Raw genomic sequence first — 144,179 nt, 5'->3', positions numbered from 1 at the left:
ACAAAGTGTACCCGTGCCTTGAACTGTTCTCCAAACAACCCCCATTTCCTTTAAAGGATCAACTTCAGCATTCTCTCCGATGAGTATGTCTTTGTTTGAAATGGGCACAGTACAGTCGGAGTCAGATAAGACACAGACTGTACTTTGTTTCATGAGATTTATTCTCACGTTCATGATCGTTTTTTTGAATCTGCATACACTCAAAGGAAGCCTAAGGCTGTCTATCATTGTCCATCACCTGTTCATTTCCATGTTGGTCCATGTGGACCTACACAGATGAATCACAGCTCCACAGTTCCAGTTTGATTCCTCACAGAACTTGGCCCTTCAGCTTTTCATAATGATGTTGTGGCTTTTAATTTGTAAAACCAGGAGTTTAACCTCCAACAGGTCCATGCCTGACCAATCAGGATCAATGTTGTTGGTGATGACATTAAAAAGAATTGGACCTTCCTCAAATTTGTGGGAGAAAGACAGATATTGTGATTCACAATATTCACACGGTGTGCGTCTGCTAAAATGGTCCGTGTGGAACAAAGATCCCTGCACTGAACAGACTGCGCCAGATAGGAATTAAATGAATACTCGAGGCAGATTTTTTGCCTCAAGGAATTTTTGTAGAACCACGGTTGGAATCAAACCCAGGGTTTGCTGCAATGGCCTCTTTGCCCCATGGGACGCCAGCTCTACCAACTTATCCATCAAAAATAACTGAGCACCAGCAGCTTCGACCGAGTGCTCATTATGGTTCATGTGTGCAGTACAAGGACAACACCCTGAAAATGCCTCAACTTGCAAAAAAGGCCTGATCAGTGAATCAACAGTGAGTCCTAAAATAAAAAAACAGTGTACATGTGGGGAGGGCCAGGGCTTACAGTGCTCTGGCCTGGTTTCGACTTGAGGCGGCACATGGCTGGCAGGCAGGCGGGCAGACAGAGAGAGACAGAGGACAAAATGTTCCTGATGCAAGTCTCTTTATAAGCCCTGAATCACTGTCCAGCACAGGCGGAGAGCGAGAGAGGGAGGGGGAGAGGATGGATGAGGGAGATGGGGAGGGTGATGCCATCCAACATACTGATGCACAGAAATGTGCTGATGTTTTGACAACATCACAGCCAATTTCTGTGTGTGTGTGGATACATATATATATTTGTACTTGTTAGCTCTTAACGCTGACCCTGTCAGGACCAGTGGTTCCTCATCGAGCCCAAAACCTGGTTCTAATGAGTTCTAATCAGTGCATCATCTGAGGAACTGGTCAAGTTTAGAGGTAAGATTTGGTATCAGTTGGTTATGGTTGAGGTGAGGCATAATGCTCCGTTTAAGCTAGCCAAAATGCGGCGTGTTAAGAAATCTAAAATGGAAAACAGCGGGACTCCTTTCTCTGATCAATTCCTACAACAGCAAAACGCTGTTCTATGTTCAGTGCATGGGAACTTTGTGAAAGGGAGTGCCTTCCTAAGGCAGTGCTGGATAATCTCTTTTCAACCCAAACAAAAGGCAGCTGTGGGGGCGGAGCGTCGCGCAGCAGTGAGGTAAACACAGGACTGACAAATGATCGGGTCGAAGTGTTGCCAATGATTAAACGGGATTGATGATCTGGTCATCTGAAGTCTTTAAGAGTATCCAGACAATATACTACTGCTCAGTAGAGCTGGAGTTTCTTTGCTCCACACGACAAAGAAATCATTAAAAGTGAATCATTTTGGTTTGTGGACAAAACAAGACGTTCGAGAACATCGTCATTTCCAGGTTTGACTAACACTGATCAATGATTTTTAAAATTTTATGGATCAAAAGATTAATCGTGAAAATAATCAACAGATTAATTGATTATGGAAATAATCGTTAGGTGAAACATATCCGTCAGTCGCTGGACCAGCTTCCATACTCTCTGTAGGTGTTCCTCTGTAGATTTTGAATCTCATGGTTGAGCTATGCATCATCACTATGACGTAACCGGCTCTCTCCTAACTTAACATGCTCCTTACGTAAGTAAACATGTAGCATGAACTGTATCAACTCACATCCCTCCTCTCCCCCTCCACCCATTCTTTACAGCCACTAATCCCCTCTCTGCAGCAGATGACAGCTTTTCCCACTGAACCAGTGCGAGGACTCTGGTCCGGTTACATAACATGGTTTTCCATCAGGCCACAAGAAAACCAGGCCAATGTGCAGTGGCGCGCTAACTTGCGACACCACCTTCTGAGCACTTCGCCGACTCGCACAAGGCCCGAGAATCGAGTGGCGTGACGTCATCGACGGAGAATGGCGGCAGCACTGGAGAGCCAAGTGTCCAACAATAGCTTCAATCATCGACGGAGGGTTTTGAGTTCAAACAAAGACGGGACAGACATTCCGGGTCACTGAGCAAACACTTGGGGGCTCATTGATATGCTACAAGATGTTTCTGCTCTAAAAAGCAAACTAAGACAATCGTACAGTGACACTTTTCTTACACTGCAAAAACTCACTTATTAATGAGGATGTTTGTTTTGGGGATGAGGGGAGGGGGGTCCCACTGATATCTGACACAATATGTGCTCAAATCAGTCAGGGCTGCAATGATTCATTATCAAATAATTGGTGTTTCCATCACGATAGACCAGTAAAAGACGCCCGATTGTTAAAATGAGTCTCTAAAGTAATGCTAAACTTTAAAAACAAAGGCACACATACGCTGGTTATTTGTAGCGCTGCTATTTTCGTTTAATAAACAGACCGCTCCAGTTTGACTGTAGGCGCACTAACGCTGCTAAAGGAGCTAACGGAGCTAGCAGGTAAAAGGTGCTTGGACTCTGGTGCTGCGGCTCGTAAATGTGATGTCACGCACCTTTTGCCGGACAGTTGTCATGGAAACGTGTCATGCGTTAACCAGCACCACAAATAATCAGTTTCAGTGCTTTTTGCGCACTCATTCAGCTTCTTATTATCTTATTATTCACTGAATAATTTTGGTGTGTGGACATTTGAGATCATTTTTAGGTTTGATCCAAGTTTTCAAACATGTTATGGACCAAACAAATAATCAAATGTCAAAAAATGGTTGTTAGTTGCAGCCCTAAAAAGCCCAGTCAGGCTTAATGAGTAAAAGTGACTAAAACTGAACTGTGAATCCAAACCAGGCTGTTTGCCCTGAGGTGATCAGTGTTCCAATGAAACTCAAAAACCATCATGTTCCCAAAGGTGTGGTGTCGCTTCGCCTTCAGCTTTAAATCACACTTTGTATTTACTCAATTATTAAAGGACAATACGTGAACAACGTGTGCACTTTATATTAATAGCAGTCATCTTGTTAACGTTATCAGCGGCTTAGGACTGTGTCTTGACGTCAGCGCTCTTCAAGAGACACTTTCACTCTTTTAATCCTGATTCTTAGACAGTGGAGGAAGTCAAAAATGTGGGCCAACGTGATTTCATGGCTCAACGGGTCAGCGTGAGAGACACAGTCAATCAAATCATTATAGTTTTAGAACTTGAAATTGAATGGTACACCCACTGTCCCTTTGTTTGCTGCTGCAATTAAACATTAATATTGTGGCAGATTATTATTTTTTGTCCAGAATATATGTATGACATCATGCACAACAAAGAAATCCCACTTCCTGTTTCAGCCTTGACCTACTGTACTAAACATGTAACGAGGATTAACATGTGTTCAGGTGAGACCTTTGTGTCACAGCAGCTTTTTACACTGACAGTTCTGCTTCGCTCTGAAGCTCAATGTATACTCCTGCTTGAAGTGCTGTACGTCGGTTACGGAGACCCCTCTACGTCGTCTCCAGCTGCACAACATATTTTTAAAGTGATTTTCCTTCTAAAATAAGGACATTTCTAACACCCACATTTTGTAGTTTAGTTTGAAGTATTAAAGGAAGTTGAACGTACCTGGGAAGCAAAGAGGTCCCTTCATTGACTGGTTGGATTTAAAAAAATATATAAGGAGAGGTTGGAAAAGGTGGTGGTCGTCACGCTGCACACGTGACTTGGTCCATCCGCACCTCCAGCTGGAAGGCGTCTGGTCTGTCCTGAGGGTTGACTGCGAGCATGTCCTGGAGCAGTTTCTTCACGTCCTCCGACATGGAGCTTCTGGCTCTCTGAGGGATGTGGAGAACCATCTTCGGGTTCTCCAGCAGAGCCTCGCCAACCGGTACGATCTCTGTGCCCTGCCGTATGTACGTGCCCAGCAGCTCACGCTTGGACTCGGCGTCGATGAATGTGATCCGCTCGAGCATTGCCCAGATGATGATGCCCAGGGCGAAGATATCAGCTTTGGCCGTGTAGTGACCCTCCCACACCTCGGGGGCCATGTAGAAGTCTGAGCCACAAGCCGATGACAACCAGTACTTGTTTATGTTGTGGATGTTGTTCTGGTTGCTGCCTCTGCCAGCTGCTCCTGCTGCCGGGTGCTCTTCGCTGATATTGCGCTTTAGACCGGCACAAACTTTACTGAGGCCAAAGTCGGCAACTTTGAGAACAGGTGTGCCAGATTTCTGTGAGATGAGAATGTTGTCTGGCTTCAGGTCACGGTGGACGATGTTGTTCTTGTGGAGAAACGCGACAGCACTCGTCAACTGACGCATAAAGCTGCGGTTCGTCTGCGGATCGGGCCGCCGGGACAAGATGTACTGGTTGAGGTCGCCACCCTCACAGAACTCCATGACGAACCAGAGGTAGCACGGCTCCTCCGGGTAACCCAGGATCCGTTCCCCTGCAGCGTGCAGATTAGACAGGAACCAGATTAGTGACTTGATCAGACATTAGCATAAATAGTATATAAATAGGTCTATAAGTATTTATAGTTAAACAACACAACAATGAATCATACACAAGTCCAGTCATGTGCGACTACAGCAATACTTTTGCTACCAATTCAGCAGCGTTTGACTTGTTTATTATTTACAGAAGCCATGTCTTGTGGTCTGCATTTCTTTGAGTTTTGATGAATCCTCGGAAACAGACTTGTTTATAAAGTATAAGTTAACATTAAAATACACATTTGAAACAGTGTATGCAACAAGGAGAACTGTGTATAAACATGTCGTGTTTATTTTTTAAGGCAATGATAAATTGAAAGATTCATGTTAAAGGGAAGAGACATTAGACTGGACATGAGGAATTTTGCCTATTGTTGCTGACATTTTACGCAGGGCGTGTTGAACCCACTGTTCTTACATGCTCTGTTGGGCTATCACTTTTAATCATTCTGTCATGAGATTCCACATGTCATCGTAAAACTCTCATTTAGCCCCTGGCACATTTTATTACCTGTTCACAGAAGCTGTTTTGCTAACTAACTACCTGAGTTTTGAATCTGAGCCCAGTGCTGACACGTTTATATCTGAGGACGTTTCAGCAAAGAACGGTTTACGCCAAGAACAAAACTGTTTGTTCCCACTTTCCCATTATTATATTTTGCGGGATATGGAGGGGAAAAGTTGGTTAGTGAATCCAGAGAATCAGGTTTCACAGTCATAAAACGGCATGATTTGTTGTGAAACAATTGCAGCTGTCAAATTTCCTCCTGAGGAAACGTCGTCGTTATCTGTGCTTACATTAACAGTCGCGTCGTGAGCTCATAAACTCGGCTGTCTCAATTCCACTTTCACTTCAAACAGTGTCGTGGAAGGTTTTAAATGTCTAACATTTGCAGACGTCAGCAGATGAACCTGACCTGAAGCTCGGAGGTCTCCTCAAAAAAACCTCAGCTGATCCAGACACACAGTTCACCTTTTTATCACTTCACATACATGACAACAAGAAACCACTTCAGTACAAAGTGTATATGGAAAAACTAAACAAGATGTTTTTCAGAAAACCTCAAAGATGTTTATGTATAAACATTGGGGTAGGGCTGCAACGACTACTCGAGTGATTCGAGTAACTTGAGTCCAAAAATGTGTTTAATTCCTATCTCGTGAAAGTGTGGGACCATTTCTCGCTTAAACAAGAAGTCAACAAGGTCCACTGCAAACTACAACTGGCGTAAACCACAACAGCATCTGAGCCCAAAGCATCTAGTTGCTAACACTGCCGGCTAACGTAAACATTGCTGTTAGCTGATTTAATGTAGCTTACTGGGGCTGCGGCTATCAAATCTTTTTGTGATCCAGCATTCTACTGATTGTTCCTTGTTTAATCAAGTAATCGGATTTAAAAAAAACGAATTCAAATGTTTTTTGTTGTTTTTTTTCAAAAAAGAAAAAAAAAGAATGGTGTTTTGCATCCTCGATCAATCAAAAAAGAAATTGGTCAAATATTCAATAGCTGCAGCCCCAATGCACTGAAATGAAAACTGTTTGACAAAAACCTCTCTTCCACCACCAGCAACCAGAGAAACCTGGTTGTCAAACTGTCCAAACAGCATCGCTCCCCCCACACGACCTCCACTGAAGATCACTGCAAGCTGTTGTGCCACCACTGCTGACTTTACACTTTCAAAACTAGGTCACATGGACCAAGACTAAACATAAAAAAAGACAAAACTGTGGGAAACCAAGTTTTAGAAATCCACAAGCCTTCACAAACAATTTAGCTAAAAATCCTACCAACACTAGAAAAGATGTCAGCTCAAGATTAATATTTTACTTCAAGAGTCTGAATGGTGACACTTATATAACAGCTAGTCTATTATAAGAAAGTGAAGGAGGCAAACACTGCACACTGATTCAGTCATAAACATGCTTATTTTAGGCAAATAACACATTACCACCGGCATTCTTACGCTATATTTGTATATCATGAGGACAGAAGACACAGTCACTATCTATTCCTATTTCCACATTATAATAACAAATAAAGTCAAAAGCAGGCCAAACTGTATTCTTATATCCCAAAGTGAACTGTGATATCACTGTTTATTGACCAAAATTCCAGTCAACAAGCAACGGGTTAGCATGTCACCAAGTAGTACACGGTGTTCTTTATGAGCTCAGAGCTACACTGTGTTCCCTCTCATTGTACAGGAGACGTATGGCAGCGTCTCCGACAACAGAGGGCAACAAAGGCACTCAATGACTGACTGCTTAATTACAATTCATTACAATAAATTTAAAAAAAGCATTAAAAACAAATTGGATATAAATATCTTCAAGCATCTTACAGATTATGGCTGATGATGCAATTCCTACATCACATAATGTAACCACACACACATACACATAGCATAACATCACAGAAGAAGTCCACAAAATAACTGAAACCTGGGCCAAAGACTCACCAAACTGGGGAAAATAATCACTTTTTAAACTTTGTCAAGTCGGATTTTGTTGAGTTTAGTGCAAATATCTCACCAACCAATCACACGGGCAGGAATAAAATGCATTTAAACAAAACATCACAGTCAGAAATGACCAGCTGTCGTTCAAAGTGAGCATCAGAATGAAGAAAAGATGAGTTAATTGGCTTTGAATATGCTGTTGTTTGTAGGTGGTCTGAGTTATTCACAGAGGTCTTATCTACTGGGCTCTCCGCACACAAACACCTCTAGGGCTCTCAGACTTGTTGATGCCAGAGGAGAACGACCAGACCAGGTTTAAATAACCAACAAAGTCCACTTGTTATGAACCCCCAGGAATAATAGTAGCTGATGTCTGGTATGATGGCTCATGAAAGTCCTCATAAAGCAGACATACCAATACATACAGAAGACCAATGTTCTACAATCTGAACCCTGGAGATGATGTGGAACAGCAGCAGAGGACCCACACTGGGTGTGACACAACACTGTTACTTAACAAGGCTCCATCAGATTGGACGTCACTGAAATCAACTACTTCTATTTATGCCTTATGAGACTCATTGTTTGTTTACCTTCAATTGAAATGGTTGTTGCTTGAGACTTTTGTTTCTATTATTGAATATTACTATTGTCATTGGTGTTATGACAATTGCACTGATGTGGTATGAGACTTTGTGTTGTTTACATGATTGTGTTGACTGTCATTACAGACTGTTGTCTTGTTTGTTTTACATTGTTTGTGTCCTTAAACGTGTGGAAACGTTCAAGGTTTGTGTTTGAGGACCCCCAGAAAACTAGATGGTGCATCCCTTGATAAACACATCAGGTGTCGTGTGCGTGAGTGTGTTTTTGCAGCTTTGTTCTGTGTGTGTGTGTGTTTGTGTACCTTTGAGTGACGTCTCCACCAGACGCAGGTACTGCTTGGACCTCTTGTTGCCGTGACTCATCTTCTGGGCCAGGCCACTTCTCTGCAGGACACACTCCTCCAGCTGCACCACATTCTGGTGCCGGTTCTCCAGGCTCGTCAGGGCCCAGAACTCGGCCAGGGCCATCTCCACGTTCTCCGGGGCGTCGCACTGGAGCCTCTTGACCGCCACCGTGGCTCCAGTTTTTCGGGACACAGCCTCGTACACCACCCCGTAGCTTCCCCGGCCGACCTCCCGGATCAGGTTGTACCGGGGAGACACCGCCGAGCCGGGCTTCATCCGCCCATTCCGCAGGAAGCTGACACAGAAATACTCGTCGTCTTCCTCCACGGAGTCGGTGTGGTGGTTGTTGTTCTCCACCATGAGCGAGCGGAGGACTTTGCCGGCGGCTCGCCTCATCTTCCCGGCCACACTCCTCCTGCAGCCTCGCACACCCCCGCTTACCTTTCTCCTCTTCTTCCCGTTGCAAATTTCCATAACTTCTTCTTTTTTTTTGTTGAAAATAGGCATGGTGCGTGTTTATCTTTCATTACTTTAACTCGGGACTATTAAAGTTGGCCGTCGTTCCGCTCTCTTGTTTTCTTGTCTTTCTTCGTAAAAGGTTCACGGCGTTCGGACGAAACTCACGAGCTTCACTAACAAAATGTTCCAGAAGCTCACGAGAACAAACAGGGAACAGGGGGCGTGGCCTCGCGCTGATTGGTGGAGGAGGGGGAAACAAAACAGCTCGCGCAGATTCCCACAGGGCGCACGAGACGAGGATTGTCTTTGTTTGTTCGTTTGTTTGTTTTGTTATTTTCGTTTTTTTGAATAAAATCAAACTCATCAGTTGTGGTCAATCGAACGTTGTGTTGAACTGGATTAAAAAACCGTGAGATTATGAGAGGAGAAGTCCGTCTGTGTTGACTCCTCCCACTCCGTGCCAAACCGGTCCGAGGCAGCGTGGACTGACACGAGCGAGGACAAGGCACGTGCACACAGGCATGTACTGAGGAGCAGCAACAGCATAGCATCAGTTCATCACACACGCACACACACACACACACACACACACACACACACACACACACACACACACACACACACAAAGAGGGAGACCCTGAAAGCATCATCAATGAGCGTCATCACTATTATTAATATTATCACTTTGTCTTTATTTTCAATTTTAGGGCACAGTTTTTTGGCAGTCTGCACAAAGCCCCAATACTCTCCCCATCCTAATCCCTATCCTAATCCCAACAACAATAACAACAATAAGGCTGTAACAAGTTACAATACAAGAATATATACACACTATGGCAGGGGTCTCAAACTGGCGGCCCCCAAATCAATTGCTTGTGGCCCACCAATTAATATCAACTTATAATGAGTTTAGAGCCGAAACGATTAATTGATTATTAATCCATTACCAAATTAATCGTCAATTATTTTGATAATTCTGATTGTTTTAGCTTCTTAAAGGTGCCATATGTAAGAATGTGGCCAAAAACAGTTACTACATTCAAATTCAAATGACCAAGGTCTTTTAGGTTTCGTTTTCTGACGTAACTGGCAACCCGTGGTTGCTCGGCAGCTGAGACTCTACAGACTGCAATGATTGGTAGATGGCGGTAGGTGGCGCCACATGCCAAAACATGATTTCAAAACATAAACACGATTTGCAGTCTGCAAAATATTTTTTTTTAATGCAAATATCGATCGAAAGAGTTGCGAAACGAATAGAAAATGTAGTCAAACAAGTCCATAATACTAATATAATAATAACAATGTGGGACATGTGAACCATTTATTGTGAAATATTGTCTCAAATATAGCTATTCTGATATCATTTCCTTTCATTACCTTTTAAGGTATTACCCAAGAAAAAAGAAAAAGAAAATTATTTATTTGCATTTTTTATTATTTTTATTTTATTTCCTTATTATTCTTTAATTATTTTTTTATTTTTATTTTCAAATTAGACCCTACAGTATTTCAGATACAGGCCTCTACCAAACGGTTGAGACGTCTGTTCATAACAAACCTGGTTTGCTTAATTCATAAATTACAACATTCACAAGTCACCTTAAGTGTTAGTGAGTTCAGCTTGATGCATTTTCCAATGAGATATAGTGACTTAAAGTGTAGTTGACCAAATGGTTGAGTAGTACCTTAAAGCATTGGTTCACAAAGTGAGGCCCGCGGGCCAATGGTGGCCCACAGAAACATTTCTGGCGGCCCGCAATGAATTACAGTTGATAGTTTTAATCCAGGAGCTACTAAGCTTGTTAAATGTTTATTGGACATTACTGGATACAGAACAATAAGTGTAAACTGTAGAACTGCAATCTGGTCATTAAAATTATTACAAATGGGATTTCTTTCTGTTTTGTTTCCTTTGACCCTCAGGTATCAAAACTTTGAGAACCCCCGCCTTAAAGGGTTAAACTGTCCCAAAACAGATTGTTCCTGTTGTTTTCTTGACTGTTTCACTTTCACACGACCTTAAAATCCTTGCATTTTCCTCCATGTTGTTCATCAAATATATCCATTATCCAAATGAAGAAATAGGAAGAGGATTTGGAAAACAGAATTCTGACATAAATCTCAGAAGTCAGGCTGACTTTTTTTCCTCAGAATTCAAGCTATTTTTATTCAATTTTTAATTCTGTTTCCAAAAAAAAAAAAAAAAAAAATCATGTGAGCCTAATCCTCTTCCACAAATAGTGGCACAAATGTATTCAAAAATAAACTTGACCATAATCAAGATAAAAACGGTCCAACTACATATTTGTACAACTTACGTACAATTGAGCGTCATTTCCCCAAAAACGAACAGTATTTCACGACTTAGAACAACACATAATGTAGGTTCACATGATAATCAGGGATTATGCCGTTTTAGATGGAGCTGTGGAGCATAAACCCATAAAGACACTGTCTGACTGTGTCGTCTGTTAAACTATCACAGCTTAATACTATTCTTTAAACCCAGTGAACTCTGAAGTTTACTTTTCCGAGAGCCCTGCAAAAAAAAAAAAAAAAAAACCTGCGCTGTCAAATCAAAACAAGTCACGCTTTTGTATTATTCAATCCCATTGTAGCATTCATTGGCCTGCATACCAGACCGGCTGGACGTGGAGAGCAGACCGACCATTGTCACAGCTCAGTGGAAGCTCAAACTTCATTTGTGGCTGGAATCAAAAGGGAGGAATTTTACTGAGGCTCAGGCGACTGCGCTGCAATCAGCAGGAATCTAAACCGAGCATTTGTTTAGGTTATTTAACTAAGTTAAAGATACTGCAGAAGGAAAGCAAGCAGCTGCCAGGACGGCAACAATTTCTTAGTGTTTTCCATTAAAAGTCAGACTTTTATTCATCAAAAGAGTTGCAAAATGAATAGAAAATATAGTCAAGACACTGACAAGATTAGAAATAATGATTTTTATTCCAAATAATAATGTTGCCCTTTCGTCAAAGAACCAGCAAAACTGTTCTCAGCTGTGCTAACATCATTGACCGAGGGTTTTCTAATCATCCAATAGTCTTCTAACACCATTAGCAAACACAATGTACCATTAGAACACTGGAAATGGGCCTCTATACACCTATGTACATATTCTATTAAAAACCAGTCGTTTACCACATTAACAATGTATAGAGTGTATTTATGATTCATTTAATGTTAGAGTCATTGAAAAAAAGGGCATTTCCTTCAAAAATAAGGAAATTGTGACCCCAAAACTTTTGAACGGTAGTGTATATTTAGGAACTTTTAGGCTGGCTGGGCTTAAAAACGCAAAAAAATGAACCCACCCTCCAGAGTGGAAATCTAAAAAAAACGCTCCACCGTCGCGTTCCCGTCTAAAGGGTTGAAAACGCGTAAGTGTGCTCTGAGCTGCTCACGCTGGCTATCCTCCCGTCCTACGCGTCGACGTCAGATCCATGTGCAGCACAGCCAAACAACAACAAACAACGATGGATTATAATCCATCAGTCGGACATTCAAGTTGCCTTAGCTGCTACTTCGCGCTACTAGAGAGAGAAGTAGAAGGAAGTTGGAACGCTCCTGGTGTTGTTGTATGGCAGTGTTCCACAGTGCCACCTAGCCACCTGGCATGCATACTACAACTAATTTCTCACACTTTAGCGTAACCGCGTGCATGCAGATTTCCACCCAAAGACGCTCGTCTAAACGCGCAATAAAAAGTGGGAACGCAAATTGTAATTCACCCATTCACATGGTGACTAAACCACTAAAACATGACTGAGTCTCAGTTTTTCACACTTTGGGGACTGGTATGGCCTCCAGAGTCCCAAATATAAGTATTAAAATGATTAAAAAGTTGCATGATATGTCCCCTTTAAGACTTTTACTTATTATAAAAAGTGACTTCAACTTCCAATAAAGTCATTTCTTGTAAGATACTTAAAATATATAATACTTATAAGGACCTTTTTAAGGGACCCCAAACTTTTGAACGGTAGTGTAGTTAATTGTTGTGGTTCATCTGCAAATGAGAACACAGCTCTTTTCACACATGCCATCTTTATGTCGACGGTACCAGGAGCTTTTATTTTGAAATATTGTCACGAATACCGTATAGTTATTGAACCATCAATTTCAAGTAGTGAAAATAAAAAGCGTCACCCTCCCTCAGGTGTCTGCAGGATTTCTGAACGTCAGTGATCCTGCTGAAGAAGAAAAAAGGTGATTTATGTTGTGATTTTTGACGACCTCTTTTGTGAAGTCATAAAAATGCTCAGGGAACAAAACAGCAACACGACGCTTACTTTTTATTTTATTTGCTAATAAAATGGAATAAGATGAAATACAAACACTTTGAGCACTGTCCCAAGTAAAACAAAAATGTGTTCCAAATCCTTTGAGTCAAGGGTGAATGTAGATTAAAACACATTCTCACTCTTAATCTCTCTCTCTCTGTATCTAATCTGCTCTTTGACTGGTCAAAGTCTCCTTGAAGGAACCTCACATTCACTGACCCCCAACCCTCAACATCAAGTCACAATGAGTTACTTCTGTGTGTTAACTACATTGTTCCACGTCAACACAGACACTTTTATTGTGAAATATTGTCACAGATCGTTGCTGTGTCATCCTTTGACGATCAGAGGCCCCCAGGTTATTTCAGATTAAGACCCCTGGATTAAACAGTCATACTGAGACCCAAACATATATAAACAGAGTTTTTCCTCCATTTTACAAAAACTATACTATGGTATTTCTTTTTGTCTTTTGTTTATTTTATATTGCTGTACCTGTCTGCTCCTGACGTCGGCGCTATAACAACGAGTGAGTTTTTCCCTCTGTGTGGGATCGATCACGTCAAATCTAATCTAATCTCCACACAGAGGGAGAGTCGTTTGGATCTGATGGACTTAACCAGTGAGTGAATTCACTGAATACACTCTTAGAAATAAGGGTTCTAAAAGGGTTCTTCTACAAGGGCTGAGGTTCTACCTGGAACCATTTGCTTCTGAAAAACCCTTTTCCCGAAGAAAGGGTTTTTCAATGGTTCTTGGTAACACTAATGGTTCCAGTTTTTGATCCACAGAACCCTTTAAAACCCCTTTCCTGAATAAAGGGTTTTAAAAGGGTTCTTGGTGGAACCCTCCATAAAGGTTCTCCTATGAGGACAAGCCGAAGAACCTTATATGGTTCTACTTAGCACTTTTATTTCTAAGAGTGTAGTTTTCAAAGTAACGGACGTTTGTTTGTATTTAAAAGTTACGTACTACTGTTTTAACACTGCTTTTTAGAGCTGAAACAATTAATCAAAATTACTAAATTAATCGTCGACTATTTAAGCTTTTTTTCATGATTAAAACAAGATTTCTGATTGTTTCAGCTTCTTAAATGTGAATATTTTCTTTGTTTCTTTGCTCCACATAAACAAAGAAATCATCAAAACTGAATCATTTTTGGTTTGTGGACAAAAACAAGACGTTCAAGAACATCAGTTTTTGAACATTTCATGGAACAAACTATTCATCGGTTATGAAAATAAAATAGGTGAAATGCAGGTATATGATATCACTGAAGAGAGACTCTGTGGAGGCTATAATCTGTTTATGTTCTACTTTAACTGAACGTACTGAAAGTCTCAGAGTGAGATTACCTGTATAAATAAAAAGGTTGAGTGAACGCATCACTTCTTATCCAGCATATAAACTCTCCTCTTTATAAGAGCTCATCTGGGGCCAAAGTCCAGACACGGAGAGGAAATATATGAAGTAAAGCCATCATCGACAACACGATAGAGCGACTTATTCATCATTTTTACAATCACAAACATACGTTCGCTAAAAAGTTTTGAGCTGCAGCCATAAATATATGAATTTAACACGCTTTTGTTCAACAATATTGGACAACAGAGTCCTATTACCTCGTTCGTGTTTGTTTGTATTGATTCTTCCGGCTCACGTTTTTTTTGTAATAAATTGCAACCTTCATTCAAGGACAGTGTTAAGTATTCGGGCGGTTTAAGCTTCACCTGGAGCTCTGAGATGAAATGATTCTGCGATAATGGTCAATAACTTTGTTTTGTTGAGTTTGCAAATCTGCGATATATCGCCGGCAGCAGCAATTAAAATCTGAGATTAAAAAAACACTTTCCGACATTTGTGATCGACCGTGGAGGGGAAGGGCTCGGTCGTCATGGTTAACCCTGGCTTTTCAAAACTAAAGTTAGTTAAAGTTATAGTTTTCTACTTCATTATCATCAGTGAACGGATTTTAAAGGCGCATTATGTGATAAATCTAAAACTGGCCATAAAATCCTCCTAATATGTCACAGAGACTCAGGAATAATGTTCATATAACAAACTGAACTCACCAACAACAACAGTACAGACAAAATATTTGCATTAAAAAAAAAAAATATTTTGCAGACTGCAAATCATGTTTTGGCATGTGGCGCCACCTACCGCCGTCTACCAGTCACTGCAGTCAGTAGAGTCTCAGCTGCCGAGCAACCACGGGTTGCCAGTTACGTCAGAAAACGAAACCTAAAAGAGAAATTCGGTATTTTGAATTTGAATGTAATCACCGTTTTTGGCCACATTCTTACATATGGCGCCTTTAAATGAGTCTCAAAGTGAAGACGGTTCTCTTATAATCATTATGATAATCATTATCTTATAGTTTTATTGTATGACCTGTTTATTTGTGTTGTTTTGATATTTTCTACAGTATTTTATTGTTTCTTCTTAGGTCACGTGCACGTTTGTATGTTTTATTTGTTTCAGCTGCTTTATAAATAAAGTTGGATTGGATATTCACTGTAGAATATTGAAGGATTGAACACATTATAGAGATTACAATGGATGCATTTCTATGTACTGTAGCACTTTACAGGTGTATCTGGTGCACTAGTACATGAAACTATAATGGCAACAATAGCACAGCATTAAATGAATAAAAGCTTTGTGTGATATACATGCGAATAGAACGTGATCAAGTGAAGTGTTTTCCTTTAAAAATGTATAAAAGTAGTACAATATGGAGCTGAACACATTTATGGTACTTGAGTGTTTGTACAAAGACACAAAAGGCACGTTTAGATGCAGCAAATCTAGTCTTTAGTATAGTCGCACATCAACACATCATCATCATCATCATCAGCAGCAGCTCAAGTGTTTGAACTTGAAACGCATGCTCTCCTGACCTCTAGTGGCCGAGCTGGAATAACATGATGCTCAGAGGAGGAGTCTGTGCATCTCCTCTAACACTGTGGGGGGAAATATTCACATCTGCATCAATTAATGACACATTATATAGATTTTTTCTTTTTTTAGAAATGAAAAAAGTAGCATGAGGATCTGATATAAAGTAGCAATAATTGCGCAGAAGTCACAAAATTGGATAATTTATTTTCTTTTTGTGCATAAAAACGAGCTGAAAGTGAACTTTAGACTGTGGGACGCATTTCCAAATTTCACAAATTCAATCCGATGTTAAACATTTCGAGCGCTTTTTTGCTCAGGTGTGTTTATATATATAGCAGGGGGAAATAAAAACGAAGATATCGGACACGCTATATATCATCATCTTATAACCTCTGTATAAATTGTACGTTTATACGTAGTCATGGAAAAAGGCAGCCAAAATGTTCATTTCTGACTTCTCAGAGAAGAAGTGAGTCAAATTTGGACATTTAAAATTAGGTGAATTCAGTTTGTCATTTGCCAAATAAATAACATGTTTACAAGTTTTTGAAAAGATTTCAAAAAAAAAAAAAAAAAACATTCGGACAATTTTGCCGAACCCTCTTGATATGCTGATGACTCACTGCTTTACATCAACCAAGAAAAAACCTCAAACTCTGCTGCCTTTTAACTGCCTCGCCACTCTAATTCATTTGATTTCAACACTTTGTTATCTCTTTTGGACCTTACCAGGACCAGTAGATCTCACGGAGAGCAAAAACTTGACCCTTAAGCAAGGCTAATCAACTCAAGATCAGGCCCTTCAAGCAATTTGGACCGGCCCGCGACCCATTAACCCATAAATAATGAATGTATTATTAAAAAGCCAATAAATAGCTTTCGCCTATTTCTGGCACTTTGTGACACTTTGTGACACTTTGCGTCCCTATTTGGCAAATACTAGTACAGCTGTAATTGTAGGCAGCCTATATTATATGTACCAGAATATTTTGCACGATGAGCCAACTGTAGCTGTACCTGTGTCTTGTTGGTACTGTAACTTTAATTTCAGCAAAAATAACCTTTTGTGGCCATTGCACCTTAATGTTGTTTATATTGTTACCTCTAATTTTGTAAGAGTCAATTGTGACTGTTTTACCCAAATGTTGCTGGTACTGTAACTGTGACCTTTTTGCACTATATGCAAATTGTATTGTACCTGAATGTTGGTGGTTTTGTTACCTTTTTAGCACAAAACTAGCAGCCATTACAATAAATAAGTGCTACATAATTTATAACATTTAGTATCTATTTGTATTTGTGTTTACTGTACATGCAACACAAAACACTAGTACAGGGGTTGACCGGCCCACTGGCTGGACAGCCTTCAGAAAAGCTGGCGCCCTCCGGAAATTTTTGTTGAATAGCCCTGATCTAAAGAGGCAGACGCTCAGATGTTTATTTATAATGTTGTAAAAAAAAAAAAGTTTTTTTCAAATTTTGGACAACATAGTATAGTATGACGTTTTTGTCAAATTTTGGACCAAAACTTTTTGGTCAATTTTTTTTTTTTAATTTTGGTCGACAAAGTATAGTATGACTTTTTTTTGTAAACTTTTGGACCAAAATTTTTTTGTCAAAGATGTTTTCAAATTTTGGACGACATAGTATAGTATGACGTTTTTGTCAAATTTTGGATCAAAAAAAAAAAATCGAAAAAGTTTTCCAGCCCTTTTCGCTCTGGGGCTCTACCTGCAGACATTTTGTGGTACTGCACCCAGTAGTTCTTTGTAGATGTCATTCATAAGGTAGATATTTGTAATTGTGTTGATTTATAAAGTGGAAATGCTGGTCCTCACTTTGTCAGCAACCCAGTCCTCAGTATGCAGCAAGTACAAGAATGTGTGTGTGTGTGTGTGTGTGTGTGTGTGTGTGTGTGTGTGTGTGTGTGTGTGTGTGTGTGTGTGTGTGTGTGTGTGTGTGTGTGTGTGTGTGTGTATATGTGTGTTCAGAGAGCTTCATCAAACTGTGGAGGTGGATTTCCACGCTCCATACAGCTCTGTGTGTGTGTGTGTGTGCGTGTGTGTGTGTGTGTGTGCGTGACCTTGTGGTCTGTGCCGTTGTGTTCTGGATGTATTATTTTGCCTGTTCTGCTCCCGGATAAATATCTTTCACAAGTTTCAGGGACACTCACTTTAGCTTCTGACTCAGACTCTCTCTTCAAAACCAGATCTCAAAAGCCTGGCGTTGCCACGGCAACCCGAAGGCCAACACACTGATGCTGCTGCTGCTGCTGCCGCTGAGATATTCTATTAGAGCTGTGTGAGCGGTGATATGGAGACGCTCGTCCGTCACTCGTTGGTTTTTTTGGACCAGTTTTCCTCCGTTTGGTTAATGTCTTTTATCCAGAGGAGAAGAAGAAGAAGATAATGGTCTTTAAAACGCAGAAACAAGAGAATTCTGATTGTTGTAATTATTTTATTGTCTTTTTAAATTATTTATTGGGACGGGTAGACAACCTGGAATCGAACCCCCCCCCCACTGCTGCATTAAGGTCACCACCTCAGGGACAACATCCACGCACCTTTTTATTTTTGTATTCTCCTTCCAACTATAACAATTTAATAATAACCAACTGAACTGTAGAGCTTTGTTAATTCTGTGCGATATTATTATTATACATTTTACTGTCTTTTTTTTTTTTTTGTCAGTAAATAAAACATCAAGTCTTTGTATGGATGACAAATAAAAGCAGCTTTTCAAGATACAGCACAATACAGTTAATTAAAAATGCCCAACTTCTCTATTTCTTCACAATTTCAGTGGGTTTCTCAAGGTTTCTGGCAAAAATTTCATAAGTCATATTTTCCTTTTTTCGTTATTTTTCTTGTGCAATAAATGGAATATATGTTTATATATATATATTGCAGTGCAAACAGAAAAGGTCAAAGAATTGACCCTGATCTCAAGACTCTGTAATTGCTAATATGAACAGATAAATGTCAAGTACAGGAAAAACCATTCAAGTGCAGTTCCGTACCACAGCAGTGTCGTTTTAAAAATGGAACATCCAGTAATTTCCCCCCTTTTTTTTTTCATTATAAAAGAACAACTTGAATGTTAAATCACTGGATTCTAACGTGAAGAGGAAGGAAGAAAGACGCACACACGAGTTCAACGTGTCCCGAAATATCTGCTTGACGGACAAGTGCGACGCCCACGATTTTCCTACGTGAAAATTGGGTTAAAATGACGATCACTACACGTTTAGAGCAGAGAAAAGCGTGCGTCACATCGTCTCGCTCGCACACACAAACTATAAAGAGCTTCTATATATTCAGTGTCTTCTTTTGCACTTCATTCACACACTGATGACACAACTGTCACGGCTTTGATACGTGAACGGGAGGAGGATCAAACCCCACATTCTCTCTTTATTCTACTGTACACTCTCAGAAATAAGGGTTCCAAAAGGGTTCTTCTACAAGGGCTGAGGTTCTACCTGGAACCATTTGCTTCCTGAAGAAAGGGTTTTTCAGGGGTTCTTGGTGGAACCCTCCAAAAGGGTTCCAGGTGGTTCTGCCTGGAGCCAAAAAGGTTTCTCCTATGAGGACAAGCCAAATAACCTTATATGGTTCTACTTAGCACTTTTATTTCTAAGAGTGTACTGTGTTGTTTCTGTGTTCTTTATATATATATATATATACATATATATATATATATATATACATATATATATATATATATATACATATATATATACATATATACATATATATATACATATATATATACATATATACATATATATATACATATATATATACATATATACATATATATACATATATATATATATATACATATATATATACATATATATATACATATATATATATATATACATATATATATACATATATATATATATATATACATATATATATACATATATATATATATATACATATATATATATATATATATATACATATATATACATATATATATATATATATACATATATATATACATATATATATATATATACATATATATATACATATATATATATATATATACATATATATATACACATATATATATATATACATATATATATACATATATATATATATATATACATATATATATACACATATATATATATATATATATATATATATATATACATACTTCAATATGACTTATGACAAATTTTGGACAACATTTTTTTAATTTACTCTTGTCAAATTTTGGACGACATATTATATTATGACTAATTTGTCAAATTTTGAACAACATTTTTGTTTTGACTTGTCACAACATATACTATGACTATTTTGTCAAATTTTGGACGACATGACTTTTGTCAACTTTTTTTTCCTTTTGCTAAATTTTGGACAACATTTTTTTATTTACTCTTGTCAAATTTTGGACAATAATAGTATGGACAACATTTTTGTTTTGACTCTTCCGACGTTTGTTAAAAAAATTGACATATTATACTATTACCTTTTTTGTCAAATTTTGGACAACATACTATGGTATGATTTTTTTTTTTTTTTAATTTTGGACAACTTTTTTGTTTTGTTAAATTTTGGACAATATATTATACTATGACTATTTTGTCAAATTTTGGATGACATAATATGACTTTTGTCAAATTTGGACAAAATTGTTTTTCCTTTTGTTAAATTTTGGACAACATAGTATGAATTTTGTCAAATTTTGGACGACATACTATGGTATGACTTTTTTCAACTTTATTTTACTTGTCAAATTTTGAAAAACATTTTTTCTTTTACTTTTGTCAAATTTTTGACGACATACTAACCTATGACTTCTTAATTTAACACAGATTTCAACTTGACAGCAGTTTTAAAAAGAGCATAATTTATAGCATGTCCACTTGTAAACAGAAGAGCCGAGGTTGGCTGTTGACATCATTGACACTGGGACACAGAGAAGATGTTCAAGGTCAGACTTCACACACACACACACACACACACACACACACGGGTATGAAAAGGTTCAGGACCCGTGAAGACCGAGTTCACTTGTCATCGTTTGCCTATGGAACAAAGAGGAACGAGGAGCATGTGTTCTCGTCCTGAGAGCACGAATATGTATGTACAGACCTGTGTTGACAGAGTTCATTCATCAGTTCATTCATGTGTAATATTTGGCCGTTTGTCTTTGGCTCTTTTTCTCCTGCTCGGAGCTGAGCAACAACAGTCAGAGACAAAACAAAGTCCTGCTAAAAGTCTGTGTTAAAACACTTCACTATCCTTCTAGCCATCAATAAATAAAATCTACATTTAGTAAAAGATATTTCAATTTGCTTAGTTAAAAAAGGAAATGCTTCTGAATTGTGTTGATTATTTTCTCGATTGGTCCATAAAACGTCTTTAAACTTTTAAAAACTTTAAAAACGTTGATCAGTGTTTGTCAAACCTGGAAATGACAATGTTCTCAAATGTCTTGTTTTGTCCACAAACCAAATGATTTATTTGTTATGTGGAGCAAAGAAACAAAGAAAATATTCACATTTAAGAAGCTAAAACTTCTTTAAGAAGCTTTAAAAAAAAAAGCCTCAAACCGAAAAATTGAATATCACAATATTTGAGGATTTAATTTAGTCATCGATTAATCGATTCACCCAGAAATGCGTCCTTTAAAAATTCCGTTACCTATGATTTCAGGGGTCATGAATGAGGGAATCTGGAGTCATTCAAATGTCATTGACCAGCCATTTGACCATATTTGGAATAGTGGGGGCGGAGCCTGACTGAGAGGCGTCGACCGACATCCGCAACCATGCACTCATCTGACACAGGACTAGCTGTCAATCACACGGTGCCCAGGCTTGGTTTATTTGACACAAAATGGGACAATGATTTTGACTGAATCCATGAAATCCTCAGGAAAATGTTTGAGGTTATATATCGAGAACGAGAACAAGGCTAATTTTCCTCAGACTTTAACTTTACTTTGTGGATCGCGTGATTATAGGTACACGTTTTTCATCCAATATACGTAAAAACGATCTCAGCTGAAACGCAGCAAATTTACGCAAAAGTTAGCTTGACTGAAAATTTGCAAAAATCTGACTTTAACAGCCAGATAATGAGGTTGGGTTCAGTTAGAAGCGGCTAACACACAGAATACTAAAAAATAGTAATTTAATCGCGATGAATGTCATAGTTAACTCATTTTATCTATTCTAAACGAGCTAATCCGAGCTAAAGGAGCTAGTGGTCTTCGGAGGTCTCCTTTAGCCCGATTGGAGACGAAGAAATGCACAGCGCTCGGCGTCCACTCAAAATGTAACGTAACGTTAGCCTACTACTTTTTGGCCTGTTTTTGCGTCCGGTCTAGCTATATCAGGTGTGGCGTTGTGGTTGTTCTAAGTTCTAAGGTAACTAGTTGTTGCAACAGCATGTAAAAAAAAATTTCAACAGTTTGCTCGGCCAAAAGAACGATGAAAAATGTGTTTAGTTTGCGCTAACGCCGTTAATAGCGCGTTAAACTGACAGCACTACTAAAAACCAGACTGGTTGACTGATTTTTAAACTGCCATCGTTCCCGGAATTGAATATATTAACGTTCGTGGATCGCAGGAGGAATCGTTTGAAGAATAGGTCGAAACAGCAAAACTCTTAAGACTAACAAGATGAAACGCGGCCATCGCGTCGCCAATTAGCCGAGCAGAGGTGGACACGCTTCATTCAACGGCATTGATTCCCGGCGAGTGTTTGTTTATTGTGTGCCGGGACAAGTCAGAATAAAACGGCACAGTCCGATTTAAGTGTCCAACTGTCCGCTCACTGTGTCGTAATTAACGCCGTTGCCTCGCAGCAAAAATGACCTGGGTTCACAAATGACCTCGCGTGTTCTTCCCCAAGTACACGCAGCGGTTAATTGGACCGTAGACGACGCACTGGTTGGCCCTGTGATGGAATGACGACCTGTCCACACTGTGTACCCCTGTGTATAAAGTGGCGGACGATGGAAATGTACCGAACAAGTGAGGACATGGAAGCCATGGAAGTACGAATACTTTGCAAGTGTACTATCTGTACTTTACTTATTTATACACTACCGTTCAAAAGTTTGGGCTCACCTATACAGTTTTTGTTGTGTTTTCCATTAAAAGTCAGACTTTTATTCATCAAAAGAGTTGCAAAATGAATAGAAAATATAGTCAAGACATTGACAAGACTAGAAATAAAGAGTTTTATTCCAAATAATAATTTTGCCCTTTCGTCAAAGAACCAGCAAAACTGTTTTCAGCTGTGCTGACATCATTGCACAAGGGTTTTCAAGGGTTTTCTAATCATCCAATAGTCTTCTAACACCATTAGCAAACACAATGTACCATTAGAACACTGGATTGATTGATTGATTGATTTGTTTATTCAAGTGTCAAACACCATGGTGCCCAGCCCTCATGGGCTTGTTAGACTACAAAATACTTCTTCATATTTCCAAAATATATCAGGATTTTTTAACTGAATTTATTCAAAAAGAGAGCTCCTTCCATCACAATATAAAGGACAATAAACAACAAAGTGGAATTCATCTTCCACAACCTGGAGAAGATGAATTTCTGGAAATGGGCCTCTATACACCTATGTACATATTCCATTAAAAACCAGACGTTTGCAGCTAGAATAGTCGTTTATGACATTAACAATGTATAGAGTGTATTTATGATTCATTTAATGTTATATTCATTGAAAAAAGTTTTTCCTTAAAAAATAAGGACATTTATAAGTGACCCAAAACTTTTGAATGGTAGTGTATCGAGCAACTTTTCCTCCTCTACATTTTCCTCTCTCTTTTTGTTACTACAAATAAAATCATAAGAGTTGTTGGTCTGGTATTTATACTTTTCTAATCTTACATTAGAAATAGTGACATTCACATGTTACAACATGGGGTTAAGTGTCTTGCTCAAGGACACACATGTGGCTCTATCCCAACTCCTCACTTTTAATAATTAAATGTCACCTACTTTAAGACTAGACTTTTATTTATTATAAAAAAAAAAGTGACTTGAACTTCTACCAAAGTCATTTTCCGATAGATACTTGAACTTTTACTCAAGTTTCCCTTTAAAATAGGTACTGGCAGCAGGGAGAACCACTGCACCGTGAGAACATGGGTGGAGTGAAATCAAGAGTGTAACAAGTCAAACGCGGCGTGTCCCTGAACATGTTTGCGAGGGGGAAACTCCTCCTCTGTGGAGGATGATGTGACAAACATCTACAGCAACAACCGTATTGGTTCACCTCAACACGGCACAATGTGTTTGACAGTGACCTTTGTCGGGGGGGGGTCACTGAAATAGCCACGAGCAGAGGCGGGAGTCACGCTGTTCGGCTTCCAGCAGGGATTTCCTCCGTGAGCTTGTTGGGATTTTTGGGGGCGTCGGGAAAACCGAGGGAGTCCATGTAGCTGGAGAGGAAATGGGAAAATGCTTTTAGGTCGCCCTGCGAGACGTCTGAACTACACGGCGCATCACAGTGGCACAAAGGAAAAAACGTGGGAAGTCGTGCAGGCGACGGACGTGATGCATCATTTATCAGTGAGTCACTGATGTCGTCCTCAAACAGAGAAGGATCAACAAAAACAGGGCCAGCAGATGCCGAGGAGGGACGTCGACCACGTGTTGCACCTGTCCCCTGGCTATTATTTGTCATCGTTTGTGTCATATGCAAAGTCAACTTTTTAATCATTTACTGTAAATCCTTATATTTTGTGTATTTTGTATATTTCATGTTTTTGTACAGGACATGAAACACGCGATGTTGACTTCCGCACGCACTGGGACGTCACAATGCGCTAAATTCCTGGAATTGTCGTCTCGCGGAGCTCCGCTTTGTCCATAAAATACATGAGAGTTGGTGAGGGCAACAGTATCCGAAAAGCGCAAGTCCGAAGTTCGCGAAAAGTTATATTCCTGGCTGCACAGTGCAGCACAGAGTCCTACACAAACTACCAGCCTCAGAGGATACATGATATATATGACTGCAATATGCCTGCTAGAGCCTGCAAATGATCACTTTTACAAATGCTAACTGCTGTTTGCTCCCAATAGCCTCTGTGTCTGATGTCATTTCCTGTCCATTATGTTTGGTTATACACCAGGGAACTAGTTTAACTTGGAGAAATAAGGGAATAATATGAGACCTTTAAAGGTTTCACTGTAACTGGTACAAAGCAGCTCATATTTTCATATTTTATCAGATCTGATGGGTCATTAAGGCAGCGCAGAAAATCATCCACTGCCCTCTTCCCTCTCTGGATGAACTGCACTGTTCCCGCTGCCTCAAAAAGGCCAATTCCATCCTGAAAGACTCATCACACCCTGGTCACAAACTGTTTGAACTGCTGCCATCAGGCAGGAGATACTGATCCATAAAAACCAGGACAAGCAGACGAAAAAACAGTTTCTACCAAAAGGTCATTATCTCACTGAATGTGGATATGTATGGGTGGGATATACCGTACGTGGGGTGTGAGGTTATTTTATGCACTTTTTACTTATGTATTGCTAGTTTTGCACTGAACATGGAATGCACAGGAATGATCGTTTCCTGAATTTCAAAAATTCATTAAAATTATTCCTTAAGAGGTTTGCAAATATTTTCAACAGATCCTTGTTCAGGGTGATGCTGACTATTATGATGGTGAATTTCAAGTCATTCCGAGGTACTTTTTGTCTTTGAGAAGAAAGTCAGCTCACTGTCAAAGTGCATCAGGTCAAATGGATCATATCCTGAATTAAAAAAATTAAAAGTAAAGTGCTGTCAAATAGGAATGCATTAGATTTACTGTGTAGAGGGACCGTTTTGGAACCCTTATTTCTAAGAGTGTACATATATACACACACACACACTTTTTGTTTTATTTAGTTTCATTTTCTACGCACGTCGGTCAAAATTCCTCAGCTCCATTCCGTTCTGAATTTCCTCCCAGTACCACCAGAGGAAGCCCTGGCGGTGCACGTACCACAGTTTGAGAACCGTGTGTGTGTCATCACATGACAAAGTAAAACCAAACTTTGGACATTTGCATATCTGGCAATAAGATATCGTTCTAACACAACAGAGATAGAGTGTGTGTGTATGTGCGTGCGTGCGTGCGCAGGGTTTTTATAAACACTCTCCTTTTCCTCTGTTTGAGCAGGGCTTTGTTTGCATTTACATTCTCCAGTAACCTGGAGACACCTGCATCTGGCACTCCTCCCACACACACACACACACACACACACACACTGTAAACTCCTGTTATCTCGCGTGTTATGATTTACAGCACAATCACACAAGATCGTAGCCTCGCACTGTTTGTCTACAGTTCAGCGACCATGAAATAAAGAGCGCCCTTTATCGTTTGTCTATTTCTCTGCGTCTCGTTCGGCAAACACGCTCCTGTAGGAAACACATTGCGACACAGTGATCTCCCGCTCAGGTCTTTTCCACGCATCATCATCATCATCATGATCATCATCGCAGCTCCCCTCGTGGACGGACTTCGAACGCGTCACACCTCGGATCTGTTATGAGAAAGAAAAAAAAAAAGTGAGTACAACAACACCGCCAACCTGAGCTCTACGCCCCGTATCTGGTGTGAAGGTAACCATAGCAGCCGTTAAGAAGCGCTGCCATCACCACCATAAATAAACCCGCTGGATGTCTTCATACATTTTCACCTCAACCTCAGGGAGAGACGACGACGACGTGAATCACAAAGGCATCGGCAGGCGCTGGTGTTTGGCCGTAGGGGGGAAGCACGCGTGATTCACGGGCCAAACACCACTCACTCACTCACTCATTCATTCCTTCATTCACGTAAACGAGAGCAGAGCCTGTAAAAACGAGGCCTTTTCATTGTGCGACTTTGAATGAAAACAAAACGCCGCAGTAATTGTGCTTTGACGCCGCGTAGCCTTGAATGGAGATGAATGGGGAAATATTCGCCACGAGATAGAAATTCACAGATCTTTCCGAGCGACGCGAAGCTCGTTATTCAGCCAACATTCCATTACTCCATCGAACAAAAAAAAGACATTTCGTCAAAGCAACCAGCCACCTCGCACTTCACTCTGAAGTGTTGAGATTCACGATGCGGCCGGTGCCATGGTGACGTCTTCAGAGGCTTCACCTGCAACAAAAGGTTCCTATTGGACGACACCAGCCACTCTTTATGTGCCGTGTTTTATCTTCACTACGGAACCAGAAAGAAGATTAAATTATAAATAAAAGAGACGGATGCTTTTGTCCAATAGGAGCCTGGTTGCAGGTAACGTCTGAGTTCCTGGTTTCAAAAACTGACAGCGGTGGTCAAATCGCAAAGTTTTGCAACATGAAAACTATATGCATTTTTGTGTGCGGCGTACGGCTGGTTACGACCCAGTCACCAGGATCACATGTTGCCGTTTGTTATTTAAAGCTCCCATAGACCGGAAGTTCCAATTAACACTGTTTTTTTGGCGTGTATCTGCGCCATTACCTCGAAAACAAACAGTTCAGCCACTGCTGAGAACGTTGGGTTTTATTGTGTTCTCGGACTCTGCGAGCGCTCTGAAAAAGCCTGGTATTAGTTTCACGAGCGACAGTGTCTTCTGACTCTGGGTCAGACTCCGGGTCAAAGGTCGTAAAAAGGGACTGCGGCGGGGAGTCGTGACGAAGCTATTTTCAAACATTGTTAAAACAATGTTTTGATAATAAGTAGCAGTGCATCCACCGTTCCAGAGGGGGGAGCTGTGGCTCTGAGAGCTGACGTGCAAATTACGTCACTTCCAGGTATTGACCAATCATAAGACAGTTAGGAAAGCTCTCATTGGCTGGCCAATCACAACACAGTTCTGTCTTCTGGGGATGTGGTTTCAGTCTGAAACAGCGCAGCTGACGAGAGCTTCAGTCAGGAGAGATTTATATCGGCTCGTTTACAGCAACTAGGAGGTTTTTGACCATAAAAACAAGTTTATGTATGTAAATAGACCTCCATAACTAACATATATGAGCGATAGTGCTCTTTAATGAAGTTTTGCTTGAGTTCATACAGGACTCTGTAGTCATACGCCCCAGCGGTAATCAGTCAGCTTACCGCAATTTATTCATTATGCTTATCCACGGCTCACAGCCACTCCGACACCAAAGCAGGCCATTTAAAGAACACGCCTCCCACACTCATTTCTTGCTACACAAATGCTGCCGCTGGCAGAGCTTTGCCATCTTCATGTTTCTAGATCTGACTCAATGTCTTTCTTGGGCTCCCTCTTATTGACATGGGGCCAATTCCAATTCCAATCTTAACCCTCAAGCTCAACCCTTAATCTTAACTGGCCCTCAAAACCAAGTGTCATTTTGTCACTTAGAAATGGGACACCCCTTAAATGCAGATCCGTCTTCAGACTGTAGGGGGCAGAATAACGCAAAAGCTGCGTCCAGTCGGTCAACTCCAAAAAAGAAGAAGAACACATTTACGTCAGGATTATTTATTACGATCCGTTTGTCAGTCAAGTTATTAGGTTGTCAGTTAGTTATAAGATGATACTCATACAAATACCACAACCACGGACATATTCAGCTGACAGTTACCACACACCACGGCTTATTGAAAAGTAAACCATAGCAAACGATCGCTTGTCCGCACCGGCCGGCTATTGACAAAAGATCGTAAAATAAAAATAAATGTTACGCAACAATGACGTCAGTAATCCATAATATGGGCCTAAACTAAGATAATACAATGGTTTTAATCATTTTTATATCTCTATTAACAAAGAAAACACTTAATTTGTAGCGTACTCGTTTCGCTGCTTTCAGCGCCATCTTTGTTATGTGAAAACATGCAATGCATTCTGGGTAGCCCTTGCTCCCAAGGGTGGTCTCGGAAAATCGCAATATTGAGGGCGATACAGCCCTTAAACTTGCCCCTCAACTTAATTTTTCTGAGGATCAGGACATCACTTGCACTAGAGGGAGCGCACGTTTTTGAGATTGAGGATTAAACAATGAATTGGAATTCACCCTTTGTCTCCTGCACTGTGTTCCCTGAGCATGTACACTACCGTTCAAAAGTTTGGGGTCACCTATACAATTTTGGTGGTGTTTTCCATTAAAAGTCAGACTTTTATTCATCAAAAGAGTTGCAAAATGAAATGAAAATATAGTCAAGACATTGACAAGATTAGAAATAATGATTTTGCTTTCAGACTTGTTCCCAGTGCATGTCGGACTCCGGCAGGGCTGCCCTTTGTCACCGGTTCTGTTCATTATTTTTATGGACAGAATTTCTAGGCACAGCCGGGGGCCGGAAGGGGTCCAGTTCGGGAGCGGTTGGATTCCATCTCTGCTCTTTGCAGATGATGTGGTCTTGATGGCTCCTACGAACCAGGAACTCCAGAATGCGCTGGGGCGGTTTGCAGCCGAGTGTGAAGCGGCGGGGATGAGAATTAGCACCTCTAAGTCCGAGGCCATGGTTCTCGACCGGAAAAAGGTGGCTTGCTCCCTCCGGGTCAGTGGAGAGATCCTGCCTCAGGTGGAGGAGTTTAAGTATCTTGGGGTCTTGTTCACGAGTGAGGGAAGGATGGAGCGTGAGATTGACAGGCGGATCGGTGCAGCGGCCGCAGTAATGCGGTCGTTGTATCGGTCCGTTGTGGTGAAGAAGGAGCTGAGCCGAAAGGCAAAGCTCTCGATTTACCGGTCAATCTACGTTCCTACCCTCACCTATGGTCATGAGCTTTGGGTTATGACCGAAAGAACAAGATCCCGGATACAAGCGGCTGAAATGAGTTTTCTCCGCAGGGTGGCGGAGCGCTCCCTTAGAGATAGGGTGAGGAGCTCTGTCACCCGGGAGGAGCTCGGAGTAGAGCCGCTGCTCCTCCACATCGAGAGGAGCCAGCTGAGGTGGCTCGGGCATCTGAATCGGATGCCCCCTGGACGCCTCCCTCGGGAGGTGCTCCGGGCATGTCCCACCGGGAGGAGACCCAGAGGAAGACCCAGGACACGCTGGAGTGACTACGTCACCCGGCTGGCCTGGGAACGCCTTGGGGTCCCCCCGGAAGAGCTGGAGGAAGTGTCCTGCGAGAGGGAGGTCTGGGCGTCCCTTCTCAGACTGCTGCCCCCGCGACCCGGCCCCGGATAAGCGGTGGAAAATGGATGGATGGATGGATGGATTTTGCTTTGGTTTAAAGAACCAGCAAAACTGTTTCCAGCTGTGCTAACATCACTGCACAAGGGTTTTCAAGGGTTTTCTAATCATCCAATAGCCTTTATTAGCAAACACAATGTACCATTAGAACACTAGAATTGGGCCTCTATACACCCATGTACATTTAATGTTATATTCTTTGAAAAAAAAAGTGTTTTTCCTTCAAAAATAAGGACATTTCTGTGGGTTAGGGTTACTTTTGAACGGTAGAGTAATTCAACCAAGAGCATCCAAAGAGCAGAGGCCTCCTCACCACCAAGTCTGACTGCATTTCCATTTGCTGCAATAAATTATTTAACCATGTTCCTGACTGAACTGTTTGACCCCATATATGAGTGGTTAGGTTAAGGCACAGAAAGCACCTGGTTGAGGCCAGGCAGGGAAAAAAAAATCACGATTCTTCCTCGTCATTACATCACGACGCGCTGGAATCTCCTCGCGTCACTGCAACAGAATCCTCTGATGTTTTGTGGAAAGCTGCTCGCGGTGTTTTCACACCTCCTCCCTCTGGTGAGAATTCTGCCTCTGATGTTTGTGAACTACGTCACTTTACAAACGCGCAAAGAGGACACGTATGAATTTGCCAAAACGCCGTATTCAAACTCAGACTGTACAGAAAGTAAAATGGTATGTGTATTTTATACACACACACGCTATATACTGTGTTATATGTAGTAACTTCTGTGTTACTTTTCTGCAAATTCACATAAGCAATAGTAAAATTAGTTACCATCAGCCTGACCTCAGTGTGTGTGTGTATGAAAAGTCTTGGAGTGGATTAATGATTTATTTAAATCAGGAGGTGAGCAGAAACATCAGTGTTTTATTTGTTCTGCCGGAACAGAAGCCGCCGTTTCGTTGCGGCAGATGCTCAGAGATCATCCTCTTTTTCATTTTGACTGAAGGAAAAATAACAGCAACACTCTGAATGACCCTGCTACTGCGCATGCTCACCATTGGGGTGATACCCTGCTTCACCATGAATGTATCATATTCAAGCACAATGTTATGAGGCGCCGATTGTAAAGTTGCGCATGCTAAAATAAAAAGCAACTTTAGGCCACATTTAGCAAAAAAACAGGTGAATTTTTTTAATGTTAGTTTTGACCAGATTTACAGCAATATTTGTGAATTTACTTCTCTTGTGGAAATATAATTTCAATGTTTAATCTGAATAAAAAAATTCTAAATCTGATTAAATATAAATGTTAAATATAAAAATACATGTTTAAAATAAATGCTAAATATAAATTAAAATGTTAAAACTAGAGCTAAATCTTAAATCTGGACACGTTGGGATACATCAATGGCAACATCCTGAACTAGAAAAGCACTCGGAGAGCCAAGGCAGCTCAGTGCCTACAAAATAGAGCCCGACCCAACCCGAGCACGTGCACATTGTGTCCTAGCCCGTGCCCGGCCTGACACATTAACTGTTATTAGGAGCCCGATTTAAACCCGACAATTTTTTATTTCGTGAGCGTAAATGTACACGTACGTCCACGTCGTCCCCACAGAGGGAGCTTGTTGTACCTGCTGCCACAGTCACAACAAGAACAACAGAGCCGCTGAGATCCGCTTCCATGAACGCATTTGTTGCTAATGGCGATACGCTTCCTGGTTTTTAAATGAGGCGTTCACAGCCACAGGTTTTTACACCTTCGCACAATATGACGTGCTATAACATACCCACGCGAACACGACGAGGGAGAAAAAACACAAATGCTTGATCAAGGGCCCGGCCCAAGGATAGTGGCGGGAAATATCGGCCCGCGGGTCGGGTCAGGCCCAGCTCGGGCAGAGAATCTAAACTCTACTCCAAAATACACCCTGCCCGCGCACCTGGGTCAGACAGCGAGTGTTGTAACCAGTGATAGCGTCCAAAATTTAATCACTTGTTCTTGGTCCCATTGCGGACATTTCCTGAAAATTTCACCCAAATCCGTCTGTGACTTTTGTTATGTTATGATCTGTTATGTTGCTAACAGACGGACAGACAAACTCGAAAACAAACACAACACAACTCGAGGTCAATTAGGACTAGAAAAAGATTGTGTCTTTTCCCCCAACAGTCAATACAAAACCCCCAAAATGACTCAACACTGTAGTAAATATGCCAGGCCTGCATGTGGCTCTGTAACAATTCCTTAAGCCAATTAGCCAAGTGGATAATTGGCAAGAGTTCAGTCCTGATCTGGTCCTTCCGACAATCGTGGGTGTCTCGTTTCTCAGCTCAAAATATCGCTGACAGTCCGCCTCCATGTCTGTTTATATGGCAAAGTCACGCGAAATTCTGTGAGATCTTTCAACACAGTAGTAAATATGCCAGGCCTGTACATGGCGCTGTAACATTGCCTTAAGCCAATTAGCCGCAAGGATAATTGACAAGATTTCAGTCCCGATCTGGTCCTTCTGACAATTTTAGGCCGACTAGTTACGAGGCTAGTAAGTATCAAACATGTCAACGGGACGTGAGAAGAACCCCAGTTAACAAATGTTGCGTACTTTTTAGAACAGTAACTCCCAGCCATGACTTTCATGGCGATTCTCTGCACAAAATATTGCACGCGTGCACACACACGACCGACAGTCGGCCTCCATTGTCTGTTTATATTGCGAAGTCACGCGAGATTCTGTGAGATCCCAAATCCCTTCGTTTGATTTACTGCCGCGCGTGTGGTTCTGTGTCTGTAGTCTGTGTTTTCTCAGGATTAAAACGTTGAAAATCAGTTACAAAGTTAGTTGTCCGTCGTCTTTATTTATAAATATAATATAATATAAAATGTATAAAATTCAAGTCAGATTTGAAAATCTTCTCGCGTTAGGCAGACTTTAGGAATACAAAACATCTAGCAGGGTTAAAGGTTAGGTTAGATCAGACGGGGTTGTTGTGTATTGTTTGTGTGCTCAGAAATCCAAGGGCGGCTGTACCCGTTAGCAGTGAACCTAATTTCAGGACCGGTTATTTATACATATGAATCTCACTGGTTTTAAACAGCTGATTCTGAATGAACTGGTCATAGAGTCGATTGCATTTGAGCAAACCTTTAAGTCACGAACTGTAAATGAGACAATCTGACCGGTTCTTTTATGACATTTTAGAGGAAGCAGAGCTCCTCTTTGTTGTTTTAAAGCAATAAATTAAAGAGTATTTTCTTTGAGTGAGGAGATAATTATTAAACACACGTTCTGCTTGAGAAAGGACTCAATCAAAGAGAACCCAAATACCCCAAGAACACTGACTAAACACATCCCAAAATGACACAACATCATGCTACCACAGTATTTCCCCTCCACCACTGCTCTGGTGGCTTCTTATACCCTTCATAGCTCCGCCCCCCCCTAATTGGACCGAACCATTGCAGGAGGTAAAGGCAGGTGAAACTAAAAACAGACAGAATTCAATAGCCTTGATCCTGCAACAGAAAACATAAAGTAAATATAGGTAAATAATAAAGTAGATGTTAAATGATAAAATAAACAACTTTTACAACTGGTACGGAAAAAACGTCTCATAAATGTCTTAGTTTCAAAATCACACACACACACACACACACACAGGTGAGTCCACTGAGTCTGATTGCTCCAGAGAGCAGGTGAAACATGAATAAGAGGCATTTTTGAGACTTAAATATATATATATTTATAAAAGACCAGACCTCTGAACGCTTTACATATTTACCTTTTTATTACATTTATTACATATTTACCATTCTTTAACTTATTGTTGTTCTTTGTTGTCCTTGCTCTTTCCCGTTGAATGTCCTGTGAAATAAACTGAACTCTGATTTCTTTTGGAGTTCATAGAACAATAAAAAAAAAAAAAGAACAAAGAAAAAAAAAATCCAGGAAAATCATGAGCACAAAAGATCCACAGGAAACAGGGTTTGGTGCAGGAATCTCGTAACGGGAAAAAAGTCAAATATAAAACAGAGAGAGCCAGATAATCAAAGATAATATAACTCTCATTATGCCACAGTCACCGATCCCTGCGTGTATAATTACAGCGTCATATTTTTTACGACACCATTAGCACGGAAATCGTCATCTCTAATGGCGTCTCGAGAGAGAGAGTGTGTGTGATTTAAATGAGACAAACGCAGACTCGTTTGGTGATTTAAGAGCAGGAAATCCATCGTGGAATCACCGGTTGTTAATATTTAGTTTGGAGCTTTTGTTGCAGTGTTTGTCCTACTTTTTTGCTTTTCTTTCACCTTGAGTTTTTAGTTCTTTGTGCCTGGTTTTCTCTGTTCCTCTGATTGCAGGCTCCGCCCTGACGTGATCCACCTGCGTTCAATAACACTCCGCTCACTCCTCAGTGTATTTAGTCTGCGTCTGCGTCGCGTTGTTCTGTTTGTGTCGTGAGGGTTTTTGACTTGTGTTCCCACGGTGGTTTTGTCGTTTTCTTCAATATCCGGTTGTTTTTGCCCAATTTGTTGAGCTTCATATTTCATTAAAATACTGGTTTTGTTCAAAAGCATGGGTCCTAAACTTTTGCAAACCTGACAGGACCACGTTTGAAAAGCAATAAACACTTTATATGACTTTGGTGCGGGAGAGTGAGCAGTTCACACATTTTAGTTTCCAGCCTCAAAATGTCAGTTTGGACTTTATTTGGCTTATTTTAACCATATTAAGGGACCAGAAAATATCCTGTAACTAAGTGCTTTTGCCCATTTTTCCAGAATAGCCTTCAATATCTAACAGATATTTACAATTTACTCCATGTTAAAATAGTGTATTAACAATTTAAAATTAAATAACGGTTTTATTGAGAAAAATACTCAAGTTGTACATGAACACCAGATTTTGGGTGTTAAAGGTGCATTATGTAATAAATCTAAAGCAACTGGCCATAAAATCCTCCTATGTCACAGAGACTCAGGAATAATGTTCATATAACAAACTGAACTCACCAACAACAACAGTACAGACAAAATATTTGCATTAAAATTATATTTTGCAGACTGCAAATCATGTTTATGTTTTGAAATCATGTTTTGGTATGTGGCGCCACCTACTGCCGCCTAACAATCATTGCAGTCAGTAGAGTCTCAGCTTGCCGAGCAACCACGGTGTTGCCAGTTACGTCAGAAAAAACGAAAACCTAAAAGACCTCGGTATTTTGAATTTGAATGTAGTAACCGTTTTTGGCCACATTCTTACATATGGCGTCTTTAATGTTTTAATGAATTGCTTTCCAAATGGCGCTGTGGAAAAGGCCCACACTAGCCCACACCTGACAGGGAAGATAGCCAATATATACATATATATATATATATTTTAGTGAAATGGCTTCTACATACTGGTGTCTTAGCCATTACAGAAACATTAAATTAGCAATGCTGTTAATGTAGGGCAGCTGTGGCTCTAATGCTTTTGTTTAGCTCCAACTAAAAACAGAAGCTGAAGACGTGAATATTCTACTACCGTGATATATGAGGCATAAACACCTTTTTTTAAACTGTGCAAAATGAATCACACTTGATTCATTTAGAGCTTCACGTTGACCTTGGTCTCTCCAGTTCACCTTCAGGCAGCTCGCAGCAAAACACGACAGGAGAAGAAAATGTCCGTCTATTGTTCTCGGTCTGAGTCACGCTGCGAATCAAGGTCAGTGTTTTTAAAGGCGGGCGGGGAGCGTTTTTATGACCAAAAATGGCACCGTCTGTAATAAATCCTCACGCATGACGTCCATTTACAAAGCACTGCAGATTAGCGCGTCAACGCCGCCAACATTAACGCATGAACGCAGCTAGTGCACAGGTGCGCTAGTTATTTGTAGCGCTGCTCTTTTTCGTTTTAATAAAACAAACCGCTCCAGTTCGACTGTAGGCGCGCTAACATCGCTAAAGGCTCTAACGCAGCTAACTGAGCTAACTGGTGCCGCGGCACGTAAAAACATGATGTCACGCGCGTCGTATAAATGTGCTAACGTTGACGCCGCTAACGCGCCCAGCACGAGTTCTAATGCTCACTCACTCATTCATCTTCATCCACTTAAGGGTCAGGAGTGGGAATCTTTTACTATCTCACGATTCGATTCCGATTTTTGAGACTTCAATATATACGTGTGCAACGCATGAGTCTGCTTTGCAGGACAGAATGACAAATGGAGACATTAAAGTGTCTTTTTCAGATTTATTATGTTTTAAACTTTATAAACTCCATGCTTAGATGGAATTGTTAGGTGTAACTGTTGCATAAAAGCAACATCACATATTGCATAAGTTACAAAAATAAAAGTGCCTCTTTATTGTTTAACACATGACGCGTTTCCATGACGACTGACCCGAAAAAGGCGTGATGTCACGCAAACGTGACGTCGATTTGTTAAAACGAGTCTCTAAAGTAACACTAAACTTTAAAAACAGAGGCACACATACGCAGTACACAGGTACGCTGGTCATTTGTAGCGCTGCTCTTTTCTTTGAATAAACAAACCATTCCAATTATACTGTAGGCGTGCTAACAGCGCTAAAGGAGCTAACGCAGCTAACATAGCTAACTTAATAACAGAGCCACACATACACAGTATACAGGTAAGCTGGTTATTTATAGCGCTGCTCTTTTCCTTTAATAAACAGACCGCTCCAGTTCAACTGGAGGCTTGCTAACGGCGCTAAAGGAGCTAACGGAGCTAACTTAATAACAGAGGCACACATACGCAGTATACAGGTACGCTGGTTATTTGTAGCGCTGCTCTTTTCGTTTAATAAACGGACCGCTCCAGTTCCACTTTCGGCACGCTAGCGGCGCTAAATGAGCTAACGGAGCTAACTGGTAAACGGTGCCTGGACTCCAGTGCCGCGGCACGTAAACATGACGCCGTTAACGTGCCCAGCACTACTCTTTATATTTAAAAAAAATATTCTGGGACATTTTGTTTCGATTCTCATTCGTAGTCAATGAGAATCGCGATTCTTATGTGAAACCCACGCACACACGGGGAGAACACGCAAACCGAGAGAGATTATCTGCTGCTCCCAAACTAAAATAATTGGCCAAATTTTTGGTTCCTTCCAACAATCATGGGTTCCTACCCGATTTTAAGCTGGATTGAACAGATTTTCTGGCATGACATGACTTCCCGATTTCAAATCGTGATTCAACGCAGTTTCGTTGTTTTTACGGTCGCCATCCTTGGTCTCCACACAGTCACCACGTGGCTTAAATTAGTTTTCTTAGTCACCAGCAATTATACATTAACACATGTATAGTTCATCTGTGTCTCAAAGCGACAAAACACTAATTGGATCGGGGGGGGATCATCGCAGACACGATGTGAATAAATACTGAGACGGAATAAAGCAGCGTTCCACTTTCACCGAGCGTCACGTGGAGACGTAAACAAGAAAAGAGGAAGGACTCGGAGTGAAATCCCACTCCAGGTTGCCTAGGAACCTCAACGCAGAGTGACACAGTCTCATTAGGCTGCGATAACGTGAGGCACAAACACTTAGTGGTCAAGCCCTTGGAGAGGGACGGCGTTGATGAATAGCTTACGCCACCATCATCATCATCATCATCATCATCGACACTCTGTATTTAAAATGTGAACAAAGGAAGCACCGAGCACACTTTGTCACTGACGACTCCTCGCGGCGCTGTCGCCTTGAACTCTCGGTCACGGCACAACTTTTGTCGTCTGTTTTTTTTTTGTTTTTTTCTTCCTACATTCGTATAGAAAATATCAGTGAGTCACTCGATTCAGAGTTTCAAGTACACTCCTGTTATTCACGCGAGGCATTAAAGTTGCAGTATGGAACTTCATTTTTGGTTTTCTTTTGGGCAGAAATGGAATATGACAGCAATGAGTGTGTATTTGTAAAAGTGTAAAAAAAATCATCACTTTAAACCTCTTCATGATAATGATTTATTTTGATTTTACAAGTTTGGGCTCACTTAGAAATGTCCTTATTTTTGAAGGAAAAGCACTTTTTTTTCAATGAATAACGACTATTCTATCTGCAAACGTCTGGTTTTTAAAGGAATATGTACATAGGTGTATAGAGGTCCATTTCCAGTGTTCTAATGGTACATTGTGTTTGCTAATGGCGTTAGAAGACTATTGGATGATTAGAAAACCCTTGTGCAATTATGTTAGCACAGCTGAAAACAGTTTTGCTGGTTCTTTGACGAAAGGGCAAAATTATTATTTGGAATAAAAATCATTATTTCTAATCATGCAAATGTCTTGACTTTATTTTCTATTCATTTTGCAACTCTTTGGATGAGACTACAAGAGCACGACAGCAATAATGGGCCAATAATGAGCCAAAATCGGTGGAAAGTTAGCAAGTTAGCAATATTTGCGACGCAAAATGGTCCGGGGAAACACCTTAAACCTGGTGAAGCACCTGGTCAAACACGAGATTTACTGTATTTAAAAGCTGAAGAATGTACCATTTTTGACAGAGTGACGACTGGTGCGTCAGCTACTAGCACTGCTAGCCTTTAGCAACTGACGCTACCAACATTTGCGTGCGTCTTTTTTTGGTTGCCCCGCGTAGTTGCGGAGAGAGCCGCGACATGTCCCGTTTGTAGTCGAACGGGGTCAGCCTCTGACTCGCGACTCCTCAAAAAGTGTTTGCTTGTTGTTAGCCTGCCGTCTGTGGCTAGCGTTAGCCGTGTGGCTAACTTTCGGCCGGTTAGCGAAACACTTTGTTTGTTTGTGACAAGAGACAAAGAGCAGACAAAAAAAAAAGTGTTCGTTGTAGAAGAGAGATGTCTTGTTGTTGTTGTCAGGGCCGGCCCAAGCCTCCATGGGGCCCTAAGCGAAATTTGATTTTGGGGCCCCTCTGTTACTGCCAATAATAATGATTATTGATCATTCACACACCTACTATACTAAAGGTATTCTACTCTGTCATGAATACGAATACACTTGTAAAACTAAATGTGAGAACTTTTTGTTGCATGGAAGCAGACACCAGATTTGCAAACTTACAGAAAAATGGGAAAACTCAGCAACTCCCCCTACTGGCGACACAGAGAATCAATGCATAAAACCAAACGGTTTATAAATAAAATATTAAGATATTAAGGTCTGAAGATCTTTGAGGGGGATTCAAAATACACTCCTGTCATACAAATATTTGACTTTTATATGCAAAAAAACACAGCATTAAATAAAATAAACAAATAAATATCAAACAAATACGTGGTTACGCAGTCGGAGAAGTATAATGTGGCCTTAAGAAATACGTTGGTGTTGCGTGGAGCTGATGGGCTTAAAGCTCCAGGGCGTAACTTCTGTCTCCACCCTGAAGAAGAATTCTGGGTAATAACCGAAAAACACTGGCGGCACATGCGTAACTTGGCGTGCAAACGCTCTGAAATATGTGGTCGACGAAGGAGCGAGGATAGCCGAGCTCAGAGACCAGGAAATGGATAGATAATCGTGTCTTACGCAGGAATATGTTGAATAAACCACTTCAGAATGTGATGAAAGTGGTGGACGGCTTCTTCTTCTTCTTCTTTTATGATTTGCTCAGGTGCTTTAGTCTGGAGGATATTATGAGGCTGTGAGATGCACTCAACGTTTCTGCTTTTAAGAAAGTTGTAAAATGGGTCAGATTAGAGCAAACACTGGAGGATTAAGGCAAAACAAAACTAAATCCAATTCAAACTACACTTCATTACTGTATGTCCCGACCAAGTTATTGCCATTTTGTTTCATTATTTTTATACAAAACCTAGAAAAACAAACGGAATAAAAGGATTTCTGTCACAAAATAAATGAAATAAATCAACATAGGCACAGACATACTCATACTCATACTAGTCGTCCTACATAATTAACTTATGTGACATCCAAAGCATATTTTCCACATTTAAATATGTTAAAAGGAACTGCTTTAGTTTTATTTTTCCATACAATGATATAATTTATTCAAAGAATTCAAACTAAAATGTAAACAGCCGTCCAGCTAAAGGAAACTCGCCCTACCACTGAGCCACCATGGCTCAATCACTTCTTCTTTTTAATACTTTTACTTCTAAAACTTAAGTACATTTTATATCAGAAAATAACACAGTAAGTAAATGTCATACTTTAAGACTTTCACTTAAGTAATATTATTAAAAGTCATATTCTGTCATTTAAGACTCTTGTACTTTTACTCAAATTTTTCCAAGTTTAAACTTTATCCAAGACTGCTTAAATGTATATGTACCTGTATATTTTGACAGGTGAATGATGAGGAGAGGTGAACGTAGACAGGTGGATAATGATGACAGGTGAACGATGATGACAGGTGAACGATGATGACAGATGAACGATGACAGGTGAACGATGAGGAGAGGTGAACGATGAGGACAGGTGAACGATGACAGGTGAACGATGACAGGTGAATGATGACGAGAGGTGAACGATGACAGGTGAACTATGAGGAGAGGTGAACGATGACAGGTGAATGATGAGGAGAGGTAAACGATGAGAAGAGGTGAACGTTGACAGGTGAACGATGAGGAGAGGTGAACGATGAGAAGAGGTGAACGATGAGAAGTGGTGAACGATGACAGGTGAATGATGAGGAGAGGTGAACGATGACAGGTGAACAATGATGACAGGTGAACGATGACAGGTGAACGATGACAGGTGAACGATGAGGAGAGGTGAACGATGAGGACAGGTGAACGATGACAGGTGAATGATGAGGACAGGTGAATGATGACAGGTAGATGATGATAACAGATGAACGATGACAGGAGAATGATGACGAGAGGTGAACGATGACAGGTGAACTATGAGGAGAGGTGAACGATGACAGGTGAATGATGAGGAGAGGTAAACGATGAGGACAGGTGAACGATGAGGAGAGGTGAAAGATGAGAAGAGGTGAACGATGACAGGTGAACGATGAGGAGAGGTGAACGATGAGAAGAGGTGAACGATGAGAAGTGGTGAACGATGACAGGTGAATGATGAGGAGAGGTGAACGATGACAGGTGAACAATGAGGAGAGGTGAACGATGACAGGTGAATGATGAGGACAGGTAAACGATGACAGGTGAATGATGACGACAGGTGAACGATGACTGGTGAATTGGCGTTAATTAAGGTGAGAGTGAGAAAGTTAAAGCAATTGTGACCTTTGACCCATGTTGACTTTACTTGTCCTTTTTGAACGACAACAAAGAACCCCGAGTAACTTTTTCTTTACTTTACCTTGAGTACATTTTCAGTACTTTTTCCACCTCTGAGGCACTGAGTGTTAAAAATACTTTGCTTTGCTTCGTCTCCTTGAGTCATCTCCTTGTTTTTCCCATCAGTCTTATATCATAATAATGAGATTACCAGCTCACTTCCTCCTTAAATTAGTTCTGTGACAAACTGTGTTTTTATTTCTTTGACATATCACGACCGACTGGCTGATTCTATATTTACATGGCTTCAAAAGTGCCCTAACCTCTCATCAGAGAACGATATGAACGCACAATTGTAGCATCATTATTATTATTATTATTATGGTATCACTGATTATTTTCTTCTCGTTTTAATTAAATGTGTTCATTGTTTTTCTCAGACTTTTTATACCAGCTCAAAAACCACCTGAGAAAAGTAAAATCATTATCACCAACGTTAAAATACTGTGGTGTAAATAAACAGACAGGGCCGGACCAAGCCTTTATGGGGCCTGAGAATCGCCAGAGGACGCTCGCAAGCTAACAGTAGTTGATTCCCTGAAAGTTCTCTTCCTAACATTACCTTGTCACAACCTTTCCAGAACGTTCTCTAAAGGTTAAGAGAAAGTTCTCTTCCTAACGTTACTTTGTCACAACCTTTACAGAACGTTCTCTAAAGGTTCCCCCTAATGTTGCCTCTTCACAACCTTTACAGAATGTTCGCTAAAGGTTGCCAGAACGTTCAATTCCTAACATTACCTTGTCACAACCTTTCCAGAACGTTCTCTAAAGGTTAAGAGAAAGTTCTCTTCCTAACGTATCTTTGTCACAACCTTTACAGAACGTTCTCTAAATGTTCCCCGAATTTTACCTTTCACAACCTTTACAGAACATTCTCTAAAGGTTCCCAGAACGTTCTCTTCCTAACATTACCTTGTCACAACCTTTCCAGAACGTTCTCTAAAGGTTAAGAGAAAGTTCTCTTCCTAATGTTACTTTGTCACAACCTTTACAGAACGTTCTCTAAAGGTTCCCCCAATGTTGCCTCTTCACAACCTTTACAGAATGTTCGCTAAAGGTTGCCAGAACGTTCAATTCCTAACATTACCTTGTCACAACCTTTCCAGAACGTTCTCTAAAGGTTAAGAGAAAGTTCTCTTCCTAACGTATCTTTGTCACAACCTTTACAGAACATTCTCTAAAGGTTCCCAGAACGTTCTCTTCCTAACATTACCTTGTCACAACCTTTCCAGAACGTTCTCTAAAGGTTAAGAGAAAGTTCTCTTCCTAACGTTACTTTGACACAACCTTTACAGAACGTTCTCTAAATGTTCCCCGAATTTTACCTTTCACAACCTTTACAGAACATTCTCTAAAGGTTCCCAGAACGTTCTCTTCCTAACATTACCTTTTCACAACCTTTCCAGAATGTTCTCTAAAGGTTAATAGAAAGTTCTCTTCCTATCGTTACTTTGTCACAACCTTTACAGAACGTTCTCTAAATGTTCCCCGAATTTTACCTTTCACAACCTTTACAGAACATTCTCTAAAGCAGGGGTCACCAACGTGGTGCCCGCGAGCACCTGGTAGCCCGCAGGCAGCCAATACGGTGCCCACGGGCTCACTTCACTTCACCTCACTTGCATGTATCCATATAATCGCTCAGTAAAATATCTTTGATATTGTTTATAAAAACTGGTAATCGTTAGGAGTAAGCACTGGAATGAATGTGTATGCAGTTGAATGCATAATATTAATCATTTAAAGGTTAAGTAAGTAGTTTATAGTGCCATCTAGAGGAGAGGCTGAAATTTACAACAAAGAACTGCTCCTCTGCTCACCTCCTCGAGGTTCGTGAGGCGAGGGAGAGGGCGAGCTACTGCGGTCGTAGTAGACGAAGCGGAGAGAGTGGAGGCGGGACTTCCGCTACAAGTAAAGCGACGCTCTCGCGTTTGTCCTTACAGGCTCCGGTAGAAACATGGCGTCTCGCTGCTAACAGTGGCTATGCAACCGCGGTCCGCGACCATGTTATTTTACATGACTTTTTGAAACACTACGAAAATGAAGCAAAAACTATTATACAGCGACTAGACAAAGCAGGAGCACATAATATGTATAAAAAAGTGGATTTTGGGTTATATAAACCCATAAATACTACACAGTGTCCCTTTAAATGGTAAAAAAATGGTGCATAAAATGTTAATGTGGTAGCCCTCCATATTATTCTTTACTCTTCAGGTAGCTCTCTGTCTCAAAAAGGTTGGTGACCCCTGCTCTAAAGGTTCCCAGAAAGTTCTCTTCCTAACATTACCTTGTCACAACCTTTCCAGAACGTTCTCTAAAGGTTCCCAGAACGTTCTCTTCCTAACATTACCTTGTCACAACCTTTACAGAACATTCTCTAAAGGTTCCCCTAATTTTGCCCCCTCACAACCTTAACAGAACATTTGCTAAAGGTTGCCAGAACGTTCAATTCCTAACATAACCTCGTCACAACCTTTACAGAACGTTCTCTAAATGTTCCCAGAAAGTTCCTCTGATGTTATTTTGTCACAACCTTTAGAGAACGATCTTTACAGGTTCCCAGAACGTTCGCTTCCTAGCGTTACTTGTCACAACCTTTAGAGAACGGTGGCAGCGTCAGTCACGGCACTGTTTCATTCCTAGATTGTTTTATATTAAAGTCTTTTTTAATGTTACTGAACGGCGTAATTGAATTATTTTGTTGACGATGATCTTATCCTCAATTATCCACTCGCTCCTTAATGAGAAATAGATTTGAACATCAGTAGTTAAGTTGAAGATTCCATATTGTTTTTTTTTTTTATTAAAGTTTGTAATTATTGTGTGAATGTTTGTCAGAAACAGGCGCTCTGTGGTTTATGGTCTGTTTTTGGTCTTGTGTCTCCTGGGTCATGATGTCCTTGTTCTTTGTGTGGTTGAACAGCAGAGACGGATCTGAGCAGCACCTTTTCAGGTGGGGGGGGGGGGGAACACAGAATCATACTGTTTAACACCATCTCTGTGTAGTAAATGATTGGATTTTTGAACCCTGTCGCCATAGTTACAGAGATTCATTTTTATCTTTAAGTGATTTAATTTGTTAAGAACACGTTGCTGATTTAAAATGTGCAAATTAAATCACACATCACTTTCTCCAGTGGGAGTAATAAGAAAAACTTTATTTCCTCTTATGACGGAAGATTTTCTTTGACGTGTGTGTATGTATATTTTTATGTCTATATATATATATATATATATATTCATATATATATTATATATTCATATATTTTTATGTATATATTTTATATTTTTTAATAAAATAAATATATATGTATATATTAGAAATTACATATATATATATATACATATATTTTATTTATATATATATATACATACATACATATACACATATACAGCAGAATGTGCTCTTATATATATATATATATTATTTATTTATTTTACGCATATTTATTTTTTATGTATATATTTTATATTTTTTTAAATAAAATAAATATATATGTATATATTAAAAATTACATATATATTTATAAATATATATTTTATATATATACATACATATACACATATACAGCAGACTCTGTGCTCTTATATATATTATATTTATATATTTTTTATGTATTTTGTAATAAAAAAATATATATATTTATAAATAAATATTTTATTTATTTGTGTATATATATACGTATATATGTATATATACATACATATACATCAGACTGTGCTCTTATATATATATATATATATATAAATATATATTTTATTTATATATTTTTATATATATACATATATATATACATACATACATATACAGCAGACTGTGCTCTTATATATATATTATATTTATATATTTTTTATGTATTTTGTAATTAAAAAAAAATATATATATATTTATAAATGTATATTTTATTTATATTATTTGTATATATATACATATATATATATATATACATACATACATATACAGCAGACTGTGCTCTTCTAAGCTGCCTCTGTGTTTTTGTTCCTCCTCTAAATCTAAAGTACGAAGAGTCTCAGAGCAGAATCTCAGAACAGCCTTGGTCTGTAAACGAGTCTCTAAAGGCTTCGGCCTTGAAACGGGATGAGGCAGAATTGTAATGTGCGGATGGTTTTCGTCGGGTCCTCCTACTGTTACTGTGACTCGGAGCGAGCGCTCGCTGCCCTGCGTTTTGTGTGTTGATCTCGTACACAAAGCAACCTGAAGGTATTTACCCAGCACATGTGGAGCGTAGCCGTGACACGGAGTGGGTGAAGGTTTTCCTGAGAGGAGGTGGTGGTGGTGGGGGGAGGTGTGGACATTGTTTTCACTCACTCACTTATGTATGTTACACACACATAAAGAGTCTGTACGTAACTTTAAAAAAAAAAAAAAGAATGTAGTGGATGCTTTTATTTTGAAAAGGCTGTATAAACTGTGTAGGTTTTTAGTTCAAGCTTGTACTCGGAGCTGTTTCTAAGGTCAAAATAGACCGGACTAAGACAATCATTCAGTTTTCATCATGTAAAATTAAGCTACTCTTAGTCGGACTAACATACCTGGATAATGTGATTCATAGTCCTATTACTTCTGCATGCATAGTCAGACTGGAGTCTCTCCTCTGTATATAAGTTTTAACATAGTAATGGGAAAAAAAAGCAGCCTAAATGTTCTGTGTTTCAAGTTAACCTCATAGATAAGTCATGTAGCGCTGTCGTTTATTATCATTTGCCAAATTTGCCCAGTCTGCTTGTGCTTAAAGCTGCGTAACGTTTGGCGATATTTGTATTTGTTGTTGCTGATGATTTTATTCTGTCTGTGTTTAATCCTCATAAACAAGAAACAATGTAACAGGATTTGTTTACTGCACGCTGCTTCATCTTCTTGTGTTCTGTCAAGCAAAACTATCAGCCCTGACTGAGGGAGCGTTTGTGTGTGTACACTGGCAGAGCAGGGACGGGCAGGGTTGTAAGATACCAATTTTAGTCAGACGAAGACAATAATTCAGTTTTACTTAATGTTGAACAAACGGAACGTTACGACTAAAATCGAGCTAGTCTTAGTCGGACTAACATACCTGGATAACGCGATTCATAGTATGATTACTCCCGCAGGTATATGCTTAGTTGGACTAGACTGGACTGCACTCGGCGAAGTCAGACTACACGTGTATACTCAGACTTGGCAAGTTGTCCAATTGCCTCTCTTAGTCAGACTACGGCCTTAGCTGGATTAAACTGTGCATGTAAATGTACCGAGTGTTCCGATAAGTCACTCTTTGCTTGTTTATAAAACGGTCAAAACACACAGAAAAAGCCATGTTTCCACAAATACCTGCCCACGTGTGGACTGAACCTCGGGTTCTTGCCAAGTATTAATTTGCGGACATTGCCTCTCGTCACTTTGCCGTTTTTTGATTGACTGCCTGTGTGCATTGACCCTCTCGCAGGACTTGGCAAATCGATTTTTTGCCTCGACCCTCCGTATGCCGTGTTGTGCTCTTGAATCTTCCGTCTATTATGTGAAGCATATAAGGAAACGGCAGCTGCTACACAGACTCTCAGAGGCTCTTCAGCCGCGCACTTACACTCAGCGGTGCTGGAAAAATACCCTGAAGATGTTGATGATATAAACGCTCTTGCATGTTGTTACATTAAAGAAGAAATAGAATTATGTGCAGACGCACTGCTATTTTTAGCTAAGCTTGAAACCCACGATTATTACCTGTTTGCTGTAAAAACTTACAAAACGGAACCCTGTGGTACACAGGGTTCCGTTCTGGGACCGTTGCTCTTGCATTTGTACACTGCATAGCAGCTGTAAACAAGTGCCAAACAATTCCCTAACCTAAATTGTGCAATTGTGTGTATAAATATACAGTACATACACAGTATATGTAACAGTTTGAGGTCAGGCCGCCTCAGCAGCGCTGATATCCGTAACGTGTCTATACAAACAAGCTGTGGAGATGTTGAATCGGGAGAATTGCACCATTACATAGTGAGTGAAGGATCTTGCAGGTTGCGGTAAAACTCTTAAAGTTTACGAGATTTACTGTACTTCAGTATCAGAAGTATAATTTTCTGATACGAAATGTAGAAGCCGTTGTCGTTCAGCTGGAAGGTTGTGGGTTCGATTCCTGGCTCTGAACGTCTATCTGTGTCCTTGAGCAAAGACGCTTCACCCCATGTTGCAGCGTGGGAATGAATGGGTGAAAACTGTAGTTGTAAAGCAGCTTCATCAAGACGAGAAAAGCTCTATACACTCTTAGAATTAAGGGTTCCAAAAGGGTTCTTCTACCAGGGCTGAGGTTCTACCTGGAACAATATGCTTCTGAAAAACCCTTTCCTGAACAAAGGGTTTTTCAAGGGTTCTTGGTAACACTAATGGTTCCAGTAAGAACCATTTTGATCCAGAGAACCCTTTAAAAACCCTTTCCTGAATAAGTGGTTTTGAAGGGGTTCTTGGTGGAACCCTCCAAAAGGGTTCCAGGTGGAGCCTTTATAAAAAGGTTCTACCTGGAGCCAAAAAGTGTTCTCCTATGAGGACAAGCCGTAGAACCATATATGGTTCTAACTAGCACTTTTATTTATAAGAGTGTATCATAAATACAGACCATAAAACCAACTCTTCGTCTTGTGATGAAACAGCTCAGGGTTTTGATTCCACCAGAGATGGACTGATGATGATGATGATGATGATGATGATGATGATGATGATCTATGATGCTTCTCCTATACCTTCTCCGTGTGGGTGTCGTTAAAGCTCCTGGGGCGGGTAGGAGGGTGGGGGGGGGGGGCGGTTCCATTATTTACGCACTTTGTTTCCCTCCCATTGGTCCGCTCACGGTGACACGGCCAAGTCTGCGGCGATAAAAAGAAGCGCGCCGAGCCGCGCAGGAGAGCGCAGCACAGAGCCGCCCGACAGTGAGCTTCCAGTCGAAGGTAGATGCGCCTCTGCGAGTCCTAACGCGGCTGGAAGTAACTAACCAACTCCTGAGGTAGTGACTCTGCACTTTACTGTCTCTTAAGATCATATTTTAATGTTTCTCTGTTCAGATGGCAGTGAGAGGCGGTGGCTGAAGCATTTGGCACCAGTGCGTAATTACGCACGGCACTATTATGTATCTGTATTTAAACAGATCAAAAGTAAATGTAGTGATAGGTTGTTTTCTTGAGGACATAAAAACATGTAGATTTTTCATGATTCTCTGGAGATAAACTCTCTCTCTCTTATCTGTCTGTGTGTGTGTGTCAGGGACCAGGTGAAGAATGGAGTGGTATGTCCTGGTGCTGATCCTGAGCTTGCCGCCCTCCATCCACTCAGACTGTTCCTCACAGTGTCAGCAATGCGCGCAGCAGCAACTGCTCAGTCCCGACGCCTTCAGCAGCCTGGTGAGAACTTTACTTTGTCTCTGTCTCTGTGTGTGTGTGTGTGTGTGTGAAGACATGTTCTGTCCTCATGGAGACCAGAACCTGCTCCAGAACCTCATTTTGGAGGAATTTGGGGGCTTAAGATTTGAACTGTTTAGGTTAAAGGTTAAGGTTGGGCATTAATGAAGTCAATGTGAGTCCGAAGTTTTCAGGTGTTCTGTCACACCTTAAAATGGCTGTTTATGGGTTAAGATAGCTAGTTGTGATGGTTGAGGTTAAGACAAGGGGAATGGAGGGTGCATTATGACTGTCCTGCGTGTGTCTGTGTGCCCATTAAAAAAAAATAAGATGTCCAAAAACCTCCAAAATCACTAATGTGAGTTTCCATACATGAGTTTTTTCCTTAATATATTTAAAGGATGGTAACATTTGAATTGAAATAGAGCATAGAACAATATCATAAATGAAGGGTGTGTCATTATAAAACTTAACAAAATGGGTTATTATCTTATCTTATCTGGTTTTATTCTGATCTTTATCGTCTTATCTCACACTATCTCCCCCCCTTGTCCCGGTGCAGTCGTGCAGCGCGGAGTGTGAGGAGCAGCTGCGGAGCTGCGTCCCGGAGCCTCCGGGTCAGGAGGCGGACTACAGCCAGGATGAAGCGGCGGAGGAGGAGGAGAGTCAGCAGGCGCAGGCGGAGCTGGTCAAACGCTACGGCGGCTTCATCAAGAGGCTCGACAAGGACAAGAACAAGAACAAAATCTTCGCCTCGCTCCCGTGGCGCGACAACTACGTCGTGGCCAAGTCCGCGGCGGCGCTGCCCAAGAAGTACGGGGACTTGTTGAAGATGCTGGAGGAGCGCGACGCGGACGCGCGCACTTACACGAAACGCTACGGCGGCTTTTTACGCAAATTCGGCCCCAAGTCGAGGAGGAGTAGCGGCTCTGCGGAGCAGCAGGGCGAGGAGCCGGAGGAGCTGCAGAAGCGCTACGGAGGCTTCATGAGGAGGATCCGGCCGAAGTTGAACAACCTGAAGTGGGACAAGCGGTACGGAGGTTTTCTGCGGCGCCACTTCAAAATCTCCGTGCGCTCAGTGGAGGAGCCGTTTTACGCGTCCGACGAGCGGAGCCTTTAGATGGACTTCACACGAGGAGGAGGAGGAGGAGGAAAGTTGTTGCGCGTTTACCCCCACAGATCTTATAAACCGTCTTATCCACGTCACGTGCGCGCGCCTGCTGCACCCCAGTGTAACAACTCTTCCTCTTCATCATCATCATCATCATCATCATCATCATCATCTGTATGTTATTGGCGTCGTAGTCTCTTTCAATAAAGGATGCTTGTTTAATAAAAATGATCAACATGGTGACAGCAGGTTATTGTCAGGGTCACGACAGGTCAAAGGTCAAGTCAGTTTTGGGGGGAAAACAATGTCAACACGTCCTGGACTAAATGAAGAGGTACTATCATATTATTATAAAATATAATATTATATATGTATATATATATATAAGAAATATAAATATTAACGTGATCTATAGAAACATATGTACATCTTATTGACAGAGTAAAGAGTGGAAATGATTTTTCATGGAGGATGTTGCACTTGAGAGGCAAGAAAATCATTATAGCCTCATAAATTACAGCTACAGTCGCTGTACAATAAGTCAATATATATATATATATATCAAAATATAATGTTCTGTGACAGCTGTAAACAAATATATAAATACAGAACATGTTTGTTTTGTTTGTTTTCTGTCTTTCAGGACACACAATTAAATGTGATAATTATCAATATCTCCAACTTTGACCCTATTTTTCTTTTATTGTGATGAAGAGACATTTTTTTTTTTGCATAAAACCAATTCTATATTGAGTGTGGCACATCACATTTTACATTTACACACGGTATACGAACAGTTAGATGTCATAAAAGCTTATCTTAGCTGTATTTATTTAATATTTGTATTATTTAAGTCAACAGCAGCGGTTTGATGATGCACGCGCTTACATGACAACGCAGAGAGGAAACTCCTGCGACTCAAAGCTGCAGAATAAAGACGGCGAGATTAAAAGCATTGACTCAGTATTGATCCCTGCGTGAATGAATCCACCTGATCGATCGATAACTTTAACACTTGATTTAAAATACGTCCATGTAATAGTGACATGAGACATAAACATGACCATTGGAGATGAGGAGGAGGATTGATGTTTGAAAAAGCATAGCCACTTGTCTTAATATGTAAATTACCAAGGGAATATATCATATGTTTACTGTGAAATGTACACCGTTTTATTCCACAACACAATTAACATGAATTAGCTTAGCTAGGCTTAATTTGTTTGTGATTTTAAGGTCAAATGTCAAATATGAATCTAATTTTAAATATTCAGACTGATGTCAATAAAAGACAATAACAAAGAAAGTATAAAAGGTACAAATACAATTTTAGTAATGATAATGTATATATAAATATGTCCATTTTATAAATTATGTTATCTTATTATGGAATAAATACAACTGCTTTTAACATTATGACAATTTCTCTGGTCATTTCAGTCAAATCCAGAGCCTGGATTCTCACTATTTTACATGAACACGACACATTCTGTGCAGAAATGCAAATATTTTAAATGTTTAAATGTCAAAAAAACAACAACAACAACAACAACAAACAAATCATATATATCAACATTCCTGAGTTCGTAAGTATTGCAGACTCCCATCAGGAGGTGTAGAGGGCGGTGGTGTGAAAAGCATGTGTGAGACTGGAGATGGCAGTTTGAGATGTAACAGTAAACACACACACACACACACACACACACACACACACACACACGCGAGAAAAAAAGAATAACATGGCGCTATCAACACAGATGGAGAGAAACTGTTTATAACAACGTGGACATGATACAGTATATAACAATGATTAAAGCGTCACATGTAGGCTGAAATTATGCTTTTGTCTCTGAGATTAAACTTGGTGTGGTACATACACACACACACACACACACACACACAGGTTTGTGCAGATATTCTTCTCAGGACACATTGCATTGACTTCCATTCATGTGGGCGGCCTAAAAAAAAAAATCATCTCTGACCTAATCCATAACCAGTTAACGTCTAATCCTAAATTTAATCTAACCACAATTCCTCAGAAATGAGGTCCTTCAGCCTCATTAGGACCACATGTTTGCATGACTGACAGGTCCTGACAGGGTCAGTGTTTAGAAAGGCCAGAAAAAAGGTCCTAAAAAGGTGACGAACACACACAGACACACAGACACTGAAAATTAACATTGTTGCGCCATCTTGTGGTCGCTTTGTAGGGTGAACGACTCATCGATCAGCTAAGAAACTTAGCTCAACATATTAGCTAAGAGGCTAAAACAATCTTTTTTTTTTTTATCATAAAAAAGCTTCAAACCGATTAATATAGTTAATTGAGACCAAAATATTTTTTAAAAGCCTCATTTTTAATCCCTGCTTAAGATTGTGTTGATCTACACATAATACACACAGACTGCTTTCAAAAACTGAGCATTTATTAGCCTGAATGCTCCTCTTTACACTCGACATGGAACAAAATAACACACAACTTTAGGTACAAATCCATATTTACAGGAGAATCACTTTACAGTTACACCCTGCCGACACCAGGGGTCGCTCTAACTGGAACTTTTGCTTGTTGAAATTTGAAGGACAGCTAAAAGACGACTGCATGGACGTACACTGCCGTTCAAGTTTGGGCTCACTTAGAAATGTCCTTATTGTTGAAGGAAAAGCACTTTTTTCTTCAATGAATATAACATTAAATTGATCATAAATACACTCTATACATTGTTAATGTGGTAAACGACTATTCTAGCTGCAAACGTCTGGTTTTTAATGGAATATGTACATAGGTGTATAGAGGCCCATTTCCAGTGTTAATGGTACATTGTGTTTGCTAACGGCGTTAGAAGACTATTGGATGATTAGAAAACCCTTGAAAACCCTTGTGCAACAGTTTTGCTGGTTCTTTGACGAAAGGGCAAAATGATTGTTTTGAATAAAAATCATTATTTCTAATCTTGTCAATGTCTTGACTATATTTTCTATTCATTTTGCAACTCTTGATGAATAAAAGTGTGACTTTTAATGGAAAATGCAAAGATAATTGTAGAGGTGAGCCCAAACTTTTGAATGCTAGTGTAATTCTGTGAGGTTTAGTGCACACGATGTTTCACTGCTGCTCCATCGACTGCTCCTTATCGTCCTCTTTGACCTGCTCTGCGTGACAGTCGTCGCCGCCGTCGTCGGCCTGAGCGTCCTCGCTGATGGTCGCCGTGGCTTCCATCAGGCTGATGCCGTCCACCTGCTGCTGGATGCCGGTGCCCAGCGCGGACGCCAGGCTCTGGAGCGAGGCCGGCAGCGTCACCAGCTGGAACTGCGGTCCGACCACTTTGACGAAGCTGCCGCCACCGGCCGCGCCCTCCTGACCCGCCGCCGCGGACAGCACGGTCAAGTTGGAGGAGTCGGCGATCAGCTCCGATCCAGAGAGCGTGGAGGTCAGGAGGGTGAAGCCCCCCAGGTTGGTGCTGGCCGGAGCTCCTGCCATGGTCAGGACTTTGCCCAGCGGCAGGCTGGTCAGCTGGTTGAGAGGCAGCGTGATCTGGGTCGGAGCGGCGCTGACCTTGGCCGGGCTGGAGATGGCGCGGGTCAACCGCGGACGCTTGGGCGGGGACAGCGCAGGGACCGGGGCGAGGGTCATCAGGACGTTGTTGAGGTGCTGGGACTTGCTCTTCAGCTCTTTGGCTCGCTTCCTGTGCTCGTCGCACTGCTGCTCCAGGGCTGTAGAGGGCGACAAAGCAAACGACGAAGTCATTCAAACTACCAACAAATAACTGTTATTTGTAGAGCTGCGACTAACGATTTTTTAATAATCGTTTAGTCTATAAAATGTCAGAAAATGTTAAAAAAAAAAAATCAGTGTTTGGGTGAATTCCAATTCAATTCAATTAATCCTCAATCTCAAAAATGTGCGCTCCCTCTAGTGCAAGTGCTGTCCCGATTCTCAGAAAAATTAAGTTGAGGGGCAAGTTTAGGGGCTGTATCGCCCTCAATATTGAGAGTTTCCGAGACCACCCTTGGGAACAAGGGCTACCCAGAATGCATTGCGTGTTTTGACATAACAAAGATGGCGCCGAAAGCAACGAGTACGCTACAAATTAAGTATTTTCTTTGTTAATAGAGATATAAAAATGATGAAAACCATTGTATTATCTTAGTTTAGGCCCATATTATGGATTACTGACGTCATTGTTGCGTAACATTTTTATTTTACGATCTTTTGTCAATAGCCGGCCGGTGCGGACAAGCGATCATTTGCTATGGTTTACTTTTCAATAAGTCGTGGTGTGTGGTAACTGTCAGCTGAATATGTCCGTGGTTGTGGTATTTGTATGAGTATCATCTTATAACTAACTGACAACCTAATAACTTGACTGACAAACTGATCGTAATAAATAATCCTGACGTAAATGGCTTCTTCTTCTTCTTCTTTTTTGGAGTCGACAGACTGGACGCAGCTTTCGCGTTATTCTGCCCCCTACAGTCTGAAGACGTATCTGCATTTAAGGGGTGTCCCATTTCTAAGTGACAAAATAACCCTCACGACTCTTGTATCCTGACAGTGACAGACTGACCAACGAGGCTGCGAGAGTACTGCTCTCTGTAACGGTCCATCTGGCTCTTATGACTGGCCAGAACCTTCTTCACCAGGTCCAACATCCCAAAGTTCTGCACGATGTTGTTGAGAAGAACGGCGTCTGAAAAGAAACAAATACGGAAAAGTGAAATTGCTGAGTCACTGTTTTTGTAATATGTGTGTCAATAAGAATTATTTCCTGACATGGAAAATCTGCTGTGTTTTAACATTTTCTTATTATTTTTTTTTACTGTGAAATGAACGTCCATCACTGAAATGGATAGTTCAGTATTTTTTAAATTACTTATTAGAACTTATTTTTATAGACCGGCCTTTATGTGATGCTGTCTTTTTATCATTTTATTTATCATTGTATAAGCAACTGTTATTTTTAAAGGTGCTATACAAATAAAGTTATTATTATTCTATTACTATTTTGAAGCGTGGTTGTATGACAAATTAACAAAAGAGTTAACCTTGAATTGTTCAGTTTCAATGAAAACATGGCACGGATACAAGGAAAAACTGATTTTAACCACCTCATAAAAGGGTCACCAAATACATTCCATGTCTGCTTTAAGTGTAAAAAATATATTTGTCCACTTTTCTTGACATCAGGAAACTGAAGTTACTTTGTAAACCACAGCAAATTCCTATGAGGACTGCCTCCATCAGGAAGTTAAAATGTGTGATTTCAGTGTTTGAAATCCTTAGTTTAATCCTTTGGTGCAGGAGAATGACTGGTTTATAAAACCACACAAATGTCCCTTTAGGGAGGCATATTGAAGCAGAGTTGTGTGACTTCAGCTGGCCTGACCTTTGACCTGTAGTGGTGGGTTACACACTCTCTCCTGAAGCCCATTCAGCACCTCCTGAAGCTCCTTCTGGAAGTCCTCTACCACCTCCTCCAGCAGCCCCGCCTCCTTCACTGAATGCCAGAAAACCACAGAGTCCTCTAAGAAAGAAAAACAACAACAACAACAACAACAAAGAGTATGACACCTCGGAACAATCACTCCACATGACGGTGAATGTGTGGTTTGCTTCGCTGCTCACCTGCGATGGCTGTGACCCACTCCGACGTCTCCTCTGACGCCTCAGGGAACGTGGCTGCTGCTCCGTTCACTGCAACACACACAGGAAACAGTGAGTGGACTCACCTATTTCAAAAATACTATTTTTGAAGGGGAAAAAAGAGGGGGAAAAAGAGTCCTGAACTGGTGGGAAGGCTGAAGCTGTGGCACTTACACTCGGCCGATGAGGGAGTGACGGGGATGAGGTCAGTGGACTGGTCGCTGCTGACGGACACTTTAGTTCCCACCAGGTCGATCTTGGTGCTGCGGCAGGTGTTGGAGCAGACCTTGGCGTGCTGGTAGAAGTCCAGCTCACCCGAGTCCATGATCTTCCTGTGGGGGGGCGACATAATACATTCTGATCAGGCGTTTTTGAACATCTGCTCATGTTTATCTAAACAAATATGTGTGATGGAACAGTGCCACCCTGAGGCACATTTGTTCACTGCACATCCACCTGTCACAAAACTAGACTTTCACTGCACTGTTATAGCAGCGAACAGAAGCTGATATATGATATACTCTCAATATTTAAGACATATTTGAAAGTCATAAATAATCAGTAAAATGAATGACACAATGACTCAAAATAAAACTCAGAACAAAATAGAAAAGTTATATGTATTTGGATTAATCTGGGTTAATTTGGGTGAATCCTGTTTATTTTTAGTTTGCCTTTGTCTTTAATCCCCGATAAACCTCACACAATATAAACACCATTCATATAAACACCATTCATCTTCCAAAAAATGTAATGTTTCAACTTTTGTTCTTTTTTTTTTTTCAAAAATTTAACACTTCAACTTTTGTAAAAAATATATATATATGTAATGTTTCAACTTTTGTCAATTTTTTTTCCAAAACAATGATTGTTTCAACTTTTTTAAAACAAAAATAAAAATAATAATGTTTCAACGTTTGTCTTTTTTCTCAAAAATGTAACGTTTCATCTCTTGTCATTTTTTTTCCCGCAAGTTTAATGTTTCAACTTTTGTTCAATTTTTTTCTTCAAAAAATTTTACATTTCAACTTTTGTCCGATTTCTTTCAAAATGTTATTGTTTAAACCTTTGTCCAATTTTTTTCCCCAAAAAAATGTAATGTTTCAACTTTTGCATTAAAAGAATTGAGTATTGGAATGTTTCAACTTTTGTCCAATTTTTCTTCAAAAATGTTATATTTTTTCCGAAATAATGACAATATGGACTGATTTTAAACATTAACATGGTAGCATTTCTGGCCACAGCAGCCAACACTATAACCACCATATGCTCAACACAAAGCAGTAGTTGGGCCAACTAATGGCTCATATTTACTTAGTTAGAGGAGTCTTTTTACATTTTGAAATCACTCATAGGGTTGTATATGTATATGTATGTATATAATATATATTTTTTGTATGATTCCATACCTGAGCATGGTGCCGTTGAGGCGGATCGCTCTCTTCCAGTCCTTCAGAGTGGATTTTCCTGCTAAACACACAAACTCCTTGGGGCTGATGAGCTGCTCGTTGAACTAAACAGAGGAAAAGAAGAACAGTTTTGAGTCGTCGATCCACTTAATCCTTAACTCTACCCCTTTGTGACATGTTGACTGATGAGATTAAAAAAAAAGGTTCTGGTTTTACCTGAACACATTTCACATTAATCCCAGGACAAACAAACTTCTTCCAGACCAGCGTGGCTTTGGCGTCTCCACAGGTGATGGGGTAGAAGACATCGGCCTCCACGTCCACCTCCTCAGTTAACTTCACTGCAGAGTACACAAACAGATCCTATCACCCAATCCCGATCTATTGCACCATCTATCATTTGGCACAGTTCACAAAGACCTGCAGGCCACATTACCAATGACTGCCTCTTCCTTTGACAGTGAATCTGATCCACTGGCATCAGCTTCTGCCTCCACTGCTGCTACTCTGAGGACGTCCTCCCTGAAAAACCAGTGGTGATTTCTTGTCTGTAATTGAGCATTGTGTCCAGTGTTCATATGCAGTGACTGTGCAGTATATATGAACCCTTTACCCTGTTTCAGACGTCAGATCTGCAGTCACCAACACTGCTTTGTCCTCCTCCACCACAGACGGAAGCTCCTCGCTCACACCGTCGGGGATAGTGACAATCACGACCTCATTTATATCCTGCATGTGGACCTCGGATGAAGACATGGCGGACAGCTGGACCTTCAAAACAAATAGCATAACAGAAGAATGTGTTATAACATTCAATAACATAACATTAAAATGATCCTAAATTAGTTTTCTGTAGTAATGTTAAGTTACAGGACGTGGCTTAACATTGTAAAAACAGATTGAAAAGCAAATGATAGATGACAACAGGAAAAAAAAAAAGGCACAGGTGAAATAGATCAAATGAATAATGGCTGGGTTCCATTTAGATTCTCAGATTGCCCACTGTCACTCAGTCTTGACTGGTATGAACTAAACGTAGCTGCCGATTGTGTTTTCAGTTAACACCTGTGCTTTTCCTACTGAAACATGTAAACATATCTGTTTTGGTAAAGGCCAAAACAGCAGAGCAGTGTAAATGTATGAGAAATTAGCATGGGGGTTTGGTTTGCCTTCATTTAGCGCAGAGGGGAAACTAACACATGAGGCGTAAACAACACGCCGTTTGAACTACTGTCGTGCATTCGTTCATTCTTACCTTCTAAACGAGCTCAGTCGTAACTTGTAAAGTGTTAAAAATGCGACACTAGGTGTAAAGCTAGCATAGCATGGCGTTTGCTAGCCAACGTTAGCTAGTTAGCGTAGCTAGCTGTAGAGAGCTACGGAGCATTTAAGAGTCCTCCGGTGTCGTGTTTGAGGAGTAAAATAAATATAACAATGGACGAAATAACGTTTATCTCATCTAAAATACGCTAACTTTGCGTTTTTCCTCCTTTATTTTGAAATCGTTCTTCTTCTACTCAGGGTTTGTGTGGCGCTTGTTGCCATGTTACCGCCACCTACTGGCCTGGAGTGTTGTTATTATAAGTAGTATTATTATGAACGTATTTCTATTTTAAATACATATATATATTTTTGGAGACGAACATTGAGAATAATCATCATGTTGACTGAAGGCAGTTTTTGACATTTTCTTCACGCAGCTACAAAACGCTCCTACCGGTGGAGGGCAGCATTGCACCTTTCAGTGTACAACATTTTTAGACGATGAAGAAGAAGACGGATTTATTTACGGAGGGTTTTCGTGTGTAATGTGCAGTAGTTTAATATTTCAGTGACATTTACAATGGGTCCTTCTGCCTGGGCAGACAAAGTGCTGAAGCTGCTCCGTCGCATGAACAACTTTTATTCGGCAGGTACAGTCGCCGCGTCGCTGTGTGGAGACGGTGGTTAAAAACAGTGACAGGACTACGTTTGTAACAGTTTGTTGTTTCATTCACATCCGTTTCTCTTACTCCTTAAACCATACAGAATGGACGAGTTAAGCTTCTCTTGCTTAATTTTGTACTTTATTCAGCACATTCAGCCTTCACAGAAAATTCAGGTCGAGCCAGCCTCCGTTATTCACCCTCGGTGTCACACTCTCTCTAAAACGCTCCCCGGAACAACGCCGACTAGGAACAACATTTCTATTGTTACATTTTTGTCCCCACAGATTCCTGCCGCACTGCGTGCTCCAGGTTTGAGATCAACGGAGTGCAGGTCGGCTGGATCCCGCCGCACATGACTCCACTGTTGGCACGGTATCCAGATGTGTTCAGTCCGCCGCACGGTGGCGCTGTGTCCCTGTGTCCCAGTCTGGATTCATACGAGAGGAGGTCTGAGGCTGTGGACGCTGTCCTGCAGACCTTGAGACAGGAGGAGGAGGAGTGTCTGGGCTGTCTCAGAGGATGGAGGGATGAGGTCTGTGAGACCTCTTACTTCTAAACCCAATTCTAACCCTAAAACCAGGTCTGAACCCCATTTTTAGGGGCAACGTGTTTATAGAACTACAATAAACCCGAAGCCCAGGTCTTAATCCTCAAAACCCCTGTTAAAGTCGTTGTGGACGAGCCCAAAAAGTCGCCATAATAGGTTTTCTTGACAATTGGTCCACACGGCCTACTCAAGACATTCAATTGGACAGACTAACCAAAGTGTTATCCTGACTTTTAACCATTAACCAGTTACCTTAAACCACAATTCAAATCTTAGCCCTAAACTTCACCAGAAATTAGGTTCTGCCTCATTCAGACCAGGTTTTGGTCTCCATGAGGAATACTGGTCACGACAAGGTCAGTGTTTATGCATGGCATGGGAAATGGTCAACAAATAAAGGTACACACACACACTGACATATATAAAAGTATGTTTGTATGAGAGTATAATTGCTTTAAAATAAAGTGTTTTGTCTTCATAGCCCTGGAATAAGCCCTTTTATATGTACTGATGTACGAGTAAAAGCCTGGTGCCAGACCCAGCTGACAAAACTAATACATTTTTGTTTTATTTAAAAGATTAAAACACTTTTACAGACATATTTATGAGTGGCATATTCAATGTTATCTTTCAGAAATACAGCGTGATGCCAAGATTCTCTGATCCTCCCTTCATGTGGATGGAAAGAGCGGCTACAAGTAAGTTTTTTTGGCAGACCATTGTTTTGTTTTTTTCTCAATATATTATATTACTCCTGTGGCAAGCTGTTGTAACATTTCATATCTAGACTGGATATGTAGTACAGATATCTGTAATTCAATTCTTCCTATCCACAATGTCATTGAAATGACGTCACTTCAGTGCGGTTACATTACAATTACCGTAAATGTTATTATGACGAGTAACAATTGGATTGAAGATATCTGAAATGGGAGTTTCTCCTAGTAAGAACTCGCTATTGCAGATATCCAGAATGCCATTGTGGATATCTGAAATGTTCTTTTTGACGAGGAAGAAGTGAATTACAGATGTCTGTAATACATATCCAGTCTAGCTATTAAATGTTAAAATGGCTTGCCATATACTCCTCTATGAGTTAACGATGACGCTGCACTTCAGGTCTTTTTGGAGTGAAACGCTACGGAGCCCATATCAACGGCTACACGGTCAGCGACAGCGGGGAAGTCAGCATGTGGTTGGCACGACGCTCCCCCACCAAGCAGACGTACCCTGGACTACTGGACAATTTGGTGAGCGGCGACGTTAACTGATGGAAAACACCAACACAAATTCTATGGGTGACCCCAAACTTTTGAACTGTAGTCTATGAGGAATATTTCAGGGAAAATGAATGAAGGAGGGCGATGTGTGAGTAAAAGTACAGATACCCCTTCCTAAATTTTACTCAAGTACAGTCAAATGTCTACTTAAGTAAAAGTACTGAAGTACTTGTGTACAAGAGTACATTTTCTAAATTTTGTATTACTACTGCCACAGTGCTTACATTTACGTATAGAAACGTCCTACGTGGAGTTATGAAAAATGTTAATGTTAATACCTTGAAAAATGTAAAAGGAATTGAAAGAAAAATCAAGTCATTTTCCTCTTTTTTATCATGTTGCTTTATTTAACCTTTCTCACTTGCCCACAAGGCAATAGCACAATGGCAACGCTCTCGCTTAGAAATGTAAGGAAGTTTATTTCAATGTACACACCTTGACATGTTTCCTCAAGTTGGAAGATTAATTTTTGTAGGCAGGAGTGTTGGTACATTCCTGCGATGGACCTACTGCGTCTTTATCCATTGTTTCGTCTCTCAACTCAATCTGACCATGGAGTTGTTTTTTTATAGAAGAAGTAACGTGTACTCACGGTTATGGATAGAAATGTATTGGAGTAAAGCAGGGGTTCTCAAAGTTTTGATACCTGAGGGCCAATTTAGGAACCCAACATTGGACTGAGGGCCGCCAAAGGAAAAAAACAGAAAGAAATCCCATTTGTAATAATTTTAATGACCAGATTGCAGTTCTACAGTTTAGCGTTAAGTAATAAGAATTAATATAATAACGCTTTTTAATTTACTGGGTAATTACCCAGTATTTTGGCCATTGTTCTTACCTTCTAATTACAGGTTAATACCAAGTAACACATTTCTGTTACCATATATTTACTGGGTAAATAGCTAGTAATTGGGGGCTGTAGCTACCTGCTTATTACCAGCTTATAACCCAATAATACACTAAAATTCACCTTATAGAAACCAGGTAAATACCCAGTATTTTTGTTTACACTTATTGGTCTGTATCCAGTAATGTCCAATAAACATTTAACAAGCTTAGTAGCTCCTGGATTAAAACTATCAACTGTAATTCATTGCGGGCCGCAGGAAATGTTTCTGCGGGCCGCCATTGGCCCCTGGGCCGCACTTTGAGAACCAATGGAGTAAAGAGTACAATATTTGCTTTGACTACTCCCCAAAAATGATGCTCGAGTAAAGTACAGATCCCTCAAAAGTGTACTTAAGTACTCAGAGGTGGAAAAAGTACTAAAATATTCTACTCAAGTAAAAGTACCAATACTTTGATGAAATATTACTCAAGTAGAAGTTAAAGTAGTTCATTTGAAATGTACTTTAAGTAAAAGTTACTTAGTTACTTTGCGTGGAGTGTGAGGGTAGTAGAAATATGACAAGGTCAGAAATCCAAAACTATTTTGGAGCTCACACGCCCGGAGCGACACAGGATATGACATCACTTTTGGCCACGCCCTCTATGTTCATGCGCCAGTGCTGGTGCTAATCACACCATCATTGGTCTGGTTCTGGTGTGTATTTTCCCCCTGTAGGTCTTCATTGTGCTGAATTTTTATTTTTACTCAGTAACGGATAGGATTTATAAAGTAACAAAGTACAATACTTGAGTCAATACGTACTCGAGCAAAATACGAAATCCTGATTTTAAATTGTACTTAAAAAATACAAAATTCACAAAAAAAAGTATTCGATACAGTAACTTGAGTAAATGTATTTTGTTACTTTCCACCTCTGTAAGTACTGTACTCAAGTAAATGTACTCCGTTCCTGTCCGACTCTGGTTGTGTGTGTTTTCAAAGGCAGCAGGTGGTTTGTCTGCAGGTGTGGGCGTCAAACACACAATGGTGAAAGAATGTCAGGAGGAAGCGTGTATCCCCGCCGACATCGGCGAGAAGGCTCGTCCTGTCGGCACAGTGAGGTGAGTTTTGGTCACATGTTCTCTGTCTGTGAGCAGAAACAGAAGAAGTGCTGAAGTCTTAAGAAGTCAGATTGACTTGATTTACATGATGCTTGAAAGGTTTATTATGGAATAATTAACACCAAAAAATCTTTGTACTCAATCTTTTAACCAACAACTCACCTTTGACCTCTTGGAAAAGTTTTATTGATTCCACAACGACACTTTTCCAGCTACACCTACGAGGACCAAGAGGGCGTTTTCCCCGAGTGTCAGTTTGTCTTTGATTTGGAGCTCCCTCGCGACTTCAAGCCCAGAATCGGCGACGGAGAGGTGCAAGACTTCTACCTCCTGCCCATTGATGAGGTAATAGTACGAGTTTAGACGAGACGGCGGCAATATGTGAATGAATCCAACAGTCGGAGGGATTCTTCTGCTTCCATCAATGAAACCCAGAGGGGAAACTAAATTCATTTCATGTTCCACAATCGTACTTCAATGTGTTCTCAAAAACTCTTAAATGACATTAAAAGTCAGACTTTTATTCATCAAAAGTGTTGTAAAGTGAGTAGAAAATATAGTCACAAGACATTGACAAGATTAGAAATAATGATTTTTATTCCAAATTTTATTCAAAGAATCAAGGGTTTTCTAATCATCCAATAGCCTAAAGCCATTAGCAAACACAATGTACCATTAGAACACTGGAAATGGGCCTCTATACAGCTAGAATAATCGTTTACCACATTAACAATGTATAGAGTGCATTTATGATTCAATTAACTAGTGCAGTGCAGAAGTATGTATTCCTATAGTGGGAACTGAAGAAGATTTTTCAGTTATGATAATGCATGATAAGGAACGTAAAGGCTAACATAATACGAACACTGGCCTGGCTGAAAGTCACAAGACAGCTAGCTATGCTAATGCTAATAGAAAATGAAAACATTTGCGTTGTGCCTAATGGGGTTGCACAGTGTTTGTATTGTCTTAGTCCTTACGCTAATGCTAACCGTAGCCTCGCTAGCTTACCTTTAGAAACAGGTTTGCCAAGTTAGCCGCAAAATAGTAGCATGCTAATGCTAAACAAATATGTGCTTGCGTATTGGTGAATGGACACCATGTCGTTTCAGTATAACACCATGTTCTGCAATGAACCGTGTGAAAATGTCTCACCCACCGTGAGGACAGCCTCTTCACTCCCACCTCCCCGCTCCAGACAGCGCAGCTGCTGCTGATGAGCCGCTGCCTGCCTGGTGTGGTGTGATAAATCAGCAAAAGTGCTGCATGATAAATCAGTGAAAATTAAAATTCCTCCAAAAAAAATCAAGGATGCACACCATCGGGCAACCCATATCCAAAGTCTTTGGGCGATCTGACTAACGGTCAGTGAGATATGCCCGTCACAGACACACAGAGACAACTTGCTTTATGGATAGATGTTATAGTCATTGAAACAAAAAAGTGCTTTTCCCTTCAAAAAACAAGGACATTTCTAAGTGACCCCAAACTTTTGAACGGTGGTGTGCATTTAATGACATTGTAGGTATTTCTGTTGTTGTTCTGTTGATCTATTTGTAAGTGTTTTCTGATCACGCCGTCCGTCGTGGTTCCAGGTGAAAGAACTCCTGGCCACCGATGACTTCAAACCCAACTGTGCCATGGTCGTCTTAGACTTCCTCATTAGACATTCCTTTATTGAGCCGGACACAGGTTTGACAACATTTCTACTATCAGGAGTTCTCAGCATTATCATCACTATCATTATTATTAAAACAGTTGATCTTCCTCTGATGTATATTTGTGTTTTTCGTTTCAGAGCCATGCTATCAGGAATTTGTGGCAGGACTCCATCAGGCGTTATAGAGAGAGACACACGTCCATGCTACTGTTTTTGTTGTAACCTAGAAACACATGACGGTCACGGGGGGGAAGCTGGAGTTGATCCCAGCTGGTCACACCCAGGACAGGTCACCAGGCCAGTGCAGGGCAAACACACACAGAGACAAACGAAACCATTCACTCTCACAGTCACACCTTACAGACCATTCAGAGTGGCTTTAGTGATTTTACTGTACGGCTGCATGTTTTTGGACTGCGGGAGGAAGCCTGAGAAACGAGTCCACACATGTACGGAGAGAACGTCAAGCAGGGATTCGAACCGGTGACCTTGTTGCTGTGAGGCGGCATTGCAGAGTCTCTACGTTGTTGTTAATAAAGTTAATAAGAAGAGTCGTGTTGTCGCCTGCTTATTTCTTCTTTAAGGGATTTGTATATTATAGATAATATAAATTACTCCGTTTTTAAGGAAGTAAAACAAGTTTTCTGATTTTTCAGCTTCTTAAATGTGAATATTTCCTGCGTTCTTTGCACCATATCACAAAGAAAAAAAACTAGAAAAGCACTCGGAGAGCGCAGACCTCCGCCAAGGCAGCTCAGTGCCTACAAAATACACCCTGCCGGCGCGCCCGAGTCAAGACGGCGAGTGTTGTTTCCAGTGATGGCGTCTACGTATTACGGCCAAAATTGAATCACTTGTTCCTGGTCCCATTGCGGACATTTTCTGAAAATGTCATCCAAATCCGTCTGTTACTTTTGGAGTTATGTTGCGAAATAACAGACAAACCTCGACAGGGTTAACCCTAACCCAAACTCCTTGGCAGAGGTTAATAATTAAAACTGATTAATTTGTGGTTTGTGGACAAAGAAAACGAGACATACGCACCAGACTTTGGTCATTCTCTGTTTCAATTTATTTCCTTTAGAATACATTTTTAAAAAAGACGACTGGAGAAGCGTCAGGATACTTTCTGCATACAAAAGAATTGTATAAATGACCAATCCTTAGGGAGCGCTTGCATTTTTGTATTTCATCATCTGACAGCATATACTTTCATTTTTGTGTGTATATATACATATATATATATATATATGTATATATATATATGTATATTTATATATACCACACTGACCTTTTGTTTAACGTTGTGTGCAAATAATACAACATATATATATAAGCCAGTAGAATATCACAAAGTTAAATACAACAAAGCAGAGAAAAAGAAAAGCTGTATGAGTGGAATGACAGAGTGTGGAACAGCGTCCACAGAAGAGCACAAAGAGGGTTTTAAAAACACTGAGGGCTGCGTTTCATATTTGCACTGTGACGACGACGTCGATCGACGCTCCTCTGATTTTACTACCTCTCTTCCTCAAACACTTTTTTTTAAAGAAGGTGCAATATGACAACATTTGGCCTGTTAAAATGTCACTGTGTCAATAACATGGACGAGCCACAGCATTACTGTTAAACCCAGTCACCGGCTTTACGTCTTATATATGCACAACTTCTTCCTGCACTATTAATAATAGGGCTAAACGATATAATGGTGATTCTCCTGATAATATTCTGATATTATATATATATTTTTTTCCCACTTAAACATCGCCTGAACACGCGTCGAAAACCGCTCGACACCGTTTAGGAATATGCTGCATTCAATTGGGGGTTTGTTATTGAGAATACTGAATACAAATGCACTGCATTGCAGACATACGATGTAGATTAGAGAGACGGATAACTAATGTTGTTCAAAATCGGTTACTAAATTAATAGGGCAACTATTTTAATCATCGATTCATCTGTGCTTTTTCTGGTTCCTTTGCTCCACATAACAAAGAAGTCATTCAAACTGAACCGTTTTGGGTTTGTGGACAAAACGAGGCATCGTTTCCAGGTTTGATCGACATTTTATGACATTTGACGGACCAAATAACTAGTACTGATTGTTTGTATTATCTGCGAGCATTTAACAATCCTTTCCTCAAATGGAGAAAGAGAAAATTGGCTGAATATGAACCAAAAACATCATAAATCAGAATCAATTATCGGCCATCGGCTGCCCCTGATTTCCAAAACAACTTCACAGGTTCAAGTGGCAGAAAATAGATTAAATGGAGGAGCTGAATACATACTTTCTCCTTCTGAACTCACAGAGAAATCACAGGGTCTGTTTTTGTGCGAAAACGAACAGGCTCGTTTTGTTCCGACGCATTGGTGCTCACTTTTTTTTTTTTTACATTTTTCACCTTTAAGTTATCCCTGATATTTCCTGCAAATTACGTCAAAAAATACTTGTAACAAAATATGCCGAAAAATTCAAAAAATAACTGAAAACATCATTGATGTTGAACAGGGAAACTCTGAATTGTAACATGTACTCATCTTGTCGGGTAAACATGGAGGAGGTGGTCATACTGCATCAAAATCAAATCAAAGGGATTCTCCTCCTAAATTTGTGGAGATCAAATTAGGTCTCAGTCATTGTCTTGACGACAATAATAGCCAACGCGATGCAGAGCGTAGTATTTTACATTTGAGTATAAAACACTCAAATTGAGTCGTGTCGTGCGTTTTTCTTTTTTTTACTTGTAACTGCAAATGATGCAAACTCAGCTTTTTAAATGGCAGAATAATGGAATCAAAGGTTACAGGATGATTTAAAAAAGAAAAAGAAAAGCAGGTCCATGTTTAAAAGTAAGTCTGGTCTAACTTTGGGAATAAAAGGAGAATGAAAAATGTGACGAATGTTAGAGCGAAACTGAAAGACAAGCACAGTCACACACCGCAAGCCATGGAAGTGTTCCTACAGTTAGTTAGGCAGGAATATAATCTGTCGCCCCCTAATCTCAACCACAAACCACTGAGAGTGAATACAGTATTTCTACTTTGAGAGCTAAAAGCTTAGAACTTAAATGTATATATTCTCCATATCCATTGCATTTGACCTTCCTTTTTGTTTTCTTTTAGCCCAGTTTGAATGTTCTCCCTCCTCCCTGTGGCCACCTGGCTGACAACAGACACAGTAAAGGTGTGTTTTTCTTGGCCTTGTTTCTTTGTCGTCGTTCCCCCCCCCTCTCTTTCCTCCGGATGTTGCATCACCCCCTGACTTTACTTTATAAAAGAACGCAGCCGGTTTTCTTGCCTCGCCTCTTTGCCTGCAGCGCCGCCCTGGTGGCCATTTCAAACACCTCCCTCACGCCGTCCTTCGTCTTGGCCGAGCACTCCAGGTAACCGAAGGCGTTGATCCGGTTGGCCATGTCCCTCGCCTCCTCGGACTTCACTGGTTCCTGTGTGGAAGAATCCACATCAAAAAACATGATTTTGAAGTTAAAAGTGTGGGACAATGTTATTGTATGATACTCTTTAAAGGACATCTCTGTACATCAGGGGCCTCAAACTCTGGAATGAAAATCTAGTCTGGTGGAGAGGGGGCGGGGCCTCTTGATTTTTCCGTCATGGACAGTTACAATATTTCTGATGACATTTCACACCGTTTCAAAGTGTTTGTTTCGACGTGGAACAATGGCTATTTCACAATAAAAGAATAACATTTATGATGCAATTTGACTCTTTTAGACAGAAATAAAAGTATACATTACTGTTCAAAAGTTTGGGGTCACTTGGAAATGTCCTTATTTTTTTAAGGAAAAGCACTTTTTTTCAATGAATATAACATCAAATGAATCATAAATACACTCTTTACATTATTAATGTGGTAAACGACTATTATAGCTGCAAAAAATTAAAAAAAAACGTCTGGTTTTTAATGGAATATGTTCATAGGTGTATAGAGGCCCATTTCCAGTGTTCTAATGGTACATTGTGTTTGCTAATGGCAATAGAAGACTATAGGATGATTAGAAAACCCTTGAAAACCCTTGTGCAATGATGTTAGCACAGTTGAAAACAGTTTTGCTGGTTCTTTGAAAAAAGGGCAAAATGATAATTTGGAATAAAAATCATTATTTCTAATCTTGTCAGTGTCTTGATATTTTTCTATTCATTTGCAACACTTTTGATGAATGAAAGTGTGAATTTTACAAAGAAATTGTATAGGTGACCCCAAACTTTTAAACGGTAGTGTATGCAGCAAATCAACTCTGTCACTAAAATCAAGCATTTACCAACTTAAGCTTATAGCATGTTTTTATCACTTCAGGGCTGGATTACTGGTGTATAGTTTGCAGGCTGTCCAGAATGAGGCAGATCATCTCCTCCCTGGTGCAAACACATTCACATCACCCCTATAGTGGCCTTGCCCCACTGGTTAACCAGTGAATTTTAGGATAGACTGTAAAAATGTAATTGTTTTTGTTTTTGAATCCTTAAATGGACTGGCACCTCGCTATCTGGTTGAACTGCTGAGCATTCACATCCCAGTCGGAGCCCATAGGTCGGCCAGCCATCTGTTGCACGACGTCAGTGAGACCAGACTGAAGACCAGAGGTGACCGAGCCTTGGCTTTGGAATAGCCTGTCCTGGCACATCAGATGTGCGCAGACTGTTGGGACCTTTAAAATAGCCTTTAAAAACCTTCTTTTTCTCCTTTTATTGTGGTGTGTTAGTATGCGGTGCAATATAATATGGTATTTCTATTGTCTGCTGCTGCTGCTGCATTGTTTTATTGATGTGATTACGTACAGCACTTTGGTCAACCTCGGTTCTGTAAACGTCCTTTATAAATACATCTGGACTTGGCTTGACAATGCCTGCTGTCCCCTTGCCCATGGAGGCCTGGACAACACTCAGGATATTTCTATGCTAACACCATATCTTAACTACACCAATTACTTTGACTTTGTCTTTGACCCAGTGTACAAACATTAGTGGAGAATTGGTTTATGGAATGAAGTGAGTCTCCCTCCACTACACTAGGTGGCAGTATGGTTCTTTCAACTCGTTATGTGGCATTTTTGTGTTGACCTATTACGTCACAGACCAAAACGAGTTTAACTGGCAGCTAATTGCACCATTCCAATTCTTTCGACCATCCATTAACGTAATGATATTCAGTTCTTGAAGATGACATAGCATACATTTGTTCTCCCGATGTAGCGCTCAAGTGGGCTTGGTTCCAGTTGAACAAACACTTGAAATAGTCACTTGACTACTAATTATCTGGGTGTGTTGACTTTGCATACCTTGAGATTACCAGCCACATTGTTCAAAGACGACGGATTACAGATCAGATTTGACAAATCACATTCTTAACTACAGTTATATATAGCACAGATAGTAGCACAGATATGATGATAAGAGTCACTTCAGCCTGGTAATCTGAACATGGCCTTTGTCCAATGTGAGAAGTTAGATTTAGAACAGTTTCAGTCGGACTAAAATATTTACATCCAAGTCCGGTTTTAGTCAGACTACGACAGCAATTACATTTATTCTAACTTCATGAAACTGTGAATGTGTCATCAGCGCAACTGAACCATGGAGCACAAACGTTACCAGGTTATTTACCCTGCCTGCATGAAACGTCTCACACAGGCAGAGTCACATGCTGGGAGTCAAACCATGGTATCTGAATCCTCCCCTGAAGTCTCTCTCTTTCTCTCTACTATTACTGTCAAAAATGAAAAACAAACACATAAAGCAGATATGTGGGCACCAAACAGTCAAGACACCACTCACCTGTTTCATCTTAGCAAGCTCTCGGCGCGTGTGCTCGTCGTTCCGCAGGTCTTTCTTGTTTCCCACAAGAATAATGGGCACGTTGGGACAAAAATGCTTGACCTCAGGAGTCCACTTCTCTGGAATATTCTCTGCATCAAGCACAAAGTGTCCGTGTTCAGACAAGAGCAAATAGAAGCAGGGTGTTTGCCCAAAACAACTCCACGGAGTGAAACTCACCTAAACTGTCAGGGCTGTCGATGGAGAAACACATGAGAATGACGTCTGTGTCGGGATAGGAGAGAGGCCTCAGTCGGTCGTAGTCCTCCTGACCCGCTGTGTCCCAGAGAGCCAGCTCCACCTACAGGAGTCAAGCAGAGTCAGAGATTAACAGGTTCAGACGCTCAGACTCCAAATCCATTTTATGTGAACGGACTCCTGTCAGTATGAGAAATTACAGAATTGTTTTTGGTCATTACAATAAAAAGCTTACCTGTTTACCGTCCACCTCAATGTCTGCCACATAGTTTTCAAACACAGTGGGCACATAGACCTCTGGGAACTGATCTTTGCTGAAGACTATGAGGAGACAGGTTTTACCACAGGCTCCATCGCCGACTATCACAAGTTTCTTTCTGATTGCAGCCATCTGAAAGAATGAAGACAGACATTTGTTATTGATTCTGAGCATTCAGATCAGCGACTCCGCCTCGACTAGTTGGGTGAAGAATGGGGTTAGAAAAGACAGAAGAGGAGAGCAATATGATTCTGAGACTGACAGTACTGGCGTATGATGCATTGGACTCGCTGACATCAGTATAACATGTGTCATTATCGGTTATATGGGATACACCTTTACAGTGTTTCCCAAACAACATATGGGGACCTATTTTAAGACGGCAAACTAACACATTTTTGACTATTTTTACAACACCCAATATTACTTATAGTAGATATACATCAGCCACTTCCAAGAGATATGTTTAACAAAGTAATCACAATACTAACAATGCATGTGTATTACTTAGCATCCCCAAAAGACCTTGTACCACCCATTCGTGGGTCCCCAACCCAGTCTGTGGAAATGAATACACCACCATAAAATCCAGAAGGTCAAAACGCCACAGGCTTATACGAAGGATGGCTCCTCTTAAAAAATAAACAAAGTAAAAAAGACTATACAATGACTAATAAATAGCACATATATAAAAAAAATTGTAAATGGTAATAATATAGTAGTATCAAGAAAATAATAGTAAAAGAAAAATGCACAAGCAATATGATTCGCGATGTGAGATGGAATAGTAATTATATTCATTTTCAATTGAACATATTTAAAATGATTACAATGCGATATTAGTGAGACACAAATGTGTTTTCTCCAGTCTGTAGAATATGATGTGTATAGACAATTTGACACACATTGTGGCTTTAGCTTTAAGAAAAGTGCAGTAAGCCGTATTGTGATTTTGATAACATTTCGATTAATTGTTCAGCCCTATTATTTTTCCCCTATAGGCTACTGCTACTGTTTACGTTAGCAGCAAACCTACAGTATAAATTAACAATATACATTTGAGTATATATCACAAACTATATCGTCGTCATAACGTATATATAATACGTTATTATTTGCTGCGTGTTTTCCTGACAGTCGGTACTACAGTACTGTGGAGCAGAGGAGGAACAGCTAACTTGTAGCTAGCATCAGGTTCCATTGCATTTGAAGGAAGCTCAACTGTTAGCTTGCTAACTTGGCTTAGTTTTTTCGGGACAGCTGGCCTCTTGTCAAACTGGACACGTTAACACGTTCAGACCGCGGTATGTTGCCAGGATCCGTCAGCTACGACTTAACACGCATAGTTATGAGCCAGAAGGCGATTAAAAAGACACTTCGGTAAAGGTTATTTAAACGTTTTTAAAAAAGCAGATACTCGCCTTTCTTTCGATTTCCTGTCGGACCTCACAGTCCCCGCCCCCGACTGCCGTCCTCGAGTCTTGCGCCCGCCCACATGACGTACTTCCAGCCAATGGAAGGCGGCGAAATCAAGTCAAAGAACAACGCAGATAAAATCATCATAACGTATGAAAAACAAACAAGTTCTAGCCATTTTTAAAACGAGACATCCCTTCTGACACCTGGGTCTAGAAACTGAATAGTTTTGGTGAGTCAGTTATTCAATAAGGAGGTATTACTCACTAAATTCCAATTGTCCTATGTTGTGGCTGTGCACAGGGGAGATGGCAGGGGCAAAAATGTCCCGTCTCAAACAGATATAATGTGCAGATATTTTAAAATTATCTGTCATATAAGAGGCTGGTTACATTTCCATCTTGAATATTAGACATAAAAGTTGACGACAATGATTCAATAACTCTGTTTTTAACTTTACATACAGTGCGTTCTGTATGCGTCCCTGAATATATCTCTGTGTTATTATTGTGCACAAAAATGTGCCGATCATATGATCAGGTTACACAGGAAGTTGACTTGTTTGAGCCAATGAACGGTGAGGAGCTGGCGAACACTCGTTTGCTATTGGTCGCTTCAAAAACGGGGGCGAATTTAAACCCAACCGTTACATCCGCGGTTCAGCAGCTTAACGTCCGCAGTTTCTGCTCGCTCTCGGTACAAACAGTCCTCGGTAAGCTTTTTCAGGCATTCTTACTTATTTTTGTTCTTCTTTTTACTGACACTTTAGTGATTATATTAATAATAGTACGATATATATATAAAGATATGCTAATAGTATTTAGTTAATAGTTTGAAGAAGAGAGATTGAGGCTTATGACGGAAGCCTGTGTTAAGCTTAGCTAGCTATTAGCTTTTACACGGACGTAAAATTCATCTGGTGTGAAGTAAACGTGGATTATAGATGTCCGTTACTAACTTATTGTTATATTAACGTTGCATTTACGCGTTTTTATCATCAAAATACACACGGGATGTTCAACTTGTACGGTTGAGTTCTGGTTGTTAGCTTTTGTAGTCAATTAAAGTGATACCGGGTCGTTAACTAGATGTAGATGTGTCTAAAAACGCAATTTTTAATGTCAGGTTTGTTTGACGTGTGCGTCACTGCCGTGTTTAGGTTATACTGCGAGGAAGAACAGTGCGAAAATGGCCGACAAGGACTCTGATGGAGGGGCTGAACGCTACGAGTTCGATGCCCCGTCGCATGTCGTTGACTTCCAGGAGCTGCAGAAGAGCGAGAACGATGATCACTGGTTTGGTGAGTTTCACTGGGTTTCACTTAACTCTTCCACCCACTATGTTAATGTACGACATGTTTCGGTTAGTTCTCTCTCTCAGGACTGTCATCTCTGGTTACAGCAGTCCTGACACCGGGAAGAAGTGACTTGCAAAATAACATATAAGCAAAAGAGTGTTATATATTGTTTAATCCAACTTCAGTGCAGTATACAATACTAAATAAATTACTTTAAAAGCTTACACATGGCGATGAAATGCAAACAATCTTCTAAAATGTGTTAAAAGACGAGTCATATTTGTGATATTCCAACAATATCAGCATTTAGAGTTTCATAGAGACAGTTTGCACTGCCTGTAATTACATTATATACTAAAAAAAAATATATAATCGCATGAAGAAAAACATGTAGTTATTGTTATGTGACAAAACAGATCTATCGAAAATTAACAGTACAACTTCATCAATAAAGTGGCTTTAATTAGTGAGCATAAGGATCAATTTCAAAACAAAAGTCTTGGAGTAATGGCAGGAAGAACCCAATGGGGGTCGATGATCCAAGTTCACAAACTTCAATGTGTGTGTCCACCATTATATTTTATTGACCAGACCATAAGGAGTGTCTGTACTGGTCACGCTGATGACCACCATGCTCCATGATGCTCGTTGAAATTCTAAATCTGACATTCTGGTCAATAGGAGTGGCCAAGTGACACTGGACTACTCGCTTTGAGCAAAACAAGTTATTCCATAAATAAACGCAACAAGAATCTGAGCAAATGTCATGTCATTCTATTTTTGTTAACCATTTCAAGTTTGTGCGTTTATATTTTTGTTGAGTATTCATACATTACAATACATTTGGATTCCTCAAAAGTCCCCTTGCTTATCTCTGCCTACCCTCTTGAAGCATGTAGTTACTCTCTTTGTGGATTGTTTCAATGGGAATGAAAATAAAACCAACATGACGGAGTGTTGTACCCCACTCCGACCTATTCATTTGAAGCTGTTGTTTCAGCCCTGGTTATTACAGGTTATATTTTAATCTCATTTCATGTCACAGCGGCGTGAGCAGTGTTTTTATTCACTCCATTCATATTACGTCCTACTAACATGCTGGCATCGCGGACATCTGTACAGTCAGACTTATTAAAACTTATGTTCTGACCAACATGCAAAATATCGGTGTGTGTGTGTATATCGACTAGGGATGGTCGAATTCACTTTATTGTATATCGATGGTACAATCCAAAACTCTCATATATTGCATGCTTCACTTTTATGCAGGCTTGCTCAAAAAACTGCTCCACTTATTTATTTTTACAATGGCTACATATATCTAAAATGTTGTGCGACTTTGAGGGATCGTACATCAGAGTTTCTCACTCCTGGTCCTGGGGCGCCACTGTCCTACTGCATGTCGGTTATTTTCTTGATTAATTGGACAGTAGTTTTGGTCCTGTAAAATGTCAAACTTGGAAATTTTGTTAAGTGTATGTTTTGTTTAAAAATTTGGAAGTGATCAGTAGATTCAGCCCTAATCATAAGCTGATATTACTTGCAGAACAAAAGGCCGATGGAGCAGATGGTCAACTTTGTACGCCTTCCAGACCGGGCTGGCCCTTTATGAGAAGTGAGACGCCCAATGTGCCCAGAGCGATTGTAAATCCGCAAGTCAAGACGGATGTGGACTCGGGTGAGTTCACTTGTTTTGTAGCTAATGGCAAATACTGCTCCCAATGTTTCTTAAAGCAGACCTAGAGTGGTCCTGTTGCACATATATGTTGGTTATGGAGGTCGACTTGCATACATTAACTTGTTTTTATGGTCAAAAACCTCATAGTTTCTGTAAACGAGCCGATAGAAATCCTCTTTTCTGCGTTAATTTGAACTTCCGGTCTAGGTCTGCTTTACGCTACTAGGATATCACATTTGTAAGGTGGTTCTGAAAAGTGGTTTGTGACTCTTGTTTATGTGGACTGATCAATGTTCTAGTTCCTGCCACGTCCACTTCTCCACCCCCAAATCTCGTCACATCTTGGGGAGCTGGAACTGCGACGAGGACCAACGCTCAACCGAGGAGGAGGACGGCAGCAGCAACAGCAAATCAACCTCCTGCACAGCCACGCAGGTACAGTTCATATGAAGATGACACAGATTAAAACTTACTGAAGTGTTTTTTTGTATGTTTTCCATTTAAAAAGTCACTTTCATTTATGGGCCTCTATACACCTATGTACATAGTCCATTAAAAACCAGACATTTCCAGCTAGAATAGTCGTTTACCACAATAACAATGTATAGAGTGTATTTATGATTCATTTAATGTTATATTCGTTGGAAAAAGGATTTTCCTTCAAAAGTGTGGGGTCGCTGAAGGTCTTGTGTAGACTGACGTGTTTTTTTTTTTTCATTTTCAGGGTTTCAAAGCGTAAAGAGGCGGTCAGCAGCTCTGCTCCACCGCAACCAGCTGCTCCTCCGTTGAAGAAACACAAAATGTAAGTGTCGTGACCTCCCTGTTCTCCTGCAGAAACTGCTCTGTACCCAAAACAGATGCTCTGTCGGCTCGTTTTTAACGGTCACCGCTTGTTCCAGGAATCCCGTTGCTCAAAGATCCAGCGGCGTCTTCCGCCGAAGTGGACAGCAGAATGCCAGGGGTGCGCTCCGAAGAAGCGGAAGGCTGAATCCCAGGACTGGGGCAACCGCTCCCACCTCTGCAAACACAGAGTAAGTCACCCGCTGCTCTAAGACCCTGTATGTGTGTGATGGATAGATGTGCGCACGGCTGAAGGCCGGTTTATAGGGCTCTTGGTTGTTTACAAACATTATGGATGCACGCGGTTGCAGAAGTTATCAAGCTATCAAGTTAGCCAGCTCTCATGTACGAATTCAGAAGGCTAAAAAAAAAGGAGACGTTTTCCTCGTACTATGCCAGCTTGTCATTTAGTGATAAAGCATGTTATGCTAGGAAATTAACCTTGGTGAATGGGATACAGCTCGATGACACATGCTTTAGGCACCGGTGAGTGGATTAATAATGAGACGAAGTGGGCTCGTACCTGATCGACACTCGGAGTCTTTATTCCAAGAAAAACTTAAAGTCCTACACGACTCCGGATACTTATGAAAGTGAACAGTTACAGTATTAGCAACACAACTTGTCCAGATTTTTAACGGCTGCTTCATACAGCTCACTAAACTACCCTGGGAAGGGCGAGCAGAACAAGTACGGCGGACAAGAGTGTCTTTAAGAGGTTTTATTCTACACACAACTTAATAGGTTGTAAACCGACAAAGCATACAGCTTCTGATGATCGGTTACAGATGAAAAAGAGGAAAATATACATGCTCCATACCAGCTGGAAAGTTCTACACAACTAGCAAAATTATCAGGACAAGGGGTCTAAATCAAAGGTGAAAGCTGACCTCTCTGTAACTGAAGGAGTGCAGAAACCTCACTTTCCCTCTGCTTCAGCCAGTTCAGTTAATTGAAGAGCTGCAACTGACAAATATTTTCTTTCAGATTAATCGCGGAAATAATTAACAGATTAATCGTTTGGTCCATAAAATGTTCAGCATTGTTTGACAATCCTGGAAATGACGATGTTCTCGAATATCTTTTGTCCACAAACCGAAATTATTGAGTTTTTAATGATTTGCAACGATGGAGCAAAGAAATTATTGAAATGGTTGACCATTAATTGTTTCAGCTCTAGATGGATGTATTTGTATGGATACGTTTTACTCTCCTGGAAAACATTCATGCAGTTTGGGGTGAGGAACATGTCCACCTTCACTCACTTATGTACAGAGGTGATTTGATCTGAATTCAGTTAAAATCCAGTGTATATGTGTCCAGAGCTGTTTTTAGACATTATTTCTGGGTAATGTTTGGAGGTTTGGGTCAAGACCTTCTTAGAGTCTTGTGGAGACTCTCCGTTCACCTTTGGCAGATCTTTGCGTTGAGTAGAAACTGGAGATGTATTCATTTTAAAAATGGCAGGATAAAGTTGTGTTTTGTGTTCCAACAGCCCGTGTAGCTCTGAAGAACAGGAGCTGGAGCGCATCAGGAACCTCCAGAAAGAAGTGGCTCTGCACCGGAAGAAGAACGAGGCGAGCTACAAAGCTGCTCTGGCTGGAAGTGAGTGAGACGCGACACTGATGTACCGACTTTATGAGCAGCTGCAGCGCCACAGTGATTTCTAAAAGGACGACAAATGTGTCACTGTCCTTTTCAGATCCCCCGCCGAAGAAGATGGTCCTGTCTGCGACTGTGCCTAAAGAGTTCCACTTCAGCACGGACACGCGTGTTAAGACAACCGCGGCGTCCAACAGCTCGCAGAGAGAAGCGGACTTTATGAGTCAGCTCCGTAAACCCTCGTCCCCGGTGAGTTTTACATCAGTTCACTGTGACCATCCGGTCTTCTGTTGTGGTGTTCGTTTAAAATTAAAGCAAATTTGGTTTCACAGCTTGTAAAAATGTGAACTCACTCCGTCACTTTGAACATTTTTAAAGTGATAATTAAACCGTATTAGCATTGAGAGAAGACGTCAACGGTTGTTTTGTACATGTTGAGGCATTTTTTTTGGCACAAAAGATTACTGTTTTATTTAAATCTTCATGCACTGTTTACTTTTTAGGCAAAGGGCGTCAGAGGAGCCACAATACCCAAACCCTTCAATCTGTCCAAAGGCAACAAGAGAAGGGCGGAAGGAGCAGGAGCTTATGTGTCCATGGCTGAGAAGATGGCACAGTTCCAGACACGAACTCCTGAGCGCTACCATCTGCGCAGCCGCCAGGATCAAGAGAGAGGTGATTTTTAAAGAAGACATATTTATGCAGAAAGTCAACTTTTTAAATCATTATATTTGGGACTCTGGAGGCCCTATGAGTCGGCAAAGTGTGGGGGAAAAAGACGACAGTCATGTTTTTGTGGTCTTCCTCAGTCTAAGTACAGGAGATAAAACACACCATGTTGTCTCTCTGAGCTCCGCTTTGTCCCTAAAAAAAAAAACGTGAGAGTGCAGGCGAGGGCAATAGTATCCGGAAGAGCGGAAGTCTGCGAAATGTTCTATTCTTGGCTGCACAGTGCAGCACAGAGTTCTACACAAACTTCCAGCCTCAGAGGATTTACATTTGATATATGACGGCAATGTGCCGGCTAGAGTCGACAAATGATGGCTTTTCCAAATGCCAAGTGCTGTTAGCTGCCGTTAGCCTCAGTGACGCTGATGTAGTTTCCTGTGTCTCATTTGCGTATTTAAAGAGACAGGCACTCAAAAGAGAGCGTTCTGAACGGGGCTGTTTTGGCAGAGTGATTGAACTGCTGTGATGCTCTTTAAGGTATTTTGACCAAAGCATGTCACAGACGTGTTCATTAGGACACCAGGGAACTATGTTAGCTTGGAGGAATAGGGTGCGAGTCCTTTTAACAGGGTATCCACGGGGTCTTAAAAAGTCTTAAATCCAATAATTTGAATTTAAGGCCTTAAAATGTCTTAAATTCTCCTAAAATCTCATAAAAGGTCTTAACTACAATTTCAAAAGGTCTTAATTCTATTAACGTGACTTTTATTTAAAACATGCATAAACTTCAGTCTCGCTTAGAAATGTTTCTATTTTTCAGGATGCGATAACATAACTACAGCACGGAACTAAAGTAGGCCACCTGTGCTGCCCGGTGAGAATTTATCGAGCACCACTAGCTAGTGTGCTGTGCGCGCGCCGCGGTGTGTTACAGCTTAGCATAGCAGCGGAGAAAACTTAATGAAAGCTCACAGCTAAGCCGAATTGCAACTTCAACGATTTGTGGCTCCAATTTTCCTTCATGTCTTTTGTACTTTTTTTGCCAGTATGTGTTTGAAATGGGTCTTAAATTGTATTCATTATGGTTTTAAAAAAAGTCTTAAATTTGACTTGTAGAAACCTGCAGAGACCCTGTTTTAATGTCACTGCTTTGTCCTGTAACTCCTGCATCACTGATGAGCTTTGTGTTATAAACCCAGGGCCGTCTCCAGTTAAAGGTAGCCACCTGAAGCTCACTGAGCCCCACACCCCTCACCTGATGACCCGCCAGAGGTTTCGCCCCCCCACTGTTAAGAGCAGTGCTGAGCTGGAGGCTGAGGAGGTGGACAAACTTCAGAAGTAAGATCTTTTTACTTGGCTGCGTTGGGTTTTGGTCGGTGACACATGTGTGGTCCATCCATAACTGCAGAAAACAAAGACATGGGTTCATAATCCATGTCTGAAAACTGATGGATCTAGAATAGAAATATCTTAGAATGAGTTGAATCTGTTGTCATGGATCCAATGTTCTGTTATGATGACAGGTTCAAATTCAAGGCCCTGGAGCTGAATAAGAAAATCCTGGAGAGCGCAGAGGAGCTGAAGAAGCCGGCAGTGAAGGAACCCACGGTGCCTAAAAGCTTCGAGCTGCAGATTGAGAAAAGGCTGCAGGGGAGACACAAGCCCCAGGAAGATGAAGAGAAGCCGCACACCTTTTTTAAATCTCAACCTCTGCCCAAGAAGATCCTGGAAGGAGTCGTGGTGAGTCTGACGGTCACACGAGATCAAGACTCGTCTCTCTTTAAGTAAATGAATGTCAAGATGAGGATTTTGTTGTTCTTGTCGACAGGGAGTACCAGAGAAGAAAGTTCTCCATCCGACTGTTCCGGAGTCTCCAGCTTTTGCTCTGAAGAACAGGGTTCGTGTGGATCGTAAGGTCGAGGAAGTAAGGAAGAGGCGTAATGCTACAAAAATAATCATGTCACTAGAGCTGAAACTAAATGATCAGTGTTCGTCAAACCTATTCACATTTAAGAAGCTAAAACGATCAGAAATCTTGTTTTAATCGTGGAAAAAAATCTTCAAATTGATTAATTGTTTCAGCTCTACCTGTCACCAATGCTAACGGACTGATCCACTGCAGGATTTTCATGGCAAAGTCCTAAAACCTGGTCTTGTCTCTCATCAGGTGAAACCTCCATCACCAATCAAGGCTCCTCCCGTGCCTCACTTCGGCCTTCCCTTCCAGCCGCGGCTTCCAGAGAGCCACCATGTGGAGGTGTGTCCTTTCTCCTTTGAGAAGAGGGAACAAGAGAGGAGGGCACTGAAGGAGAAGAAGCTGGAGGAGCAGCGAAACGAAGAGGTGAGACTCACTCATTCACTCCTTCCGTTCAGTTCAGCTCAGCTCAGTGTGCATCAGAGAAGAACGGCTGTGACTGTGAGTTTGCTGCGACTGTTCCAGGTTCCTCAGTTCAAGGCTCAGCCGCTGCCGCACTTTGACTCCGTGCTGCTCCCCGAGAAGAAGAAGCTGGAGCTCACAAAGCCTGAGCCCTTCAGGCTGATCCTGGACGAACGCGGCGCAGTGAAGAGCAGTCGACGGGAACAGATGGTACGATGAATGAATGGAGGACTAGCCCTGAACCCTGCACACAAGTCTGCTGGTTTTTGTTGTAATCGGACGTGTTGTCGTTGTCTCGTAGCTGAAAGAAGAGCAGAAACATCAGGAGGAAGCGGCAACGTTCAAAGCCAGGCCCAACACCGTCACTCATAAAGAGCCTTTCCAGCCCAAAAAGGGCGAGCGGACTGCAGTCGGTAAGTCCGACACGACGTTCGTAAAACCGCTCACCAAAGTCCATAGAGAAAATAAGCGTTTTTTTTTAGCTCACACTGATGCAGGAGTTGCTGGTTTACTGCTGCCTTATTGGGCAAGTTTTGTGTAATTTTGCTAAATCTGCGTGATGAATTTCAAACACTGAAGTCACAAAATGATACAGTTGAACGAGTTTCAACGTCTGTGAGCGGTGGCGTAAAATCGCTGATTTTTCTCTTTGGGGTCATTTCCAGGTCTGGATAAGTCTGGAAAAGTTTGTTGTTTCCAGACTATTATCTCACTTTCTAAAATAAAATGTATTAATATATACAAATCAAAACATGTTTACTAACACAACATAGCCTACCAGTAGATGATATAAAACTAATCAAGTTGGCTGTAGAATGGTGTTGAGTTACCGTTCGCTGTGCCGCTGCAATTTTTTTCTTTTCCCCATAGGCGTCGTCGAACATGCGTCATCAGAATTTAACATGCGTGTTAAAAGATGGATTTTAAAATCATTTATTTACATAATAAGCATCTACCAATTGGTATTCAGAGGTTTAATATTGACTGAAAAATCCTCCGACAAGTCTGGAAAGTATGGAATTTTGAAATGGAGAAAACGATTGTTTGTTGCATCGCAAACTTCCTTTTTTGTCCCAGGCAGAAAAATGCTGTCTAATGGTGCACTTTCACTCTCAGTGTTGACTGGTGTGTGTGATGGCGCCATGAAGCTCCGTCACTGTCACGCGACTCACTGCGACTCCTCTCGCCTTGACAATATCTGTCACTACTCTTCAGAACTCTCTCAATCTTCCACAGCCGCCGAGGCCTTCGAGCTCTCCACAGAGCGCCGCGCTCGGGAGCGGCAGGAGTACGAGAGGGTGGCCAGCGAGAAGGAGGCTCTGCGGGCGCTGATGGAGGAGCAGCAGAGGCAAGAGGAGGAGCAGCGGGAGAAAGACGAGATCGTCAAACTGCGACACGATCAGGTCAGGCGGCAAATTAAAGACACGCGGGACTTGGTTGAAGGATGTTTGTGCTTAATTTCTGGTTTTATAATGGCTTCTTTCTTTTAATGTGCAGGTTCACAAAGCTCAGCCCATCAGACATTACAAACCTGTCGCGGTGAAGAAGAGCGAGGTTCCTCTCACCATCCCGCACTCTCCCAACTTCACCGATCGCTTCCGCTTGTGATCGAAGAAGCCGAGATTTTATTCGTTTTATGTGAGACGCTAATCGCGTGACGTTTGTGTACATAGATGTGTATATTTGAAACCACTGCAGCTCCGCTTTCTGTCGAGCCTTTTGTATTTTACTCTTTGTTACATCAACTTCTAATTAAAGTTTTTCAAAACTTCAGTCATGATTATGGAGATTTTATTTGAAATCCTCTCTGCCGCTGCTTTTTCCCTACTTTGTCTTTTATGTACATTTGTTGGTTATGATATAGTGACCACAAAGATATGAAATGCAATATAAACTAGAACGTAAGTAACGTAGAAATGTTTCCATGATTTTTAACCGGAGACACTGACTTGTGACCTAACGAAATCTAGCAATAGTTGCCAGGTTCATTCTTAAGTTTAACAGTGAGTAGAATGGAGTCGACTTTAAATTGCATTTTAAATGCTGTAAATCTAATAAATCTAATCTAATCTAAGTGAGCGTTTCGACTCAAAACTGTAGTTGACGGTTTGACAGGATGGTGAACATGACACAGGCTGTGGAAGCTTCCACAGTCGATCCTTTTCCTCCACAACAACTTGAAATAAAATAAAGAACAGTTTATAAGTGCTGGGCACGCGTGACACGTTTTTCATGACGACTGATCGCAAAAAGACGCGCGGAAAGTAACACTAAACTTTAAAAACAGAGGCACACATACGCAGTACACGGGGTCCGCTGGTTATTTGTAGCGCTGCTAATAAACAGACCATTCCTGTTTGACTAGGTGCGCTAAAGGAGCTAACTGTTAAACGGTGCCTGGATGTGACGTCACGCGCTTCAGGCTTAAAAACAAGACATTTAGGGTTCAGGTCACGCTCTCAGGCAACGACACAAAAATCACAACTCGTGCGTTCACTTGGCTTTTCACTTTTATTTTCTGTTTAGCACATGAATGGAGACAAATGACAAAAGTGTGAATATGATGCCGTTGTGAACTCGGCTGAGTTCCGATATGAAATGTCAAGACAGTGCAGTGAGACTGCAAATATAAAAAAAAAACATCATGGAGTTTTGGTTTTAGCACATCAAAAAAAAAAAAACAGGTAATAAATAAGTAACAGACTTTGGAGTGTCTTGGTTCAACAGAGTCACAACAGACGTGAACTGAAATAAGATGAAGGCACTTTTTTGTGAACTGACGTTTTCACAAAATCATGTAAAGATCGTGAATTGTTGGTGATTTCCTGAGAGGCACCGCACGACCAAGACCAAACCAAGACCAAAAACAAGCTGCTCTGTATCTTTGTTCTTACGTGTTCGTCCAATAAAAGCACCAGACCATGACTCAGCAGTTTTTTGAAAGCGGCTATATATACATATATAGCGTTATGAAATAAAATACTGGAATTTTCAGTAAATTCCATATTCCTGGAAGACATTATCACTCCTAGCTAGTATTGCTGTGATTGTGTAGTGCTACATCTGCATAGAAAAGAACAATAAAAAGCTAAAAAAAAACAACTATATATAATACTTTCTTGAACATGTAGGGGGCAGCAGAGCATTACAATGAAACGGGGAATTAACATGACCATAAAGTGAACTATGTAATGTAACACCTTGAATGTGATTATTGGTGGTGGGTTGTTGCACATGTTACTCCTTCATGTGAATTCGACCATACCTGCCCAAGGGAGTGTTTGTGTGTATGCACCAGCAGTGCTGGGGGCGGGGCTAAGAAGTTGTTGTTGTTTTCCTGCTCTCATTCAGACTGAGATCTGCAGGTCACCGGTCATAAAAGCTTGTGTTGTTTAGAAAACAGTTCATCTATGAAGGTTTGAGTCGGACACTGCTGATAAAATTTGAACTCGGAAATGGCTGGGAGAAAAAAAACAAAATCAGAGGATACAGAGCAGCTGTGATGGACCATGTGTGTCCTCTTTGGTCTGGACTTGCCGGTGCCGGCGTCGCCGGGCCTTTTGGGACTTCAGGGATCCACAAAGGACACTGCGATGTAGCGTACACCGCCGGTGGTCGGCAGGCCTTCGTGGTAGTGGGTGAGGCGGCCCGGGTGCATGAGGGCCCAGCCTTTACGGGGAGACTGGACCGCGCAGTCGTAGCGGAGGAACCTGCATCCACCGCCCTGCAGGTCACAGCGTGAAAACACACGTTAGCGTCGCACAGCTGCACGGGAACACGGTGGTTTTGCTTGCGTTAGCCATTTTTTTACACTCGTGATTATACACACGAGGAAACGTGATTGGTTGACATCAAATTCAAGGACTTTCCGGGACCAATTCAACTCAAATGTAGGTAACGAAAGTTGTCGACACGGCTTAAGACGTTAGCAGAGATCTTGGACATCACATCATCACTTGCTTAGCTTTACTCGCTCATTGTTCTGCATGGAATCTCACGTCAACGGCAGAGAGAGACGTTGTCCACAACACTGCACATAATGCAGGACGCATGAATCAGCAGGTGGCAGTTTTTGAGGGCCCGTGGGAACCCTGCTTTCATTTATACACAGATATGACTTAAAATGAATGGCCTTCAACAAGCAAAACCACATTATTCAAACATTAAAAACACAGCATTTATAATTTCCCTCAGTAAGTCAATATTGAACATGATTTAGCTGCGGCTGCTGCGCCTCAGTTCAAATCCATGGACTTGTGCTAACACGATAACGCTAATGATGCAGGGAAACAACACTTATGCACGTTAATGAACACACGGCTTCTGGCTTCAGCTGTGTGTGTGTGCGTGTCATGCAAAGAAAACGGATGATTCACAATGGAAACATGGCACATGAAACACCAGAGACATCATGGAGACGAGCATGCCAGAAATAATGATGGCATTCCTCTGTGCAGCGACACGACCGCGACGTCATGGCATCATGCTTTGCTTTCAGGACTCTGTGCTACACTGACTCTGTACGTTATTTGTTTTGTTATTCACTACATAGATTCATTTGTGGTTTTTCCGTGTTTGTTTACAGATGAGTCATACACTACCCTTCAAAAGTTTGGGCTCACTTAGAAATGTCCTTATTTTGTGAATGAATATAACATTAAATGAATCATAAATACACTCTATACATTGTTAATGTTTTAAACGACTATTCTAGCTGCAAACGTCTGGTTTTTAATGGAATATGTACATAGGTGTATAGAGGCCCATTTCCACTGTTCTAATGGTACATTGTGTTTGCTAATGGTGTTAGAAGACTATTGGATGATTAGAAAACCCTTGTACAATGATGTTAGCACAGCTGAAAACAGTTTTGCTGGTTCTTTGACGAAAGGGCAACATGATTATTTTTGAATAAAAAACATTATTTCTAATCTTGTCAATGTCTTGACTATATTTTCTATTCATTTTGCAACTCTTTTGATGAATAAAAGTCTGACTTTTTATGGAAAACACAACCAAAATTGTGTAGGTGAGCCCAAACTTTTGAACGGTAGTGTATATATATTTGTTTTTTGGGGGCATTTTACAGCCTCCAACAGAATTAATCAGACTGACTACATGGAAAAGTATGCACAGTCCCATCCTGCATGGCCTATTTAGACACGACAACAGGGCCATCTAGTGGACAAAGTAAACTACATGTTTTAAACACGTGTTTGCAGATTTATTTAATCTATCTTTATTTTATTTTTTAAAATACTTTCATACAAACCCCCCCCCCCTTCACTTAAAGGCGCCATATGTAAGAATGTGGCCAAAAACAGTTACTACACTCAAATTCAAAATACGTCTTTTAGGTTTCGTTTTCTGACCTAAATGGCAACCCGTGTTTGCTCGGCAGCTGAGACTCTACTGATTGCAATGACGGCGCAAGGTGGCGCCACATGCCAAAACAAAATATTTTTTTAATGCAAATATTTTGTCTGTACTGTTGTTGTTGGTGAGTTCAGTTTGTTATATGAACATTGTTCCTGAGTCTCTGTGACATATAAGGAGGATTTTATGGCCAGTTGCTTTAGATTTATTATATAATGCACCTTTAAAACTGGATCTTTTATTTCCTACATATGGAAGTTTCCTAAAAAGAGGAAAAGTAAAAACTGGCATCCTTCAAACTCTTCCGTTTCATAGTTCATTTTTAAGTCGGTGAAAGTGGGCTGAAAATGTAAAAACATGTCAAAGTGAAACCATGTCGGAGCGGCGTTGACCGCTGGTTCATGATTTCTAGCGTCTCCTGTTGGTCACACTCACCTGAAAATCAATGCCCATTTCATTGAGGGCAAGGTTTATAGTGAAAGTGGAGGCGTCGTGGTGTGGCCTCAAATACGGCTGCTCGTCTGGCTTATATCTAACTACAAAGGCCAATTCAAACAGAGCCTGCAAACACAGACAGACAAACAGACAAGAGAGAGGAGTCATGCAAGCATTCGCAGAGACACGGAGTCGTCGTCACATCACAGCTCCAAGCATGATCTCCGCTTCCTATTCCAGCATTCACTTCCAGAGGTGGAGCAGAGAAGCAGAGAGAGGGGGTGCAGACCATCTGCATCGTCATGTCCTGTAGCGTCTATTACCCACCGACCGCCAGCGCCGCCGCCGCCAGCGCCTCATTTACCTGGTAGTCAACGTCTTTGCTGTTGAGAGCTACGTTAATAGTGAAGGTGGAGGCGTCGTGGTGAGGCTCGAGCAGCGGCTGCTCGCCGGGTTTGTACCTCACCACAAAGTTCAGGGGAGTGGAACACTGATGAGAGAAGACATGTTGGTGAGGAGAACACACACAGAGCACACGACGACGCGCTCTACTCAGCGACTGTATATGAAGACGACTGTCTGTGCTGTTCAAACCACTACAGAGGGTCCAGAACGCGGTCAGCCCTCTGTTCACTGAGCTGGCATCAAATTCAAATCACTGATGCTATAGCCCTCAAAGTGCTTCATGGGTCTTCTCCCACTGACTTAAATGCTCTCCTAAAGGCTTATGTTGCCCCTCGACGACTCCTTTCATCCAAGGATTGTCGTCTGGCGGTGCAGGGGTAGCGTTCCTGTCTATCTTCAAGAAACTCTTGAAAATCCAGCTCTTCCAAGAGCATCTTCTGTCCTAGCTCGTACACTACCGTTCAAAAGTTTGGGTTAGGGTGTCCTTATTTTTTAAGGAAAAGCACCTTTTTCTAAATACACTCTATACATTGTTAATGTGGTAAACGACTATTCTAGCTGCAAACGTCTGGGTTTTAATGGAATATAGTCAAGACATAATCTTGTCTATGTCTTGACTATATTTTCTACTCATTTTGCAACTCTTTTGATGAATAAAAGTGTGATTTTTAATGGAAAACACACACGAATTGTATAGGTGAGCCCAAACTTTTGAACGGTAGCTAGCGCACCTTCACCCCCTCCCCTGCACGATCTGCACTCTCAGCCTCTATCAGTCCACTGTTCCTATCTAATAGAGTTCTTTCCAAGACTACTTCTACGTAGCTTATTCCTCTGTTAGCGTCTGCTAAATGCTAAAAGCAGAGTTGCTCATAATCAGGGCTGCCTCCATTATCGTCGACCAGAGTAATCATCGCACCAACAGCAAGACGGAGTCAAATAATAATTGAGAATTAGGAAATCGCACATTTAACACTTGAATTCAATAATGTTCCGCACAAATTGTTAAGGACGCGGCGGCAAAGGTTTGCCCACCGTTTTCAGAGAGCTCACGTGAAAGTCAAATGCTGGAAACACTTGAAGCTAACCGTTGTAGATCTGTATTGAGCTGGAATTAAACATGTGATTATAGACATAATATGAGACATGAAAACATCAACAGAGATTAGGGCTGAACCATTATTATCTTATCTTATATTTTTTTTAAAGACAGTCCAGTATTTGCTGTGTAATAATATGAAAATGTAAATGAGGGTTACCAAAAAACATCATCAAAATAGTAACTCTGGTGCTAAATGCAAAATTTTAAACTGATAAGAAAACTATGAATTGTTCAGCTCTGACATAGATGAACTTGATGATGATGGTTGAAGTCTTACCTGTGTGTAATAGCCAGGGAACATTTTCTCTGTGATGGGTGCGATGTACTCCAGTAAGAATTTACGCCACTCCTTATCAAAGTTGATTTGGTTCATGTGGATGTCGATGGTGGGGACGTTCTCATATCCACCCTGAATCCTTTTGTCCTGGAAACACAACAAATCACAGACCGTTTAAAGACCGTGTAGAGCACATGTAGAGATTCTCCTCTTTACCAGATTGTGAGCAAAATACAAACGTGGAGGAAAGAATGATTGGAGTGGAAAGACTGAAAACAATTGTTGTTACTCCTCTGTAAGGGCTGCAGTACCACTGATAAGTGAAAGAGGGAGACAGAGAGCAGTTTTTGTGTATAATGTCATTACAGTAAACTACGACCAAACTGCTGGAAATGCCACTTCTTTAACTGTTTGTTGAACAATTGTTTTGATACTGGAGATTTTATGCTTACTTTACTTTAATATTCTGTACACTCAGTGACAAACAGCGACATTCTCAAACTTATATAAACATATTATGTTTCTGCATTTACACTACCGTTCAAAAGTTTGGGGTCACCTATCCAATGTTTGTTGTTTTCCATTAAAATCACACTTTTATTCATCAAAAGAGTTCCAAAATGAATACGAAATATAGTCAAGACATTGACAAGATTAGAAATACATCATTTCACAAGGATTTTCAAGGGTTTTCTAATCATCCAATAGTCTTCTAACACCATTAGCAAACACAATGTACCATTAGAACACTGGAAATGGGCCTCTATACACCTATGTACATACTCCATTAAAAACCAGACGTTTACAGCTAGAATAGTCGTTTACCACAATAACAATGTATAGAGTGTATTTATGATTCATTTAATGTTATATTCATTAATAATAATTTATCTTAACAATCACACACACACACACGTATGATAACATACCGTATTGGCTCCTCCGGACCACTGACCAAAGTTCTCCATCTCCTCAATCAAGTGGTTACAGGCGATATCAGAGAACACAGGGAACCAGTAGACATCGGGACACGGCTGGTGAGACAGAGAGAAACGGTGTCAACACTGACTGTGAGACCATACAACATTCTTGTGTTGTTTTCAGTTAAAGAAGTGATTTATTTGTGTGTGTGTGTGTGTATGTGGGGGTCAACTCACGGTTTCTATCATCTTGTTGTTCAAAATGAGCGTGTAGTTCTCATGAATATAACGGTCCTCCCAGTCCTGCAACAAACACACAGGTATCGCGTATTGGCTCTTCTTCTTCATAACATACATGATCTCAAGGCTCTTTACATAGACAACATCATCGAGAGCAGAGAAACCCAACGATTAACACAATGAGCTAACACTAGATTAAAAAAACTCCCTTTTAACAGGAAGAAGAAATCTCTGCCTAGACAGGTTGGGGTGAAAGGACCAGGAGCAGATATACAACAACTGTGTCAAGTTCTAAGTTTATACAGGACAGTTAGAGTCAGTGATGACATGTTTATAGAACTGCAGTCATTTATATAAGCAGCAGCAGAGATTGTTGATAAAAAAAAATTATACTGATATCATAATAATTGCATAATAATAATGATGATGGCATGTATGATGATAATAATAATAACTAGAATGCATTTCCGGGGTAACTGCAGAGTGTGTTTGCTCGGGTGCATTTCACTAATGCGAGCAGCTAGTGGAACAGGGTGTGTTGATGCTTCAGTTGAGAATTTCATCAATATTTAATTTTTTCGGATCTTGTGCTTCCTCATATTGGAGTTCGATAAACGAAGGCGTTCCTGATATATGAGCTAACTTGTCGATTTCGTCTGGCTGTGACGGGCAAATGCTTCTGGAAATCAACAATCCTTCTGGTAACTTTTGTGATGCTTGTGGTCCAAGGATCACGTACGTCAAGTTTCGTGAAGATCGGACAAAATTTGTGACCTGTGAAAGTTTAGTTTCGCTTTCTATTCAATCCAATATGGCGGAAGAACGACAAGGGTCAGTAACACCGTCTTCAATTTCCACACTACACCGGTTCCGGCCGGACGTTCCAGAGTTGGACCGATGGAGATATCGGAAAAGGTCTAGGTCTGACCAAACATCTGGCTGACAGGAATAAGAAAACTAGAGAAGGACAATAGTGTGCTGCCTTTCATCAAGCACACTAATAATAATAGTAGTAGTAGCCTTGAAACTGGGAATTGGGAACTGGAAATCTGTACACATTCAATCACATTCTGAGTGATCACATTACTGCCGCTGCAATACCGACAAGCGACACAAGGGGGAAGCATCTCCTTCAGTCTACGGTGAGTCCATCATTAGTCAGAAAAGAGTCTCACCTGTGGGTTTTCAAAGATCTGCCACAGATCGTTGTGGAGGTGCGTGGTCTGACAGTTCTCTGTCGACAAGATGCGACCGAATGTGTGCATGTTGTTCACGTACATGAAGATTCCCTGGAGTGAAAAAAAAAACATTTACTTAGTTTCGTTTCATGGCCAGAGTGAGTAAAAACGACTATGACATATTTTTTTTTTGTTTTATTCATCGTCCTCACCTTGGCGCGTACGTTGTGGCAGAACGCCATGTCGGGGTCTAAGATGTGAGAGTTGAACAGCTCGTAGTCGGTGAGCTCTGTTCTCAGGAGACTGGCCTTCACCAGGTAAACGTTGGTCACGTACGGGACATTCCACACACCCCTGACAACCAGAGCAGTGTTACGTTACACACACACACACAGCGCTGGAATGTAACCTGATAAAATACTGTTATTAATATTATTGTCACTTTTTGTTCCTTTGCCCTATTTTACAAGAATATTCAATCATGTTTTCTGATCTGATCTCTTTATATTTGCTGTTCATTCAACACTTGTTACAGCAACTCTGCAGTTACTTCCACTTATTCACATTAGAATATGCTGTTCCCAACTTAGCTAATTCTTTTATATGCTATTTTGATTCCTTTTGCTTCCTCTACGACTTCTGCTGGTTTTATTCACTGAGTTTCATAGAGAATGTCAGAGTTGTTCTTACAGGTGCTGCATCATTTCTTGTTATTTGGCTAAATCAAAACAAAGGATTTCAAACACCAAAGTCACAGAATAACACTTCTGAACTTGCTAATGAGGCAGCGTCAATGACTCTGTGGATCAGTGACATCAATTCAATCCATATTGGCATTTTATAACCGATATTTTTAAGGTTCTGTAAAGGTGTCTGGACTGTGGTGGTGTCAGTAAATCTTACTCTCTCCGTCCTTGAACGAGGTCCACGTAGTCCTCAGACCTGGCGTAGAAGCCGTCTGCGCTCAGAGCTCCCCAGAAGTTGCTCCACAGACGACCGACTCGAGTTATCATCGGCGCAATAATGGGACTACGACACCGAAGAAGAAGAAGAAGAAGAAGGATTATTGTAGTTCTTCATGCCTGAGTGTAAAGAATTGACTTTGTTGTGGTTGTGACTGGAGCGAGTTTAGATGAAAAAGGGACTCACAGGTTTTGTTCGATGAGTATTTTGAGTGCGTTTTCGTGCTTTAAGACCACCTCGACGTCCAAACTGAAGAAGTAGTCGCAGTCCTCGTCCTTGCGGCACAGGTCACTGAAGGAAGGGGAAAGACACAGAGATCAAACTCAGCACTTGATCTAACTCCGCATGAACAAAACGAATCCACATCGTTAACTTTGCTGTGGACAGAACATGAGATGAGACGCACCTGAGGGTTGCTTTCAGTGCTTTCCTGTGCCAGGTGTCTAGTAGCTAAATCTGGAGCGTTATTATCTCTAGAAGACGGGTTTTCTAACTTCTTTAAGGCAAGGGACCCCCAAAAGAGGAGAAAACATTCCAAGGACCCCCACTAACATCAGCAGCCTACTGCCATTTTTTACTCATTAAATCCATAAAACTTCACAATATTGTGTTTTTCCTATTTCATTTAAATGCCCACCTGTGTAGTTGACCACTGCAAAGCTGTACTATAAGAGAGCCATTGCACTTCAGAGTGAATATCTCCTCCCTTGTTGTTGTGCCTGATACAACATGATTTGGTCATTTATTGCAAATTATTTTGTGGACGCCTGAGCTATGGGTCACCGACCCAAAGCGGACCCTAGGTCCCACATTGAGAACCACTTCTCTTAGTTCCCAAACAGCCAATGTGGCAGCTCTAATCTGACAAGATTGTTGGCTAAATGAAAAGTAAGACATTCCAGAATGCAGACGCGCTGCTCACTCGTCCACAGTGACCCAGGCCCAACGCTTTGTTACAGGAGCTTCCTTTAAAGTCCTTCAAGTTAAACTCACAAGCCAAGGTTGCGGGAGGCAGCTCCATCCAGCTCCTCCTCAGGCCCCAGGACCCGGACATCCCGATACAAGCTCCCATGATCCCGCAGGAAAGAGCTGACGTGGCGCTCATGATGGGGTTCCTTGAGGGAGAGGACAGAGTCTCATTGTCTCTCAGATCACAACATTTGCATGATGTGGAATTATTGATAAAAAAAACAAGTTCAGTGTTAGAAGGGTTGATGTTTTTACCTTGTTGAAAATGAAGAGCTTGAGCCTGTTCTTCGGATACTGCAGCTTCAGCAGGCGCTCGAAAAACACCGTGACAAAGGGGGTGGGCTGCTGGATGAAGATGCCAATCGCCACCAGTGGGTATTCGCTCTCCTGTGGGGGAGAAAAACATCACAAAGACAGTTTTTTGGGGTTTTGTTCTTTGTTCTTCGTCGTGAGATCACAATCGCCAGGAGCTCGTGAACAAACAAACCTTGAGCGCAGTGAGGGGGTGAAGATCCTCGTGACACACTGTGCATCCTGTCTCAAATGTCCACCAGTTGGGGATGTAGTTACCCAGGTAGTTGATCTGCAGCTGTAATAAAACACCGACATCATCACATCTCAAGGTTTTGAAAGGTCCGCTGTGTAAAATGTAGGTTTGACAATGATTCGATATACACTACTGTTCAAAAGTTTGGGCTCACCTTTGCAATTTTTCTCTGTTTTCCGTTAAAAGTCACACTTTTATTCATCAAAAGAGTTGCAAAATTAATAGTAAATATAGTCAAGACATTGACAAGATTAGAAATAATGACTTTTAGAACCAGCAAAACTGTTTTCAGCTGTGCTAACATCATTGCACAAGGGTTTTCAAGGGTTTTCTAATCATCCAATAGTCTTCTAACACCATTAGCAAACACAATGTACCATTAGAACACTGGAAATGGGCCTCTATACACCTATGTACATATTCCATTAAAAACCAGACGTTTGCAGCTAGAAAAATCGTTTACCACATTAACAATGTATAGAGTGTATTTATGATTCATATAATGTTATATTCATTGAAAAAAAAGTGATTTCCTTCAAAAATAAGGACATTTCTAAGTGAGCCCAAACTTTAAAGATAGAAACTTCAACTGAAAACTCTACAGTACGGATGCAGCAGAGTTACAGTATGTGTGTGATGATGAGTCCGTCTGGTACCTTGGTCGGTCCATTCCCATGGACGATGACTGGTAGGGTATCGTACAGCACGTTCCTGGCTCGTACTCTGCCGTCCTCAAATTTCAGCACCACCTCATCTGGGAAATACACACACACACACACACCTTCAATAACACATCTAAGAATTTTGTAACTACTCCAACTGTAGGAAACTGATAGTGTTACTTCCAAACAGGTACACTCCTTAGTGGGAGGCAGGCAGATCAAGTGGGTGGGAGTTTAAGTTTGTGTCTGCAACCAGGAACAACAGGAAGGAAAACACAGATTTTTTCCACATCATAAAAGGCTGACCTAATAAAAACCTACACCAGTTGACTCTCATGAGAATATGCTCACTGTTAAAACAGTGTCTGAGCAGGGTGTTTTTTAAATGTTTAAACGTAAAAAGCCACAGCTTCATCGAAGTTAAGGAAAGTGGTTGTATTTGTGGTATTCAGTCAGTCCTCAGGGACACCATTCATGTTGTCTCTGTGAGCTCCGGCACGTCCGTCTCACACACGACTCACAAATTCCTTTCAGGAAAAAAAAAAAAAGTCCCTCTCAGAAAGAGCTCATGTTTAAACGTGCAGCTCCAGCTCAAACGTCTCTTCGTTTACATTTAACTTCACTGTGTCCTCTTCTCACTGTGACCACGGTGCATCAGTGGCTCTGCATGGGCCAGTTTACTGAGCACACACACAAACACACATAAACAAGCGAGCCGCACAACTGATGACCAGCAGTGGCTTTTTTTTTCAAACTTTTGGCACCAGTGGAATTTTCCATAGAAAGGAGGGCAAGTTGTAACATAAGCGGGGAACATAACACACACAATGCTGCTGTTGTACATGTGGTGCAGAACAGACAGTGAATCTGCCATTTCTCTGTTGATCACTGTATTATTATTATTATTATTGATCTAATCTCTGGATATTCATTGATGTGCCTTTTTTTATGTGATTTTCACTTTTACAATCTGCTTGCGTCTTTGCTTGTGCATGTTTTGGTCTCAAAGTAGTCACTGTGTGTCTTTATAGACAGTTATTAAAGGTTATTAAATGGATTGTAGCTTTGTAAACCACTCACTCTTCTGCACCAAAGTCCATGGAGAAAAACTTTATCAGGAAGATGGACTGTGTTATTTTTATGACTTCAGTGTTTATGTTTTCTCCAGATATACACTACCGTTCAAAAGTTTGGGCTCACTTAGTAATGTCCTTATTTTTGAAGGAAATGCACTTTTTTTTTTCAATTAATTTTTTTTTTTCATGAAATGAATCAGAAATACACTCTATACATTGTTAATGTGATAAACGACTATTCTTTTCTATTCTAACGACTGTTCTAATGGTACATTGTGTTAGAAGGCTACTGGGTGATTAGAAAACCCTTGTGCAATGATGTTAGCACAGCTGAAAACAGTTTTATTCGGAATAAAAATCATTATTTCTAATCTTGTCAATGTCGTGACTATATTTTATATTCATTATGCAACTCTTTTGATGAATAAAAGTGTGACTTTTAATGGAAAACCTGGGAAAAAGTGTATAAGTGATCCCACTTTTGAACGGTAGTGTACCTCAGTGACACAAACTGAGGTACACAAAAAAATCAAATGAGGCCGCAGTAGACCAGCAGCTTCTGTATGTCTGCGGGCGTAAAACGCTGAATTTATTTGTGGACTTTGGTGCAGGATTAAGCAGCAAATACATTCTTCGCACACACAGCGCTGCCAGAAATGACTGTGTAATTATTTAATAAATATTTCCAACACGGCAGCAGAGAACTGCAGCACCTCCTGTAAACTGGACACCACGTGTCGCACGCTGCCTCAGCTCATGTTCTGTGTTGGTAACAAAGATAACAAAGATCAGTAGCTGGACTCACCGAGGGCCCCGTGCAGGTTCTGGAACAGTCTGCATTTGCTGTCCAGGGTGATATTTATGGATTTCTGAAACAGGGGAAACATAGTTTTCATATATTTCAATATTTACTCTCACATAAAAAGTAACACACAGAACAGGAGTCCATATTAAAACAAAACATCTGTAAACAAGACAAAATTATGCCACACTTAAAACACCGCTTTCATCCGACTTGTCGACTCGGCGGTTTCTTTGCGTTAACGGTCAATAAAACGGCTCTGCACTTCCTGCACATGCTTCAAATTAAAATTAGGAGGAGATTCTCCTGAGCCACGGGAAGGTTTTTTAATGTGAAACGTCTGCACGGAAACTATCAAGTGTCTCAAAAAGAAAACGATAGGGGAAAATAATGCAATATAGTCATTAATAAATAAACAAATACAGGAATATATAACAAAAACTACAGTTTTCTACATGTATATATTTATTTTTCTATATTTCATGTAACTATCAGTTTATGTTATTCTACATTAAGTAGTATTTTTAGTGTTTAGTGTTTAGTGTTTACAGTAGTAGTAGTAGTAGTAGTTCCAGTACAAAACAGGCACATTTTGTTCTTCCTAGTCTTACTTTTTTTGCTGGATCGATGTAAATCTTGGTGAAGAACAGCTGGTCGCTGTCATCGTCTTCTCCCGTCCAATCGGAAACCAGCTCTTTGATGTTGGGAAGGTAGCCAATGAAACCTGAGGGCAAGAAAAGATGACAGAAGACTTGTTCATCTAACTATAATATTTTCAACTGCATAGCTGTGTACACTAGCAGTTAGTTTGCCGTTTCAAACGACCACATGACCTCTGATTAGCGCCAGCTCTTTTTTTTTTTTTACTGACTCAGACTGAAAACTGCAAACTACAGACCTGCTGTTTCTCCGCTATAAAAAGAAAAAGGCCAAATGCCTTCCTACAAAAATGACTAAAGGCCCTATTTAAACCAGCACATGGTCTCAAGTGCATGGTGTAAGTGTATCCGGGCGTGTCCAGCTCCACTTGAAAGTAGTTGTAACTCGTAGGTGTGTTTTGGGCATAAAATCGAGTGAGTTTACACACAGAGTCAATGCAAACGTGAATAGAATAGATGCTCGTCACTTTTGTTTTTTTTAATTTTGAATCCGAATCGTGTGATGCAGCAAAATTCCCATCGCTTGCTTCACTCGCTCAAGAAATATTTAGGGCCTGAGGAACATGTTGTTCCTGCTGAGATTATTATTTTTCTCTCACGTTGCGCTCATTTTTGAGGATGTTAATGTGCATAAAAACTTGTGAAATTTGGTACGGAGGTCAGGTGAGCGAATAATGTGTGCGATAGTGGCACAGGGCTAGAACCGGTTCGTAGCCCCAGGGCTCTATAGCGCCCCCAGAACTTGGGTCATGGTCAGAGAAATGTCATCAGATCGGGAATTTTGTAATGCTAAATCTTATCTAAGTCGCCCATAGTTGTTCCGATTTTAACCAACTTGATACACTTGTTGCTCTCATGATACCAAACACATTTCTAATCTAGTTCCATTAGCTCCGCCCACCCAGAAGTGAGCCATTTTGGAAAAACCAAAATGGCTAGTCTATGCATGAACAAACTCGTCCTAGCACGTTTGACGCGGCTAGCTCAAACAAGTAATGCAACGCAAAATCGTGAAATTTGCATTATTTGCTTTAGCAACTCCAGTTGAAATATTTGAACATAAGCATAAAAAAGTCTCGAAAACAAATTTGAGCTGAGATTGTTCCCCAAGTTCCCCACATTTTATCACAAACAGAGTTGTTGTTGTTGTGTGTGCATACCGGGCATAGAAGGAGAGGGCGGGGCAGAGAATGAGCAAGGAAGTTGAACAACCTGTTAACTTCAACTGAAAATATGAGCGTGTCACTGGATTCAAGCCGTAGGTCACAGTGTTGTTGCTTAGCTCCAGGTCTGCTAATATTTACGTAGCTTACAGGCACGAGTAACTTGCAAGGAAACACAAATTCTTCACATTGTGAGTGGTGTTTCGTAACAATGTGAGAGCAGACTGGAGTGACGGCCATACCTCCTGAGCCCAGGAACCTGTTGCCCTCTCTGACGTGGGGGTGTTTGTCCTCCAGGTGTCTGTCAGGCCAGATCAGGCTCTCAGAGGAGAACACCACCTTGTGTTTGGCCTGCTGGAACTTCTTGAGCAGCTCTTTTGGCCCCGAGGCAAAGACCACATCAAAGCTGTGTCACACAGGGAGAGAAAATAGAAATGTTTACTGCACTGTGTGGCTTATGTGTGTACATGTAATGGAGGGGTTGCCTTTATAAGACGATAGCATTTTTTTTTACGTGGAGAGGAAAGTTGCCAGTGGTCGCGTTTACAGGCAAGAAAGGAAACTGTTTGATTAAAAGCAGCGACTGTATGTCGCTCACTGGCATCTGTTTACAAAGAGTCTAAAAACAGCAGCATCAGACATGAAGTGCCAAACGTCTGCTTGCAAGTATGTGCCTGCAGAGCTGTTCCTGCTGAACTTGTAGAAACAGTGATTATGGAGGTGTAAATGTGCACTTGAAACAGACTGGAAACACTCACAACCAGCGTGCCGCAAATGTCATTGTGTTAACCATAATGTTTAAACAGCAAGTGTGCAGGATTAAGTCACTAATGCACTACCCTTCAAAAGGAAAAACACATTTTTTCAATGAATATAATATTAAATGAATCAGAAATAAACTCTATACATTGTTATTGAGGCCCATTTCCACTGTTAGACATAGAAGGCTATTGGGTGATTAGAAAACATTTGTACAATGATGTTAGCACAGCTGAAAACAGTTTTGATGGTTCTTTGACAAAAGGACAAAATAATAATTTGGAATAAAAATCATTATTTCTAATCTTGTCAATGTCTTGACTATATTTTCTATTCATTTTGAAACTCTTTTGATGAATAAAAGTCTGACTTTTAATGGAACACACAACAAAATTGTATAGGTGAGCCCAAACTTTTAAACGCTAGTGTGCATGTTATCGTTTAGTATTCATTGGTAACAAATCTTTTAGAGTGAATGTAACAAATGTATGTACCATAGCATATTTAAGACTTACTTCCACCTTTAAGACAATGTATTATTACTCTGTTCATTATTTATTTATTTATTTTTATTTATTCAATTTATGTAATTAACAAAAAATGTATCTGCATAGCACCGGATCTGAGCATGAAATATCTCAGGGCACTTAGCGATAGTCGAGGGAAGAAAAATTCCCTTTTTTGAATTGTAAATAGCAACTAAGAGGAAATTGGGGGGGTAGAAAAGCACAGTTCTGCTGTTAAATACTGTTAAGATCAGTACCTATTAATGGTGCTACCCACAATGATTATGCTGTAATTATCGTCTCTAATGACAATAATCATTGTGATCATCATAACCGGCAGTTGATTAGCAGGGTGAAGTTTTTGCAGAAGGAAAAACCTCAAGTGCAACCGCACAACCTCAACACTGTCAAAACAGTGACAGCAAACAAGTCCGTGCGTATCGAACTGGATGGAGAAGACAATCGCTGCCCGGAGGACACGCAGAGAGTGAGAAATCTGAAGTCGTCCGGAAAGAGTGGATTTAACAGGTGAAAGTGAACCTCTCTACTCCTCTACCTGTCAATAAAAAGGATGACTTTGTCCTCATCCTTCATTTCTCCCAGAGCCGCTTTGAGGAGTCGCACCTTCTGACCTCCTCCTGGAGCCGACATGTAGTCGCCTCCTCTCCATGTCTCACCCTGACCGAGGACCTGAAAGCATACAGAAAGTACATATACTGTGATCTTCTTCCTTTGTAACACTGAAATGTACACTACTGTTCAAAAGTTTGGGCTCACTTAGAAATGTCCTTATTTGTTAAGGAAAAACTGTTTTTTTTATATAAAGAATATAACATTAAATGAATCAGAAATACACTCTATACATTGTTAATGTGGTAAACGACTATTCTAGCTGCAAACGTCTGGTTTTAATGGAATATGTACATAGTTGTATAGAGGCCCATTTCCAGTGTTCTAATGGTACATTGTGTTTGCTAATGGCGTTAGATGGCTATTGGATGATTAGAAAACCCTTGTGCAATGATGTTAGCACAGCTGACAACAGTTTTGCTGGTTCTTAGACCAAAGGGCAAAATGATTATTTGGAATAAAAATCATTATTTCTAATCTTGTCAATGTCTTGACTATATTTTCTATCCATTTTGCAACTCTTTTGATGAATAAAAGTCTGACTTTTAATGGAAAACACAAAAAAAACTGTATAGGGGAGCCCAAACTTTGGAACGGTAGTGTAAATAATGGAAAGCTGTGCTTTTAAAACACATAAATGAAGATTTACAGGGCAACAGTGAATAACAGTTACACATTCTTTTGTGTACCGACAACAGGAAATGAATTTGCTGTACTTTCCTACCTTGACGGTGTAGTTGAAGTGTTTGGCAGACCTCATGAAACGCCTGAAGCCGTCTGTCTCTTTGGTTGCGACTGTCACGACTAGAAGTTTATCTGGAAGACACAACATTTTCTCGCCTTAAGCACGGATTGACCCAAAAAAGGAGCTGCCGTATGTGACAGCTTCAGTGATTTGTGTCCTGAGTGTGCTCAATAACAGTCTTGTCTAACGGTAACCAAGCAAAAGTAAAGCTGAAAAGGTGAAAGTTTAAAACTCCAATCACAAGCGTCGTAAAAAAAAGTCTGTGCATCTACTCCGTAAATCGGCCACCCTGACAGCTGCGGGGATGGTTACGTAGCCTTGCAGCAGGGTGACCAAGGTATTTACTGCTTTGCAAACATCACTGATGAAAAAAAAAAAAACAGAAAGAAAAAACATTATCTCTTCCTAAGATGTTCTCTTCCACAGTGAAGAGCAAAACTGTTGGAATTTAAGCTACAGTATGTAGGAACAATGATAAACACTACAAAGACAAATCAGTGCACAGATTGAAAAAAGGATAACAGCAGAAATATTGTCTTGCTATTGAGTATTTTGAGTATAAACTTGGTTCCACCACTACAAGTATAATGAACAAGAACAATCTGCACACACATTAACAGGTAACCAAATATTAAGTATGAGTCACGTGATATGCCTATTATACTCAGACACATGATTTAAGTGTCTGCAGAGGTGCAACATGACAGACTAATTGGGTGATGCATTATGATTTTGGAGGCCAGCGTTTGAAGGTGAACAACACTTCCCTGCAGGGACAATAAAAGTAGATTTGATTTGGCTTGGATTTGCTAAATAACGCACAACAGTGTGACATACTATACAACGGAAACCAATTCATATCTGAGAGTTTATCAGATGCTTCGGCTTTAGCAGTTTGGAGGAGGGCTTTGCTTTCAAATTTACAAAATTTCAGTTTGACACTTTCATTAAGGTGTGACCAATTTAAGTAATATTTTGAAGTTGGTTAATCATCCACTTTTTTCATTGTGTGGTAATGTTCCATCACATCACATTTTAAATATATGAATGCTTAATTGTATGGAAGCTTTTTCCAGTCATAATTATGAGATACTAAGTCATAATTATGAAATTCTGAGTCATTGTTATGAGATACTAAGTCATAATTATGAAATTCTGAGTCATTGTTATGAGATACTAAGTCATAATTATGAAATCCTGAGTCATTGTTATGAGATATTAAGTCATTATTTTGAGATAGTATCCCATTATTGTGAGATTCTGTCAAAATTATTGCTGAGTCATTTTTATGAGATACTAAGTCATAATTTTAAGATAGTAACCCATTATTATGTGATACTATGTCACCATGATTAGATACTAATTCATAATAAGTCATCATTTAGAGGCAATATCCCATTATTATGACGTCATAATAATGAGATTCTATTTCAAAATTGTGACTTACTATATCAAAATTATGACTTAACATCTCATAATTATGAAATCATTTCTCATTATGACTTACTACATCATAGTTATGACATACTTATATGAGTTTTTAGTTTACTTTTCAAGTGGCATAAACGGGCTTCCGTAGAAGCGAACCTTGACTCAAATAATAGGTAAATCGTAAATCAAATTTGAGCTGAATTTGATATTTTCCCCCAAAACTGTTCATGCTGTTGATACTGAGGCGTCCTGTTTTCAGAATTCTTACCATATTTCCACGTATGTGTTATTCGAAATGCAGGAAAAACAGTTTTATAAATAAAATATATTAACTTCGCAACATGTACACCTAGCATTCCATAGCTAGCCTAGCCTGAAGTTAGCGTTAGCGCAGAGACGGACAGCGCAGCGGCTCCACAGCAGACCCGTCCCCGTCCACGTCAGCGGCATGGAGGTCCTTCCCCCCTCCACTTCCACCGTCCCGTCCACACGCGTGGGCTCAATTCCACACTCTGTGACACGGTAAATCTCATATACGTTCAAATATGTCCCGCATTATTTATAAAGAGTGAATAACTGTTAGCAACGTCACGTGCGCGTGCCAACTTTAAATCTCAGCCTTTCCACACGGGACCAGTGTTTTCCAGGCAACAGCCCAAAAACGCTGCTGCTGCACGGACACAGGACGTTTGTCCACACACGACATCCATGTCTGTGCCGAGACAACCCGGGTCAAACCCGAGCCGACAAATGCTGACTAACTCTCTGTGTCTGTGTCTGTGTCTGTGTGTGTGTGTCGGCGGGTTTCACTGTACCTCCAGGGACTCGCTGCTCCCCACTGGCCGTCACGGGGAGAAGAAGCAGCGGGCAGAAAAACAACAGAAACCACCCGAGTCTCATCTCTGAGTCCTGTTATTAACACGGGTCCTGGGCCGATGTGACGAGTGCGAACCACCGCCGTGTTCGTCCTAGTGAAGACTGCTGCTGGACCCGGAGAGGAGGCGAAGTTTGCTCTAGAACTCTCTCTCTGCAGCGCCGCCCCCCTCTCTCCCTCTAATACACACTCACACACACACACGCTCTTTTTCACTCACAAACCCTTTTTAACTAAAGTATACGAATTAAAGTGAAAAGGGGTCATTTTCTACGTCACTTATACGTTTTAATAACATAGTAATAGGCGTAATAGTGGTGTTAAAGTGGCTAATGATGATCCAGCTGCAGCTGCTCTGTCTGTGTGTGTGTGTGTGTGTGTGTGTGGACATGAGCGTCTGCACGTAGCCCAGGGGTCTCAAACTGGCGGCCCGGGGGCCACATGCGGCCCCCCCAATCGATTACATGCGGCCCCCCACTCAATATCATGTTATAATGAAAACATGGCCGACGACCTCACCGTCCTTTAAACACAGTGTAGCTGAGGCACAGCTGCCAGCGAGGTTATAGAATATAATATAATATAATATATGTTTGCTAGCAATGTTTTTTATAACAGTAGTAATAATACATTTGGTCATAATTATCCCATTATTAAGTGTATCATAATATGATATATGTATATTATACAACATTCAATTACATATATAAACACACTTGTTAGGGCCCGAGCCACAAACGGCAGCTCCTGTCACAAATTTTAATTACAGTTGTCCGCACTATTATTGATGTAATTGAAAATAAATGTCTGTTTTTGATATTAATACATTGATTTTGCATCATAAATTTTTTTTTTTCACTTTTTGTTCTCTAGGCCCTCCATCCACTACAAAGAGTCTTTATGTGAGGAGGTAGAACTACATCACATCTGGACAATGAATGAAGATCAAGTTTCACTACAGCACAAAAAAAAAGAGCTGCAACCTGACCGCAAGAAACATGCCATTTATAAGATAGAAGATAATCCTTTATCAGTCCCACAATGGGGAAGAGTACAGGGTTACAGCAGCAGAGACAGCCCAAGTAATCAGTCCTGTGTAAAGGACCTAAAAGGTAAAGTATCTGCACAGAAAATGACTTAGTTAAGGTTTAAGAAGTTAAAGTCACTCTTTTTTTTCTTTAAAAAAAAAAATATATATATATATTATTTACAGTATGTGACATTCAATTCCTGGCTCTGCTAGTCTATTATGTGTCATTGAGCAAGACACTTAACCCCATTTTGAAGCGTGTGCAGCCAGCGTGAGCAGCTCATCAATATCAGAAAAGCTCTATATGATATAATATAATATAACGTATAATACATACAGACCATAATACCAACTCTTAATAACTCTTAGTAACAAGCAACCAAGATATTTAGAGGAAATGTAGTGGAGTAAAAGTTGTTAGAAATATAAATAACAATGTACATGTACACAAATGTTGTACTTAAGTATACAACACTGTGAATAATAAACATGTATTTCACACAAGTCGAAAATCCCAATTCATTGTGGGAGGGATTTAACAGTAAAATTGGACATAAAAATTTTATATTTTTTGTTGTGTTCTCTGATACTTTCACAATTGAGCCCTCAGCATGTTCAAAGGTTTTAAATAGTTTTATATACAATATATATAAACAGAATTTCCTTGCTCACTGGTGATCAAAGTATATCAATCTATTCTTCAACAATATGTTTTTATTATAATGTCAATACACAACTATTTTATATTAAGGCACAATCATTAAATATTACAAACACTTTTCCATGCAAAATCACATTAATATTTTTATTATTCATATTAATACGAAGTAATTTCCCATCGAAGTCATCTTCGTCTCAAATTTAATAGATTCGACACGTTAAAGGGTATTATTATTACAATTATTATTATTATCAAGCGTTTTTATACGGCGGCTGAGCCTTGCGACATTTCCGGTTATTGCCTCGCCGTGTTGCTTTACGACACTTGTGACAAACCAGAAGTGTCAACCGCTGGCCGCAGCTCCTGGGGACACGGGTGATTTTTGTTGCGGTTCCCGGAGAAAACAAACATTAAACGACACGGATATGTGACGCCGTGAAGTCGGTCACACTCCGCCGGCGAAGGATACGACTGTGACCACGATGCGGGGAAGAACGACCGCTTTCAGGCAGCTTTCGTTCGCGGCCCTAGCCACTGAGCTAAGCTAACTCACCCGGAAGCTGGTTACCAAATCCTGTTTTTGTGGCTTTAACTGCCCATGGAACATGATTTGAGAGTGACTTGACTTCAATGTGACGTGTTTGGACTTTGATCCTGAGCAGCGTGGGTGCAGTGTTGACTCGCGGACGCGTAGCTGCAGTTTCCCTGACGTGAAGCTATAATGTGGCTCCAGCAGAGACTGAAGGGGCTGCCGGGCTTGTTGTCGAGCAGCTGGGCGAGACGGCTCACCATCGGGCTGCTGCTCTTCCTCATCTTCTACTGGTACCTGGGGGCGGAGCGCAGGTGGACGCTCTTCAGCAGCTCGGCCATGTCCGGCGGGGCGGCTGGACAGTGTCTGCAGGCTGAAATCCACAGGTGGAAGTCCCTGGTGGAGCGAGGAGAGGCGATCTACAGCACGCCTCAGGAACAGCTAGTCACACCGTTTGTATCAGGTAATGGACACATTCTGCTCGACATTGACTCGAACAAACTGTGGGTGGCCTCGTCCTCGCAGCCCGGCATGGCCCCGGTCCACCAGACAGAGTTTTCCCCAAGAATCAGTGTGCATCCGGAGGGGAATCGAGCCGAGGCCCAGGCCAGCATCCTGTTGTTCAGGAAAGGATCGGTGCTGTCAGTCCGCTGTGTGCTGCAGTCAGCCCGGGACTGTGTCACCATCAGAGAGGAGTTCATGGCGCACAGGAGCAGAGCCAACGTCTACCTGCAGAGGATCCACATCAACAACCCGTCTGACAGAGCCGCCTCGCTGGACGTTTCTTCTGACAATCCCACCTTCGGCAGCAAGTTCTCCACCACTGTGGAGAAACTGGAGGACACAGAGATCCTGCTCTCCGCCGGCAGAGTGCCCGTGGAGAGTAACCGCATAGTGCTGGTGGTGGTGGTGACCAAAAAGGTGAGCAGCAGGATTCAGGTCAGTGCGAAGTCAGAGTACACGGACAACATCCTGTCAGTGGTGTGGACCTCGCAGCCGATCGAGTCTTCCAAGCTGGAGGAGACCTTCAGTTCCCTCAGAGAAGGAGCCAAGAAGGAAATGGGGGAGCTGCTCAGCACCAGTGTGGATGATCTGGTGGCGGATCACCAGCAGGCCTGGATGGATCTCTTTATTTCAGGTGAGTTGAAGCTCATAACCCCCTGGTGGTTTCCTCCCCTACACATCTCCACCTTCACTGTTTCCAAGTGCAAAGTGATTTTTAACTTAGTTGTGCAGATATGATACTTTTTCTTCTGATTAGAGCTGCAACGATTATTTTCATGAATCGATTCATCTGTCGATTGTTTTCTCGATGAATTGTTTGGTCCATAAAATGTCAGAAAATGTTTAAAAAACGTTGATCAAACCTGGAAAAGACGATGTTCTCCAATGTCTTGTTTTGTCCACGAACCAAAATGATTCAGTTTTAATGATTTCTTTGTTATGTGGAGTAAAAGAAACAAAGAAAATATTCACATTTAAGAAGCAAAAACAATCAGAAGTCTTGTTTCAATCATGAACAAACTGAATAATCGCTTATCAAAATAGTTGACGAATAATTTAGTTTAGTAATCGATTAATAATCGATAATCAGCTCTACACTACTAGGCCTGCAACGAATAATTTATAAATAAATTAAATCGTCAACTATTTTGATCATGGTTTCAATGTTTTGTTTTTTTTCTAACAATTAAAACAAGCTCTCTGAGTTTTCAGCTCCTTAAATGTGAATATCTTCTGTTTTCTTTGCGCCACATAACAAAGAAAACCTTTAGAACTGAATGATTGTGGTTCTTGGACAACATAAGATGTGTGAGAAAGGTATTAATCGACAGATTCATTCATAGTTACAGCCCTAGAAAACACACACAAACATACACAGATCCCAGGGGACTTTAAATACAACTAAGCATTCAAGTCCACAGTCAGACACGGTACGGTGTCTATGAATGGGCATGATTTATCACTGCACCATGTCCATGTCGCAGCAGTCGTGTCCAGGAATCTCAAAGTTCTCGTGCAATCTTTTTAACAGCACGCACTAATCAGAAATAAGACCACATGCATAACATCGTCGATTGAGAGCCGTATTAGACGGCGTCTGCTGCTGCAGCTGCTGCGCCCGGTCTATGCAGGAAGTACTGAACACCGCAAGATCTGTTTGAACAGGCGACCGTCAGGCAGGCCAACAACAGTCGGTTCAACAGGTTCATGCTCTGTGCAATAATAGTCACCTCAAACAGGCGTTCATCAATCTGTCAATCAAAGCCAAACACGAGGGAGGAGGGAAAATAAAGGTGATTGTTCTCTATGTATGGACGATGTGGGTGTGTATGTTCATCGCTATGTAGGTGTGTATTTTTATGCAATACATGCATCGCATGTACACTGCCGTTCAAAAGTGTGGGGTCAGACCTATGCCTGATATTAACCGAGTAGAGCCAAGTAGTGTATAACTGTATAATAGGATGTAGTAATCTGCAGTCTCACTATTAGTTGTCACTAATTCTTAGCTTTTAAAGGGGACATATGATGCAAAATCAACTTTTTAATCATTTTAATCCTTATATTTGGGACTCTTGAGGCCCTATGAGTCAGCAAAGTGTGAAAAAAGATGACTCAGTCATGTTTTTGTGGTCCTCCTCAGTCTAAGTACAGGAGATAAAACACACCATGTTGACTTCCGCACTCATTGCTACGTCACAATGAGACATTCCTGGAATTGTTGTCTCATGGAGCTCCGCTTTGTCCCTAAAAAACACGAGAGTGCAGGCGAGGGCAGTAGTATCTGGAAGAGCGGAAGTCTGGGAAGTGTTCTATTCTTGGCTGCACAGTGCAGCACAGAGTTCTACACAAACTTCCAGCCTCAGAGGATTTACATTTTATATATGAGGCAGTGTGTCTGTTAGCCTCAGTGACATGCTGTTTCCTGTGTCTCATTTGCATATTTAAAGAGACAGGCACTCAAAAGAGAGAGTTCTGAACAGGGCTGTTTTGGCAGAGTGATTGAACTGCTGTGGTGCTTCATCCTTAAGCTATTTTGACCAAAGCATGTCACAGACATGTTCATTAGGACACCAGAGAAATAGGGTGTAACATGTCTACTTTAAGATAATGTTCCTGTCAAACTGTCACTCACTCCTCCTGCTTCTTGGCTCATTCAGGTGTTGAAATGCGGAAGATCACAGACTCCCACACGCCGTCGAGCCGCACAGTGAACACCACCCTCTACTACATCCTCTCCTCGTCCACTGCTCCGCTGCTCGACCACAGGCTGCTCACCGACGAGCGCGCTCGCCTCGAGTCCAGCCTCAACTACGCCGACCACTGCTTCAGCGGCCACGCCACCATGCACGCCGAGAACCTGTGGCCCGAGCGCGTGAGCAGCACGGCGCAGATCCTGCAGCTCGTCACGCTGTGGACGCTGACTCTGCAGAAGAGAGGCTGCAAGGTGCTGGTGGCGGCGGGGGCCCACGGAGCCATGCAGGGCATGGTGCTCAGCTTCGGCGGCCTCCAGTTCACGGAAAACCACCTTCAGTTCCAGGCCGACCCGGACGTGCTGCACAACAGCTACGCCCTGAGAGGGATCCACTACAACCAGGACCTGATCAGCCTGGCCGTGCTGCTGGACACCGACGGGAAGCCCTTCCTGCACGTGTCGGTGAAGCAGCAGGAGCAGCAGGTGAAGCTGTACGCCTGCGAGGCGGGCTGCCTCAACGAGCCCGTGGAGCTGACGTCGGAGGTCAAAGGTCACACCTTCCCGGTGATGGTGACTCAGCCGATCACGCCGCTGCTCTACATCTCCACGGACCTGCGGCACCTGCAGGACCTGCGCCACACGCTGCACCTCAAGGCCATCCTGGCCCACGAGGAGCACATGGCGAACAGATACCCGGGCCTGCCCTTCCTCTTCTGGTTCAGCGTGGCCTCGCTCATAACGCTCTTCCACCTTTTCCTCTTCAAGGTCATATACAACGAGTACTGTGGCCCCGGGGCCAAGCCCCTCTTCAGGAGCAAGGTATAAACAGAGGTGAACTGAAACTAGAGAAACTGCGAACTGATCAACTCTGCTCATTATTATTGTTTTTTTAACTTGTGTGTGGTGGCGAAGGTTATTCACTCTCTCTCTCTTTCTGGGTTGGTTTTCTCAGTTTCGACTGTCTCTTGGTGAGTGAGCTTTACCCCCCCCCTTACCCCCCATGTCGAGTGAGCGTGGAGTGGGTCGGCACAGAAAGCCTTACACACCTCGCCTTCCCTCTCTCACAAAACATGGTCTTAGTTCAGTGTTTTTCCACCGCGACTCTTTCCTCTAAAGGACCAGTGAGCAGTGAAGAGTGATAATCACAGTAGAATAGCAGTTACAAGTAACCATCTGGTCTGTGACATCATTTAGTAGAGCGTCTTTTTCATTGCATCGCACAAAATTAAGCACAAGAGTTAAAAAAAAAAAAAAAAATCACGTTAGGAGTTGATTGTTTCACTATTTTGTTGTTGTTTTTTTGAGTTGAGTTGAGATTAATCCTGCGTTGAAACAGAATTCTCATGTCTTAAAAGTACGCCAACAGTTAACTCGCGTAAACGCATGACGCATTTCCTTGACGACTGGCCGGACAAATACGCGTGACGTCATGTTTACGTGCCGCAGCACCGGAGTCCAGGCGCCGTTTACCAGTTAGCTCCGTTAGCGCCGTTAACTCCTTTAGCGTCACTAGCGCGCGCTACAGTCGAACTGGAGCGGTCTGTTTAGCACGTTAACGGATGGCATGTTTCCATGACGACGGACCGGAAAAAGACGTACGTGACGTCATGTTCACATGCCGCGGCACCGGAGTCCAGGCACCATTTACCAGTTAGCTCCTTTAGCGCCGTTAGTGCGCCTACAGTGGATCTGGAGCGGTCTGTTTATGAAACGAAAAGAGCAGCGCTACAAATAAGCAGCGTACCTGTGTACTGCGTATGTGTGCCTCTGTTTTTAAAGTTTAGCGTTACTTTACAGACTCATTTTAACAATCGGGAGTCGCGTAAACATGACGTCACGCGCGTCTTTTTCCCGGTCAGTCGTCATGGAAACGCGCTAACGTTGGCGCGGTTAGCGTTGCCCAGCACTACTTAAAAGGAACGTACGCGCAAGTCAGATAAGCTTCACCAAATGTAATCCATTACAAAAAGCATGAGTGCTTTTATTTTGAAAAAGAAGAAGATTGTAGCTCTGTCAAAAAATATGAATTATTTTGTTAATCTGTTGACAAATGACTAATCGAATCGCGTTTATTTTAAGCGTCACATCACACTCGCTGCGATGGACGACGAAACCAAAAACACATTTTCCTCTGAGCTGATTTTCACACTCTGACTGACAAACACCTGTGCGACTGTGAACGTCTGCTTACATCAGCAGAGTCGGAGTCACACAAAGCCACATGATCTTATAGTAATGAGCCCGTAAAAGTGATCGTAAAGTTTCTTTGAACTGTGAAGCGCTTACGTTAACAGCTGACTGTGCTCTGTGCAACAACTCGAGTGTCTATGTTCACCTATTTATTTCACAGGAAACTGAGGGCTTTGTAATGTCACAGTCTGCCCACCAGTCCACTGAGAAAATCTGCGTTTTTTTAGTTGCTGTGACACATAGTCGAGCAGATTATTGCATTTTTTAAGTGGAAAGAAGCCCCAAATTTTGACTGAATTAGCCACATTAATTATTATAATTCTTTTTTTAAAGATGGCTGCCATTTCCAACCATCTTTTACATCAACATTTCATTTTTCATTGCCGATTTCAGTGATTTTGGCGTCAAATGATCGGTAAAAATTCTAATTTCTTAATCAGAAATCCTTTTTATATTTCTTCTCAAAATTCTGACTTTAAATTCAGGATTCTGACTATTCTCAGAATTATGACTTTAAAACTCAGAATTATGACTTTAAATTCAGGGTTCTGACTTTATTCTCAGAAGTTTGACTTTAAAACTCAACATTCGGGCTTTATTCTTAGAATTCTGACTTAAAACTCAGAATTATGACTTTAAAACTCAGAATTCTGGCTTTATTCTCAGAATTCTGCCTTTATTCTCAGAATTATGACTTTATTCTCAGAATTATGACTTTAAAACTCAGAATTATGACTTTATTCTTAGAATTATGACGTTATACTTAGAATTATGACTTAAAACTCAGAATTATGACTTAAAACTCAGAATTATGACTTTAAAACTCAGAATTCTGGCTTTATTCTCAGATTTATGACTTTAAAACTCAGAATTATGACTTTTAAACTCAGAATTATGACTTTATTCTCAGAATTATGACTTTAAAACTCAGAATTCTGGCTTTATTCTCAAAATTCTGGCTTTATTCTCAGAATTATGACTTTAAAACTCAGAATTCTGGCTTTATTCTCAGAATTATGACTTTAAAACTCAGAATTATGACTTTAAAACTCAGAATTATGACTTTATTCTTAGAATTATGACGTTATACTTAGAATTATGACTTAAAACTCAGAATTATGACTTAAAACTCAGAGTTATGACTTTAAAACTCAGAATTATGACTTTAAAACTCAGAATTATGACTTTATTCTCAGAATTATGACTTTAAAACTCAGAATTATGACTTTAAAACTCAGAATTATGACTTTAAAACTCAGAATTATGACTTTATTCTTAGAATTATGACGTTATACTTAGAATTATGACTTAAAACTCAGAATTATGACATAAAACTCAGAATTATGACTTTAAAACTCAGAATTCTGGCTTTATTCTCAGATTTATGACTTTAAAACTCAGAATTATGACTTTAAAACTCAGAATTATGACTTTATTCTCAGAATTATGACTTTAAAACTCAGAATTCTGGCTTTATTCTCAGATTTATGACTTTAAAACTCAGAATTATCACTTTAAAACTCAGAATTATGACTTTATTCTCAGAATTATGACTTTAAAACTCAGAATTATGACTTTAAAACTCAGAATTATGACTTTATTCTTAGAATTATGACGTTATACTTAGAATTATGACTTTAAAACTCAGAATTATGACTTTAAAACTCAGAATTCTGGCTTTATTCTCAGAATTATTACTTTTTATATCTCTTTCTACCATTTACTTTATATTATCTAAAATAATGTAGAAAATATGCACAAACACAACATTATTCCAGCAAAAATACTCACTACTGTACACATCATTTGTACAGCATGGCATACAACAAAGAAAAGGTATATTATTAGAACCTGAACATCACAATCAATGTACATTTCTCACATTCACATCTATAATGTGAAGCTAAATGTTCCTCTTGTCACGGATCAGCCCAGAGGAAATGATCCAGCATTTGATCCGACAGTAGTTCCTGAATAGATTTCAGTGTAGCGGCGTGGTGCACGTGTGCTAACATGAACCCGTGTTGAGTTGCTTGACACTTGGTGAAGGTTTGATTTTTTTCCCTGAAACTTTTCTGCTCTTCACTCACTTTTTATTTTTCCCTTCCTTGCCTTTTGATGATGTTTTATATTGAAACACTCAATTAAATTAACATTGGATCTATAGGTTTGGCTTTGGCTCTTCAGTGTTCAGTCACAGATCCCTCAGCATGTCTTTGTTATCACCACACTATTCTTTACTCCCCCTGGGCACCAGTGCAAATGTACGGAAGAGGATTAGGGCCACTCAGGAAAAAATACTTGAGTTCTAAGTTTACACTCAAAATTCTGACTTTAAAACTCAGAATTATGACTTTAAAACTCAAAATTATGACTTTGTTCTTAGAATTATGACTTTAAACTCAGAATTATGACTTTAAAACTCAAAATTATGACTTTATTCTTAGAATTCTGACTTTAAACTCAGACTTCTGACTTTAAAACTCAACATTATGACTTTATTCTTAGAATTCTGACTTTAAACTCAGAATTATGACTTAAAACTCAGAATTATGACTTTAAAACTCACAATTATGACTTTAAAACTCAAAATTATGACTCTATTCTTAGAATTATGACTTTAAACTCAGAATTATGACTTTAGAACTCAGAATTATGACTTTAAAACTCAGAATTATGATTTTATTCTTAGAATTATGACTTTAAACTTAGAATTAAGACTTTAGAACTCAGAACTATGACTTTAAAACTCAGGATTGTGACGTTATTCTCAGAATTATGACTTCAAAACTCAAAATTCTGACTTTAAAACTCAGAATTGTGACTTTAAACTCAGGCTTCTAACTTTAAACTCAGAATTATGACTTAATTGTCAGAATTCTAGAATTCTGAGTATAAAGTCAGAACTCGAATATTTTTTTCCTGAGTGACGCTAACTCTTCCGTACGAACGAGTCGGGGTGTTGGTGTTAGTCGGTTAACGAAGCTGGTCATCCCTTCTAACTCCGCCCCCCCCTCTGACTTCAGCAGGTTGCCAGCAAAAGTGAGGATGCCTGCTGCGACACCGGCGACGCCGCTCGCACACAGTCGACGTGTAGCGGCGGCTCAGCCTGAGCTTGATTGGGCAGCATGATGGCAGATGGTAGCATGGGTGTGCTGGTGCTCAGAGGTCAGAGGTCGCAGTCACGCGTTGTCGTCGACGCGTCGCAGCTTGTACTGGCTGCTTATTTTTTTTTTTTTTTTTAAATAGAGTGACATCTGCTGGTGAGAAGCAGCAGAGGCACGAGGTTATCGCTGCCCGCCGACAGCACAGACTGTAAGTACTTAAAGCTCCAGTGCGTAACTACGTCGTCTATATACACTACCGTTCAAAAGTTTGGGGTCACCTATACAATCTTTTATTCAAAATAACTGCTTTCAGCTGTGCTAACATAATCGCACAAGAGTTTTCAAATCATCCAATAGCCTTCTAACGCGATTAACAAACACAATGTACCATTAGAACACTGGAACAATGTATAGAGTGATTCATTTAATGTTATATTCATTGAAAAAAAGTGTTTTTCCTTCAAAAATAAGGACATTTCTAAGTGACCCCAAACTTTTGAACGATGGTGTAACGCAAAAGTTATTGCGACTTAAAACAAAAATCTTGGACTCCGTACAAATACATATATTTATTCCAGGTCTTTGCATTTTTAATCACACGCCTCTCAGGCGCAGCTGTCTCGCTTTACTCGCGCTCTTGTTATTCTGCTGCCTCGCTTCCGCGTAGTCACGAGGAAAAAACAAATCGCTTCCTGTGTGCAGTGCTTGGGATTTTTATACTCCACCATCATCATCGTCGTCGTCATCAGCTGATTGACAGTGGCCAGAATGTGCGGGACATTCGTTTACATATTTAAAAAGTTTTTGCACTACAGCTTTGGGTTCTGTGATTCTCAGTTTAAAAAAAACGCTGCGTCGCATTTGGGACTAGCTTCACTTCACGGTCGTTACAGATTTGGAAAAGACTTGGGAGTCTTAACGATAAGCGAGTCATCAGCGGACGACTGAAGGACGTTTGACAACTTGTCAAACCAATGTCTGCGCGACTTCCTGTGTCTTAGTCTTCTGACGCTATTTTCCTCTTGTCCCGCCTACTCTTTTTCATTGGCTGTTGGCAATATGTGTTTGCAATTGGGTCGGTGCGCACGACCCGACTTGTGTCCAGTCAGCTCAAATTAAATTTTGGACATTTTTTTTACCATTTTTCCAATTTTGGACGACCTAACCTATGAATTTTTGTCAAATTTTGGACAATTTTTTTTTGACTGTTTTGTCAATTTTTTGACCATTTTTGTCAACTTTTGGACAATTTTTTTTTTTTACTTTTTTGTCCAATTTTGGACGTTTTCTATTTTTGACCTTTTTTGTAAAAATTTTGACTTGTTTTGTCACATTTTGTTAATTTTTTAAAACGTTTTTGTCAACTTTTTTTTGACAAATTTTGGACAAAACAATGTTTTAGTCAACATTTGGATGACATACTTAAGTATGACCTTTTTTGTCGAATTTTGGACAATTTTATTTATTTTTTTGTCCAATTTTGGAATTTTATTTGACTTTTTTGTCAAATTTTGGAATTTTATATGACCTTTTTGTCAAATTTTGGAATTTTATTTGACCTTTTTGTCAAATTTTGGACGACATACTAACCTATGACTTAATTTAACAGATTTCTGCGCCAACTGCTCCATGCCGACTGTCCCTAGCTAGCACTGCTAGCTCTGTCCAGCTGTGAATCGAGGGTAAAATCAAAGTAGTAAAACATCCGAGTCGTGCGTCGCCCGCTTTCAAGATCAACGGACGCTCGGGGAGCAAAAGTCAAAAATGTTCATGTTGAAGACCAAAACATCTTCATTCAACAGGACAATGATTGAAATATTTGGGTCAGTGGAGCCCAGTTTATTATTTTCATTTATCCTAAAAAATGTATATTATTAATAAATGTATTATTTATTAATTTATCCAGTGTTTCTACTGGTCGCAGCAGGATCACAAGAGATAGTGTTGCTCGTCGGGTCTCAATTACTTAAATTATTGATAAATCATGACAAAGAAATATGTCGCCTACCCCTAGCTGGTCCGGTACATGCCTGGATTAGGATGGATTATTTATGATCCTGAAAAACCAAACTGTTCAAATAACACTTTAAAAATGAGCTGACCCACCCCCCACCCCCGCAAGAAAATGGTACACTTCATAAAAATCACTTGGTTATTAAGTTATTTGTCGTCTGTTGGTTCGCCGTTAGCTTTTCCCGCCCTTCTTCCAGTATCTCAGGAACACGCTTGAAAAGGGGGAGGGGCCTTTTATTATTTCCTAACATGCGGCAGAGAAGGCCGCCTCCCTGTGGAGTCCTGGCTCCTGATTGGATAAAGTGCTGCGACTTCATTTCTCTGAACAAACGCTCCAGCTCAGTGACAGCTGGCTGTCGGGGAATAACTCGCTGACTGCAGCTTTAATTCACCCAGAGAGGTTTTTTTTTTTTTTTTACTAATCTAACTGTACACTGAAAGTCAATAATTCAACGTTACCCACGTAACACGGAGCTGAACTTTGACACACGGTGGTGGACGCAGACATTGAGCAGGTACTTTGACGACGTAGCTTCCTAGAATAAGTAGAATAAGGTGGAGATTATCTCAGTTTATCATTTACATGCCGAATATTTTGGGATATTCTTCCTCTTTTCTCCCCCCTCCCTCTTCTCTTTGTGACTCAATCCACTCTAATAATAACATTCGTGTGAACTACTGAGTCTGCCTTAATGAAGAAATGAAGAAAAGAAGATAATTTATTGAGCTTAAATAAATAAATAAATGGCCTTGAGCCGTTTTCAGAATGTACTTGAATGGCTTAGTTTGTGTGTGTGTTTTCTTGTCTTTCTATGCTTGTGTGGACCACCCCCTGGTAAACCACCACCTTTGTTATGGGGACATTTTTCCTTGTGGGGACATTATGCCTGGTGCCAACAAGGAAAATGCTAGGATGAGCTCCTTTGACCCCAATGGATGATCTGTCAAAGTTTGAACACAGAGGTCCTCATTAGACTTAGATAAGTGTGTGTGTGTGTGACTTTGTACGGATTTTTTGTCTGTTTGTCTTCTGCCAGGGAGAATAAATCCTGATTATTGTGAGGAAATGATTGATTACGTGTTAAGATTTGTTCCATATATTTCTGCCCGTATATATTTGGGGTCACCTATACAATTTTGTTGTGTTTTGTGTCACTCTTTTATTCACAGAAAGAGTTGCAAAATAAATAGAAAATATAGTCAAGACATTGACAAGATTAGAAATAATGATTATTATTCAAAATAATCATTTTGCCCTTTCGTCAAAGAACCAGCAAAACTGTTTTCAGCTGTGCTAACATGATTGCACAAGGGTTTTCAAGGGTTTTCTCATCATCAGCAGCATGCTAGATAGATAGCTTGTAAGCCAACTAGCAGATAGATAGATAGATAGATAGATAGATAGATAGATAGATAGATAGATAGATAGATAGATAGATAGATAGATAGATAGATAGATAGATAGCACAATGTACCATTAGAACACTGGAGAGATGGTTGCTGGAAGAGCTTTTATTCTGAAAAATTAACCTAAACTTAATGTTTTGGTTTCAAAAATACAAATAAGGCAGCAAATGTGGGTTTTTTGTTTTATACATATATATATATATATATATATTCATATATGTGTGTATATATATATATACGTATATATATAATTTTCAATATTCACTTACTTACAAACAAAATTGGTCCTCGAGCATATTATTGACTTGCTGACCCCTGCACTCGATGTTGAGGCAGGTGTGAATGTTTGAATTATGACCAGAACAATGAGCATTTTTGAGTTTTACCTAACACTTTTATTTCTGAAATCAGGATTTCTGTATCAAAAAAAAACCCCAACAACAAATATTATTAAACTTTGACGGACAGAAACGGCGTCCATCACTAACCACACCGACCGTCTGCTACACAGATTCTTTCAGATGCCGTTTATGATGTCACAAACAATGACGACAACACGACAGGAAACGAGACCTCTGCTCACACAGGATGAGAAAACTTAATTTAACTTTTTTCTCTACAGTGAAATGTGTCTGAGCTTCTCCGTGACAAATTACACACAGATCTAAAAACGACTTTTCAAGCATGGCGTGTGGTCAGACTCCGATTCAGCGTCACTGTGGCTCATCAATGGCTACATCAACACTTTTCTAGGGACAGCAGTTCAACGGTCACTCGACTTTGGTACAAGTATTATGAAAAAGTGAATGCAGCCGGTTTTTTTTTTCCACTTTCTCAAGTCCGATTTGCAAGCCTGCGTCGACATGTCACCGTAGGCACTTAAATGGCAGCCGTTCAACTTCCCGCGTGCATAGATCCGCCTTGTGTTGTCTGAGCTGCAGCTGGAGGACGTGAACGTGTCTGCGTTCAAATGGCTTTGTTGCATGAAAACGGGAAAAAAATGCAAGAACAACTGAACTCGAGCTTCAAGTAAAAATGTAGAACAATTAAAAAAAACAAAAAACAACAGTGATTCAACAACAGTCATGCCGACATTTTTACGCACAAACGGACTCATGAGTCTGCTTTAGCTACTCAAAATAATCTTCAGCGAGAATCATTTCATTCGGGCCATAAGTGGAAAACGCTAATCTTGATAAAAACAAGATGATAATGTTGATTCAACACAGTAGCAGTGGATTACGTTACATTTCACGTGTGTCTGAATTGTCGTAAATCTTGAGTTGAGGCATCGTGGCACAGAGCAAGTGTTTTTAAGTAATGTAAAAAAAATATATTTATCAGATTATTAATTTCTTTTTTTTTTTAAACCTCGCCATTGGTCGAGAAATCGGCCTATATTTGACTACTTAACATTGCCGAACTGCACTGTGAATCCTACGCTTAAGTAGAGCTGAAACAATTCATCGATTATTAATCGATAACTAAATTATTCGTCAACTATTTTGATAATCGATATTCAAGGTTTCTGATTGTTTCAGCTTCTTCAGCGTTTTCTTTGTTTCTTTGCTCCACATAAAGAAATCATTTAAAATGAATCATTTTGGTTTGTGGATCAATGTTTTTTAACATTTTCTGACATTTTATGGACCAAACGATTCATAGAGAAAATAATCAACCGATGAATCCATTGCAAAAATAATTGTTAGTTGCAGCTCTGCACTTAAGACATTTTCAACTTTTCAAGCTGCAGCAGTGGTGGCCAATCAAATCACAGTATGCATATTAGAGCTGCAACTAACGGTTATTTTTGTAACCGATTAATACGTCGATTATTTTCTTGATTAATCGATTAATCGGTTGGTCCATAAAATGTCATAAAATGTTGAAAAAACGTTCTCGAATGTTTTGTTTTTGTCCACGAACCAAAATGATTCAGATTTAATGATTTCTATGTTATGTGGAACAAAGAAACAAAGAAAATATTTACATTTAAGAAGCTGAAACAATCAGAAATCTGGTCTTAATCATGAAAAAAGCTTCAAAACGATGAATCGATTGTTAAAATAGTTGACGATTCATTTAGTTAAACAAGATTTCTGATTGTTTTAGCTTCTATATTTTCTTCGTTTCTGAATAATTTTTTTGGTTTGTGGACAAAACAAAACATTTGAGAACATCGACATTTCCCTGTTTGACAAACACCGATCGACAATTTTTAACATTTTCTGACATTTTATGGACTTAACGATTCATCTAGAAAATAATGGACAGATCAATCGATTACGAAAATAATAGTTAGTTGCAGCTCTAAGTGTGGGTCCTCAAACTCTAGGATTCGGAACAAATCAAGTCTCAGTAGACACAAAGCAATACAAGTATAGAGAGGCTTGAAGCCAGAGATTCTCAATCCCGGTCCTTTAGAATGTTTCCCTGCTCCAACACACCTGATTCAAACGGCAGCAGCCGGCGCTGCAGGAGTCTGATAACGAGCCATTGACTTGAATCAGCAGTGTTGGGAGCAGGAGAGTGGGAAACGCTGTCTTTAGCAGTCAGGGGTTAAACATCAGGCCTCCTCCTGGACTTCATCTCTGTGGACAGTGGAGAGACATCTTGTCAGGGCCAACAGGCAACTCTGGTAAGGATTTTCTCTCTTTTTTTTTCTGCCATTTTAGGAGGTAAAAATTATAATTTTAACTCTTTAGAAAGCAATCCAGTGACTGAACTGTCCAGGGTTAGAACATACAGGTTGAAATTGTCCCTGTGTTGACCGTAAATGCCTCCTGCATGAAGCCATGGTGCAGTAATACTCTGTGTGAAGTTCTCTTGTTGTGGTTATCAGTGTAAACAGTGAGTCAAAAAAAAAAGTCCCCACAAAACATCAAATATCAAACACCTGGTCTCTTCTCAGTCACTTCACATTTGTCTAGAGCTGCCGCTGTGAGCCGTGTGTGTGTGTGTGTGTGTGTGTGTGATGGTCTAGTCTCTGAGCATGCTGATCTGGGCAAAGATCTTGAGTGCAGGGCCCAGTTTGATGTTCATGGTTCCCATGAGGTGATCCTCCTTGAGCAGCAGCAGCGCCTGTCCGTCGATCTCCTGAGAGCGGAACTCCTCGGCGATCTCCAGACAACCTGCGGCAACAATCCAACACACGCGGTTACAGTAACTGACGCGTCACATGATCTCTGCGATCTGTAGACCGAGTTTGAGAGAGACGAGCTGAGACACGCTCCGTTCGGCTCTGGCATATACGAGTTTCACTGACAGTAATTAAATACTGCCAGGTTTGATAAAGTGTCAAACACCTTACACTGAAATTACTTTGCTGTATGTAACATTCAACAGGTTCTGGCATGACTTCCTCAGCCTCAACGGCGACTTGTACTCTGACTCCTAGGTGGATTTGGGTTGGATTCGCACCTATGGAAAACTTTTGAATGGTAGTGTAACCTTTTGAGTTTTTTAAAATAAGCAAATAAATATATATATATATGGGAATATTTTCAGGGTTGTTTTTTTTTTGCTCAGTATAACAAAGAAATCATTAAAACTGAATCATTTTGGTTTGTGGCCAAAACAAGACATTCGAGAACATCGTCTTTTCCGGGTTTTGGTGAAACACCGGTCATCATTTTTCCTGCCATTTTATGGAGCAAACGGTTCAAGAAAATAATTTAACAGCTGAATCAATTGTGAAAATAATTGCTAGTTATGCTCCACCTCTTGATTTGTGAGTGAACATCTCATTTCCTCAGGTTCACTGAGCTGTTACACGTGCCATAAAATAACTACCAAAAGATGACTTTATGAAAATAATTCTTAGTTGCCGTCTCCTGTGACGCACACGCTTTTGTCCCTGCTCATCTAGTGAGAGGAGCTGTTTCAATCGTTCATTAACGCAAGAAAAATTATTATTATGGTTCCAGTTTGTCTGCATATTTCTGGACTGAGAATCGTATCGTGCGAACAAGGCTCGGGGACAATGAACATGGAATAACATGGCTACTACAGTTTGCCACTCTGCGGCCTCACCTGGCAGAGTGGAGATGAACTCGTAGACATCCGCGATGTTCCACTGACCGGGATCGCTGGGCAGGAAGGTGTGAGGCAGCAGAGGAAGCTCAAAGTCCGGCACCGAAGGCGACCGCTGGCCTGTCGGAGTGTTTGTGAGGCTGGGTAAATCTGAACATTGGCTGGACTCGCCCTGGGCTGGGTGGACAGAGTGACCGGTGGACAGAGCAGCAGAAGCAGGAGCAGCAGGCTTCTGCACACGGAGAACGACGGAGGTTAAACAGTGCACTTTAAATGGCCACTAGCCATATTTACACGGACACAAATAATGATTCAACAATTTGCCCTATGTCAGCTGAGATTGGCATCTATCTATCTATCTATCTATCTATCTATCTATCTATCTATCTATCTATCTATCTATCTATCTATCTATCTATCTATCTATCTATCTATCTATCTATCTATCTATCTATCTATCTATCTATCTAGTTGGCAGTAGGGTTAGGGCTGTAGTGTATATTATCAAAGCTACTGACATGATCTGGTGTAGACAATATGGAAAACCCCCAGTAGTCACTCAGGTCTCTCATACACAGACTCCAGATTAAATGTCTCACCTTCTTTTTTGGGTCTAAACTGCCATTTCTGTGGTTTCCGTTCACGACTCTTTGTTTCCTCATGTTCTCCAGGGTGCTTTTACGGTTTGGGAAGAGACCCATTCTCTTTGTGCAGCCCACGTTGTAGCTACAAAAAGAAGAGATATTATAATGTGACTTGAGCTTCACGGTCGGTTATTAAATCAATCCCGCTAATAATCACTTGTTACGATCACGGTAGAAAGAGCAGAAGTCCACACCGGACACTTTGTGAGGTGCACGTTTATCTGTAATTGCAAGGATCATCTGTTCCTTCTCTTTAGAGCTTGAATGTCAAATGGTTCACTTGACAGGCTTCAAACCTGGCAGGGCACGTACTGAGGGCACCAGAGTGTGCAGAGCCAGTGTTTGGATAAGAAATGCAGGAGATATTGGTAAACAAACTAGAGGCAGACGGACAGACGAGCCTTACCGTTTGGCACACACTGTAGAACAGAACCTCTTTGACCTTTTGAAGATGGAGGCAAAGTCCACTCTGCCGCACAGCTCACAGGTCAGCATGGGCTCCTGCTGCTGGTTCTTCAACTCTGAGGGAACACAGTCGATAGTCATAAAAGCTAATCTCTACAGTACAATGTTAGCATTTAGACATCAAACAATCCAAGTTTCTTTTCCTAAAAGCGGATGAAAATGAATCTGGTGCTGTTGTCCAAGCACCAAGTCCTTAAACTCAAACCTAGAAATCCTCTTGCTCTGTGAGTTGTGTGGCGTGAACTTGCCTTAAAGCTGCAGTGCGTTACTTATCGTGATATTTGTTGTTATCATTCTGCCTCCGTTTGGTCTTCATGTAACATTATTTGTAGTGCTGGGCATGTTAGCACGTTAACACATGCCGCACTTCCACGACAACTGGCCGTAAAAAGACGTGCTTGACATCATGTTTACGTGCCGCGGAGTCCAGGCACCGTTTGCCAGTGAGCTCAGTTAGCTGTATTAGCTCCTTTAGCATGCCTACAGTCGAACTGGAGCGGTCTGTTCATGAAACGAAAAGAGCTTAAACTACAAATAACCAGCGTACCTGTGAACTATGCATGTGTGCCTCTGTTTTTAAAGTTTAGCGTTACTTTACGCGCGTCTTTTTCCGGTCAGTCGTCATGGAAACGTGTCATGCATTAACATGCCCAGCACTAATTATCCGATCCTGTGTCCTTCGGCTCCGTCAAACAATTCCATCAGACGTGACTGAGGAGGGAGCGTTTGTGTATACAGTGGCAGCGCAGGGGCGAGTGGAGACGAGAAGCATTTATCCAAGACTATTTTTTTGAGCAGCAGAATTCACTTTTTTTGTGGGCATTTGTGGGACTTTGTGCTCTGTTTGCAGTCGTCTCACTTCACTGTTTGCACTGACATGAAACAAATCACTTCCTGTGTGCAGAGCAGGAATGCGGCTGGGATGACACACTGAGATCCAAACACTGCCGTACAGAGAAACACAGAGAGCCGTGTTGTGTGAACTGCCGTGACATTGGTTTGAATTGGCAGGCATTTGTTTATATTTAAAACCTCCGCACTACAGCTTTTAACTGTGCAGTTATGAATGCAGCTCCGGTGTGAGTGTTTCTATATGTTTCATGGGTCTTTATGGGAGATAATTGTGGGTAAAGGAATTGGAAATTTTGAGACTGATGTTGACACCAAAGCTAACTCTTTATGGTTGTATCTTTTGTCGAGTCTTCACAGCTTTACGTGTGCACAAACTCTGTGCTCTGTGATCTTTTACCCTTTAGGCCGTTCATCTTTGAGTCTGCTGCGAGTCGCCATAGGCTGTCAATGGAGAAAGACGGACGTTCTACCTGCAGATGCACAAAAAACAAACAAATGAAAGCTCACACTAACTAACGCTAACACTGGTAGAACATTTTGTATATCTACAGCTGCTTTTCTGTCAAATATCTGTCTATTTATAAGTATATATATATGAGTAAAAAAGGTCAGGACTTTTCCTTTTTCTTCTAAGAGTCACAGATTTTAGAGAAAACACTCAGTGTCTGAAATGAAGAAGACTATTAGACTATAATTTCTCCGATTAGTTCAGAGCGTATGGTTCTTTGGATTAGAGCTGAAACGATTAATTGATTGTTAATCGATTACTAAATTAATCGTCAACCATTTTGATCATCGATTAATCGGTTTGAAGCTTTTTTTCATGATTAAAACAAGATTTCTGATTGTTTTAGCTTCTTAAATGTGAATATTTTTCTTTGTTTCTTTGCTCCACATAACAAAGAAATCATTAAAACTGAATCAGTTTGGTTTTTGGACAAAAACAAGACATTCGAGAACATCATCATTTCAAGGTTTGACAAACACTGATCAACATTTTATAGACCAAACGATTAATCGAGAAAATAATCGACAGATTAATCGATTACGAAAATAATCATCAGTTCCAGCTCTACTTTAGATACAGTGGAACAGAAATTTGCAAAAGCACTTTTTTTTTGAACAAATATGTATAAAGTCAAAAAGGAACATGACTGCATAGTTTATTACAGATGAGGTGGTAAATAAATAATAAGTCTTCACCCACGGTTAGTAGACAAGTACCAAGTTTTAATCAATGTTTGCACGTCTATTTTGTTACTTCTGAAGACGTTTAACAGCACAAACACTGACCTTGTCAGGACCTATAGACTTAACAGGGACCAAAGCCTGTTCCTAATGAGGCAGGACGCGATTTCTGAGGCCCTGGTTTAAGGTTAGGGTTAAGCATTAACAGTTAATGGGCTGCAAATGCAATGAGATCCAGTACTCACGGGAAAAGGGTCGGCACCCTCCTGGATAACGAAGCCTTCTATGAGATGGGTGAGGATGTGGGACCTGACTAAGGCCTGGGCTGGTTTGCTCTCTCCATTTTGCTGGCTGCTGGTAGTGTTCCCATTCCCAGAGGTCATGACTGGAGCACAGGCCGCCCCTCACCTGTCAAAACAACAGCATGGTGAAGTCAGAAGGTCAAGCCCAGTAACTGCCATTCAAACCCAACTCCTTCACTTGAAAGAACAGTGTTTCTCTTCATTGATTTGCTCCACTAGTGGATGTTATTTTATAAACCTATTGCCTACCTGTTTATTTATGTTTTGGGAGAAAATAAATAATGTCATGTTTTCCACTTATGACCAAGCTTATAGCGGCAATAAGCTGCTGCACAGCCCTGAATAAGCAAATGTGAGCCAATAATATACTCAGTATAAGTCAGTTTCAGGTCAAAAATCACTGGATCAGCTCATGCAAAAAGAAAACCATGAGATTCCACACACTGTAAACATGTAAATGACAAGCAGCAGTGTTTTTACTCAGTCATGTTGTGGGCTGTTAATGTGGCATTGTGTTTTTTAAAAGCTGGTTATGACTAGGTGGTTAACATACTCAAAATTGCAATATCATAAAAGTGGTATTGAGCCATCCCTAATTTAGGAATAGTACCACCTGAGCTCTCGAAGTAACGCCGTTATCGCCAACGTTAAAACACGATGGTGTAAAATAGTCTGAGCTAAGTCAACAGGAGGCAGGTTTATTTATTCCCAATCAGATCACATATACCTCCCACACTGGAATAATGACATTAGATTAAGATGGAGTGAGAGACAAGGTGACTCTATTTTTTATTGACCTCCGCCAAGGAGGTATATGTTTTCGGCGGAGTTTGTTTGTCTGTCTGAAATTTTCAGGAAATGTCCGCAATGGAACCACACTCTTAGAAATAAAAGTAGTAGAACCATATAAGGTTCTTCGGCTTGTCCTCATAGGAGAACCCTTTTTGGTTCCAGAAGCAGGTAGGTAGAACCTCCGCACTTGTAGAAGAACACTTTTGGAACCCTTATTTCTAAGAGTGCAGGAACAAGTGATTACATTTGTCGGCGTGAGCTGTAGATGCTATCACTATTTTTATCGTTATATTGTAGGCTGTCTTGGTGGAGGTCTGCGCTCTCTGAGTGCTTTTATAGTGTTTTTTTTCGGTTATTTGTTTAATTTTCTGCGCACCACAGGAAGCTCGCCACTGTACCACCGGTGGTACACGTACCCACAGTTGAGAACCGTGGGGGGCTAAGTTGTTTCAGTTGTTTTAATTTGCTAGCACTGAGCTGTTGTTATTAAAGTGGAGTAAGACATTAGCACTTAGCTTTATTTTATTTTATTTTAAATTAATTAAAGAGAAAAACAAGAGTTAGCAACAGTTCACACAGTCAACAGTTCACATGCTAACCACAATAAGGTGTTTTCTATTTGATATATATGTCTCTCTGTGTAGTTTGATGCTATATAAAGTAATGACGCAGACGTAAACCATTCACAACAACGTTAGCTTAGTGCTAATATAAAGTTACAACTAGCCTCGCGTCCAACCAGTGTGGCCAGTGTTTTAGTGGATATGTTAGCAGTTGGTGTGTGTGTGTTATAACAAAACACATCTTTACAACTCTGTTTGTTTGTTTGTTTTTAACACAAACTCACTCACTCGTTCACTCCAGAGTAGATAGCTTACTTTTACAGTGTGAAACCAGCTTTGGCAGAGTGAGAGAACAGGCGCAGTGCTCGGTAACAATGGCAGAGCGAAGAAAAGCTCTTTGTTCAGCGGCTCCAAACAACGCTTTCATTGACTTCCACTGCCTCCGCCACAACGACGGCCGCCGCTTTCACACACAGGTACTCACACACTCACACATACATACACACACACATGCACCCGTTTTACAGTAAAGTGTAAAACAAAGTCCAGCCTTTCTTCTTCTTCACATGGACACAGGCAAAGTTAACGGCGCGTTCACGTCCCTCACGGTTTCTCTCCTCATTCACTCAGTGTGTGTGTGTGTGTGTGTGAACATCCAAGCCTGCGAGATTCACACGAAGCACTTCCGGCAACAACTTTCAAAATTAAATACAGTACAGTTAGTAAAATTGAGCAGGGTTTACTGCAAGTCAAGTCAATTCAAGTGGGTTTTATTGTCATTCCAACCACATACACTGCAAATAGTGAAACAAAACCGTGTTTCATTAAAAAAAAAATAATAATAATAATAATAATTTCTGTCTAATGTTTTTTTTTCCTATTTTTCAGAGTAGTTTTTCTTCTGTTTTTTGTGGTGTTTTTTTCGAATTATCGTGAGAACCTCCAACCTGCAAGTGACTCCCATGCCTGCATAAATAGAATAAAATAGAGTAGAAATACTTTATTCATCCCAGAGGGAAAATTGTTTTGACATAGCAGCAATACGATAAAATAAAATAAAGAAAACAATTTAATTAAATTAAAGTAAAATTCAAAAAAGTCGACAAACTAATGGTAATAATCCATCTATGTGACTTAAAGACAGGACACTCTCCCAGTGTCTTAAACCCAGATCAAAGTAAAACTTGATTAAACCAAACAAGCTGTCCATGTTGTTACTATTAAATTGAGGTCTCAATAATTATAGGAATTTATGTGTTTATTGTTACAAATGCTCTCTAAAGTCAGGATAAAAATTATTCAGTAAATCAGAAAAAAAATATTCTGAAAAACCAACCATGAAAAATGCAATAAAGTTAATGTTAAATAACGTTGTTGTGTTTTTAGTATAAGATTGGCTACAGTAACTTTATTTCATGTATTTATTTTGAGATCCTGCCTCCTTTTCACTTGAACCCTTGACCTTTGAGATGTCCGTATGCAGGATAGCGACATTAAAACTTTTATTTTGAAGTGTGTCGCCGGAAGTAGCGCTGCCTCTGGTGCTGATGCTGCGGACTTGGTCCTCCTGAGTTCATTCATTCATTGATGGGACAGAAGATGCTGAGCGCGCTCGGTGCGCTCGTGCCTCCGCAGAGAACGCGGACTCGGCGTTGATAAAGTCACCGATGAGCTGCAGCGCGAGTCTCATGTCATCGCTGGACTTGATGAAAAAGCAGTGTTTGGCGTCTGGGACTCGGTCCTCTGCTCATCTCAAACGGAGACTCGTCGGGAGGAGCAGGGTCGCGCCGTGGACGCAGCAGGACGCGGACAGCGAGTGTCAGCTGTGCAGGTGAAGGTGTCACAAGTCATCCATTCAGGAAAATATCAACTGTATTGCTTTGATTTGAATGTTCACCTATTTATTTGAACATGATAAAATAACTAAAGCTACATTTTATTTTTTATTTATCCTTTATTTAGCCAGGAAGGTCCCATTGAGAAACAATATATCTTCTTGAAGGAGTCCTGGTCAAGACAGTAGCACAGATATAGTCCAAATAGTTACAGAGACAAGACAATTCCAGATATAAAACTCTCAACAGAATATAACAGGCCATACCACAAGATCCATAACAGCACATCTAAAAGCAACCTGTTAGACCTCATGAGCTTGGGATGGGGTGTGAAGAAAAATAAGTTCAGAGAGGTGAGATGGTGCCAAATCATTAAGAGCTTTAAAAACCAACAAATCAATCAATCCATACATTCTACTGATTTATCCTAGACCGGAGGGTCGTGGGGATAGGTAGGTGGGGTACGCTCTTAGAAATAAAAGTGCTAAGTAGAACCATATAAGGGTCTCCGGCTTGTCCCCATAGGAGAACCCTTTTTGGCTTCAGGTAAAACCTTTTTTATAAGTAGGGTTCCACCAAGAACCCTTTTAAAACCCTTTATTCAGGAAAGGGGTTTTAAAGGGTTCTCTGGATCAAAATGGTTCTTACTGGAACCATTAGTGTTACCAAGAACCCGTGAAAAACCCTTTCTTCAGGAAATAGTTTTTCAGAAGCAATTGATTCCAGGTAGAACCTCAGCCCTGTACCTGTGAAACCTGAAATAAAGGCGCTAAGTAAAACCGTATAATGTTCTTCGGCTTGTCCGTGAATGCTCCAGGTAGAATCTTTTTTTATAAAGGTTCCACCTAGAACCCTTTTGAAGGGTTCCACCAAGAACCCTTTTAAAACCCTTTATTCAGGAAGGGGGTTCTCTGGATCAAAATGGTTCTTTATGGAACCATTAGTGTTACCAAGAACCTTTGAAAAACCCTTTCTTCAGGAAAGGAAGAAGCAAATGGTTCCAGGTAGAACCTCAGCCCTTGTAGAAGGACCCTTTTGGAACCCTTATTTCTAAGAGTGTACACTCTGTACCTGTGAAACCTGAAATAAAGGCGCTAAGTAGAACCGTATAATGTTCTTCGGCTTGTCCGTGAATGCTCCAGGTAGAATCTTTTTTTATAAAGGTTCCACCTAGAACCCTTTTGAAGGGTTCCACCAAGAACCCTTTTAAAACCCTTTATTCAGGAAGGGGGTTCTCTGGATCAAAATGGTTCTTTATGGAACCATTAGTGTTACCAAGAACCTTTGAAAAACCCTTTCTTCAGGAAAGGAAGAAGCAAATGGTTCCAGGTAGAACCTCAGCCCTTGTAGAAGGACCCTTTTGGAACCCTTATTTCTAAGAGTGTACACTCTGTACCTGTGAAACCTGAAATAAAGGCGCTAAGTAGAACCGTATAATGTTCTTCGGCTTGTCCGTGAATGCTCCAGGTAGAATCTTTTTTTATAAAGGTTCCACCTAGAACCCTTTTGAAGGGTTCCACCAAGAACCCTTTTAAAACCCTTTATTCAGGAAGGGGGTTCTCTGGATCGAAATGGTTCTCACTGGAACCATTAGTGTTACCAAGAACCCATGAAAAACCCTTTCTTCAGGAAAGAGTTTTTCAGAAGCAAATGGTTCCAGGTAGAACCTCAGCCCTTGTAGAAGATCAGTTTTGGAACCCTTATTTCTCAGAGTGTACACCCTTACAGTTCAGCAGTCCATTGCAAGAGAGCTAACCACTGCACCAACCGTGTGGCCCCTCAAATCAATCCCTACACTAGAATGAGTTTGTTTGGTGAACCTTGAACACCGGTTGTGTCCCTGTCTTCCAGGTGTTCCGTGTTTCCTACGTCTGGCAGCAGTCGCACAGTGCGACGTATTCTGATGGTCTGCCTCCTCTCTCTCCTGGCCCTGCTCGGCTCCGTGTCCATCGACCTCAGCTCCAACTTTGAACTGCTGCATGCGACGGGAGCCGCCTACGACGAGCTGACTTCCTGCAGGACCGCGGCGATCCTGCAGCTTGTCGGCGAGCTTCAGACGATGAGACGTTTGTTTGCCGCGCAGACGGGCAGCGAGGCGTTTGAGAGCAGTTTCTCAGAGGCCGTGTCTCCCATTTTGGATCATCTGTGCGGTGAAACGGCGACTCGCAGAAAGGGCCGCGGACTCTCCTGCGGTGTCGAGTTGCCTGGAGTTTGCCTGGAGGTGAGGACAAGCATTCAAGGATTAGTGGACATGAACTGTACAAACAGCACTGCTTTCACTTTAGTCATTGAGAGGCTTCTGGACATCTGGGGACCTGTAGAAGATACTTTAGTCAAAGTCAAACAAAGTCCTAGCTGGAGAGACGTCCTGTCTGCAAGGCTTCTCGTCACGTTTATAGAGCTCAACCACCAGCTGATGGACTTCCCCCACGTAGCAGCTCACACTGGCTTCCAGCACAAGTGGACTTCTATCCTCAGCTGCCTGGGCTTTGCCAAAGTTTTGACAGAACAACTGGACGACTGCTGGTTAGAGAACATAGACCTCAAGTTCAACTCCAGCCAACACGTGAAGCATACCTTCGACACCCGTTTGTGGCAGATCTCTGGAGCAGAACCGATGTTTCTGTCTGGATCTCATGTTGGGATTCAAGCTCTGGCCAACACTCAGCAGTGTTTCTTTGACACGGCGGTGCCAGCTCTCAGGTTGGCCTCTAGAGCTGTGTCCTCGGGCCTCAGTATGAGGATCTGCCTCCTGGCCATAGCCTGCCTCATCTACCCGGTGGTGATGCTCTCTTTCAAGCAGATGGCTGAGTGGATCCAGAACTACGCCCAACGACTGAAGGAGAAGATGGAGGACCTGAAGCGCCAGAGGGAGCTGGCCGAAGACCTGCTGCACCAGATGTTACCCAAGTCGGTGGCCAAGCAGCTGCGCCAAAATAAACACGTTGAGGCCGAAAGCTACGACAAGGTTGGTGAAAACAATTTTCTAAAAGCTCTTTAAGGAAAAGACTCAGGCTACGTTTACACTAGAACGGGTTTTTTTTTTAAAAACGGAGATTTTCCCCTGTGTTTGTGCCTTTAATTTATAACAAACGGCGATTTCGCCTCTGAAAACTATTCTTTCAAAAAAAAAAAACGCCAACAGTGGAGATTTTGGAAAACAGAGTTTTGGGCAATCTACGCTCCAAATATGCGACCTTTTTACATTTGGTTACGATCATTTTTACATGTTTGCATTTTGCAAATTCAGCTCCTATATTACCTAGAGGAGCAGAGACGTGTTAGAGCTCGGAGGTGAGCCAGACCACGTCACTGCCAGCATCGCCGGTTTTGTGTTCGACCTGAGCGGACTGCTGTCAGGTGGGAGAACTTTGAGAATGAGGTTATTGTCCCGGAGGAGTGGCGTGAGAATTTTAGGATGTCGCGATCATTGCTGCCATCAGTCTGTCACTTGTATAGTTACGTCCATACATCGAGGGTCAGAGGTCAGTCGTTGTTGTTGTTGTCGATGAGGATTCTGATTGGCTCGTATGGCTTTCTCCTTCTTCCTACACTGCCGCCCACAGGCTTGGCGAAGTTATGACGGCTCTGGAAAGCATATTTCTGCGGGTTAATATAAACGGAAACTTTTTTGAAAACGATGATGTGTGCACAACGTTATTTTGGAAAACGGAGGGAAGAAAATATCTGTTTTTAAAAATATCCAGCTAGTGTAAACATAGCCTCAGGGCCACCAATAGCTTCAACTTTTCAGTTCTGTACAACCTCAGTGCAATCATATTATCCTCATTCATCCCGGTCTTTTTCTGAGGGTCACATGAGGCAGCCAAACTGAGCCGAGCAGTGCTAGGACAGATCTGGAAAAGCGCCATATGTCTCCTCTATCTCGTTGTCTATTTTCCATTCTTCTTTTCACCCACCTCTCCTTCACTAACACCCTTCCCTACGCCCTCCTTTCCCTCGTCTCTCCTACCCCAACCTGTCGAGGCAGATGTTCGCACACTCGTCTCCAAGCGCTTGATCATTGTGTTCCTGTCTGTTTTTTGATAATAATTGCAAGATATTGACCTTACAGTTATCACAATTATCTGCTGTTAAAATGAAACCCGCTTCCCTCTTCCATTTGGATTCATTTGGATTTCAGGTATGGTACACTCTTAGAAATAAAGGTTCCAAAAGGGTCCTGGAACCATTTGCTTCTGAAAAACCCTTTTTTCAAGGGTTCTTGGTAACACTAATGGTTCCAGTAAGAACCATTTTGATCCAGAGAACCCCTTTCCTGAATAAAAGGTTTTAAAAGGGAACCCTCCAAAAGTGTTCCAGGTGGAACCTTTATAAAAAGGTTCTACCTGGAGCCAAAAAGGGTTCTCCTACGAGGACAAGCCGAAGAACCTTATATAGTTCTATTTAGCACTTTTATTTCTAAGAGCGTACGACACCTGCTGTGTCTTAGGACATGAGTGGAGGAAGTTTCGTTCTTTCATGAGAGATGAAAATTCTTCAAGAAAACTCTCCTAAGGTTCCGACTCAAAGAGCTTTTTTTGGATTGTCTTGAGAACTGATTTTGGTCTTGAATGGTTTTGACCCCATTTTGGACTTGGGATTGTTTGGGACCTGACTTTGCATTTCATTGGTAAGACTTGGAACTTGCGAATAGTAATAGTAAGGGCCAATTCCAATTCTTATCTTAACCCTCAAGCTCAACCCTTAATCTTGACTGGCCCTCAAAACCAAGTGTTGAGGGTTATTTTGTCACTTAGAAATGGGACACCCCTTAAATGCAGATACATCTTCAGACTGTAGGGGGCAGAATAACGCGAAAGCTGCGTCCAGTCTGTCAACTCCAAAAAAGAAGAAGAAGAAGAAGAAGAACACATTTACGTCACGATTATTTATTACGATCAGTCAAGTTATTAGGTTGTCAGTTAGTTATAAGATGATACTCATACAAATACCACAACCACGGACATATTCAGCTGACAGTTACCACACACCACGGCTTATTGAAAAGTAAACAATAGCAAACGATCGCTTGTCCGCACCGGCCGACTATTAACGAAAGATCGTAAAATAAATATAAATGTTACGCAACAATGACGTCAGTAATCCATAATATGGGCCTAAACTAAGATAATACAATGTTTTTTTTTAAATCATTTTTATATCTCTATTAACAAAGAAAATACTTAATTTGTAGCAAACTCGTTTCGCTGCTTTCGACGCCATCTTTGTTTTGTCAAAACACGCAATGCATTCTGGGTAGCCCTTGCTCCCAAGGGCGGTCTCGGAAAATCTCAATATTGAGGGCGATACAGCACTTAAACTTGCCCCTCAACTTAATTTTTCTGAGAATCGGGACAGCACTTGCACTAGAGGGAGCATTTTTGAGATTGAGGGTTAAGATTGAGGATTAAGCAAGGAATTGGAATTCACCCTTGGAACTTGTGACTTTGCTATTCTTTCTGTGGTACCAGTTGCCTTTTAAAAGTAAATAAACTGCTAATGCATTACAGTCATCAATGGCAAACGATATCCACAGTTATTACAGAAGGATAAAGGGGAATCAGCACAAAAAAATGAGACAGAGACATGTATGATAATCAGTGCAACCTCACCCCCCCCCCCCCCCCACGTCCTCTCCCTTACACTTTTAACATTCACCCCAAACGCATGCACAGAGTTCCCAATGTCGCAAAGTGGCTGCGGGGAGGGGAGCGACTCTGAAGAGACGACCACGGCAAGATCTGCAGACGCGAGGGTGTGAGCTCCGCTGCCTTTGTTGCCATTGTTGGCCGTAATTACCTATAATTGCCCTGTTTCATATTCATCAGGAGATAAAACAAGTTATGCAGGTGAAAATTGCATCTGGCTTATTGAAGAGGTTTAAAGCAGCTGTGCCAAACGCAACAGAGTGCACCTGAAAAAGGAGCGTGGGCTCATTTTAAAACTCATTTCTGGGAAGAAAAGGAAAAGGATTCTTCTCCCATTTTGTTCCCAAAAAAAAGTGAAACGTGATGTAAACTGAGGCCAAAATGTTGGGTGTTTCTAGAACACTTTACCAATAATGCTCATTATCACTGATGACAGTTATTGTGCCCTCGTTGCAGCTCCACCACTGCCCTGCGTATTCAAGGTTTCACAGGTACAGCTAATGGATTTATAATTTATAATGGTTTGTATGTGTAATTACTTCATTTGAAACATATGACGGTTGAACGATTTTTGTCTCTAAAATAGTTAATATTCAATAAAAATGAATAAAAGAATAATAATAATAGTTATCCATAGTTCATCCATATTGTTGAGGTTTTAACATTCTCTCTCTTCGATTAATATTTGATCCTCAAACATTCTTGGTAATGTCTTGATTTGTCCACAAACAGTTTTAGTTTGAATGATTTCTCTGTCATATAAAGCAAAATAAACCCAGAAAAACTCAAACCAATGAACTGATTATCAAACTAGACGGAGTCACTGAATCACAAATTCATCAATAATGAGGTTATTTTGAGTGTAAATTGGTTAACAGTTATTCATACTGTATATATTAATAATAAAGTGTCTGCACAAATGTATTTATATATTTTTAAAGCAGACCTAGACCGGAAGTTCCAATTAACGCTGTTTTTTAGTGTGTATCTGTGTCATTACCTTGTTTACGAAGCCCTGAAGTTTCAAAACGTGACAAAACTATTTTTAAACATTGTTAAAACAATGTTTTGATAATGAGTAGCAGTGCATTCACCGTTCCAGAGGGGGGAGCTTCTGAGAGTGGGTGTGCTGAATATGTCACTTCCGGGTATTGGCCAATCACAACACAGTCTGTTTTCTGGGTGTGAGAGTTCAGTCTGAAATATCGCGACTGAGGAACAGCATAAGAAAAGAGAGAATCCTATCGACTCGTTTACAGCAATTAGGAGGTTTTTGAACATAAAAACAAGTTAATGTATGTAAGTAGACCTCCATAACTCACATATATGTGCAACAGGACCACTCTATGTGAGCTTTAATACACATAAATAATATCAAAACTCTTCTATCCCCCGTCGTCTCCCAGGTGACCATTTTCTTCTCGGACATTGTGGGCTTCACGTCCATCTCTGCGTCCTGCTCTCCTCTGCAGGTGGTGGAGATGCTCAACAACCTCTACATGTGCTTCGACACGCGCATCGACTCCTACGACGTCTACAAGGTGATGACTGTCGTGGAACTTTGTTTTCGTGAAGCACTTTTCAAACGCAGAAGCAGGTGTGACTCGAGAGTTCTTTACAAAAACATAGGATGTTAAACGTATACAGAAGCTATAAGAATATATGTGCAATATAGACTCTTAGAAATAAAAGTGCTAAGTAGAACCATACAGTGAGCTGACTTTCTTCAAAAAAACAAGTATCTTGGAATGACTTGAAATTTACCATCATAATAGTCGGCATCGCCCTGAACAAGGATCTGTTGAAAATATTTGCCAAGTTCTTAAGGAATAATTTTTATGAATTTTTGAAATTCAGGAAATGATCCATTTGCCCTGATGCAGTTTGACAGTGAGCTGACTTTCTTCAAAAAAACAAAAAGTATCTCAGAATGACTTGAAATTTACCATCATAATAGTCGGCATCGCCCTGAACAAGGATCCATTGAAACTATTTGCAAACCTCTTAAGGAATAATTTTAATGAATTTTTAAAATTCAGGAAATGATCCATTTGCCCTGATGCACTTCGACAGTGAGCTGACTTTAGTCTCAAAAACAAAAAGTATCAGCTCATTCTTGTATTTTCCTTGTTGGGACCAGGCATAATGTCCCCACAAGGAAAAATGTCCCCCCAACAAAGGTGGTTTGCCAGGGGGTGGTGGCAGATTTTTCTTCTCAGGACACCACATTGATTTCAATTCATTTGGACAAAGCAATAATCCTAACCTTAATTATAACCTCAACCATGATTCAAATCTTAGCCCCAAACTGAACACGTTCCTCAGAAAATGAGGTTCTGCCACATTAGGACCATGAGAACAACGGGTCCTGACAAGATCAGTGTTTATGCCACAAACAAACTCCAAAAGAAGTAACACATTCAAGTACACACACACACACACATTAGACCCATCTGTACAGAAACAACATAATTTATTCTTTGTGAGCAGAAATGCTGTCTGTGTGTATTTGCATACAGAGCAGCGAGGTAAGATCTGATCAAAGTGCTCACCTGAGACTCATGTGGAGACAAAACGCACACAATCAGACAACAGATGATTCCTCTCCTCAAAACTCATACGTTTCTACCGTACTCAGAGTGCTAGTTAGTTTCTACTACAACATGTTTCATTTCATGATGCGAAATTGTGAAGATTTGCATCGAAAAATAAAATTTCTAGATTCCCGTATACACTGGTTTACACCTGAAAGAATGGGTTTAGGGGTTTAGTTCCACTTTAAACATTCTGCAAGAGTACTGGTGCATAATAATAATAATAATAATAATAATATGATAATAATAAACTTCATTGCACTTTTCAAGTGCTTGTTAAGAAATTGTAAAGAAAAAGTGGATGAAACCCAAACAAGCTGTTGTCTGAAAGGATATGGGCACGATAAAAATGAATAAATCAGATAAAAACACATTAAAATATTCCCATACACTTAGATAAAAACAAGGTTTTAAAATGTGATTTTAAAAAAACGCAGTAGATGTGATTTGTGCTTGATCAGAGTTTTGATAAACCTAATAAATAATGAACATATGTTAAAGTACAATATAGATAAGACTAAAAAGAGTCAAAGAGAATTCACATACACTACCGTTCAAAAGTTTGGGCTCACCTATACAATTTTTGTTGTGTTTTCCATTAAAAGTCTCACTTTTATTCATCAAAAGAGTTGCAAAATTAATAGAAAATATAGTCAAGACATTGACAAGATTAGAAATAATGATTTTTATTCAAAAATAATTATTTTGCCCTTTCGTCAAAGAACCAGCAAAACTGTTTTCAGCTGTGCTAACATCATCGCACAAGGGTTTTCTAATCATCCAATAGCCTTCTAACGCCATTAGCAAACACAATGTACCATTAGAACACTGGAAATGGGCCTCTATACACCTATGTACATATTCCATTAAAAACCAGACGTTTGCAGCTAGAATAGTCGTTTACCACATTAACAATGTATAGAGTGTATTTATGATTAATTTAATGTTATTTATTGGAAAAAAGTGCTTTTCCTTCAAAAATAAGGACATTTCTAAGTGACCCCACACTTTTGAACAGCAGTGTATATCCAGATTGTCACATCCTGAGATTAACGAGCACATATCTATTATGTCTCTCTCTGTCAAACAAACTGAAACTTTAGGTGGAGACGATCGGGGACGCGTACATGGTGGTTAGCGGTCTTCCCGAGAGGAACGGAGAAAAGCACGCCGACGAGATCGCAAAGATGGCGCTGGACCTGGTGGCGGCCGTCAGACAGATCACCGTGCCTCACATGCCCAGCCACAAACTGCAGCTCCGAGCCGGCATCCACACGGGTGAGGGAGTCACTCTACACACACACACATCCTTTAAGTTTGGATTTAAAAAGGCAAAGGGAACAAGTGTTAAAAGTGCTCCTTTAAAACGTCTTTATGAAACGTTGATTCTTTGCTTCTCTTCTCGAAAAAGGTCCGTGTGTGGCAGGAATAGTGGGCTACAAGATGCCACGCTACTGTCTGTTCGGAGATACGGTCAACACAGCGTCTCGAATGGAGTCCACCAGCCTGCGTATGTGCACCTAAATACATGTTGAGACAAAAATAATTTCAAAGTACACTACCGTTGAAAAGTTTGGGGTCACTTAGAAATGTCCTTATTTTTTGAAGGAAAAACACTTTTTTCAATGAATATAACATTAAATTAATCATAAATACACCACATATACATTGTTAATGTGGTAAACAACTATTCTAGCTGCAAACAATGTACATAGGTGTATAGAGGCCCATTTCCATTGTTCTAATGGTACATTGCGTTTGCTAATGCCGTTAGAAGGCTATTGGATGATTAGAAAACCCTTGAAAACCCTTGTGCAATGATGTTAGCACAGCTGAAAACGACTCTTTTGATGAATAAAAGTGTGACACACAAATTGTATAGGTGACCCCAAACTTTTGAAGGTAGTGTAGTTAACTGGTTTGAAATGTGACACCCAGAAAGTAAGATGGAAGCAGCAGTTAGCGTCCTGATGGCGACTCAAAAAGAACCCAGTTTGAATGGAAGTCTGTGGGGAAATGAGCTTCTGCTTCTTACTTGATCAATAAACATTATCCCTAATTGTTTAAATCTCTACTTTCAGCTCTTCTTTAATATAAATTGGTATACATTTTGCACATGATTCCCACATTTCACATAAAACAAATCACTTTAACTTCAGTATTACTCTTCATCCGTGTTTGTCGCAGCTCAGAAAATCCACGTCAGTTCCGAAACCTACTTGGCTTTGATCAAAGAAAACGCCTACGAGCTGCAGCTTCGCGGAGAGATTGAAGTGAAGGTACAGATCCACGCCGCCTGTGTGTTTTATTTAGATGTGCCTTACGTTTCATTTCTCTGTGTTTAAATTTACTTTTCAGGGTAAAGGGAAAATGAACACGTACTGGCTGATTGGCAACAAGAACTACAGCGTTCAGAACGACAGTCTGGTCTGCAACTGGCATCCCGGCAGGGCCAAAAAGAAGAAGACGGCGGCAGGAAGCGACGTCTCTGTGGCCACCGTGAGTCCCACTATTTTTCTTCCCCATAGGAAGGAAAAATCAACTCATAAATACTCACACATACGTTCATGTCGTCACACTATTTCAATTTCAAAATGTAGACGAACACCTCCAGACGATTCAGTGTATACAACTTTACAAATTTCACTTTTCATACATGATTTTCTACCGGAGTGTGTCTGGTTTTAATTTAATTGTTGTGCTCCATGTTGAGAGCAGGGCTTCCACAACTGTTCAGCCTCTTTTTTTCAGGTGAAAACCATTGAAGATGGGCATCTAATAATGTTATTTACTGATCCAGGTGCAGATATTCACAGTTAAAAGTTTAGTTAAAGTATTGAAACGATAAAAACTCAGCCTACCTTCATGATTTGTAGCCACTATGGCAATATTAAAGGCGCCATATGTAAGAATGTGGCCAAAAACGGTTACTACATTCAAATTCAAAATACCGAGGTGGCAACCCGTGGTTGCTCAGCAGCTGAGACTCTACTGACTGTAATGATTGGTAGACGGCAGTAGGTGGCGCCACATGCCAAAACATGATTTCATAACATAAACATGATTTACAGTCTGCAAAATATTTTTTTTAATACAAATATTTTGGCTGTACTGTTGTTGTTGGTGAGTTCAGTTTGTTATATGAACATTATTCCTGAGTCTCTGTGACATATTAGGAGGATTTTATGGCCAGTTGATTTAGATTTATCACATAATGCACCTTTAATGCTGATCAACACATTATTTCTTTTTATAAATGGTTCAAATCTGTCTTGAGTAGAGCTTTGATTCATTCAGCTACATATTGTGCATATGCACATTCCATTAAAAACCAGACGTTTGCAGCTAGAATAGTCGTTTACCACATTAACAATGTATAGTGTGTTTATGATTCATTTAATGTTATAATCATTGAAAAAAAAGTGATTTTCCTTCAAAAATAAGGACATTTCTAAGTGAGTAGTGCACTTCATTTTGTCCATGTGTAATCAGGTTACCAATAATGATTGCTCATTGTAGGTCAGAACAGACCTGGTATTAGCATCAACCACAACCTTGTGATCTCTGACTATAGATGTTGTCATTTCCCCTGGCGTGTGCATGTGTGTGCGTGTGTGTGTCTCTGTGACAGTCGTCTGTGACCGTGCAGAGCCTCGGTGAGTACACTTCCACCCCGGCCCCCCTTCCCTCGTCGGCGCTGAACCAGAGTCCGTCGCGGCCTCGGACAGATCATCCCGGCCTGAGCGTGGCAGCTCAGCCAGAGCCGTCTGCAGGCGGCTTCAGCACCCTGGGCTCCATGATCGGACGGCTGCAGGGGGACGATCCGTCCAGTCGGCCAGCGTAGGAGCAGCGGTGGACACCCCGGTGTCTGACCTCAGACCCGTCTTTCCTGTTATCATGAGGACAAGAGTCAGAGATAGTGTTTCGCAGAACTCACTGGGACTTAAACAGTGAAGTGTAGTTGTACGAGGCACTGACCACAGTCCAAAAGCATGCAATATGGGGATTAGGTCAGTTGGTCACTCTAAATCACATGTGTCAAACTCAAGGCCCAAGTGATTAATTGGTCTTAAAAATCTGTGTTAAAATGGGTCTATGCCGCTTTAAGGCCTTTGACGCGCAAAGTGACGGCACTGACACCAGATCGCAGTGTATCCTTGTGCGACGAGTGAAATTGAATAAGTAAAATAGACAGAAAGTTATTGAGCAATATGTTACGGAGTAGTTACCTTTATTTTACATGATCTTTGGTAAAAGCAGACGTTTAAAGTATGAACCAATTTTAAAATGACTGTGAAATCATGGATTGCTTCCACGGATCATGGAAAGTTTAATGCTGCAAAAGCACAAAACAGTCCTAATAAATGGTAGGGAAGGAAAAAGGGAAGAGTGTTATTGCTTTTGTGATCCAGCAGGTGTCAGCAACTCTCCAGAAACGAGAGAGTGATTTACAAGTGGAAAAGAAGATGGTAGGAATAATAATGGACGAATAAAAACGTGAACAAGTTCGGACACGTGATGTTGGAAACTCCCTGTGAGTTTGAGAGCCGACCCACAGGGAGCACAGGTTCTATAAATACAACAAATTCTTAATCTGTATTTAGCACAGTTTTGTCTGCGACAAAGAATCTTTAACCTGTTTTACGTGAAAAACAAGCTAATTAATTCTGACCATCACACTGAAGCCAGTTTAAATGATTTAACAAAGGACAAAAGTTCAAACAACAAACAACAACGGCTATCATCGTCTCCATCGCAACTAGCACATGACTCAGCACATGCTCAGGTGGCTAGCAGATTATGTTAGCTTGAATACTAATGTAGCATTAGTATTCAAGCTAATTCAACTAATAAACTGGCAGATAAACTTCCCATTTAACGCATTTTTTATGGTAGTATGGATGTTTGGCTCTGTGTATTTTAACTGTTCTTGTACTTTAATGACTAATTGTCTCGTAGTGACAGTGACAGTGAGTAGTGAGTTGTTTGTTTATGTTTGTTTGGTCCTTTTCTCATGGACCATTCATCTCACTTTTTATTTTTATTTATGTCACTTGCAGTAATTCGTAGTGGCGCATTTTGTATTTTCTTGTGAAACTTAATAAACAAAGTTTGAAAAAAAAAAGAAGTCCTTACCGGATTAGCAAACAGCACTTCAAAATAGGCTACTTCCTGTTTCCATCCAGCTGCTTCCTGCCGTCATCAAATCTGTGACGTTAACCTGTGGTGTGGAGGGGGGAGAGGGAGTGTGTGTGTGTGTTTGATTGGGTTCAGTCACAGCAAACTTGACAGCGTCTTGAACCTCTGAAGACCTTTGACCTCTGCTGATCAAGGTAACTATTCACTGCAATAACGCAAAAAATATTTTTTCCCTTGCTAATTTGTTCGTTCTAAATTGCACAACGCACAATTTCAATTCATGTGTCATTTACGATGATCGCGCCTACAGGAATGTGAGGGACACTATTCTTCACAGCTGACCAATGTCTTCAATGAGTGAGTAACCAGGGAGTAAAATAAGAAAGTCATTTGATGGTGATGGTGCAGGAGAAAAGATAATTTATCAAAACAAAATAGACCCCCATTTGTCCTTTCACCCCAACCTGTCTAGGCAGATGGCCGCATAACTTTAAGTCTGGTTCTGTCAGAGATTTCTTCTTCTTCTGGTAAAAGTGAGTTGTTTTTTTTCTCTCCACTGATGCCTCTAGTGCAAGGCTATTCAACTTAAGGCTCGGGGGCCAGAACTGGCCCTTCAAGAAATTTGTACTGGCCCGCGGCCCATTAACCCATAAATAATTAATATATTATTAAAAAGCCAATAAAACCATAGCTTCGCCTATTTCTGGCACTTTTGCGACACTTTGCGTCACTTTTTTGGCAAATACTAGTACAGCTGTAATTGTAGGCAGCCTTTGTATGTACCAGGATATTTTACACTATGAGCCAACTGTAGCGGTACCTGTGTCTTGTTGGTACTGTAACTTTTATTTTTTGCACTATGAGCCAACTGTAGCTGTTGTAACTGTTGTACCTGAATATAATTGGTACTGTTACTTTCTGCAAAAATAACCTTTTGTGGCCATTGCATCTTAATGTTGTTTATATTGTTACCTCTAAGTTTGTAAGAGCCAATTGTGACTGCTATACCCAAATGTTGTTGGTACTGTAACTGTAACCTTTTTGCACTATACGCAAATTGTATTGTACCTGTAGAATATTTTGCACAATGAGCCTGTAGCAGTTGTACCTGAATATTATTGGTACTGTTACTTATATTTCTGCAAAAATAGCCTAAAGTGGCCATTGCATTGGTGGTACTGTAACTGTGACCTTTTTGCACTATAAGCAAATTGTATTGTACCTGAATGTTGGTGGTTTTGTTACTTACCTTTTTAGCACCTAACTAGCAACATTTTGTATCTCTTTGTATCCGTTTACTGTACATGCAACACAAAATAGTAGTACATGGGTTGACCGGCACCACTGGCTGGACAGCCTTCAGAAAAGCTGGCACCCTCCGGAAATTTTAGTTGAATAGCCCTGATCTAGTGTTTACTCATTGTGTGAATTGTTGGGTTTCTCTGCTCTGCATGATGTTTGTCTATGTACAGAGCCTTGAGATCACGTATGTTATGATTTGGCGCAATACAAATAAAACTGAATTGAACTGAATTAGAGAAGGCACTTGGCGATCATATAGCTCCACCAAGGCTCCTCACCAACGTTAGCACTCATAATAATCCTGAATACCAGTACCTCACCACCGCTGCTGTGACAGGTGACGATATTGTCAATATTGCGTCCATAGATGTTGGACGTACGACTTTACATTCCCTTTAATTATGCCTGAACTTTTACAACGACAACAAAGCTCTACTTACTTATTGACTGACGGGCTGCGATCTCCTCGTTCTGCTGCACAGCCTCGCGTCCATTCATGGAGAGAAGCCCCCGTTTTCTTGATGCCTCATTCCTCCTCTTTCAGACGGCTAACAAATACAGAATACAAATTCAACATGAAATTCTATCAGTCAATATCATTTTTTTTTTTTTTACACTGGTTAATACTTGTCAATAATATTTAGGTTGGTCTACTTCCCCACAAGAATTAAAGCTGTAGTAGGCAGGATGTGCGGCAAAATATCTGAGTGAGTCTGTCGCTGCTTTCAGACACGTTCTGAACTCTCGAGACTCGATTGCAGATTGTGTCGAGGGCTGTGTGTGTAAACGCAAAAGTCTGCCAAAGCTGCTCTACAGAGATTCCTCTGAGATTCTCCTGCCAGTTCCCTGATACAATCTCAATCAGGTTATTGTCCAAGAGAGCTGAGAGAAAGAAGAATGAGAAAACACAGCCAAGAAAAACTTTGGATAAGTTGCCACTACCCCCCCCCCCCCCCCTCACCTGGAGATTTGGGTCCAAACTTTTCTCCAGTGCGCGACAAATGCAGCCGGAGATTGTCTGGGTGAAACGATAATCTGAGAATCTGCGGCGTTCGTGGCGTCTCTGAAAGCAGTTATGCTACGCTAATGCTATTCCCCATAGTTTTCAAAGTGGTAGACAATAAATGAATGAAAATATTTGTCCTGGATGGGGGAAAGAAATCTTAAATATGACTATGTTCACATTTTTAATGTGTTATGTTTATTTGTAAACACAACATGGTGTATCTGAAGCTTTGGCCAAAATGGTATTCAATTATTTTTGGTGCCCGCTCAAATCAAAAGGTCAAAGCAGTCACCTTTAATTCTTCTTCTTCTTTGAATAATTTCCAGCAGGCTGTACACACCAAGGGGGTGCAATGCTGCCCTCCACAGGACAAAAAAAGACTAGCGCCTCCGCCGCATTTCTTCTTATTCGTCCTCTTTGCTGCAAAACTCATCCTGCAGTTTTGAGGAAAAACCCCCACAAAAATCACACACAAAAAAACACGTGGTTTAGCGCATTTCTACGTGGAAGTAAGCATGGTAAAAAACCTGAAACGGATCATAATATGTACCAATCAGCAGGAACGTTCAAAATTTCTCCTGAGAAATTTTTTGTTTTTCTAGTCATGTTATGTTTATTCACTGGTTATAGGGACAACATATTTTAAATTGCAGTGTTTATCTGTTGACTTCAATGTTCAGCTAAATATTAGCTAAAGTCTGCGTGTGGGCCAGAATTCTTTTAGGGGCCTCGAAAATGCCTGAAGTTTGGGAAGCTCTGGTTATAATTTTTTTTTACAAATTCTATAAATCGAATTGAATATCCAATATATATTCCATATATTGTGAACATCCTTGACCTTAAGTAGTCCTGTGGTGAATGCGGAATCATTACGTTGCAGCATATGTCTCACATAGGTCAATATGGATTAGGAAGTAATAGCTAGAGCTAAAATGATACCAATGCACACATATATGTACTAATGGGTCGACATCATTCTTATCCCTGGAGGGTTGTGGGGGAGGGGGCGGGGTGCTGTAGCGCACACATGTTTTCAACACTATGTGTAAACGGCCCCTAAGATCTGCCTCACTCATTTTGCATTAACTGCCAATTGGTGGACATGTTTTTTTTTTCTGTGAACGTGCTTGTGTGAGCTCATCAAGCGACTGGGGTTTTTCTGTTGAGCAGCAGCTGATTGGAAATAGTCTGACCTCTAGATCTGAAGAATCTGCAAATCCGCTTAAACAGGGGCGTTTTCGCTTTAACCGGCTCTTTTTCGTGGTCCCAATCTTGTTTTATCAAACAGGAGGATGACGATGACCTATCGGTGCTGATGGGAGATACGCTAGAGCTTTGACCCGTGGAAATAAAAGGATGCATCAGGGCTTTGCTGGGCGTGATTCTTTCACTGGCATCTACCGCCATCATCTCATTGAGGAGGCTCACAAAGGCCTCCTCATTCCCACTGGTTTCTGGATAAGTCTTCACAATGTCGTCAAGACTGCCTAATCTGTGAAATATGAACTTACGCTGATATGGTCCGTGCGTTCGTCGTTTTGGGAGTCCCTTGGGACATCGGCATGTCTCGTTGATCCTCCACGATGAGCTGGGGGATTCTTCGTCTTTCTTGAAATACTGTTTGGTGTGAACCCCAGAGTTCAGCAGGTGTTCGCCGGGCTGACCGTGTATC

The 144,179-nt window shown here is 40.7% G+C and overlaps 9 protein-coding genes across 10 annotated transcripts; 4 read left to right on the top strand and 5 right to left on the bottom strand.

The window, feature by feature from the left end:
- Positions 1–3,971: 3,971 nt before the first annotated feature.
- stk35 (serine/threonine kinase 35) lies at positions 3,972–8,707 on the bottom strand (the record flags this gene model as incomplete). The annotated part of the gene is made up of 2 exons (XM_083895150.1): positions 8,130–8,707; positions 3,972–4,714 (listed from the first exon to the last, which is right to left on the bottom strand). The coding sequence occupies exons 1-2, from the start codon at positions 8,677–8,679 to the stop codon at positions 3,972–3,974; spliced, it is 1,293 nt and encodes a 430-aa protein (XP_083751276.1). The 5' UTR covers positions 8,680–8,707.
- A 39,354-nt stretch (positions 8,708–48,061) lies between these two features.
- pdyn (prodynorphin) lies at positions 48,062–49,923 on the top strand. The gene is made up of 3 exons (XM_083895678.1): positions 48,062–48,190; positions 48,448–48,584; positions 49,144–49,923. The coding sequence occupies exons 2-3, from the start codon at positions 48,462–48,464 to the stop codon at positions 49,699–49,701; spliced, it is 681 nt and encodes a 226-aa protein (XP_083751804.1). The 5' UTR covers positions 48,062–48,190; positions 48,448–48,461; the 3' UTR covers positions 49,702–49,923.
- Positions 49,924–52,243: 2,320 nt separating this feature from the next.
- gmeb2 (glucocorticoid modulatory element binding protein 2) lies at positions 52,244–58,248 on the bottom strand. The gene is made up of 10 exons (XM_083895097.1): positions 58,004–58,248; positions 57,362–57,519; positions 57,185–57,270; positions 56,965–57,089; positions 56,749–56,852; positions 55,514–55,671; positions 55,322–55,390; positions 55,083–55,220; positions 54,264–54,386; positions 52,244–53,409 (listed from the first exon to the last, which is right to left on the bottom strand). The coding sequence occupies exons 2-10, from the start codon at positions 57,502–57,504 to the stop codon at positions 52,802–52,804; spliced, it is 1,554 nt and encodes a 517-aa protein (XP_083751223.1). The 5' UTR covers positions 57,505–57,519; positions 58,004–58,248; the 3' UTR covers positions 52,244–52,801.
- A 300-nt stretch (positions 58,249–58,548) lies between these two features.
- tpk2 (thiamin pyrophosphokinase 2) lies at positions 58,549–64,664 on the top strand. The gene is made up of 8 exons (XM_083895608.1): positions 58,549–58,661; positions 58,961–59,208; positions 59,858–59,921; positions 60,343–60,473; positions 62,335–62,453; positions 62,666–62,798; positions 64,049–64,145; positions 64,252–64,664. The coding sequence occupies exons 1-8, from the start codon at positions 58,592–58,594 to the stop codon at positions 64,296–64,298; spliced, it is 909 nt and encodes a 302-aa protein (XP_083751734.1). The 5' UTR covers positions 58,549–58,591; the 3' UTR covers positions 64,299–64,664.
- A 511-nt stretch (positions 64,665–65,175) lies between these two features.
- On the bottom strand, positions 65,176–71,891 carry LOC310931573 (rho-related GTP-binding protein RhoA-C). Its single transcript, XM_083894759.1, has 5 exons — positions 71,830–71,891; positions 70,385–70,540; positions 70,132–70,252; positions 69,913–70,043; positions 65,176–67,562 (listed from the first exon to the last, which is right to left on the bottom strand). The coding sequence occupies exons 2-5, from the start codon at positions 70,538–70,540 to the stop codon at positions 67,389–67,391; spliced, it is 582 nt and encodes a 193-aa protein (XP_083750885.1). The 5' UTR covers positions 71,830–71,891; the 3' UTR covers positions 65,176–67,388.
- Positions 71,892–73,012: 1,121 nt separating this feature from the next.
- tpx2 (TPX2 microtubule nucleation factor) lies at positions 73,013–81,917 on the top strand (the record flags this gene model as incomplete). The annotated part of the gene is made up of 16 exons (XM_083895384.1): positions 73,013–73,124; positions 74,668–74,799; positions 75,099–75,234; positions 75,524–75,601; positions 75,699–75,830; positions 77,135–77,244; positions 77,342–77,490; positions 77,745–77,916; positions 79,110–79,248; positions 79,434–79,650; positions 79,739–79,834; positions 80,078–80,251; positions 80,351–80,497; positions 80,589–80,700; positions 81,503–81,690; positions 81,785–81,917. 16 exons carry the CDS (start codon positions 73,013–73,015, stop codon positions 81,893–81,895), a joined length of 2,205 nt encoding a protein of 734 aa, XP_083751510.1. The 3' UTR covers positions 81,896–81,917.
- Positions 81,918–82,784: 867 nt separating this feature from the next.
- Positions 82,785–102,167, bottom strand: plod1a (procollagen-lysine, 2-oxoglutarate 5-dioxygenase 1a). Of its 2 annotated transcripts, XM_083895130.1 has the most exons (19): positions 101,948–102,165; positions 99,681–99,772; positions 98,883–99,016; positions 97,304–97,467; positions 95,851–95,963; positions 95,243–95,306; positions 93,356–93,453; positions 92,640–92,741; positions 92,408–92,539; positions 92,177–92,298; positions 91,370–91,474; positions 91,124–91,249; positions 90,433–90,574; positions 90,218–90,331; positions 89,040–89,105; positions 88,812–88,916; positions 87,883–88,029; positions 86,099–86,224; positions 82,785–84,011 (listed from the first exon to the last, which is right to left on the bottom strand). In XM_083895130.1, exons 1-19 carry the CDS (start codon positions 102,030–102,032, stop codon positions 83,856–83,858), a joined length of 2,193 nt encoding a protein of 730 aa, XP_083751256.1. In that variant the 5' UTR covers positions 102,033–102,165; the 3' UTR covers positions 82,785–83,855. The 2 variants fall into 2 exon arrangements, with proteins under 2 accessions (XP_083751256.1, XP_083751257.1); XM_083895131.1 differs by lacking the exons at positions 82,785–84,011; positions 86,099–86,224 and adding an exon at positions 86,251–86,588 and having other exon boundaries at positions 101,948–102,167.
- A 2,251-nt stretch (positions 102,168–104,418) lies between these two features.
- On the top strand, positions 104,419–108,535 carry kiaa2013 (KIAA2013 ortholog; the record flags this gene model as incomplete). The annotated part of the gene is made up of 2 exons (XM_083895239.1): positions 104,419–105,364; positions 107,391–108,535. The coding sequence occupies 2 exons, from the start codon at positions 104,419–104,421 to the stop codon at positions 108,248–108,250; spliced, it is 1,806 nt and encodes a 601-aa protein (XP_083751365.1). The 3' UTR covers positions 108,251–108,535.
- A 10,586-nt stretch (positions 108,536–119,121) lies between these two features.
- On the bottom strand, positions 119,122–123,706 carry phc2a (polyhomeotic homolog 2a; the record flags this gene model as incomplete). Its single annotated transcript, XM_083895007.1, has 6 exons — positions 119,122–119,273; positions 120,175–120,406; positions 120,774–120,900; positions 121,225–121,339; positions 122,533–122,605; positions 123,569–123,706. 6 exons carry the CDS (start codon positions 123,704–123,706, stop codon positions 119,122–119,124), a joined length of 837 nt encoding a protein of 278 aa, XP_083751133.1.
- Positions 123,707–144,179: the final 20,473 nt, after the last annotated feature.

The sequence above is a fragment of the Microchirus variegatus genome, assembly GCF_963457635.1.
Source record: "Microchirus variegatus genome assembly, chromosome: 9".
Taxonomy (NCBI): Eukaryota; Metazoa; Chordata; class Actinopteri; order Pleuronectiformes; family Soleidae; genus Microchirus; species Microchirus variegatus.
This window is presented reverse-complemented; position numbering and strand designations above follow the sequence as displayed.

Bases quoted from the DNA above. Each gene is read 5' to 3' on its own strand.
- pdyn (XM_083895678.1), top strand. From the start codon at position 48,462: ATGGAGTGGTATGTCCTGGTGCTGATCCTGAGCTTGCCGCCCTCCATC. The intron at 48,585-49,143 runs GTGAGAACTTTA...GTCCCGGTGCAG, and splicing joins CCGACGCCTTCAGCAGCCTG to TCGTGCAGCGCGGAGTGTGA.
- gmeb2 (XM_083895097.1), bottom strand. From the start codon at position 57,504: ATGTCTTCATCCGAGGTCCACATGCAGGATATAAATGAGGTCGTGATT. The intron at 57,271-57,361 runs GTAAAGGGTTCA...CTGGTTTTTCAG, and splicing joins GATCTGACGTCTGAAACAGG to GGAGGACGTCCTCAGAGTAG. The intron at 54,387-55,082 runs GTCAGGCCAGCT...GTTTCTTTTCAG, and splicing joins CCCACCACTACAGGTCAAAG to ACGCCGTTCTTCTCAACAAC.
- tpk2 (XM_083895608.1), top strand. From the start codon at position 58,592: ATGGGTCCTTCTGCCTGGGCAGACAAAGTGCTGAAGCTGCTCCGTCGC. The intron at 62,799-64,048 runs GTAATAGTACGA...TCGTGGTTCCAG, and splicing joins ACCTCCTGCCCATTGATGAG to GTGAAAGAACTCCTGGCCAC. The intron at 64,146-64,251 runs GTTTGACAACAT...TTTTCGTTTCAG, and splicing joins CTTTATTGAGCCGGACACAG to AGCCATGCTATCAGGAATTT.
- LOC310931573 (XM_083894759.1), bottom strand. From the start codon at position 70,540: ATGGCTGCAATCAGAAAGAAACTTGTGATAGTCGGCGATGGAGCCTGT. The intron at 70,253-70,384 runs GTAAGCTTTTTA...TGACTCCTGTAG, and splicing joins TTGAGGTGGACGGTAAACAG to GTGGAGCTGGCTCTCTGGGA. The intron at 70,044-70,131 runs GTGAGTTTCACT...TGCTTGATGCAG, and splicing joins CGACAGCCCTGACAGTTTAG to AGAATATTCCAGAGAAGTGG.
- plod1a (XM_083895130.1), bottom strand. From the start codon at position 102,032: ATGAGACTCGGGTGGTTTCTGTTGTTTTTCTGCCCGCTGCTTCTTCTC. The intron at 95,964-97,303 runs GTATGGCCGTCA...TCTTGCCCTCAG, and splicing joins CAGGTTCCTGGGCTCAGGAG to GTTTCATTGGCTACCTTCCC. The intron at 92,540-92,639 runs GTTTGTTTGTTC...TCTCCCCCACAG, and splicing joins ACCCCCTCACTGCGCTCAAG to GAGAGCGAATACCCACTGGT.